The sequence below is a fragment of the Phyllobates terribilis genome, unplaced genomic scaffold, assembly GCF_046119375.1.
Source record: "Phyllobates terribilis strain yellow unplaced genomic scaffold, ASM4611937v1 Scaffold_12__6_contigs__length_324123572, whole genome shotgun sequence".
NCBI lineage: Eukaryota > Metazoa > Chordata > Amphibia > Anura > Dendrobatidae > Phyllobates > Phyllobates terribilis.
Window position 1 is genome coordinate 240,905,237 of NW_027362772.1, and position 118,148 is coordinate 241,023,384.

At 46.2% G+C, this 118,148-nt stretch overlaps 1 long non-coding RNA gene across 1 annotated transcript; it reads right to left on the reverse strand.

Moving 5' to 3' along the window:
• Window positions 1-18,121: 18,121 nt before the first annotated feature.
• Window positions 18,122-111,157, reverse strand: LOC141171536 (uncharacterized). Its single transcript, XR_012252336.1, has 3 exons — window positions 110,931-111,157; window positions 110,700-110,845; window positions 18,122-19,086 (listed from the first exon to the last, which is right to left on the reverse strand). It is a non-coding gene; the product is annotated as an uncharacterized lncRNA (long non-coding RNA).
• Between the last annotated feature and the right edge of the window lie 6,991 nt (window positions 111,158-118,148).

Sequence of the window (118,148 nt, forward strand, 5' to 3'; positions counted from 1 at the left end):
GCCACTCCTCCAATGCCAGCTTGATGGCCAATAACTCTCGGTCTCCTATGGAGTAATTGCGTTCAGAAGAGGAGAAGAGTTTGGAGAAGAAGCCGCAAGTTACCATCCTCTCGGAAGAAGATTTTTGAGTAAGTACAGCTCCGGCTCCAGAGGAGGAGGCGTCAACCTCCAGAAAGAACTGCTTGTTGCCGTCCGGACGATGCAGCACCGGGGCGGAAGAGAAGGCCTGTTTTAAGGAAAGAAAAGCCTCCTCTGCTTCGGGCGGCCACTCTTTGGGATTAGTACCCTTACGGGTGAGCGCGGAAATTGGGGCAGTCCGGGAAGAGAAGTGCGGTATGAAGAGGCGGTAGTAGTTGGCGAAGCCCAGGAATCGCTGAATGGCCTTCAACCCCTCCGGTCGGGGCCATTTCTCGATGGCAGACAGTTTCTCTGGATCCATTCGTAGGCCGGTCTGAGAAATAATGTAGCCCAAAAACGGAAGCGAGGTCTGCTCAAAGAGGCACTTCTCATATTTAGCGAAGAGGTGGTTCTGCCTGAGCCTGAGCAGGACCTGACGAACGTCCCTCCGGTGAGTCTGGAGATCCGGAGAGAAGACCAAGATGTCGTCCAGGTACACCACAACGCAGGAGTAGAGAAGGTCCCGGAAGATGTCATTGACCAACTCTTGAAAGACGGCAGGAGCGTTACAGAGACCAAAGGGCATTACCAGATATTCATAGTGGCCGTCCCGGGTGTTGAATGCAGTCTTCCATTCATCCCCTTGACGGATACGGACCAGGTTGTACGCCCCACGGAGGTCCAGTTTGGTGAAGACTCTAGCCCCCCTCAGGCGATCAAATAATTCTGGAATGAGCGGAAGGGGGTACTTATTCTTCACCGTGATCTGGTTAAGGCCTCTATAGTCTATACAGGGACGGAGAGAGCCGTCCTTCTTTTTTACGAAGAAGAAGCCTGCTCCCGCCGGGGAGGTAGATTTCCGGATGAATCCCCTGGCCAAATTCTCCTCAATATATTCGGACATCGACCGGGTCTCAGCAGCGGACAACGGGTAAATACGCCCACGGGGAGGAGTAGTACCGGGTAACAGGTCGATAGGACAGTCGTATGGTCTATGAGGGGGTAATGTCTCTGCCTCTTTTTTATTAAAGACATCAGCAAATGACCAATAGGGAATCGGAAGTCCAGGTAGATTAGTTGGGGTAGGAGAAGGACGGGCGGGATGAACAGGAACCAAACAAGTCTTATGACAGTCCTGTCCCCAGCGAAGGACTTCTCCGGTCTGCCAGTCAAGCACGGGTGCATGTCTCTGGAGCCAAGGTAGACCTAATAAGAGGGCGTGAGAGAGTCCAGGCAGAACATGAAAAGAGATGCTCTCAGAATGCAGCATTCCCACCTGCAGAGTTACGGATTCGGTGATGAGTTGGATGGGACGTGGTAAGAGGCCCCCATCCACAGCAGCGACAGATAATGGTACAGCCAGAGGTTTGGTGGGAATGCGGTATTTTTCTACCAGGGACTGTGAGATAAGATTCCCGGCCGCTCCAGAGTCAAGTTGGGCTAGTTCGAAATAACGATTCTCCCCGCAGATAATAGAGACTGACAGTAGCAGAGATGGAGAGGATTTATTCTTGTCTAGGTTGACCTCTCTGAGCGAACCTAGACACAGGCGTTTCCCGACCTCTCCGGGCAGGTACGGATCTGGTGCTCCTTACTGCCACAGTAGAAGCAGCTCCCTTCGGCACGGCGTAAGTCCTGACGGGTTTTGACCATCTTGGTCTGGTCGACCTGCATAGGCTCAGGAGAGTGTACCTGGGGAGAGACGGATCTCTGAAAAGTAGGAGCTAGACGTGGAAACCTTCTCTCACGGGTGACCTCTTTGGCACGCTCCTGGAACCGTAGGTCAATCCGGGTGGCAAGAGTTATTAGGTCATCGAGAGTGGTAGGAATGTCCCGACCGGCAAGTTCATCTTTAATACGGCCGGACAGACCCTCCCAGAAGACGGATACCAGAGCGTCGTTATCCCAGGCCAGCTCCGAGGCAAGGGTACGGAACCGTATGGCATATTGGCCCACGGTGAGACTTCCCTGCGGATGAGGTCTTCCGTCCGGGTTCGTCGAAGACTTTCCGGAAAGCCATGAGAAAGGCAGGCAAGTCGGACACCAGGGGGTCTCCTCTCTCCCATAGAGGATTTAGCCAGGCCAGGGCCTCCCCGGTGAGATGGGACATGATGAAGGCAATTTTGGCCCGGTCGGAGTTAAACTGGTGGGACAGGAGTTCAAAGTGCAGGGTGCACTGATTTATGAAGCCCCGAGCCTGGGCGGAGTCGCCTCCGAAGCGAGGAGGTGCAGAAAGCCGGGGTCCGGGGTAGGATACTATGGTATTGGTGGGCAGCGGAGCTGCTGGGTTGCGAGTCATGGCACTGGCGGTGGTTGCTGGTGGAGCAGTCAGAGTGTCCAGGCGAGAATTGACATTCCGCAGGTGACCCAGGATGGACTCCTGTTGGGACCTCTGACGGGACAGTTCATGACAGAGGTCCGAGAGCGAGGGAGCTTGGGTGCCACCGGGTTCCATGGCCCGAGCAAACTGTAACGGGTCTGGTAGGCGGAACCTCTGAGCTACTATACAAGGGGGCGGTCCTTGTAAGGGATCGGGTGGCGACCAGGGAAGACGGGTAGGCAGTCACAGCAGGTGACCGGGACAGTCTCTGGTTGAACGGGCAGGAGGTCACGGCAAGTGACCGGGACAGTCTCTGGGTAAACGGGCAGGAGGTCACAGCAAGTGACTGGGGCAGTCTCTGGGTGAATGGGCAGGAGGTCACAGCAAGTGACCGGGGCAGTCTCTGGGTAAACGGGCAGGAGGTCACAGCAAGTGACCGGGGCAGTCTCTGGGTGAACGGGCAGGAGGTCACAGCAAGTGACCGGGACAGTCTCTGAGTATAGGGTAGGTACGACCTGTGACGGCTGAGCCTCCAGGTAGGCTAGCAGGCGGATGACAGATGAGTGCTCCCAGGTGAGCAGGCGAGAGTCTCTGGAAGAGCAGGTGGTCCCAGCACGTGACGGCAGAGCCTCCAGGTAGGCAGGCAGGCAGGTAGCGGAGGAGCGCTCCCAGGTGAGCGGGCAAGAGTCTCTGGAATAGCAGGTGGTCACAGCACGTGACGGCGGAGCCTCCAGGCAGGCTAGCAGGCAGGTAGCAGATGAGCGCTCCCAGGTGAGCGGGCGAGCTGGTCCATAGACAGACTGACAGGTGTAGGAAGGCAGACCGTCGGACCTCAGGCTAGCAAGCAGGTAGCAGGAATAACAGGCAGGAAACAGACAGCAAACTGGCAGGACTCTGGCAGGAATCAGGCAGGTAACTGGCAGGTAACTGGCAACGGGACCTGAGGGCTGAAGCAGAGTAGTGAACAGTGCAACAACATTGCTCGGGCACCTCCAATTTGGAGGAGGTGCCTTATATATGGTGAAGTCCTCCGGCCATTGGCCGGGGACTCCTTAGGACGGCGCGCGCGGCCCCTTTAAGAGGGAGGGAGCGCGCGCGCCCTAAGCACAGTGGCCGGGAAGGAGCGCGCGCTGCCAGCAGAGCGGGAGGGGGACGCCGGGCTCGGAGCAGAGAGGTGAGGGGAACAGCGTCCCTGCCTAGCAGAGGACAGGGACGCCGACGCTACATCTGCTTCCCTTCCTTCGGAGACTTCATCACACAACAAGTCGGTAACTAGCAGTCCAGGCAGAGAAGATGGCGGCACAGGTGGCCGAACTGGACATACAGGGACCAGACACCTCTTGTGACACAACTCAATGAAGCACTTCACCGGATCTCCAGTCAAGAACAGGCTAATGAGTTTTCAGCCACAGAAGACCTAAGAAAAGTGGATGAAATAGACCAGACAGCACATAAAATGCTATCTTCTCCCTGTGCAATGCTCCTATCTGGAGCTTTACTTGCTCAGTAATGTGATTTGAACAACTTTGGCTAGGGCCATTCCTTCAATGGATGATACCCTCAGTGGATTCTGGAGACGTTAGATGGGAATCTGATACCGATCCAACACGGCTTCCTCCAAGAAATTTTTCGCCAAACAGGAGTCAAGATAAGCTGTTTCAAAGAGCCAGGTACCTCCACATGATATAGATGCATTCATAGTCAGCGCTGAAGAAATTTTACTCTCACCTAGGGAGGCTTCCCCCACTGGCCCAAGGTTTTGGAGTTTTTCAGGCCTCTTAGGACAGCAACGAATGAAGTGTTCAGCGCTACCGCAGTCGTAGCACACTCCCTTGGCACGAAAACATTCCGGCTGCTACTCTGCCAGCCTGATACAATCGACCTGCATGGGTTCACGAAGATGGCTGTCTCAGGAAGCTGTGGAATAAGCAGTCTCTGGAAGGATGGAGCCAAACGTGACGTTTTCCTCTCACGCATCACCTCTCTGGTCCGTTCCTGGAACCTGAGGTCGATCTGGATTGCCAGGGAGATCAATTTGTCTAGAGTGGCAGGGATGTCACGACCAGCCAATTCGACCTTGATCCTTCTGGATAATCCCTCCCAGAAGGTGGCTACCAATGCTTCATCATTCCAATCTATTTCAGAAGACAGGGTGCAGTATCGGATGACATACTGGCTTATAGACAAATCTCCCTGACGCAGTCGGAGAAGGGAAGATACAGGAGAGGATACAAGACCAGGCTCATTGAAGATCTTTTGGAAGGCCACCAGTAAGGCCTGTACATCAAAGGTCACAGGGTTGCCTCTATCCCACAAGGGGTTGAACCATGCTAGGGCCTCTCCTACAAGGTGGGACATCAGGAATCCCACTTTAGCCCAATCAGAAGGAAACTGATTGGCCAATAATTTATAGTGCAAGGTGCACTTGTTCAGGAATCCATAGCACTGCTTAAGGTCTCCGTTGAATCGTTGAAACGAAGATTAACTCCAGGACCATAGGCTGCAGGCAGAGTGGACTTGGCCACAGCAGCTGCAACTTGGGCTGAAGGGGAAGAAGCAGCCATAGTCAGGGCATTCAACCAGGTATTCACAGTCCGTAGATATGACCAACAATTTTCTTGCTGATCTTGGTGAGTGATCAACTTTTAGTACAGCTCCGATGCCCGTAGGGTCTTGGGATCAATGGAGTCCATGGCCTGAGCAAACTGTCGCGCTCGCAGGTGGCACACGTGGTTCGTGAAACCACTATTCTACGAGGCCGGGCTTACTAAGGAAGGGCACAGCTAAATGGCTACCTGGTTTTCACTGGAGCTCCTGATGATGGAGTCAGGTTTGAGCTGCAGGTTGCCGCCAGGTACCACTGCTAGGCAGTCTCTGGTACTGCAGCTGCTGACCCAAAAGGGGGAACATATACCCTACTGTAAGTAAGTAAAAAGCAATAGTCCATATAAGTAACATAGGATACTTAGTAGACACTGCTTTTCATAAAAAAGTGACAAAGCCATCCCACCAGCGACAAGGTGTACCCAATCGAGACGTTCCTAACCTCTAGTATTGAAACCTTACCCCCCCAGACTGAGAGTCGGCCGTTCTCTGATCTGGGTGACAAGCTGATAGCCTGCTCACAGAACGTACAGCGCGCCGGCTCCCAGCTGTACAACTGAAGCTCTGACCGCAGGATCAGAGCGACGCCAGCAGTGTGATCAGGTTATGTGATCACACTGCTGACGTTACTCGTTGGCGATGCAGATAGGGGCTCGCATTGATGGTAAGTGTTCCACATTGGAGCTGAAGACACCGGAGACTTAGTGTAACATGGGGGGAATTCAATGTGTGTGTGTGTGGGGGGGGGATTTCTGATGGGGGTATTCAATGTGCATGGGGGGATTTTATGGTTGGGGTATTCAATGTTATTGGGGGATGATTTAGGATGTGGGCATTTAGTGTGGGGGGGAGATTTGGGATGGGGGTATTCAATGTGTGTGGGGTTTTTTTAGTGTTTGTGGGGATATTTGGGATGGGGGTATTTAGTGTATTTGGGTGATTAATTTAGTGTAACGGGGGAGTGGTTGGGGAGATTTGGTGCAACGGGGGGATGTTTGAGGACACTAGTTTGGGGAGCAAGGAAGGGACCAGTGCAGACACAATATGAGGAGCGGGAGAAATTTGAAGACACAGTATGAGGAAGAAATGTGGGAGATGGGGGACATGTATGGGGAAACGGTATGGGGGGACGGGTGCGGACACAGTATGGTTAAATGAAGGGATGGTGCGGACACAGTATGAGGGGAGGATGGGTGCAGACACAGTATTGTGAGTGGGTAGATTGGTACAGACACAGAATGGGGAGGATGGGTGCGAATGCAGTATGGGGAGTGAAGGGGGAATGTATGTGGATTCAGTATAGGGAGCGAGTGGGGGCATGGGTGCAGTCACAGTGTGGGGAGCAAGGGTGATGGGATGTGTACGGACATAGCATGGCGAGCGAGGATGATGGGATGTGTAGAGACACAGTATGGGGAGCGAGAGTGATGGGATGTGTATGGACACAGTATGGGGATCGAGAGTGATGGGATGTGTATGGTATCGGGAGTCAGGGGATGTGTGTGGAGGCAGTATGGAGAGCGAGGGGGTAAATATGAGGACACATTATGGTTAGCAGGGGGAATGTGAGAGGAGACAGTATGAAGAGGGAGGGGGAATAGTGTGAGGAGACAGTATGGGGGGAAAGTGTGAGTGGGCACAGAATAAAGACTGAGTAATGTGGAGGGGGTAGCATGGGGGGACAGTATAAGTGCACAGCCAGGAGGGAACAGTATGACAAGGAGGGGGAAGTGTGGTGAGGGGGCACAATATAGAGACTGGGCCCTATAGGGGGGACATAGTATGGAAAGGAGAGGGCAGTGTAGAGGGCATGTACTATAAGAGGGACTATGTGGGGGTCATATTTTGTGCAGGGAATATAGTGAGGGGCAATTATTTATTCAGGGGCTCAGCGTACTGCAGTATTTTTTATTCAGGAGCATTATAATGACACTATTTTTAAGGGCATCATGTCGAGATGTGCTGCAGAAGACCAGAAAAGATGAAAGTCTGCAAAGACAAGGTGTGGATGGGAAAAATCAGCATGGTGTCTGGACAAGATGAAGAAGAAAAGAAAGAGGACGACTCCAGAGACAATGTCATCTATCAGGTACCTGGATGTAAATTCTATTTGTGATACTAACTAATTCTCATGTTTTTATTTGTTGGGAGCATTAAAGGGGTTGTCCAAGTTTGCGATGAGTCTGCAGTCATTCTATGTGACTGCAGACTTCGGAATTCTCACAGTGCCCACTGCACGCTGTCAGGATTCTCTCGTGCCGGCGATTTGTATAGATGCGGTCACGTGCCGACTAGACATACGTGGCCTCACTCAATGACAATGAATTGAGCGAGGCCGGACACGTCTAGTCAGAATGTGGTCAGAAGTATACAAATCGCATACTTGTGATGACAGTCCATTCTTGCCGCCGGCAAGGAAGAATCCTAAATGTGTGCAGTGCATGCGCTGTGAGAATTCAGAAGCCTGCAGTCACATAGAGTGACTGTAGACTTTCATCTCAAACTTGGACAAACCCTTTAATTATAAAATAAAGCCCTGTAGCCAATCCTAACAGCGTGTAATATACTCACTGTAACGGCAGAGACACACTGCCGTATAACTTGTGCGATGATCGCATCGCACTGAATGGACTGGCTGGCACCAGGGATCCTAGCAGTCAGATGCCAAGCGATCAGCAAGTTATTACCTATTGTATGGTTAGGGGATAACTTGGTAATCCTTTAAGGAAAGTATGTAATTAGGGGTTGGCCGAGATGTACAAAATTTCTGGAAAATCATAGTGACAATTATTTAACACTTAAAGGGGTTGTCCAGTATAGAAAACCTATTTTCATATACCTTATTAAGAAATTTAGGTTAATATGCTGTTCAGGATTTTGATCTCTTGGTCAAAGTTGGGAATGGTTACAAAGAGCATAGCTGGCTCTGAAGAACCTGCCCTGTTCTCATTGATATGAATAGGCACCATGTAATGCTTCATTTCCCCTGCAATGGCGCTGCAGGCGAATTGGACACTTATTGCCAGGTCTCTCTACAGATTTTAGCTGATCGCTCATAGTCCTGGCAGGTGGCACTTTTGGGATAAGTTTATTGTATCTTTCAAAAAGTGAAGAGCGGGCAGGGTCCTCGCTCCTCCTGTACCAGTCGGCGTCACGTTTTGTTAAAGATTATTGTAATTGTTTTTGTATGTATACCCTCTTTTTCACATGTAAAGCGCCATGGAATAAATGGCGAATATAATAATAAATAATAATAATTCCCTAGAGGTGAAAACGGCATACTCAGGGAAGCAGTGGGAATAAAATGTGAGCAAAATCTAGACACTTTTTAAAAGGTGACAGGTCTGGGAGTTCTCTAGCGACAATATTTTCCTATAGTGCGGTAAGGGTGATCATTAATGGGATCTGCTGCTTTATAATGTTCTGGATTATCAGCCTGATATGGAAATATATATAGATCTTTAGATGTAATTTATTGACATTTGTATTTTTTTCTCGGTGGTTGTAAATAAGGTTCATGGAATACAAGTCCCCTATTGTGGAAAATCTGTCAAAATATATTTATGGGTTTGGATGTGAAAAGTGGATGCCTGTTTACACAAGTGCCGACAGCGGAGTCCATCTGGACGCTCATGAACAGCTCTCTTATCACTTTCTGTTAGTTTGTGTATCGCTAGAAGGACTTGAAAAATAAACAAGTTATATTCCTGCTTCTCCTTACACACACATTACAGGGATCATTCCCAGATGTGAGCGTGTAGGAGCGGCTCGCTTACCTCTATGACAGCTGTGTTCACATTTGCATTTAAAGTTGTTTGAAAAAAAATATATATATATATACAGTGGGGAAAATAAGTATTTGATCCACCGCCGATTTTGCAAGTTTTCCCACCTACAAAGAATGGAGAGGTCTGTAATATCTATCATAGGTACACTCCACCTGTGAGAGACAGAATCTAAAAATAAAAACCAGAAACATTGTATGATTTTTACATAATTAATTTGCATTTTATTGCATGAAATAAGTATTTGATCACCTACCAACCAGCAAGAATTCCGGCTCTCAGAGATCTGTTAGTTTTTCTTTAAGAAGCCCTCCTACTCTGCACTCATTGCCTGTATTAACTGCACCTGTTTGAACTCGTTACCTGTATGAAAGACACCTGTCCACATATGATGCGCCCCCTGGGCCATGTTGTTAGGGATACCCGGAGCCGGATCAGATGGGGGTTGTAGTCTCCGAGTGGCTGTGACCCGGTCCGTGCCCAGGGTGTCAAACTCAGTGTGTGGCAGTCCTTATAGATGTTACTAGATGTTCTTTTGTGTCGACTACGCCACCCGTTGATTTGCGGTCAATACGGCCGCCGCTGCAGCAGGGTCCACTGAGGCTGATGATGTGAGTGCAGCTTAGGTAGTATAACCCCCAACGGGAGGGGTATAGCCTCAGGGGGTCAGCCATGGAGGATGGTGGTTGTGAAGGTGCAGCAAGGAGACTCAGAGGCATAAAATGCAGTTCCAGGGTTTTACTTACTGGTGTTGCTCGGGTCACTGTGTACATCAGTGACCACCCAAGCCGTGCTGCGTCCACCAGGTCCTGGACTCGGTCAACTCCCAGGCAACTCCGGAGTGTGGTCCTGAGCTCCTTTCTGTCTCTCCCTTCTTCTGGCCGTTCCCACCAGGGATCCACCTAAGTCCGGCTCCCTCGGGCCTCTTGTTGGTCAAGCCTCCTCTGGGCTCCCTGACCCTATTCTTGGTCTGCCTTCCGGGTGGATTTAGTGGGTGATCGTGGCAGATCCTGCCCACGACCTCCGGTTCCTGGCTAAGGTGTGCTGTAGCCTCTGCCAGCTTGGGATCCGGTACCCTGTTGCCGACCCTTCACCCTATTAGCTCTCTTATGGGCTCTTGGGGTCCCCTCTGCGCCTCTGGGTCTCTCTCTCTTCTCCTCTGCTCTGCTTCTCAGGCTCTCAGACAGACTGTCTGACTGGCTCACAGGCTCTGACTGACTGACTGACCCTGATCTAAGATGGTTCCCACCTTATATACTCCCTCTATGTGTGAGCTCAGGTGACCAGCACCCAATGAGCTCCTAACTTTACCCAGGCTGCTCCCCCTATCTGCCCCTACACTACTGGGATGTTCCACCCCCCTCCCACTCCAGCCAGGAACAGACACTGTCGTACCTGCACATTTCTCTAGTGGGAGTACCATCGGTCTGTTCCCCGGAAATGGGATGTGTGTAGTGCATGCAGCCTACTAGCTCAGTTCCACACTCCATCCTTACCCGGGAGTGGAATATCACACCTCTGGGTTGAGGTGCAATACCCCTGTAGCAGCCGAATCCTCAGGGTGCTACATTCCCCCCTGGTAAATCACAGCACGTCCTCGGGCTGTAAAATATAAACATCCAAAACATACAAATTTTTTTTCATAAACATATAAAACATATAAAACATCATACACATCATCAGCAGCAATAAACTCTTCATATAAAAACTTTTCATAAATAACATTCTTGTTTCTGGTTCCTCCGGTCACGGTGCAACTTGTGACCGGGTAAAGTGCTACAGTCTCTCTTGGAATAAAACAGTTCCCTATAAAACCGGTAGGGGGCGCTTTAGGAAGCGCAACTATATACAAGGGGATATGGCCGCTCTCAGTCCTCGGCCAGGTATTAGGAACTAGGGACACACGGGCATCAGTTCAATTGGCTGGTCCCAACGGGGACTATATTTTAACTAGAACAGTTCTTATACCCTGACGGGTAACTATGTACAGTCTCTCTCTACCGTACTTCAACGACGGCGTCCTCCTGCTCCTTCTTTAGATTCTTCAGACCCGTCCGGGTCCTCTTGCTCCTCCTCACACCGCAGCTCCTCCTCCGTCAGGCGATGCACATGGAGGGCGTAGGGTCCTTTGGCACACTTGTGCCGGGTGAAGGTGACCTCGTCCCCTACATACAGGTCACGACCTCTGTGTCCCTCTGGCAGATGGCTTTCTACGTCTCTGCGGGTTACAAAGACGTCACCGGGGGTCTGATGGTCTCTGATAAAGCCCCATCCGTGCTGCATATTGAATTTTATCACAGTCCCGGTGGAAGGGGGACCATGTGCTGCACGGGGATTCCTCCTGGTCCGGCTCTTCTGCTCCACGCTCCTTATCTGCGCTTGCTGTTCCCGGACCAGCCTCTCTCTCCGCTCCCTCTCGAAGACCTCGAGCTGCTGCCGGCAGCACTCTGCACGCTCTGCTGCGGCCGCCCGAGTCTCCTGAGTGAACCCCATGAGGTCTTCTCCGGTGGGGTCCCACTCGAACTGTGCCTCCTCCAGCGGGGGCGAGGTCCTCCTTGCGGGCTTCGGAACCGGAATCAGGGGTTCATCTAGGGGTCTCTCTTTCCGGAGTCGGGGATGGTGAAACTCCGGTGGCCATATGAAGGGCTGCCCATCCGGGCACGTATGCTGGGCGAACAGGTCCTCACCCAGGTGCAGTACTTTAGGTGCTATGGGCGCTGTGGTGGTAGCGGCGCCCGGGTTGACCAGGCCTTGCGACCAGGCTTGGGGCACGCTAAAGGAAAAGGGCACCGTAAGAACGGCGGCGCCCGTGGTTACTCGGCCCTGCGGCCAGGCCGGTGGGGGCGCTGTTGGAATAGCGGCGCCCGGGGGTACTAGGCCTTGCGACCAGGCCGGTGGTATTTCCTGCTTGGCCACGCTCGAGGTCGAGGCGTGTGACGTCACAGGGGTCGCGGCCGCAGTTTCCGGTTGAGGCCTAGTCGGCGGCGGTGACGATGCAGCGACGGGCACGGCAGGGGGAATTTCGGGCTCTGCGACGGGGAGCTGGGGCAGGCACGCGGTTTCCCGGCTCGGGGTAGAGACGTCCCCTTTACCTGCCTCCGTCCGTTCAGCTCCCTTCTCGGCGCCGTCTCCTGCCTTCATTCCTCCTGCGCCATCCTCAGAGGCGGTCTGTCTCCTCGTCTCAGGTGGCGTGCTCCGCTGACGGGTGCCGGTCTGCTGGGCCATCTCTCGGCTCCACTCCGCCAACGTCTCTCGCTGCACCCGGGCCATCCTCCGTGCGAGGCCCTCCAACGCGGTCTGTGCACACTCCCGGTCTCGGGGGAGCTGTGTTAGGATCTCCAGCAGGCCTTCTGGAGTGGCGACCTGCAACAGGCTCCTGACCACTGGGTCGGTGCTGCCTGACTCTCCCTCCATCTCCGGGTAGGCTTTCTCTGGACTCCTCTCCAGACTTCTTGTCTCCGGGTGCGCTCTCTCCAGACTGCTCCAGGCTGCACCCATCTTCGTTCTCTTGTTCTGTCTCCGCCCACATTGAGGGTGGTCCCGGGGCAACTTTGTGATTGTCAGTTCCAGGGGCAGTTCTCTTACGCTGATGGACACTTCCAGCATCACAGTCTCTGTTGGTGGGTGCGGTTTCCGCTTTTGGCGCCATTCTTCGACCTGGCCCACGATGGGAGGTGGCCTCTTGCCACCCTCTGGCACGCCCATAATGGCGTCCGCTCTTCCAAGGCGGGAAATCTTTGGAAATGGCGGGAATCGTCTCCCAGTGGCGGGAAACTCCATGGATGGCGGGAAAAAGCTGCAAATGGCGGACAACCGGCGGGAAACGACCTGTGATGGGGCCCGATGGCGGGGACCCTCCGGAACCGGCGGGAGACTTCTTTTTGAGGTAACAGTGAACTTTTCTTCAGGCACGCAGTACCCGGTTGTTGCGGGCACGTAATCCTGCCGACTACGCCAAAGTTGACGCGCCCCCTGGGCCATGTTGTTAGGGATACCCGGAGCCGGATCAGATGGGGGTTGTAGTCTCCGAGTGGCTGTGACCCGGTCCGTGCCCAGGGTGTCAAACTCAGTGTGTGGCAGTCCTTATGATGTTACTAGATGTTCTTTTGTGTCGACTACGCCACCCGTTGATTTGCGGTCAATACGGCCGCCGCTGCAGCAGGGTCCACTGAGGCTGATGATGTGAGTGCAGCTTAGGTAGTATAACCCCCAACGGGAGGGGTATAGCCTCAGGGGGTCAGCCGTGGAGGATGGTGGTTGTGAAGGTGCAGCAAGGAGACTCAGAGGCATAAAATGCAGTTCCATGGTTTTACTTACTGGTGTTGCTCGGGTCACTGTGTACATCAGTGACCACCCAAGCCGTGCTGCGTCCACCAGGTCCTGGACTCGGTCAACTCCCAGGCAACTCCGGAGTGTGGTCCTGAGCTCCTTTCTGTCTCTCCCTTCTTCTGGCCGTTCCCACCAGGGATCCACCTAAGTCCGGCTCCCTCGGGCCTCTTGTTGGTCAAGCCTCCTCTGGGCTCCCTGACCCTATTCTTGGTCTGCCTTCCGGGTGGATTTAGTGGGTGATCGTGGCAGATCCTGCCCACGACCTCCGGTTCCTGGCTAAGGTGTGCTGTAGCCTCTGCCAGCTTGGGATCCGGTACCCTGTTGCCGACCCTTCACCCTATTAGCTCTCTTATGGGCTCTTGGGGTCCCCTCTGCGCCTCTGGGTCTCTCTCTCTTCTCCTCTGCTCTGCTTCTCAGGCTCTCAGACAGACTGTCTGACTGGCTCACAGGCTCTGACTGACTGACTGACCCTGATCTAAGATGGTTCCCACCTTATATACTCCCTCTATGTGTGAGCTCAGGTGACCAGCACCCAATGAGCTCCTAACTTTACCCAGGCTGCTCCCCCTATCTGCCCCTACACTACTGGGATGTTCCACCCCCCTCCCACTCCAGCCAGGAACAGACACTGTCGTACCTGCACATTTCTCTAGTGGGAGAACCATCGGTCTGTTCCCCGGAAATGGGATGTGTGTAGTGCATGCAGCCTACTAGCTCAGTTCCACACTCCATCCTTACCCGGGAGTGGAATATCACACCTCTGGGTTGAGGTGCAATACCCCTGTAGCAGCCGAATCCTCAGGGTGCTACACATACTCAATCAATCACACTCCAATCTCTCCACCATGGCCAAGACCAAAGAGCTGTCTAAGGACACCAGGGACAAAATTGTAGACCTGCACAAGGCTGGTATGGGCTACAGGACGATAGGCAAGCATTAGAAAATGGAATAAACACAAGATGACTGTCAATCTTCCTCATTCTGGGGCTCCATGCAAGATCTCGTACCTGTGATAGTCTATGGGGCCATTCACATGTCCGTAATTTTTCTGGGACCGGGTGGTTCGAGAAAATCGCTGAGACATCCAATTATGATCTGAGTGTCAGATCAGAATTTACAATGCAAGTCAATGGGTCCCTGAAAAAATCGTACACAGTCCGAGTGTGGTCCAATTTTCAGACTGTCACATAGAAAAAGGTGGAGAGGTTTTTTTTCCTCCACGTACGAGAAAAACCAATGACACTCGGACCAAACTCTGATCAAAATAATTGGTCAGTTTTTCTCATACGGACATCTGAATGAGGCCTTACTGACAGTGCTGCTTTCATCCTGTACGTGGAGGTCAATCACGTCATATTGCCACAACAAACAACGATTTCTGAAAAAGTCTCATGATAAGGGGATTTAATGTCAACTTTTCCTCATCCTCACTACTAAATTTACACATGGATATTTTTGAGGAGTCTTTTAAAGTGGGTTCATTTGAAAAAAAAAACTGAAAAATCATTAAAAAATGCATTGAAAGACTCTTCTCACTAATTTCTATTGTAAAAACCACTTTGCTGGTCTTATGTTCGCCATTGAGGGCTGGGTTTGGGGTTTGCAGATGTTTTCGATTTATCAATCGTGAATTTTTTCAAAAGTCTCCAGACTTTTGATGAAAAATACACCAGTCAATACTTTATGTTCTCCAGTTATATTTGAGCAAATCTTGCGCCATTTTAATGGAACGTGCTACTCTGCGAGCTAACAGGTCACAAAAGAGCATTTTTTCATTTTTCACAAAGTTCATGGAGCTGACGCGCCCCCAGGGCCATGGGATAATCGGCAGCCGGGCCTATGGATGCCGGTACGGGGGATATCACGGTGGCTGGCCCGGTCCGTGGCGCAGGGCGGTCAGTAAAAAGGGGAATATTCATAGGGGATTTGGAAAGTTCGTGACGCCACCTGTGGATTGCGGCTAAAGGGTGCCACTGCTGCAGAGCAGTCCTCTGGAGCTGGTGTTACGGCAGCAGGGATAGTGTGGCTCTCCACAGGTAGAGCTAGCTCCAGGGCAGTGTAGGTAGTGTGGGTTGCGCTGGGCGTTGTAGTGCGGGGAGGGAAGATGGCGCGGATGAAAGGATGGACGGAGGCAGTACGATGCAGTCATCCGAGTCTTTACTCACAGTTCTTATGACAGTTCCACTGGTGCACTGTACAGGTGTCAGCCTCCCACGTCGTGCTGCGTTCACCAGGCAGGGGTTCAGCACTTCCTCAGGCAGATTAGGAGTACCTGACAGAACCCCACTTACTTGTGTTCCTAGCTAGACCGTCTTCACGCTGGGTCTTTCTCCCTCCTGCCCTGCGCTTCCCACTCTCAATCCCGCTCGGGTGCTCTGAAGTCCCTCCTGTCTTGTCGGAGTTCCCGGACCTGCTTGACCCTCACGGGGATTAGAGTGAGGCTTCGACTTCCGGTTTTCCCAGCCGAGACGTAGAGTAACACGGCTGGACCAGGGGCCGGTCCCCTTCTTGCGGCCTACGATCCCTCTGTCTTCTGACAGATTCGTGGCGTACGGGTGCCGTCCTGCACTCGCCGTACCCCCTGGGATCCCTTCTTTAGATCGGAGCCTACTCCTCTGCTTCCCTCCTGGGCCTCTAGGACTGGGCCCTGATTGTGGAGCAGAGCTCCTAAAGAGACTCTGCTCCCAGACTGTTCTCCACTGACTACCCTACTCAACTCAACTGCCACCCTAAGATGGCTTCCCTTTATATACCTCCTCTATGGTGCTCCCCTAAACTGCTTCCTCCACCCACACCCACTACTGGTTCCCCCTACCTCTGGGTTCCCCCCACTCCAGCCAGGGTCAGGGCTCAGCAGCTGCACACATTGCATGTTGCCCTTCCAGCCGGCCTGGAGCAGTGTAGTGTTGGATGCAGGTGTTGGGGTTCCGGGCAGCACTCCCTCCTTACCTGAGAGAAGGAGACACCACACCTCTGGGTGAGGTGTAGTACCTCTGTGGCGACTGAACCCTCAGGGGCGCCACAAACCCCATACTCCATTTTTATGAATTTGGCGTGAAAAGTTAGCAAATGCGACAAGGTTAAAAAAAAAGTAATTAAAAAAAATCACAAATGATGAATCTGGCTTAGGGTGAACAACCCATATAAGATGATTTTTAAAAGTTGTGACCGTTTATCCAGAATCCCTATTAGGGTATATGCACACGGCGTCTTTAAAGGGAATTTGTCAGCAGGCTTTTGCTATTTAATCTGAAAACAGCAAAATGTTGGGGCAGAGAGCCTGTTTCCAGCGATGTGTCACTTATTAGGCTGTGAGCTGTAATTTCAGTACAATCAGTGTTTTATCAGTAGGAGATTATCACTGCATGACTAGGTCTCATATGCAGAGCAGTCCAGATAATCTGTGAAATTCCACCCCCACCACTGATTGGCAGCTTGCTGATAATGTACAGTGTGCACATGAAGCTGCCAGTCAGTGGTGGGGGCGGGGTTATAGATACGTCTACAGCAGAGAAAACTGTGATTGTATCAACAGCTCAGCATCAATAAGTGATACATCATTGGAATCACGGTCTCTGCCCCTACATCATGCTGCTCTCAGATTCCATGACAAATTTTTTTGACAGATTCCCTTTAAGACCTGTCGAGATTTTCTTAGGTGAAGTCACTTCAGGAAAAAGCCGGTGGCGATTTTCCAGCAGCTCCTCCGCCGGCATCTTTTTCCTATAATTGATACTATAACTTAGCATATGGCTTCCTAATAGAGCCGCACGAAGTATGGGTGTAAAGTGGGGCAGGGTGGTAGTCATGGGCGAGTGTCGCAGTGTTTTCTTCATCACCCCGGCCCGCTACAGAAATATGGGGACGTGCTTGTCCCTGGGTGTGTGTGGTGTGCTGTACTTTGGGCTGTATGCTGTGGGAGTCTTTGCTCACTTTCATCCTTGGTTCAGACGGGTGCAGATCCTCTGCGCTTGGAATAAAAGACGACACCATTCTTTAAAAACAAACAGTCCAGTTTACTTCACCAGCACGGCCTTAGAAACAGGGGATTACCGGTACAACACTTGTTGCAAAACACGGCATTCACAGATGGTAAAACACCGACTCAATCCCCACACAGTGTTAATCATGGTGTGACTCGGACTTAGGGGAAACTACCTCTGGACTTTCTCGTGGGGAAGCTCCTGCTTCATCCCACGGCTCCCAATACCTGACTCTAACAGGGACTCCCTAGTCCAGGCACGTCCATTAGTCCATTACTGCTTATCGGCTGGAAGAGGCCAGGATCCACAAATTGACCTTTAGGCCATGTGCCCACGTAGCGTTTTTGTAGCGAAAAATAATGTAAAACCATCTGCCATGCAAAGAAATGTGAATTGGGATGTGCTGTGCACATGATGCGCTAATTAGCGTGCCGAATTCGCATTGCGTTGCAAGACGCAGCATGACCATTTCTACCGCGATTACGCTGCAAATTCGCGGCCATTGAGGAACATTGAAACACAGCAAACCCCCAGGTATATGTGGATTTGCTGCGTTTCAATTAAATTCAATGGCCGCGAATTTGCAGCGTAATCGCAGTGCGTGTGGTACCCGGGATGAAGAGGAGACTACAACTCCTCTTCATCCCGGCTACCACGCGGTGAAAAAAAGAAATAAAAAAAGTTAATAAATAAAAAAAAACTGTATACTCACCTCTCCGGTCTCCTCCCGGCAGCGTCCTCTCTCCTTGGCGTCCCGCAGTGTACTTGCAGGTCCTGCAGCGACGTCATTTAATCAGCTGATGGTCACGCAACCGATGACGTCAGCGGTCAGGTGATGGTCGCGTGACCATCAGCTGACGAAATGATGTCACTGCAGGTCCTGCAAGTACACTGCGGGACGCCAAGGAGAGAGGACGCTGCCGGGAGCAGACCGGAGAGGTGAATATACAGGTTTTTTTTTTAATTTTTAACGTTTTAATTCCTTTTTTTACTATTGATGCTGCATTTAAAGCAGCATAAGTTGGTCACACAATATAAATTCAAGCCGGTTGCATGGATTTATATAGTGTGACCAACTTGTCAAGCACTTTTCCAAGTGATGCTCAAAATTGCTTGGAAAAGTGCTTGAAAAAATGCATGTAAAAAAGCTGAAAAAACGCTTCTCTCTGGCAGAAAAAACGCATGTAAACGCATGCGTTTTTTTCTGCCAGAGAGAGGCAAAAACGCTCTGCATCAAATCTGCTACGTCGGCACATAGCCTTAGAGTATAGATTATACTGTGGTGTGCCCATTGCTACTAATCCTCCTGGTTTCTCCCACACACACCCGTCTCTCTTCTTCTCTGTCCTTCCTCATTCACTGCTACTTCTTAACTCGCTAAAATGGCCGAATCTAATCTCCCACAGATCCCTCAGTACTTGGCTTGTCACTGAGGGTGGCCCCCAAACTAGTTAACCCTGTGTCCCACTGACATAAGGGTAATGTAGTATCAAACAGTACCTCTGCTGCCATCTAATGGCTGTACCTGAAAACAACAGTTTTTCAGATGACTAAAACATACACAGAGTTATTAAAACAGTACAGTTCTATAGGGGAGTGGAGTGAGAATCCTCCACACACCCCTCACATGGGCATGTTACTTCTTTTAATCGCTTCACAGTTTCCAAGACCAGAAGCAGTAAAAAGACATGACATAAGCCTGAACATGTGCACAGCAATGTTGTTTATGCATTGCTGTGAATTATGTTCACTTTTTGCGACAGCTTTGTGGCACTTTTTCAGTCGGGTTCCAGGCAGAATATTCGTAAAGAAGAAGTCATATCCATATACCCTTACAGGAAAACCTTTAGAAATGTCCAGCTAAGTACAATGGAATTTGGGAATTTTGCAAAGTCCCGAGGATCCTCTGAATTTGGGTTCATACTTCTGAGTTTTATTGGTGATTACCTGCAAAATAAACCAGAAATGTATCTTAATCTCATTGTCTGCATATTCACAAGTAACTTGGCTGTGACAAGTCATATTAGATGAAACAGGTGAACAAACAACTCCCCGTCCTGTCGTCCTGCCGTTCTGCACGTATAGCAGGAATCTTCTACTGCAACGTGTACTTCGCCTCGTATAAACACCTTTAACCTTGAAATGAATTTATTGTCATGTGGTTTCCTCCAGCCTGGAGACTTAAAGCGTTCAGTAATAATTAACCGTCTGGCTGGGTTTAGCAGAACGCGACCCAAAAATAGAAGCGATTTCACACAAAAACGTCTCTCCTTGAGCTTGAGACAGTCAGATCGATTACTTACGTTTACTGCCTGAATGCACTATTTTGCTAGTCTCAGCAATCATTTACTGTACGTCATAAATGCTCGCTCCGGTCTCACGTGTCCTGCGATGTATACAGACAGTGGTGACACGTGGTATTGTTTGTGTTTGTCATAACCCGAGTGCACTAAATAACATGTATAGGTAAAGTTACCGACTGTCTGATCTGGCTCATAGAGGAGGGCACTGAGTAGAAGACCCCACTCTATTCCCTGATAGGATATATGAACAAGAATTGTTTGTTTTAAAGGGGTGGTCCGAAGGCCAAAGTCATTTTCCTCCTAAATCCCTATCTGTTCAATGCCATAATCTAAACTATTTTCTCATATACTTGTATTAAAAATTCCAGAGTCTTCCCTGACTACACTACCTGTTTTTCTCTTTTTTTCTCTCTACTTCCTTTCTGATGATGCTTCATTTGAGAATCAGTGTATGTTGGGAAACTGAAACGAAGCCTCATTCAGGGGGCAGGCGCTGCGGTCACTGCGCAGCCCCTGCCCCCTCCCTGAAACGAAGCGTCATCAATGACACGCATTTCAGGGGCTGAGCTAGTCCCTGCGTACTGCGCATTATGAGATGTGCACAATGACAGCGCGCACTCTGTTGCCAGCTCAGATCAGTAGTAACGAACTGGCAACAGAGCGGTGTCAGTCAAAATATCCAGTGTGCAGAGTCCAGCACCGCCCCAGCAAGTGATGTCACTGGTCTCTGCAAGCCGGGTATTGTAACACTACTCTATTACCAGCTCATTACTGCTGATTTAAGCCAGCGAGAGAACGCGCTGTTATTGTGCACATCACACAGTGCACAGCATGCATGGACTAGACCAGCCCCTCAAATAAGTGTCACTGATGACACTTCATTTCAGGGAGGGGTCATGGGCTGCAGCAGTGACCGTAGAGTCTGTCCCCATGATGGTTTGTTTGAGAATCCAGCATGCAATGTAATTCTCAAACGAAGTATCATAAAAAAGAAAGTAGGGAAAAAAATAGAGAAGCAGTTACAGTAGTTAAGAAACACAGGAGCGCTGGGCAAAGCGGAAGAGATAGCTGCCGGCCAAACAATTGGTTGAGCCATTGTTCAACCTGCAACTAAATAATGTGTAGGGGTTGCTTGCCCACTGTTTTGACATATCTGTCACAAGGTATACAGTAACTGACACAATTGTTGCATTGATTTTAATGACTTTCTGTCTACAATTGCGTGTAAATTTTCACACCATTTGGAAATTGTTTGGGAGTAGTAAAGCTTCTATATACACTAGACTAAAGTCAGTCAAACTCGCAGAAATCATCAAGATCGCCCAATAGTCTAATGTGTATTGGGGCCTCTCGACTCTCCATCGACAGCTGATTAGGGGCACACAAGGATTAAGTTCTGCTCAATTTCAGTAGTCGATCTGTTTATTCTCTGATAGAGAGCTCATGAGTGCTCGTCCTGTGCATGGGGCGTTAGGAGAGATAGCTATCTAATGTATATGGGGGTTTCATGCTTTACTATCTTCTAGCATGTCTATATTTGAAGAAAAATATTTAGATTTCAGAGTCCTCATTGGTTGATACCTTTTAATGGCTAACTGAAAAGATGGTAACAAATTGCAAGCTTTTGAGACTACTCAGGTCGCTTCATCAGACATAAAATAACACAAAATCTGAAGAGTCACATATTTATTATACACAGCCAGACACAGAAATAATGCAATAGATGAGACAAGTGACGTAAAGCAGAACTATTACTATGGGAAAGGGATAAACAGTTGTGGCCGTAAGTATTGAAATAGTTCATAGATAAGGAGTGTGAAAGTTTTATTGTCCTGTGATTGAAGTCTGGTCTGGGGCTTTGATGCCCCCACAGGTCTGAGGAGCACTTTCATTAGTTGATATACAATTTGCAATTTGTTACCATCTTTTCAGTTAGCCATTAAAAGGTATCAACCACTGAGGACTTTCAAATCTAAATATTTCTCTATCTACAGGCTAACATGGCACAAAGATATATATTTTTCCTGTATATTTGAAGAAACATTTTAGGAGTATTTTTCCCTTAGAAATAAAATCAGATCCATTTCATTGTGAATTAGCTGAAGTTTCAAGTGAATGGGAATTATTGAAATCTCCATCTAACAAGCATCATTATTTCGGTCAGGCTACAAAATTAGGTTTTGTGTTCTGCCAAGCCAAATTCTGTGCACGAAAGTACACGGAGAAATGGGGAACAGTTGGAAGTCAAAGGGAGTTTTAGACAAAGAAATTTCATTAACACGACACACTGTGTAGCCCATAGAAAGTCTGTTTGTCTTTCTCTATTATCTGGGAGTTTAAAGGAGATTCACAAACAGTGGACAAAATTGAAGAGGCAGCTAATAAGGTTTGGCACTTTCTATACAAGAGGAAGCCAAAAGAAATGCTAAGAAACACTTAAATAGATGCTTGAAGTGATTCTCGCCATTCAACACACAAAAAAATGTGTTTTGATTCATTTCTTAAGGTATCATCATAATGAATAGTGGTTGAAGCTTTGCTACACGTCCCCTGCATAGATAGAGAGAGGCAAATGATAAAATGTTGGCAGATTGCAGCTAACACTAGGGGGAGTATAGGAGGCTACTGTATACTGTTGTACATTGAACTCAATACCATACCAGTATACATAATGCTCCTCAGCTCCCCCTGGTGGCGGCTATCATTGAACTATGCCTATGCAAGGTATCAGAAAAACAAAGCTCTGATCATTACAAAGTTGTATTGAGAAAGCTCAGAATTTTTTACATAAAAATTACATAGCATTAAAAGGTGGACATTAACGTAAAAGGAATCTGTCAGCAGGATTTCACATCTCAAACTATTTATATGCTCATGTAGCTATTTCAAAGACAAGTGTAGAAATAACTTTACATGGAGGAGGCGGTGCTGGGAAGGGAATAGAGCTGGAGTGACAAAGACTTCAGATCTGCCATAGCTCTTCAGCCTTAAGTGCATATCAATTCAAACACTGATTTCTCAGTAACAGAGGAGAGGACCGGCCATGTAAAGATATTACTGGACTTGTCTTTGAAAGAGCTACATGTACATAAATAGTTTGGGGGGTGAAATCCTGATGACAGATTCCCTTTAAAAAGAAAGTCAGAATTGCCATCTATAGACGTGTATTGTACAGGGTATAGGGTATTTGCGTGGCACTGGATGAGGAACAAAGACTGTGCCATCTGCAGCAGAAGCCGGTTGCTATATATTGCTTACTATATAAAATACAGCATATACCATAGTTATGTCGTATTATTTGTTCCCCATGGTGAAAGCAGTAAAAAAAAAAAAAAAAAAAAAGAATTGCTGTTTTTGTTCAGCTTGCTTCCTAAAAAAATGGACTGAAAAGTTATTAAAAAGACCTATGGACCCCAAAATGATACTGATAAAAAAAAATATAAAATGAAAATATAAAAATGTTAAGTTTCCCAGAATATGAAACTAGAATTTAAAAATAAATTTCTATATATATTTATATAGGTTATTATTTTAATTGTGTAAACGTATTAATACATAAAAGAATATAAATGTAGTAATAGTAATGCCGCAATCATACAACCCACAGAATAAAGTTAATTTGTCAACTATATGCCAATCATACTGGGTCACAGAATGAAGGTAACATGTTATTTCCGCCACACAATGAATGGAGCAAAATTTAAGACATAAAAAAAACAATGGCCTCAATTCATCAATGCCGGCGTTTTTCATACCAGTCTTGATGAGAAGGCATGCTGGACTCAGGAGTTCCTGTATCAATAAGAGGTACACTCATCTTAATGTACATATGTCAAACTCTGGCCCGTAAAGTGAGTATATTTGGCCTGCGCCCTAGATGCCGATATAGTTGAAAACAATCTTCTGATGCTCCCTCTCCCATCATTTCCCCTCTGTATCTGATGTCTTAGGGCAGCGGGCGTGATGAAGTCATTACAACGCGTCCAATGTATCGAGGTGTGCAGTGGATCTGAAGACATCATGAAGAGACCGGAGCAGCGGGGGAACGGGCAAAGGTGAGTATTTATAAATTTTATTTAATGTTTGGGCCCATTATTCTGTATGGAGCACTATATGGGGCCATTATACTGTATGGAGCACTATGTGGGCCCATTATACTGTATGGAGCACTATGTGGGCCCATTATACTGTATGGAGCACTATGTGGAGCACATTATTCTGTATGGAGCACTATGTGGAGCCCATTATACTGTATGGAGCACTATGTGGAGCACATTATTCTGTATGGAGCACTATGTGGGCCCATTATACTGTATGGAGCACTATGTGGGCCCATTATACTGTATGGAGCACTATGTGGAGCACATTATTCTGTATGGAGCACTATGTGGAGCCCATTATACTGTATGGAGCACTATGTGGAGCACATTATTCTGTATGGAGCACTATGTGTGCCCATTATACTGTATGGAGCACTATGTGGAGCACATTATTCTGTATGGAGCACTATGCGGGGCCATTATACTGTATGGAGCACTATGTGGGGCCCATTATACTGTATGGAGGACTATGTGGGGCCCATTATTCTGTATGGAGGACTATGTGGGGCCCATTATACTGTATGGAGCACTATGTGGAGCACATTATTCTGTATGGAGCACTATGTGGGCCCATTATACTGTATGGAGCACTATGTGGAGCACATTATTCTGTATGGAGCACTATGTGGGGCCATTATACTGTATGGAGCACTATGTGGGGCCCATTATTCTGTATGGGGGACTATGTGGGGCCCATTATTCTGTACGGAGGACTATGTGGGGCCCATTATTCTGTATGGAGGACTATGTGGGGCACATTATTCTGTATGGAGCACTACGTGGGGCCCATTATACTGTATGGAAGACTATGTGGGGTCCATTATTCTGTATGGAGGACTATGTGGCGCCATTATTCTGTATGGAGGACTATGTGGGGTCCATTATACTGTATGGAGGACTATGTGGGGCCCATTATTCTGTATGGAGGACTATGTGGGGCCCATTATTCTGTATGGAGGACTATGTGGGGCACATTATTCTGTATGGAGCACTATGTGGGGCCCATTATAATGTATGGAGGACTATGTAGGGCACATTATTCTGTATGGAGGACTATGTGGCGCCATTATTCTGTATGGAGGACTATGTGGGGCCCCTTATTCTGTATGGAGGACTGTGTGGGACCTATTATACTGTATGGAGGACTGTGTGGGGCCCATTATTCTGTATGGTGGACTATGTGAGGCACATTATTCTGTATGGAGCACTATGTGGGGCCCATTATTCTGTATGGAGGACTATGTGGGGCACATTATTCTGTATGGAGGACTATGTGGGGCCCATTATACTGTATGGATCACTATGTGGGTCACATTTTTCTGTATGGAGGACTATGTGGGGCACATTATTCTGTATGGAGGACTACGTGGGGCACATTATTCTTTATGGAGGACTATGTGGGGCCATTATACTGTTTGGAGCACTATGTGGGGCCATTATACTGTATGGAGCACTGTGTGGGGCCCATTATACTGTATGGAGGACTATGTGGTGCCATTAAATTGTATGGAGGACTATGTGGGGCCCATTATTCTGCATGAAGGACTATGTGGGGCCATTATACTGTATGGAGGACTATGTGGTGCCCATTATTCTGTATGAAGGACTATGTGGGGCCATTATACTGTATGTAGGACTATGTGGGGCCATTATACTGTATGGAGCACTATGTGGGGCCATTATACTGTATGGAGCACTATGTGAGGCCATTATACTGTATGGAGCACTATGTGGGGCCATTATACTGTGTCGAGCAATATGTGAGGCCATTATACTGTATGGAGCACTATGTGGGACCACTATACTGTATGGAGGACTATGTGGGGCCACTATTCTGTATGGAGGACTATGTGGGGCACATTATTCTGTATGGAGGACTATGTGGGGCACATTATTCTTTATGGAGGACTATGTGGGGCCATTATACTGTATGGAGCACTATGTGGGGCCATTATACTGTATGGAGCACTGTGTGGGGCCCATTATACTGTATGGAAGACTATGTGGTGCCATTAAATTGTATGGAGGACAATGTGGGGCCCATTATTCTGCATGAAGGACTATGTGGGGCCATTATACTGTATGGAGGACTATGTGGTGCCCATTATTCTGTATGAAGGACTATGTGGGGCCATTATACTGTATGGAGGACTATGTGGGGCCATTATGCTGTATGGAGCACTATGTGGGGCCATTATACTGTATGGAGGACTATGTGGTTCCATTATACTGTATGGAGCACTATGTGAGGCCATTATACTGTATGGAGCACTATGTGGGGCCATTATACTGTGTCGAGCAATATGTGAGGCCATTATACTGTATGGAGCACTATGTGGGACCACTATACTGTATGGAGGACTATGTGGGGCCATTATTCTGTATGGAGGACTATGTGGGACCACTATACTGTATGAAGGACTATGTGGGACCACTATACTGTATGGAGGACTATGTGGGACCATTATACTGTATGGAAGGCAAACCAGGGCCACGTTATACTGTATGGACGATTATGTGGGGCCCATTATATTGTATGGAGTGGGGATTACAGTTGGAGTATCATACTGTGGATACAGTAGGGTCATCATACCGTGCGTGTGGAGGGTACTGTGCAGGAATTCACTGTGGGGGTATCATACTGTGTTTGGGGGCACTTTTGTTTGCATTATACTTTATTATCTGTATTATTCAAAGTTTTTTTTATCCTTTTTTATTACATGTTTAAATCATACTATTGGGCCATATGCTTTTACTGCTCTTCCATAACATGTTATATTATGCCAATATTTTATTCTAAGATCTATTCATTAAAATGTACTTTGTTCGTGGGACAACCCCTTTATGTTTGTTTCCATGTGAAAAAGTTAATTGTTATATTTGATGTTAAGTAAAAATTTCCTCAATTGTAGACATTTTTTTAATAAACATCAAAGTTGACCGGTGACTTTGTCCAAGCTTTTAATTTTGGCCCTCTGTGTATTTGAGTTTGACATCCCTGTAAATGAGTTTGGCGTCTCTGAAAAGAGGCATGCACATCCGTGTGCATCTCACCACAAATCTCACTCCAGTCGGGGACCGGAGTAAGATTTGTGGTGTAAGGAATGCCGTGTCATGAATTTGATGAACATGAGTTGCCATGTCCCTTTCCCTCCCCAGCTTTGCCCAATTTTTGGAGCTGGGTGATAATGGCGCAAGACCGCCAAATGTTGCTAAATTGTGCCAACATTTTGTGACTTTTCAAAGCTTTTCACAGTAGAATTCTGGTCTAAAAAGCTTTGATGAATGGAATCCAATGTGTTTTTGAAAAATAGAACTTGTCTGGAAAGAAAAAAGAAAAATTGCTACGTCCTTAAGGGAAAATGAAGAAGAGAAATAAACTTGAAATGGGAAATCATTGCTACGCAGTCACTGCAGCAGAGCCAGGCGTCTTCCCTTCATACTCCGATAGTATATCTTTCCTTGACTCTTTTATTAGATCGGTTATGTTGCACTACCGAGATATCCTAGTTTTATCCTGATAAACGTGAGTGCGGAAGAGCAGCGTCTCCACCTTCTTGTTTATATCAGGGTGACATGACGTTGCACAATACGGTCTCCTCATGTCTCCAATCATCCTGGGTAACTCGGTGTCACAATTATTGGCTTATATGAGATAAGTGACAGTACATGTTCATTACAGGTGGACAAAGTCCAGCTGGCACTTTAAGACAATCTGTTGTCAGTTATACAGTTTTCCGTAGAAACAGTTCTGATAATACTGTGTTAGCAACATCTGATGAGCTCTTCAATATTGAGTAACAAACTTTACCAACAGCTGATCATCTTGTCCATGTGTCACAGGTGCCAACTCCAATCATTTACTATTGCTGCCATATATTCCTACAGTGCATAAAAACTAAATAACTTCAGGCCAGTCGTGAGGGTTGTCAAGACAGTGGAGATGATCAAATCTTTTAAAATTTGAATCCACCACGTTTGGTGAATTTTTCTCAAAACAATTCAATTTGCCGCAAATCACAGGTACTCCAATTGCTCTTAAAAGACGTGTGCAAGACTCTGAGGTCTTCTAGGACTGTATCCAACCTGTTTCAATCTCATTAACACAAAAGCAGCCTTAGTAATGTCAAAGTGCTCTCACCACAAAAATGGATGGTAATCTAGTAATAACCAACAACCAGATTTCTAACACAGTGCAGTGACAGGATTTTCCTGTTTTTAATAATACAAATGGTCAAAAAATTATCCCTCTTAGTCATTTGTGGACCATTTTGTGGAAAACACTAGCTCAAACTGATAGTGTCACTGTCAGAGGTAACATCATTCTGCTGTGACTGAGAGGAATAATGTACCATATATTCCATAATGCCCACCTCTTCCTTCCCACTAATATGCTAAGAGGCAAAAGAGACAAACTGTGACCTGTGTTAGTACTATTACCCAGACGGCTTGTGCAAGTATGGTTGGTGGTGATCCTGCTGCTGCTAGCGACTCCCACAATGTTAGCCGTGGTTTTTGTTTTTTTTACTTATACACTACTCCGCCCATTGCAATTAGCATTTTTCATTTACCATATATTGTGTACAACATTATATTTAATTTTGAATTTTTTTCAATCACAATTATTCAATGTGTGCCAAAAAGAATGTAATAAGAAAATGTTAGGTAGGTATATGTACAGATAGAAAAATGTGGCGGCAGTACGGAGGTGACGTGTACTGTTATCAAATTGGACTAGTACAACAGGTGTACAAAAACAGACAAGCACAGTTGAATGTTTACATTTTTTACTATTTTTTTCACTATTTTTTAAACAATATTCTACCCCTTTCCCAAAAATGACAAAATAAGAGCTGGTAAGGAGGTACACAACTAAAAAGTCAGCTCCTGAAATAGGACACTGTAATATCATGGCATGTATAGATGTAAAATTTGACTATTAAAACATGTGCAAATTAAATTAAAAATTGCAACATGCATATTTTGGGAGTTAGATAGTGGCAATTATGTAAGTATCTGGATTTGGGGGAATTTCCTTTTTGTATATTAAAAAAAATGATTCCTTCTTCCCAAAAATGATTACATAAGCAATGCAAAAACACAGTACAGTCACTTGTGACAAGCAAGCACACCATCTCTGACTGACACTGATTTCAGATTTTCTTTCCTGTAAAAATTATTGAGCTATCTTGCTTCTGCTTTTTAGTGCATTAAAAGTGAAGAAAAATATGCGTAATTGTAATTCAAATGTCATCTACACCATATTGATGATCAAACTGAGTCTGTTACTGCTGTTGGCACCTCGCCTATCTCTCTCCCCCTATCAAACAACTCTCTGTATAAGGACACGGCCTCACTATCAGTATTTGGTCAGTATTTTTTCTCAGGCGTGGGTGCTAAAACCAGGTGAAGAACAATCAGAGAAAATGTATGATAGAAATAAGTGTACCAATTCTGTATGTATCACCCACTCCTAGTTTTGGCTCCCACTCCTGAGAAAAAATACTGACCAAATACTCATAGTGGGGCCTTATTTGCAGACTACACTCATCTTCTTCACTGCTGCAGTTATACAGACATTACTATGTGGAGTATTTGTCCTCGGTTTTAAAGTTTTCTATTCTATTCTTGTTTCTTGCTGGTCTGTGAGCTGTGACGTCCTCTCACTATCATGATACAACTCTAAAATGCCTGCTGCATTCCATGCTTAGGATTTTTTACAGGCTATGATAGTCCCTCCTCATTGCGCTATACCATGTGATAGCTACAAGGCATTATGGGGAAGCTCGCGCCTAAGATCATGTCAGCCTTTTGAGACTGATGCAATCTTCTGCAATGTGTAAAAGGTGGTGGCTATTTTTTTTGTGATTTACGTCAATCAAATCACAAATTGTTTGAACTCACCGGGACCTGTGGATTTCATAAAATTCGTCTCAAATTCAATTTGTATCTGTAACGGGTCTGGGAGGCGGAACCTCAGAGCTACTATACAAGGAGGCGGTCCTTGTAAGGGAGCGGGTGGCGACCAGGGAAGACGGGCTGGAAGTCTCAGCAGGTGAACGGGACAGTCTCTGAGTGAACGGGACAGTCTCTGAGTGAACGGGACAGTCTCTGAGTGAACGGGCTGGAGGTCACGGCAAGTGACCGGGGCAGTCTCTAGGTATAGGGTTGGTACGACCTGTGGCGGCTGAAGATAGACGTGAGCTCCCAGGTGAGCAGGCGAGAGTCTCTGGATGAACGGGTGGTCACAGCATGTGACGGCGGAGCCTCCAGGAAGACCAGCGGACAGGCGACAGATGAGCGCTCCCAGGTGAGCGGGCAGAAGTCTCTGGACAGGCGGGTGGTCACAGCACGTGACGGCAGAGCCTCCGGGTAGGCAAACAGACAGGTAGCAGAAGAGCGCTCCCAGGTGAGCGGGCAGGAGTCACTGGACAGGCAGGTGGTCACAGCACGTGACAGCGGAGCCTCCAGGTAGGCTAGCAGGCAGATAGCAGATGTGCGCTCCCAGGTGAGCGGGCAAGCTGGTCCATAGACAGACTGACAGGAGTTGGAAGGCAGACCGTCGGACCTCAGGCAGGCAGGCAGGTAGCTGATGTGCGCTCCCAGGTGAGCGGGCAGGCTGGTCCTTAGACAGACTGACAGGATTAGTAAGGCAGACCGTCGGACCTCAGACAAGCTGGCAGGTATCTGATGTGCGCTCCCAGGTGAGCGGGCAAGCTGGTCCTTAGACAGACTGACAGGATTAGTAAGGCAGACCGTCGGACCTCAGACTAGCAGGCAGGTAGCAAGTAATCAGGCAGGAATCTGGCAGGTAACTGGCAGGTAACTGGCAACGGGACCTGAGGGCTGAAGCACAGGTGAGACACAGGTGCAAACAACATTGCTCGGGCACCTCCATTTTGGAGGAGGTGCCTTATATACGGTAAAGTCCTCCGGCCATTGGCCGGGGACTCCTTAGGACGGCGCGCGCGGCCCCTTTAAGAGGGAGGGAGGGCGCGCGCGCGCGCCCTAAGCACAGTGGCCGGGAAGGAGCGCGCGCTGCCAGCAGAGCGGGAGAGGGACGCCGGGCACGGAGCAGAGCGGTGAGGGGAACAGCGTCCCTGCCTAGCAGAGGGCAGGGACGCCGGCACTACAGTATCAAATATTAGTTCATCTCTACAAAGCAATTCTAAAATTAAAATTTAGGGCTGTGGTTCCTTACTCGCCTAGGAAAATGTCTCCTAACTTCTAATGTTATTATTACACAATTAAAGTATAAATATGAGTCCAAATAATAATGGTATATAGTATCCATATATCTCTCCCATAATACCCATACAACAGAACCACTGACATCAGTGCCCCAAACAAAGCCATGCACGATCTATGGATGCAGTGTCAGACTGGGGAGCCAAGAGCCCACCAGTAACCAACTCCAGGGCCCCACTTTTCAGCTACATGCAAATGTGACATTATCCTCAATCACATATATAACAATGAACTGGGTAGATTGTTAAATTGATAAGATGCTGCCTTTGTCTGCACATAATGATTCACGTATATTGTGCCAAGTACTGCTCGTATAAGAGGGTGGTGGCCCACCAGAGGATTCTCCTGCTCTCCTGTGGGCCAGTCCAAGCCTGTATGGATGTTAATAACCAGGGTTTTAATTACCCAAGTGAAATTTTAATACACTGTGGATTGAAAATGTCAAATAGTTCACAAACAAAGGTCATATATGCATACTTGCTAACTGTTCCCCATTTGCCGGGATTGTCGTGAATTTTCAGACCAAATCCCAGCAAATTCTGGGGCAATGTCGTTACGAGGAGGGTCCTCTTGGATGGGTTGATAGGTGGGATATAGACGTCCCTTTTCCCCAAACAGAAATAGTGGCATGAAAATTACCAAGGCACAGTGTGTCAATACTAGTATCAGTGTGTCCAAAGTATTGTACTATGTAGAGTACAAATGATATACAGTACACCATTAACAGCGTCATACATATGCAAATAGTAGTAACATACATTCTACAAATCTCAGAGCTCTGTCATCCAGATGCTCACATTAGGTCATACACTTTGTAACTTTCAGGACATTCAGGACCAGGCACAAGTCCAGAACCGTATATGTAGATACTACAAACTCTCAAAGGAACCCAAAAACTAGAGAATGCTCCTTCTTATCTGCACTGATTGCTAATTTCCCACAGAGTCCCTCCATGGCTGTAGAACCTGTTGGTTTTTTTTTTGCATAGGGGCAGCACGGTGGCTCAGTGGTTAGTAGTGTTGCTTTGCAGCACTGGGATCTTTGAGTGTATGTTCTCCCTGGGTTTGCATGGGTTTTCTCAGGGTTCTCTAAATCCATCACTATAGGGTTGAGGATCACAACCAGGTTCCAGTCATTGGGGTCCGTAATTAATCCTATTGAATAAATATTGTGTATTTGGGCTTTAAGTATAGTTTTTTGGTACAGGGGAAACATTCCATGAGGTCAATGAGACATTTCAAAATATATGAGTTGGTGAAAAATTTGGTAACTGGGGACTAAAAACAAAGGTTTAGGGCATATTCAAGTCCCCTACTGATCTAATTTTCAGAGTTTTAAAGATGAAAAAAGACACAGTTTTTTCGAGTTTAACCTAACATCCTGATCCAGTGGCAGGCGAAAACCCCATGAGGAAGATCCTAATTATGCCATATTAGGGACAAATTTCCTTCTAACTTCACAAACAGCAATCAGACTAGTTTCCTGGATCAACGTCTCATCACAGAATCTAGTACCCATAACACATAATATTATATTTCTCAAGAAAGGCATGCAGGCCCTCCTTAAACTTTTTTTAGTGAATAGACCACTGCAACATTGTGTGGCAGAGTTCCATAAATTTGAAGCTCTTACAGTAAAGAATCTCTAGTCTCACTGCTCTTACAGTAAAGAATCTCTAGTCTCACTGCTCTTACAGTAAAGAATCTCTAGTCTCACTACTTTTACAGTAAAGAATCTCTAGTCTCACTGCTCTTACAGTAAAGAATCTCTAGTCTCACTGCTCTTATAGTAAAGAATCTCTAGTCTCATAGCTCTTACGGTAAAGAATCTCTAGTCTCACTACTTTTACAGTAAAGAATCTCTAGTCTCACTGCTCTTACAGTAAAGAATCTCTAGTCTCACTGCTCTTATAGTAAAGAATCTCTAGTCTCATAGCTCTTACAGTAAAGAATCTCTAGTCTCACTACTTTTACAGTAAAGAATCTCTAGTCTCACTGCTCTTACAGTAAATAATCTCTAGTCTCACTGCTCTTACAGTAAATAATCTCTAGTCTCACTACTTTTACAGTAAAGAATCTCTAGTTTCACTGCTCTTACAGTAAAGAATCTCTAGTCTCACTGCTCTTACAGTAAAGAATCTCTAGTCTCACTGCTCTTACAGTAAAGAATCTCTAGTCTCACTGCTCTTACAGTAAATAATCTCTAGTCTCACTGCTCTTACAGTAAATAATCTCTAGTCTCACTGCTCTTACAGTAAATAATCTCTAGTCTCACTACTTTTACAGTAAAGAATCTCTAGTTTCACTGCTCTTACAGTAAAGAATCTCTAGTCTCACTGCTCTTACAGTAAAGAATCTCTAGTCTCACTGCTCTTACAGTAAATAATCTCTAGTCTCACTGCTCTTATAGTAAAGAATCTCTAGTCTCACTGCTCTTACAGTAAAGAATCTCTAGTCTCACTGCTCTTACAGTAAATAATCTCTAGTCTCACTGCTCTTATAGTAAAGAATCTCTAGTCTCACTGCTCTTACAGTAAAGAATCTCTAGTCTCAACACTCTTACAGTAAAGAATCTCTAGTCTCACTTCTCTTACAGTAAAGAATCTCTAGTCTCACTGCTCTTAAAGTAAAGAATCGATAATCTCACCGATTTCACAGTAAAGAATCGTCGTCTATGATGGCTAAAAATAGAAGATTCCCCCTTGTCACTGTCGCAGGCCTAGCTGTAAAAATATCATTAGAAAGATCTTTGTACTGTCCCCTCATATATTTGTACATTGTAATCAGATCGCCCCTAAGTTTTTGTTTTTCCAAACTGAATAACCCCAAGCTTGATAACCTGTCTTGTTATTGCAGCCCACCCATTCCCTTAACCCCTTAACAACATTAGACGTACTAATACGTGTCTGTGCCCTGGGACTTAAGAGCCAGACCCGTATTAGTACGTCATCGCGATCGCGTGCGCACACAGGCTGTGCGGGCGCGATCGCCGCCGGGTGTCAGCTGATTGTCACAGCTGACACCCAGTTTTATGTGCAGGGAGCGGTCCCGCACTGCTCCCAGCACATTAACCCCCGCAATGCTGCGATCGAAGTCGATCGCAGTCGATCGCAGCATTGCGGTGGCAAGGGGAGGTGATCGCAGATACTCACCTCCTCTTCCGGCCTCCAGCGCTGTCTGCCGTGGCTTCCAGGATTTTGCCATGACGACCCGATGTCCTCATGACAACATCCGGGTTACCAGACAGCAGGAAGATTTTTTGGACATGCGCAGTGCATCTCCAAACTATCTTCTCCCTGTCCAGCGCTGACTGCCTGCATAGCACAGGGATGGTGCTCCATCCCTATGCCATGCAGGCGATCAGAATAAAAAAAGTGAAAGTCCCATAGTGGGCCAAAGTAAAAAAGTATAAAAACTGTCAGAAAGTGAAAAAAAAAAAAAAAAAAACTGTAAAAATATTTTTTAAAAAAATCCACCAAAAATAAAAATATAATGCATCCATCAATAAATATTATTATAAAAACAAAAGCAAACAAACAATAAAAGTACACATATTTGGTATCACCGTGTCCGGAACGACCTGACCTATAAATCTGTACCGCTAGTTAACCCCTTCAGTGAACACGGTAAAAAAAAAAAAAAAACGAAGCAAAAAACAATGCTTTATCACCATACTGCCAAACAAAAAATGGAATAACACGCGATTGAAAAGACGAATATAAATAAAAATGGTACCGCTGAAAACGTCATCTCGTCCCGCAAAAAACAAGCTGCCATACTGCTCCATCAGCCAAAAAATAAAAAAGTTATAGCTCTCAGAATAAAGCTATGCTAAAAAATAATTTTTTCTATAAAATTGCTTTTATTATGTAAAAGTGCAAAACATAGAAAAATTATATAAATGTGGTACCGCTGTAAACATACTGACCCGAAGAATAAAGCTGCCTTATCAATTTTACCACACGTGGAACAGAATAAAAAAAAAGCAAAAAAAACAATTCCTGAATTGTTGTTTTTTGTTTATTCTGCCTCCCAAAAATCGGAATAAAAAGCAATCAAAAAATGTCACGTGCCTGAAAATGGCACCAATAACAACGTCAACTCATCCCGCAAAAAACAAGCCGTCACATGACTGTCTGCCAAAATCTGGAAAAATTATAGCTCTCAAAATATGGCGATGCAAAAACTAGATTTTACAAAAAATGCGTCTTTTAGTGTGTGACAGCTGTCAGTCATAAAAACCCCATATGATTCTGGTATTGCTGTAGTCTCACCGACCCGAAGAATAAGGTCGTCTAATCACTTATACCGCACGAGGAACGGCGTAAAAAATAAACTCTCGGGTTAGGGCTGGGTTTGGGGTTAGGGTTGTGTTGGGGTTGGGATTTTTTTCAAAGGTAAGAAAAAAAGATGACGATATGGCGACTAGTGTTGAGCGCAAGTGCTCCCTACTTGAGTTTGCATCGGGTGCTCTGGTATGCATTGAGTATCGTGGGTATTTGAGTGACATGCTCGAGTCTCCGCCCCATATGCTTCGCGGCCAAAAAAACGTTGCGGGGATTGCCTGCCATGCACGAGCGATCCCCGCATGTTTTTTTTTTGAGTGTCTAATAACCGTGAAGCATGCGGGGCAGGGACTCGAGCATGTCACTCGAGCACACGCAGTACATGGTGCATACCTGAGTACCCGATGCAAACTCAAGTAGCGAGCACTTGCGCTCCAGACTGACAACTTATTCAATATGATGACCTAATGTTATCAAATTCTGTGTCGTACCTCTGGGTTCAAAATGTTCACTATACCCCTTAATAAAATCCTTGAGGGGTATAGTTTCCAAAATGGGGTCACTTGTGGGGGAGCTCCACTGTTTAGGCACATCAGGGGCTCTCCAAACGCGACATGGTGTCTGCTAACAAATTGAATGGAAAATCGGCTCAAATTGTTAGCGGACGCCATGTTGCGTTTAGAGAGCCCCTGCGTGCCTAAACATTGGAGCTCCCCCACAAGTGACCTGATTTTGGAAACTAGACCCCCCAAGGCACCTATCTAGATGCATAGTGAGCACTTGGAACCCCCAGGTGCTTCACAAATTGATTCGTAAAAATGAAAAAGTCTTTTTTTTTCCACTTTTTAATTTTTACGAATCAATTTGTGAAGCACCTGGGGGTTCCAAGTGCTCACTATGCATCTAGATAGGTGCCTTGGGTGGCCTAGTTTCCAAAATGGGGTCACTTGTGGGGAAGCTCCAATGCTTAGGCACACAGGAGCTCTCCAAACGTGACATGGTGTCCGCTAACAAATTAGAACCATGTCGCGTTTGGAGAGCCCCTGTGTGCCTAAACATTTGAGCTCCCCCACAAGTGACCCCATTTTGGAAACTAGACCACCCAAGGCACCTATCTAGATGCATAGTGAGCACTTGGAACCCCCAGGTGCTTCACAAATTGATTCGTAAAAATGAAAAAGTGAAAAAAAAAAACACTTTTTCATTTTTACGAATCAATTTGTGAAGCACCTGGGGGCTCCAAGTGCTCACTATGCATCTAGATAGGTGCCTTGGGGGGTCTAGTTTCCAAAATGGGGTCACTTGTGGGGGAGCTCCAATGTTTAGGCACACAGGGGCTCTCCAAACGCAACATGGTGTCCGCTAACAATTTGAGCCGATTTTCCATTCAATTTGTTAGCGGACACCATGTTGCATTTGGAGAGTCCCTGTGTGCCTAAACATTGGAGCTCCCCCACAAGTAACCCCATTTTGGAAACTAGACCCCCAAAGGCACATATCTAGATGCATAGTGAGCACTTGGAACCCCCAGGTGCTTCACAAATTGATTCGTAAAAATGAAAAAGTGAAGAAAAAAAAAAAAACACTTTTTCATTTTTACGAATCAATTTGTGAAGCACCTGGGGGATCCAAGTGCTCACTATGCATCTAGATAGGTGTCTTGGGTGGTCTAGTTTCCAAAATGGGGTCACTTGTGGGGGAGCTCCAATGTTTAGGCACATCAGGGGCTCTCCAAACACAACATGGCGTCCGCTAATTATTCAAGCAAATTTTACAATCAAAAAGTCAAATGGCGCTCCTTCCCTTCCGAGCCCTGCCATGCGCCCAAACAGTGGTTTTTCCCCACATATGGGGTATCTGCGTGCCCAGGGGAAATTGCACAACAAATTTTGGGGTCCATTTTTTCTTGTTACCCCTGTGAAAATAAAAAAAATTGGGTCTAAAGTAACATTTTTGTGAAAAAAGTTAAATGTTCATTTTTTTCTTCCACATTCAAAAAATTCCTGTGAAGCACCTGAAGGGTTAATAAAGTTCTTGAATGTGGTTTTGAGCACCTTGAGGGGTGCAGTTTTTAGAATGGTGTCACTTTTGGGTACTTTCTGTCATAAAGACCTCTCAAAGTCACTTCAAATGTGATGTGGTCCCTAAAAAAATGGTTTTGTAAATTTTGTTGGAAAAATGAGAAATCGCTGGTCAACTTTTAACCCTTATAGCTCCCTAACAAAAAAAATTTTAGTTCCAAAATTGTGCTGATGTAAAGTACACATGTGGGAAATGTTATTTATTAAGTATTTTGTGTGACATATCTCTCTGATTTAAGGGCATAAAAATTCAAATTTTGAAAATTGCAAAATTTTCAAAATTTTCACCAAATTTCCGTTTTTTTCACAAATAAATGCAAGTGATATCGAAGAAATTTTACCAAAATCATGAAGTACAATATGTCACGAAAAAACAGTCTCAGAATCAGGGGGATCCGTTGAAGCGTTCCAGAGTAATTACCTCAAAGTGACAGTGGTCAGAATTGTAAAAATTGGCCTGGTCCAGGGGCGGACACAGACTGTAGTGGGCCCCTGTGCAAGAAATTTTTGGGGGCCCCCCCCCTGCGCTTCATAAGGCAACAAAGTTATGTAAACATAACCCCCCCATGTGCAGCTCTCATCCCCCCCATGTGCAGCTCACCCCCCCGATGCATCTCTCATCCCCCCCGTGCATCTCTCACCCCCCCATGTGCATCTCTCACCCCCCCATGTGCATCTCTCACCCCCCCATGTGCATCTCTCACCCCCCCATGTGCATCTCTCATCCCCCCATGTGCATCTCTCATCCCCCCCATGTGCATCTCTCATCCCCCCATGTGCATCTCTCATCCCCCCCATGTGCATCTCTCACCCCCCCATGTGCATCTCTCATCCCCCCCATGTGCATCTCTCATCCCCCCCATGTGCATCTCTCATCCCCCCCATGTGCCCCTCTCTCATCCCCCCATGTGCATCTCTCATCCCCCCCCATGTGCATCTCTCACCCCCCCCATGTGCATCTCTCATCCCCCCCATGTGCATCTCTCATCCCCCCCATGTGCATCTCTCATCCCCCCCATGTGCATCTCTCATCCCCCCCATGTGCATCTCTCATCCCCCCATGTGCATCTCTCATACCCCCCGTGCATCTCTCATCCCCCCCACTCCTAGTTAATTAATTGTATTTAAGAAAAATAAAACTTGTTATACTTACCCCCATGCGATCCCTGCAGAATCCTGGCGCTCGTCCACGTCGCTGCCACCAGGCTCTCCTGACGTTCGGCCATGTGACGGTGCCACATACATAGCCAACAGCTTTTGTTTTGGCCAAAAGATTTTTAAAGCCGCCACCACGATAAGGTAGACTCTTCTGGCCGGGCCCTACTCTAACCTATTAAAATTTTCTTAAAATATCCAATACTCTTTTTAGATATATTTTTATTTAGTTTTCTTTAAGGGAATGTGTCATATACATTTTTTTTTAAAATGACCAATAATACCACATACAGGGAATACCGCCACACCATCACCAGACCACATATTACCACAACATAGTGACCGAATAATACCACACAGAAGGGAGAAAAACTGCCACACCATGACCAGACCACATATTACCACCACATTACTAATATTACCACCACATTACTAATATTACCATAAGTGTCATTATACACGGGAGCTCTATACATGGTATGTATAATGTAAGTGTCCAGGTAATCTAGTGATCACCAGTGACATTATACACAGGAGCTCTGTATATAGTGTCAGTGTACAGGTAATACAGTGATCACCAGTGACATTATACACAGGAGCTCTGTATATAGTTTACAGGTAATACAGGGATCACCAGTGACATTATACACAGGAGCTCTGTATATATTGTCAGTGTACAGGTAATACAGTGATCACCAGTGACATTATACACAGAAGCTCTGTATATAGTGTCAGTGTACAGGTAATACAGTGATCACCAGTGACATTATACACAGGAGCTCTGTATATAGTGTCAGTGTACAGGTAATACAGTGATCACCAGTGACATTATACACAGGAGCCCGGTACATAGTATATAGTGTAAGTGTACATGTAATGCACTGACTCACTGGTGACGTCTCTAGGTGAAGTCCTTCAGCTACGCTTTTCTCCTTCATCCAGCACAGACCGCCATCACGTCTTCCAGCCAGGACTCGTCTCTGCATAAAATAACACAGTTATCTAGAGCACATTCCCCAACTTCTACATTACGCAGCTGAATACAGATGTGCATCCACCATCAATATATGGTTAGTTATTATGCAACCTACCATTCCAAATATAAATTGTAATCCACCACGGTGCCCCCATTAACTGTAAATAGGCACTTAATATATAATTTAATTAGAACCTCTACTCTATACTTCCTGCTCCCCGCATTCATTATTTACATGCACCCCCTGCCCCAATTCGTTATATCATGTCCGTGCTCTCCCCACCCCATCGTCATTTATCATTTACTCTCCCCCACCCCACATTCATTATGTGCAGATCATTATCCCCCTACTCCTAATTCCCCCATGTGCAGCTCATTTTCTCCCAATTCCCCCATGTGCAGCTCTCACCCCCCCATGAGCAGCTCTCACCACCCCCCCATGTGCACATCTCTCACCCCCTTCCCCCACATGTGCCCCTCTCTCACCCCCCCATGTGCACATCTCTCATCCCCCTCCCCCACATGTGCCCCTCTCTCATCCCCCTCCCCCACATGTGCCCCTCTCTCACCCCCCTCCCCCACATGTGCCCCTCTCTCATCCCCCCCATGTGCATCTCTCATCCCCCCCACATGTGCACATCTCTCATCCCCCCCATGTGCATCTCTTATCTCCCCCCCATGTGCATCTCTTATCTCCCCCCCCATGTGCATCTCTTATCTCCCCCCCATGTGCATCTCTTATCTCCCCCCCATGTGCATCTCTTATCTCCCCCCCATGTGCATCTCTTATCTCCCCACCATGTGCATCTCTTATCCCCCCCCACATGTGCACCTCTCTCATCCCCCCCACCCCATGTGCATCTTTTATCATCTCCCCCCCCACGTGCACCTCTCTCATCCCCCTCCCCCCACGTGCACCTCTCTCATCCCCCTCCCCCCACATGTGCACCTCTCTCATCCCCCCCACCCCATGTGCATCTTTTATCATCTCCCCCCACCCCATGTGCATCTCTTATCTCACACACACACACACCTCCCATTCCCCCCACTCCTAGTAAATTGTATTTTGAAAAAAACAAAACTTGTTATACTTACCCCCATGCGATCCCTGCAGAATCCTGGCGCTCGTCCAAATCGCTGACACCAGGTTCTCCTGACTTCCGGCCATGTGACGGCGCCGTCACATGACCGGAAATGAGGGGAATCATGAAGGCGCTGCCGCAGGAGCGCAGCGCAGCGCTGAGATGTCCCGGACCCGGCACTTAGCATGGGGCCGGGGGCCCCATGAGGAGATAGACTCACAAGAGGGGGCCCCCAACGGGGCTCCAAGGGGGCCCCTACCGGCTGGGCCCCACACTGGAGTCAGGGCAGACATGCCCTGATGGCGGCCCTGCTGGAGGCTGGAGGGGCCCCCTCTCCCTCGGGGCCCCGTTCAATGAACCGGCTGCACGGGCGGTAGTTCCGCCCCTGCGCCTGGTCATTAACGTGCAAACCACCCTCGGGGGTAAAGGGGTTAATAACCTCCTTGGTCACTCTTCTTTGCACACGCTGTAGTTCAGCTTTGTCCTTCTTATACACTGGAGCCCAAAATTGTACACAGTATTTTAAGTGTGACGCCACTAGTGACTTGTATAGAGGCAAAACTTCTTGTCATGAGCATCTATTAATGCCTTTTTAATCGATCCTATGATTTTATTTTCTTTGGCAGCAGCTGACTGGCACTGGTCCCTGTCCAATCCCTTTCATTGACAGTTTTGCCGTTTAGTACATAATTGTACATTTTGTTTTCTCTGCCCTGGTGCATAAATTTACATTTATCTACATTAAACTTCAATTGCCATTTCTCCATCCAAGCCTCCAGCTTACATAAATCCCTAACAGAAATATGCCAGAAATGGGCCAAAAGTGACCAGAAGGTACAAGTAACTATTTATTAACCCCTTTCCAACCCTTGCCGTATTAGTACGCACATTTGCGTACTGCCCGTTCAGTGAGGGCTGCTGCGCTGAGCCCTCACTGAACCGGGCACATGTCAGCTGATTATTACAGCTGACATGTGCCCGCAACAGCCGCGGGTGGAATCGCGATCCACCCGCGGCTGTTAACATGTTAAATGCCGCTGTCAATCTCCGACAGCGGCATTTAACTCGCGCTTCCGGGTTGCGCGTCATAAGCCCCGCCCATCGGCGACCCCGTCACGTGATCGCGGGTCACCGATGGGTGGGCATGACAACCCAGGGTCTGCAGCAGACGCCTGTGGTTGTCATGATCTGGTCGCTATGAGCGCCACCTAGTGGTCGGCGCTCATAGCACAGGACCATTTCTGCTGCATGCAAGGGATCTGCTCGTCCCCTGTATGTAGCAGAGATGATCAGACAACTGCTGCTTCTAGTCTCTTATGGAGACTATTGAAGCATGCAGTAAGTGAAAAAAAAATGTTTTTAAAAATATTAAAAAAATAAAAAAATATAAAAGTTTAAATCACCCCCCTTTCGCCCCATTCAAAATAAAATATAAAAAAAAAAAACCCACATACACATATTTGGTATCTCCGCGTTCAGAATCGCCCCATCTATCAATATAAAAAAAGAATTAATCCGATCGGTAAACGGTGTAACGAGAAAAAAATTCTAAACGCCAGAATTACATTTTTTGGTCGCCGCAAAATTGCAATAAAATGCAATAACGGGCGATCAAAACATCGGATCTACCCCAAAATGTTATCAATAAAAACGTCAGCCCGGCGCGCAAAAAATAAGCCCTCACACAGCCCCAGATCACGAAAAATGGAGACGCTACAGGTCTCGGAAAATTGCGCTATTTTTTTTTAGTTTTTTTTACCAAATTTTGGAGTTTTTTTTCACCACTTAATTATAAAATAACCTATACATGTTTGGTGTCTACGAACTCATAATGACCTGGAGAATAAGAATGGCTGGTCAGTTTTAGCATTCAGTGAACGTGGTAAAAAAAAAAAAATAAAAAACAACTGTGGTATTGCACTTTTTTGCAATTTTACCGCACTTGGCATTTTTTTCCAATTTTCCCGTACACAATATGGTAAAACTAGTAATGGCGTTGAAAAGTACAACTTGTCCCGCAAAAAATAAGCCCTCACAAGGCCTTATTGTCCAAAAAATAAAAGCGCTATGGCTCTGGGAACAAGGGGAGCAAAAAACGAAAAAGCAAAAACGACAAAACCCAAGGTTGCGAAGGGGTTAAATGTACTTGGCTTCCCTTTTTTACTCACACTTAAACTTTCATTATACTTACATATGCCCTTACTGTTTTTGCACCACTAATCCTTACTCTCCTTTGCTATCCCCTAACCCCAGCACCCTGTAACCAAATAATCATCTCTCCTTCCTTCTTACCTCCCCACCTGACCTCATCTGCAGACCTGCTCCTCAACCTCAGATCTATCTTACCAAAACATAAAACAAGCCGGACACCCTCCTTCTCTCACCTGCTCTCCCTCTCTCTGCTCCTACTGCTGGCGACATAACTCCCAATCCTGGACCCCCACAGCTTAAACTTACACCATCCCCCCCCCCCCCATCGCTTTCAACCAAATGTAAACTATCTCACCCTCTCCTACGTAAAACCCGTGCCCCTGACGCTCACCCCCTGCTCCCTCTCTCTGGAAGATATGGATGTCTACCACTGACATCCATATCCTCACTCCAGGACACAGACAGCATCACTGCTTCTACAATGCCACTCTCGCATCAGCTATTGACTCGGTCGCCCTTCTAGTGTATGGTAGAGCACGACAAGTCAATAGGCAACCCTGGCACAACAACCTCACTAAATAGCTTCGGCAAGCGTCCAGGGTGGCGGAGCGGCGTTGGAAGAAAACACATTCGCAAGATGATTTCATTGCATTCAAACAAGCAACACTCACATTCAAATCAGCCCTCACCTCTGCTATACAGGCCTACTTCACAATCGTCATATCTTCCTTATCCTACAACCCCAAACAATTATTCAACACTTTTAACTCTCTCCTCCACTGCCCACTTCGACCTCCCTCATCTCTGCTGTGGAGTTTGCCACACACTTCAAAAACAAGATTGACCAAACAAGGCAACTCTTCACTGTCCAACCACCACAACCACTTTGTTTTCCAGACCATTTCTCTTCCCCCAAAACCTCCCTTTCCAACATCACTGAAGGAGACCTTACTCGTCTCCTCTCCAAATCACACCTCACCACTTGTGACCTCTACCCCATCCCATCCCACCTCCTTCCCAATCTTACCCCCACACTCATCCCATCTCTAACCCATCTCTTTAACCTATCACTAACTTCTGGTACCTTCCCCTCTGCCTTCAAACATGCCACAATCACGCCCATCCTCAAAAAGCCATCCCTCGACTCAATCACCTTTTCCAGCTACCGCCCCATATTTCTGCTCCCATTTGCCTCCAAACTCCTTGAGCAACATGTTCACACTGAACTTTCCTCTCACTAACTCTTTCTTCGACAACCGACAATCTGGCCCCCACCATTCCACTAAAACTGCCCTTACCAAAATTGCTAATGAATTACTTACAGCCAAAGCTAACAGACAATTCTCTATACTCCTCCTCCTTGACCTGTTCTCTGCCTTCGACACAGTTGACCACTGCCTCCTACTACAGATTGATCCTCTCTTCCTTTGGCATCAAAAACATTGCCCTATCCTGGATCTCCTCATACCTTTCCAACCGCACATTTAGCATCTCCCACTCCCACACTACTTCCTCATCCCCCCTTCTCTGTTGGAGTCCCTCAAGGCTTTGTCCTGGGACCCCTACTCTTCTCAATCTATACCCTTGGCATGGGACAGCTCATAAAGTCCCATGGCTTCCAGTACTACCTATACACTGATGACACTCAGATCTACCTCTCTGGCCCAGACGTCACCTCTCTGCTGTCCAGAATCCCAGCATGTCTATCAGCCATATCCTCCTTTTTCTCCTCTCGCTTCCTCAAGCTCAATGTGGACAAATCTGAACTCATCATCTTTCCTCCATCTCGCGTATCCTCCCCAACTGATCTTTCTATCACAATAAATGACATCACGCTTTCCCCTGTATCGGCAATCCGCTGCCTCGGAGTAACCCTTGACTCTACACTGTCTTTCAAACCACACATCCAAGCCCTCGCCACCTCCTGTCGCCTCCAGCTCAAAAATATTTCCAGAATCCGTCCTTTCCTCAACCCTCAATCTACTAAACTGCTTGTGAATGCCCTCTTCATCTCCCACCTCAATTACTGCAACATTCTCCTCTGTGGCCTACCTGCTAACACTCTCACACCTCTCCAGTCCATCCTTAATTCTGCTGCGCGACTAGTTCATCTCTCACCTCGCTACTCCTCTGCTACCCCCTTTGCAAATCCCTTCAATGGCTCCCAAATGCCCAGCATATCCAGTTCAAACTACTAACACTGACCTACAAAGCTATACATAACCTTTCTCCTCCGTATATCTCTGAATTAATCTCCCGATATATTCCCTTACATAATCTCCGGTCCTCCCAAGACCTCCTTCTCTCCTCCACACTTATTCGTTCCTCACCCAATCGCCTTCAATATCCCCCATCCTCTGGAATTCTGTGCCTCAACACATCCGATTAGCCTCCACATTTGGATCCTTCAGACGGAACCTGAAAACCCATCTCTTCAAACAAGCTTACAGCCTGCCATGACCTTGCTGCCACCTCAACAACACCGAAGCTACTGCAACCCCCCAACCTACTGTCTCCTTCCCCACCATCCTGTAGAATGTAAGCCTGCAAGGGCAGGGTCCTCTTCCCTCTATACCAGTCTATCATTGTTAGTTCCTTTACTGTAAGTGATATCTGTATTTGGAATGTAACCCCTTCTCATGTACAGCACCATGGAATCAATGTCGCTATATAAATAAATAATAATAATAATCCCTCTGTAATATTAAATTATTCTCCTTTGTGCAATGTCACATGATCCCCAGGAGAGCCAGGAACGACATCGCTGGAATGGTGAGGTGAGTGTAAGCTGTCATTATTTTACTAGGGGGAAACATTGGATTGATAAAGGGGTCGTCCGAGTAGTAGACAATACCTTTAATAAGTTTATTATTGTGAGAAAATAACTCTTTATGATCCGTAACAGCTTGTTCCACCACATCTTTTTGCTATGTACTGTCCATCATGATAAAGATATGCTGGCCAGACCAATAATGACTGTTCCCACTGTCCATGAAAACAATGGATGCATATTCTGCCCTACCAGATTGTTACAACATAACTGTTTGCCATGTACAGTCTATCATGGCATAGACAGAATGGTCAGAGCCTTAGTAAACTAAACATACAGGACTATAGAGACCTTTGTCTATGGCTATCATGGATCAGATGGGTCCTCTGCCATAGCACTTGCTCCAACAAATCCATCTGTTAGATAGAATAGATATGGTGGCGAGGCTCCTGGCAAACCCAACAATCGAGCTTATAATGACCTGAATTCAGTCTGTCTATGATGAAACGGAAGTGTCTTCTCTACTATGGTAAAGGAAAGGTGGCAAGACCACTATTAAACTAGACAAAAAGGGCTCCTAACCACCATTCATGAAGAAACAGGCATGTCTTCACTCTTCAGCTCTGCTTCCTTCTTCTCAAGAACTCTGTTTGGCATGGACTGTCCATCATGGTATCACAAGGAGACATGACTTCTACTAAACTAAAGAGTCAGACTTTAATCAAGGTACCAGACTGTCTATTGAAGAACAGATAGGTCTTTTGCCATACCAGTTTGTTTCACCAACTCAGTTGGCCCTCGACTGTCCATCATGGCGTAGACATGGTGATCAGACCCCAACTAAATGAAACAGGCAGACTCCTACTGACCTAATGTCAGACTGCCCAATAAGGATCAGATATTTCTTTTACCCTACCAGCTTGTCCCACCACATCCCACTGCCATGGACAATCCATGAAGGAATGGATGGGTTTCCAACCTTGCCTGTGTGCTCTGCTCTTCTGTGTTTGGTCTGTTGGAAGTTGTTCTTCTTCTATATCTAATACCGTTTTACTCAAAACCAATTTTGACTAATCCGAATTACTAAGTTATTTTTTCTTGCAGTAAAATCTGATGAGAACTGATGTCTTCTTAGTATGGTTAAGATATTAAATGTAAATTTCCAGAACTTCACAAGTCTCAAGTTGCGTTAATGATAATGATCACATTTCCTTTCAGGAGTCCTTGGCTGGCTTTCTAGTGATTGATTCTGCACAGATACTCAGGTCTGTAAACCCCGGCCGGCCGCAGCTCACCCGACTTCTTGCTTGTCTTACTCTTTTTTTTCTTCTAGGCTTCATAATACCAAGCACATGAGCTAATATATTCAGTTTGCCAGCTTCTGTTTGTAAGACTTAATTCCCAATCCCAAGACAGTGTTTGCTGAGCAGGACACATTCTTAGATGATTACTAAGGGTAAAAAGTGCTCAATGAATGAAATGTCGGCCGGGTTCCCTGTCTGATAAATGCATTATTGTGTACATGTGCAATTGGAGGATTATATAACAATTATATAGATTTAAAGGGGAACTACATAATTAGCGTTAAAAGTCATGATAGCCATAAAAGGTCAAATTCTGCTAGTCAATCAGCTTTTACACTCTGGGTTATTTTGCAGAACCTTTTCACTTAAGATGATAAGTGTGTTCCAGATATAGTTGCTGTCTTGAAGACTGCTGCCATCAGCATTGTTCCATCCATATACAGTAAGCACACCATGTAAATGCCATTGGACCTGATATGGAAGAACCATCTGCAAACCAAACTGCACTTCCTGCTTGCAACACTCTAGTGTTTTTCTATAGCCACAACCAGGAGGCACTCAATGCGTAAAGATTTTTAGTTTAAAGGGAACCGGTCACCTTCAGAAATACTATTTAGCTGCAGATATAGTAGCAATCTGAAAATAAATAGCATTAAAATCCTGCCTGCATTACTAGATCAGCAGCTGCAGGGAAAAAATGAAGTTATATCCTCCCTGTTGCTGCCCTCCTCCAGTCATTAGGCCGGCCCCGGAGCTTTGAACAGTCACAGCTCACTATACTGTGAGTGCGCTGTAAATAGTGTTTCAGGACTGGAAGGGTTCTATTTAAATGGAATCTATCTGGTCCCATGATTTTTCATAACCACTACTATAGTGGTATATACGCCGATTTCTTTATTCTAATAAAGTGTGTTATGCGCTTACTTAGGTTGCAAGTTTTTAATAATGAACTTTTATTCCACAGTGTCACATATGTTAATGAGGCAGGACTGATCCGGTGAGACGTCTCTGTCCCCCGGACTAGTCCAGCCTCATAGCAAGCATAATTGACAGACTGCACACAATACTTGTAAGGGTAGTACCGATACGTACACTGTCAGTCATGCTCCTGAAGGTGTGATTATAGGATTTGAGGCAGGACTAGTCCAGGGAAGTGATACTCCGCCAGGTTAGTCCTCCCTCATTAACATATGTGACCCTGACAAATAAAAGTAAATTTTTAAGAGCCTACAACCTAAGTAAGCGTATAAAACAAATTATTAAAATAAATGACTTGGCGTGTATACCGCAATAGTAGCGGTTGGTAACACTCACGGTAGCTGTATAAAACCTTGTAGAGTGAGTCTAGATGGCTTCTGGAAAGCACAGATGTCCATCAATGGGCCAGGTCCACCAGAGACGGAGAAGCTTTTTGCGGCCACTCTCCCAATGATAAATAAGGGTCCTGAATGAGGCCCCCACTTTGTTAACTCAGAATATGGGTTCCGTAAAACAGGCAATATTTTACTGCTGGATTAAAAGAGTTTCACAGTATAAGCAGTCGCTAATATTCTGCATGGAGAGGTTACATGGAAGGAGAACTTGCAGGTAAGAAGCCATGAGTTCAGATATTTAAGGAAGGCTCCACAGGGATCCCTGTCACGGAGTCCATTAAGTTGTAGCTGGTAGAATTCATGTTTTTCCATTTAGATCAGACTGCAAGACAACTGTTTTCCTAGTTATACATGATGTATAATGAGAAAAACAGACAAAACGTTTATGTAGGAGATATTAAAGGGATTGTGCGGTCACAACGTATTGATGAACTATCCATGGGATAGGTAATCAATAGCAGATCAGTGGGGGTCTGACAGCCGCCACCCCCACCGATCAACTGTTATATACTGCAGTGATGGCTGGATGTGATCACTTTGAACAGAGCAGCAAAGGACAGCTCCATAAGCTCCATTCAATATGTAGTGGCCACTGTCGGGTACTGCAGAACAGCTCCTATTTAGAAGAAAGATAGGCGCTGTTCTGCAGTATCTGTCTGTACCCGCTAGAAGACTAGAATCTCTTCTGCAGTACCTGTCAGCGGGTACTGCAGAAGAATAGGATCTGTTCTGAAGTATCCAGCAGTGGGTAATACAGAATTGTAAAGTGCTGCGGAATATGTTGGCGCTATATAAATAAAATTATTATTGTTATATTAAGAATAGAAGCTGTTCTGGAATGCGTGGCAGTGATACTACAGAAGGATAGGATCTGTTCTGCAATAAAAGGCAGTGGATACTGCAGAAGAATAAGAGCTATTCTGCAGTACATGGCAGTGGAATAGAATTTGTTCTGCAGTACCTGGTAGCGGGTACAGCGGAAGAATAATATCCGTTCTGTAGTACCTGGAAGCGGTTACAGTAGAATAGGAACTGATCTGCAGTTCCTGGCAGCAGATACTGCAGAAGAATGGAAGCTTTTCTGCAGTACATGGTATCAGGTACTGCAGAAGAATAGGACCTGTTATGCAGTACCTGGTAGTGGGTACTGCAGAAAAATAGAATCTGTTCTGCAGTACATGGCAGCGGGTACTGAAAAAAAATAAGATCTGTTCTACAGTACCTGGCAGCAGGCACTGAAGAAGAATAGGATCTGTTCTGCCAAACCAGGCAGTGGGTACAGCAGAAGACTAAGATCTGTTCTGCAGTACCTGGCAGCGAGTACTGAAGAAGAATAGAATCTGTTTTGTAATACCTGGCAATGCATACTGCAGCAAAAGTGGATCGATTTTGCAGCATCTGGCAGTGGGTACAGCAGAAGAATAAGATATACTTTACAGAACCTATGTCACGGGTGTGTCAGAAGTGACAGGCAGTCACCCTGAGTTGGTTGCAGGAGATCTCTTCGTTTGGCATTACAGACAACTTCTTAGAAGCTGTCTCTCTAGGACCCAGCGGCTACCTTCCTCTGGCTAATTAACACCCCGATCTGGGTGTATAAATACCTGCTGTGTACCAGAGGGAGGTGCCGGCAATATTCACTTTACCCCTTGTGAAGGCTTGAGCAAGAGCAGTACTTCTTCTTCCTCTTTGGTCTAGAGGACAGGTGCGCATTTGTCTGGAGTCGACTAAATCTAAGTGATTTTCCCTTGTTTGTTCCCCCTTGTTGTCTTTAGTGTTCAGTAGGGATTAACTAGTGCTCATCCCCTCCCTTCCCTAGCCAGGGCCAAACGCCAGGGAAAGACAGGGCGAGGTACACGTGCGGCGATTGGTGAAGAACCAATATAGGGACGTTAGTGGAGAAAGGGTGATAGTAGATCAGCCTAGGAGGTCTCCACTTCCCCCTTTCCCTAGAGTCTGAGCTCCATTTGCATCTTCCCTTTGTGTTGCAATAAGTCTTTCCCACACCTTGTGTGACAACCTAGCAGCGGGTACAGCAGAAGAATAATATCTGTTTTGTAGCACCTGGCAGTGGGTGACCGTTTATCTGCAGAGATAAAATGAATACAATTGCAGTAATCAGGGGATGACAATAATAATTGGCTGTTTCAGAAATGGAGATAACCATGCATATAGGTGGTCGCTTGTTCATTCAGTCTACCGTCACCTCGCCTGATGGAACAGATGTGAGGCGCTAACGTTGGGACCCCTTTGTAGGTATTCTTGTCAGATTTTAGAGTTGGTCTACTGGGAGACTTCTGAGTGGAGTGGGTCAAGCATGCAGCCAAAAATGTTTTCTCCCAACCACGTCCCCTTTTACAAGTCTTCTCCATTCCTCCTTTCCACCACCTGAATTTGTGATTGGAGAAGCGGCTCCAGTCCAGGACATGTATGTAGGATATTTTGTTTATTACTCCACCACGTGTCCATTGACACTAAGTTTTAAAGTGGGAGAAAATTCCTTAAAAATTCAGTGCAACAACTTTCCAGATGTAACACATAGTAAAGGTAACCAGCTAAATCCACTCTCATGAAGGAAATACTGAAGCTCTAGTAATCCATCTAAAAGGTAATAAGAAATAAGTAAAGCGACCCTAATGGGAAGGTGGATATAGAAATACAGGTGCATCTCACTAAATTAGAATATCATCAAAAAGTTAATTTATTTCAGTAGGCCAACATTTCAGAATTTAAAAACATTTTTCAAGCTGGTGCTATAAAGTATTCTAATTTACTGAGATAATGACTTTTGTGTTTTCATTGGCTGTAAGCCATAATCATTAACATTCACAGAAATAAACACTTGAAATAGATCCCTCTGTGTGTAATGACTCTATATAATATATGAGCTTCACTTTTTGTATTGAAGAACTGAAATAAATTTACTTTTTGATGATATTCTAATTTAGTGAGATGCACCTGTATGTGACTGTTGCATTAGATGCAGTGCACCTCATACCCCTGTAAGTGGCACTTTTGTCAATACTGTCTAAAATGTGCCCCCTTCATCAGTAATAAACAACTATGCACCAGCTGTAATGTCAGCTCATTGCCAGCCCCCCAGTCTGCATGCCATCACTATAAGGAGAATGCGATCCTCTGGAGCGGATATAAAGAAAGGACACGCTGTTGACGCAAACAATTTATAAATAACACTTTTTTTCATTGTTTTATTTCTGACGTGATCTATGCTACACATGTTTGCAGGGAAGGCTTGCTATAGACTCCCACTTCTGGGGTCAGGTCCTTGCTCCTATCTCTGCTCCACTTCATTCTGTGCTATTTCTGTGCCTGACCTTGTTTCCTGCATGGCTCTGCCAAATTTGCTGTAAAATTCAAATGGCTTTGCTGCCATCTAGTGAGCAAACTGTAGATTGCAATTAAGAGAAGTATCGTGATTAGTGTTGAGCATTCCGATACTGAAATATCGGGTATCGGCCGATATTCGCGGTATCGGAATTCCGATACTTAATTCCGATACTTTTGCAATATCGTATACCGGAATCGGAAGTTCCCATAATGCAATGAGCCATTTTCATTTTATTCAGCCAATGAGGATCCTAAGAAGTGTGGGCACATCCTGTTAGGCATGTAGGCATCTTAACTAATGGCATGGGTGTGATTGGCTGCTGAAATGATGTCATGATGCACTATAAAAGCCGCCGACGCCATTTTGAGCTCACTCTGCTGTGAATTCAGTTAGGGATAGGACGCTGTTGTTCTGAGGGACAGTTTTAGCTACCTATTTGGTCTATTCTGCTTTACCCAAGCTACTTTATAAATCGCTGTGCCTTGCAGTGCTAGTGCACAGTTCTCTGTGCTGTTCACCGCTTTCTGCAAGGTCTCTGTGTGTGAGTGCAGCTCACCCTGTAGTGTGTGCTTCAGCCAAGTCTGGTTGTAGTGCACTCAGTGTGTGTCACTGCCTCATACATTGTCCTTTTTTGCCAATTCATAATTTTTCCTGATATCTCCTATTAGTGTGGTGGTTCCATCCGTATTCAGCTAAATTGGTTCCAAACACACTATATAGGAGTAGATAGAGAAATTTTTTTGGTCTTGCAGCGCTAGTGCACAGTGCTCTGCATCTGTACTGTTCACCGCTGTCTGCAAGGTCTGGTGTGTGAGTGCAGCTCACCCTGTAGTGTGTGCTTCAACCACGTCTGGTTGTAGTGCACTCGGTGTGTGTCACTGCCTCATACATTGTCCTTTTTTGCCAATTCATAATTTTTCCTGATTTCTCCTATTAGTGTGGTGGTTCCATCCGTATTCAGCTAAATTGGTTCCAAACACACTATATAGGAGTAGTTAGAGGAGCCTTTCTGCAGCATTGGGCCCTGCAGCCCCAGCCAGATTAGTATTAGCCTATTTTTTGCAGCCTCATCTATTGCATTGTAGGTTACCTTCCTACATTGTAATAGCTACAAAAAGTTTGTGATACTATCGTTATTACATCTTTAGGCACATCCAGTGTCTTTTTGTGACAAAAAAAAACTAAATAAAGTTCACCAAACACTCCACTTTACAGTTGTGTAGGCCACATTAGCTCATATTAAAGTCTAGTCCACACTTTATAAAATTAGTGTTTCTTATACCTGTTAGCAGCTGTTCAGGAATAAGCACACTAATCCCTTAGTACTTTTCTGCCTATCTTTATCAGTCTACCAAGATGAAGAAGGCAGGGAGTAAGGCATGTGGTCGTGGGCGTGGGCGTGGGCGTGGAGTTTCTGCAGGGAGAGGACGTGAGGATTCTGTGCCTGCAGGGAGAGGACGTGGGGATTCTGTGCCTGCTGCGGGCACCAGTGACTCAGCATCCCCCAGTTTTACCAGGGAACAGTCCTTTATGCGCAGCTTTGTAGGAGCTAGCCGTACCCCACTGCTGCGCGAGGACCAAATTGAAGCCGTTGTCGGATGGATGGCAGCTAACGCATCGACTTCAATTAGTTCCAGATCCTCTCAGGTCCTGAGCACTGAAGAGCACCCATCTGTCTCTTCACCACCTGCCAAATTGCCCAGGCAGTCAGAGAGCCCTGGACAGGAGCAATCTCTACTTCTGTTCTCTGAATCTCTTGGCTTGGAAAGAGGGGGCCAGCCAAGCAGAATTCGAGAATTTGAAGAAGAGGTAGTATGCAGTAATGCGCAACCGTTTTGTCTCTCTGAATCTGAAGAGGCGGGTGGGCCAGTGCCTATGGTCAGCAGCACACCTCAGTACGCATCTGATGATGAGACTCAGGTGCCACTTTCTGGTGCGTACTGTGCTGTCGAGACTAGCCAGGAGAAGCAGTTGTTTGAAGAGGGTGGTGTAGATGATGAGGTCCTTGACCCATCATGGCGTGAGGGACAGGAAGGTGGTGGGAGCAGCTCTGAGGAAGAGATTCCCCGAACAGCCCAAAAAGGAGGGAGAGGGAGGGGGCAGACTTGGTTGCCTGTAGCCTCCACTTCGGCACCCATTAGGAGCATGGCTCTTCCAAAATCCAAAGCGGGCGCTCCCAAGACTTGCAGTGCCTGGTCCTTTTTTGACACAGTTGCAGATGACATTTGCTTTGTCAAATGCAAGTTGTGTAATCAGAAGGTGAAAAGAGGGAAAAGTGTCAGCAACCTCAATACCACAAATATGTGGAAACATGTGCGGACCAAGCACGTGGTGGAGTTACAAAAACACACTGAAGACCTAGGCCAACCTACAGCGCCACCTACCACCTCTTCAGCTCGTGTTGTAGCCTCTTCCTCCAGCTCACACACAGCTGGTTCGGCTTCCTCACAGGATCGCCATGGAAGAATCTCTGGCACTGTTGTACAGAGACACAGTGTAATTCCACCCACAGCACCACTTTCCCAGTCATCCTCACACTCCCAGGCCAGTCTACAGCCATCGTTAGCACAGGCATGGGAGAAAAGGCGCCCATACTCGGCAAACCACCCCCGAGCACAGGCTCTGAATGCTGGCATTGCTAAACTACTGGCCCTTGAAATGCTATCATTCTGGCTGGTGGAGACTGACACATTCCGTAACTTTATGGCATTGACAGTCCCACAATACAACGTGCCCAGCCGATTTTATTTCAGCAGGCAAGCCGTCCCTGCCCTGCAACATCATGTGGAGGGAAAAATTAAACATGCGCTACAAAACGCATTCAGTAGCAAGGTCCACCTGACCACCGATGCGTGGACCAGTAAGCATGGACAGGGACGATACCTTTCCCTCACTGCCCATTGGGTAAATGTTGTGGAGCCGGGTACAGATCTTGAGAGTGGCGCTGTACGTGTTCTGCCAACTCCAAGGATTGCAGGAATCCAGTCTGTACACATTGACTCCTCCTCATACTCCAGTTCCTCTGAATCAGCGCTGCAGGAACCGTCACGGTCTACCTCCACATCGACCCGTGAACGGTTACCTGTTATGGTGACCAATATGAGCACAGCCGTGGCCAAACGTCAACAGGCCGTATTAAAATTAATTTCTTTGGGGAATCGAAGCCACACAGCGCAGGAGCTCTGGAATGCCATCAAGCAGCAGAGCGACGTGTGGTTTTTGCCAGCGAATCTCCAGCCAGGCATGGTAGTGTGTGACAATGGCCGAAATCTGGTGGCAGCTCTGGGCCTAGGCAACCTCACTCACATCCCATGTCTGTAACATGTGCTCAACTTGGTCGTGCAGAGTTTTTTGAGGGACTATCCGGATCTTGATGCACTGCTTCACAAGGTCCGCATAGAGTGCGCTCACTTGCGGCGTTCCAGCAATGCAAGATCACGCATTGCAGCTCTGCAGCGCCGATTACGTCTTCTGGAACATCGCATCATATGTGACCTACCCACCAGGTGGAATTCAACATTACATATGTTGGAGAGGTTGTGTGAGCAGCAGGCAGCAGTAATGGAGTACCAGCTGCAGCAGGCGCAAACAAGTCGCAGTGCGCGCCGTTCACACTTCACCACCACTGAGTGGGCCTCTATGAAGGACATTTGGCACGTTTTGCGTGCCTTTGATTATTCCACGCGGATGGCGAGTGCAGATGATGCACTAGTCAGCATGACTATCCCCCTTATCTGCCTGCTTGAAAAAACACTGCAAGCACTAAGGGACGAGGTTTTGGAAGAGGTGGAGGATGAGGAGTCACAAATGCCATCTGCTTCTCTACAGTCTGCGCAACGTGGTTCCTCACAAAGGCCTAGGCAGGGGACACTTTGTGAGGAGGATGAGGAGGAGTCAATGGATGAGGAAGACATCTGTCCAGAGGAGGGAGGTACACAATGCTCTAGTAGTCAGTATCTAGAGCGAGGGTGGGGTGATGCAGAGCAGGCAGAGATCACGCCTCAAGCAGGGGACAGCGTTTCTTGGCCAGTTGGCAGTCTGCAGCACATGGTTGATTTCATGCTGCAGTGCCTGAGAAACGACCGCCGCATTGCCCACATTCTCAACACGGCTGATTATTGGGTGTCCACCCTCCTAGATCCTCGCTACCGGGACAACATACAAAGCCTCATAACACCGTTGAACCGGGAGCGTAAAATGCGAGAGTACCAAGACGCACTGGTGCATTCCATCATGTTCTCCATTCCAACCGAGAGCAGTGCTGCTAGTGCTTTACAAAGCAGCTCAGTGCGTCGAGGCAGTGGAGGAAGCTTTGCACAAAGAGGGAGCAGAAGCAGCGCCTCAGCACAAGGCAAGACCAGTATGGCCGAAATGTGGCAAAGTTTTGTGTCCCCGCCGCCACAAATGTCTACACCATCACAGACGGCTCCAGTCAGCAGGAGGCAACGTTTCCGTCAGATGGTGACAGACTACATGTCTTGCCCTCTTAGTGTACTCCCAGACGGCTCTTCCCCCTTCAAGTTTTGGGTCTGTAGGCTGGATACATGGCCAGAGCTTAGTCAGTATGCATTGGAGGTGCTAGCTTGCCCTGCTGCTAGTGTATTATCGGAACGCGTCTTTAGTGCCGCAGGTGGTGTACTAACAGACCGTCGCATGCGACTATCCTCCTATAACATTGACCAGCTTACTTTTCTCAAAATGAACAAGGCCTGGATCTCTCATGAATTTGCCAGTCCTCTTCCAGAATAAATAATTGGTTGGCAACAGTATCCAGGTCTCCTGTTGTGCTCATGTTTCTACCACCTGAACTGTAATCCCTGAGCTCCAACACCGCCAGTTGGCGCTTGGAAGTGCCGTCTGCACAGTCAACACTTGCTGCCGTGTTATTGGGGTTCAGTAACGTCAGCTGTTCCCCTGCTGTGCGGACGGCAATTTCTCCTGATCTGTCCACATTCTCACTACTACAGATTTTAAAGTTGCTCCAATTACACCTCTGGCTCCTCTGTTTTCAGTATTATCCCTGAGCTCCAACACCGCCAGTTGGCGCTCGGAAGTGCCGTCTGCACAGTCAACACTTCCTGCCGTGTTATTGGGGTTCAGTAACGTCAGCTGTTCCCCTGCTGTGCGGACGGCAATTTCTCCTGCTCTGTCCACATTCTCACTACTACAGATTTTAAAGTTGCTCCAATTACACCTCTGGCTCCTCTGTTTTCAGTATTATCCCTGAGCTCCAACACCGCCAGTTGGCGCTCGGAAGTGCCGTCTGCACAGTCAACACTTGCTGCCGTGTTATTGGGGTTCAGTAACGTCAGCTGTTCCCCTGCTGTGCGGACGGCAATTTCTCCTGCTCTGTCCACATTCTCACTACTACAGATTTTAAAGTTGCTCCAATTACACCTCTGGCTCCTCTGTTTTCAGTATTATCCCTGAGCTCCAACACCGGCAGTTGGGGCTCGGAAGTGCCGTCTGCACAGTCAACACTTGCTGCCGTGTTATTGGGGTTCAGTAACGTCAGCTGTTCCCCTGCTGTGCGGACGGCAATTTCTCCTGCTCTGTCCACATTCTCACTACTACAGATTTTAAAGTTGCTCCAATTACACCTCTGGCTCCTCTGTTTTCAGTATTATCCCTGAGCTCCAACACCGCCAGTTGGCGCTTGGAAGTGCCATCTGCACAGTCAACACTTGCTGCCGTGTTATTGGGGTTCAGTAACGTCAGCTGTTCCCCTGCTGTGCGGACGGCAATTTCTCCTGCTCTGTCCACATTCTCACTACTACAGATTTTAAAGTTGCTCCAATTACACCTCTGGCTCCTCTGTTTTCAGTATTATCCCTGAGCTCCAACACCGCCAGTTGGCGCTCGGAAGTGCCGTCTGCACAGTCAACACTTGCTGCCGTGTTATTGGGGTTCAGTAACGTCAGCTGTTCCCCTGCTGTGCGGACGGCAATTTCTCCTGCTCTGTCCACATTCTCACTACTACAGATTTTAAAGTTGCTCCAATTACACCTCTGGCTCCTCTGTTTTCAGTATTATCCCTGAGCTCCAACACCGCCAGTTGGCGCTCGGAAGTGCCGTCTGCACAGTCAACACTTGCTGCCGTGTTATTGGGGTTCAGTAACGTCAGCTGTTCCCCTGCTGTGCGGACGGCAATTTCTCCTGCTCTGTCCACATTCTCACTACTACAGATTTTAAAGTTGCTCCAATTACACCTCTGGCTCCTCTGTTTTCAGTATTATCCCTGAGCTCCAACACCGCCAGTTGGCGCTCGGAAGTGCCGTCTGCACAGTCAACACTTGCTGCCGTGTTATTGGGGTTCAGTAACGTCAGCTGTCCCCTGCTGTGCGGACGGCAATTTCTCCTGCTCTGTCCACATTCTCACTACTACAGATTTTAAAGTTGCTCCAATTACACCTCTGGCTCCTCTGTTTTCAGTATTATCCCTGAGCTACAACACCGCCAGTTGGCGCTCGGAAGTGCCGTCTGCACAGTCAACACTTGCTGCCGTGTTATTGGGGTTCAGTAACGTCAGCTGTTCCCCTGCTGTGCGGATGGCAATTTCTCCTGCTCTGTCCACATTCTCACTACTACAGATTTTAAAGTTGCTCCAATTACACCTCTGGCTCCTCTGTTTTCAGTATTATCCCTGAGCTCCAACACCACCAGTTGGCGCTCGGAAGTGCCGTCTGCACAGTCAACACTTGCTGCCGTGTTATTGGGGTTCAGTAACGTCAGCTGTTCCCCTGCTGTGCGGACGGCAATTTCTCCTGCTCTGTCCACATTCTCACTACTACAGATTTTAAAGTTGCTCCAATTACACCTCTGGCTCCTCTGTTTTCAGTATTATCCCTGAGCTACAACACCGCCAGTTGGTGCTCGGAAGTGCCGTCTGCACAGTCAACACTTGCTGCCATGTTATTGGGGTTCAGTAACGTCAGCTGTTCCCCTGCTGTGCGGACGGCAATTTCTCCTGCTCTGTCCACATTCTCACTACTACAGATTTTAAAGTTGCTCCAATTACACCTCTGGCTCCTCTGTTTTCAGTATTATCCCTGAGCTCCAACACCACCAGTTGGCGCTCGGAAGTGCCGTCTGCACAGTCAACACTTGCTGCCGTGTTATTGGGGTTCAGTAACGTCAGCTGTTCCCCTGCTGTGCGGACGGCAATTTCTCCTGCTCTGTCCACATTCTCACTACTACAGATTTTAAAGTTGCTCCAATTACACCTCTGGCTCCTCTGTTTTCAGTATTATCCCTGAGCTACAACACCGCCAGTTGGCGCTCGGAAGTGCCGTCTGCACAGTCAACACTTGCTGCCGTGTTATTGGGGTTCAGTAACGTCAGCTGTTCCCCTGCTGTGCGTTCGGCAATTTCTCCTGCTCTGTCCACATTCTCACTACTACAGATTTTAAAGTTGCTCCAATTACACCTCTGGCTCCTCTGTTTTCAGTATTATCCCTGAGCTCCAACACCGCCAGTTGGCGCTCGGAAGTGCCGTCTGCACAGTCAACACTTGCTGCCGTGTTATTGGGGTTCAGTAACGTCAGCTGATCCCCAGCTGTGTGTCCGGCAAATTCTCCTGCTTTGTCCACATCCACTGTTCTACGGATTTAAAACCTCCTCCAAATACACCTCTGGCTCCTCTGTTTTTAGTATTTACCCTGGGCTCCAATACCGCTAGTTGCTGCTCAGAAGTGCCGTCTGCACAGTCAATGCTTGCTCCAGTGTTATTGGGGTTCAGTAACGTCAGCTGATCCCCAGCTGTGTGTCCGGCAAATTCTCCTGCTTTGTCCACATCCACTGTACTACGGATTTAAAACCTCCTCCAAATACACCTCTGGCTCCTCTGTTTTTAGTATTTACCCTGGGCTCCAATACCGCTAGTTGCTGCTCAGAAGTGCCGTCTGCACAGTCAATGCTTGCTCCAGTGTTATTGGGGTTCAGTAACGTCAGCTGATCCCCAGCTGTGTGTCCGGCAAATTCTCCTGCTTTGTCCACATCCACTGTACTAGGATTTAAAACCTCCTCCAAATACACCTCTGGCTCCTCTGTTTTTAGTATTTACCCTGGGCTCCAATACCGCTAGTTGCTGCTCAGAAGTGCCGTCTGCACAGTCAACGCTTGCTCCAGTGTTATTGGGGTTCAGTAACGTCAGCTGATCCCCAGCTGTGTGTCCGGCAAATTCTCCTGCTTTGTCCACATCCACTGTACTGCGGATTTAAAACCTCCTCCAAATACACCTCTAGCTCCTCTGTTTTTAGTATTTACCCTGGGCTCCAATACCGCTAGTTGCTGCTCAGAAGTGCCGTCTGCACAGTCAACGCTTGCTCCAGTGTTATTGGGGTTCAGTAACGTCAGCTGATCCCCAGCTGTGTGTCCGGCAAATTCTCCTGCTTTGTCCACATCCAGTGTACTACGGATTTAAAACTTGCTCCAATTACACCTCTGGCTCCACTCTGTTTTTAGTATTTACCCTGGGTTCCAGCACCGCCAGCTGGTTCTCGGTAGTTCCATTTGCTCTTGTACCTTCTACTACCCATCCGGGTTCCAGTACCGTCAGCTGGTTCTCGGCAGTGACTTTGGCACAGGTACTCCCTCCTGCCCAGCCTGGTTCCAGCACGCCAGCTGTTTCCGGGTAGTGTCAACGTCACTTTGCCTCCAATGCGTTGTCCTGTCGTGTTGCGGTCGGGTTAGCCGACTCTATGGTGCCTGCAGTTTAGGTGACTCCTATGTGGGCTGCGGGATCTGGCAATGAAGGCTGGTTCCATAGTGCCAATAGGACAAGCACCCCCTGTAGGACTGTGGGTTTTGGTAACTGCGGCCAGCTCGCGGCCTTGAACTTTTTTTTACATGGGTACCTTCTGCTACCCATCCGGGTTCCAGTACCGTCAGCTGGTTCTCGGCAGTGCCTTTGGATTAGGTGCCTCCTTCTCGGTATCCAAGTTCCACCAACGTCTGCTGGTCCTTGGTAGTGCTTTCTGGCACAGGTACCTCCTGCTTAGTAACCGAGTTCCAGTACCGTCAGCTGGTCTTCGGCAGTTCCATTGGCTCTTGTACCTTCTGCTACCCATCCGGGTTCCAGTACCGTCAGCTGGTCCTCGGTAGTTCCATTTGCTCTTGTACCTTCTACTACCCATCCGGGTTCCAGTACCGTCAGCTGGTTCTCGGCAGTGACTTTGGCACGGGTACTCCCTCCTGCCCAGCCTGGTTCCAGCACGCCAGCTGTTTCCGGGTAGTGTCAACGTCACTTTGCCTCCAATGCATTGTCCTGTCGTGTTGCGGTCGGGTTAGCCGACTCTATGGTGCCTGCAGTTTAGGTGACTCCTATGTGGGCTGCGGGATCTGGCAATGAAGGCTGCTTCCATAGTGCCAATAGGACAAGCACCCCCTGTAGGACTGTGGGTTCTGGTAACTGCGGCCGGCTCGCGGCCTTGAACTTTTTTTTACATGGGTACCTTCTGCTACCCATCCGGGTTCCAGTACCGTCAGCTGGTTCTCGGCAGTGCCTTTGGATTAGGTGCCTCCTTCTCGGTATCCAAGTTCCACCAACGTCTGCTGGTCCTTGGTAGTGCTTTCTGGCACAGGTACCTCCTGCTTAGTAACCGAGTTCCAGTACCGTCAGCTGGTCTTCGGCAGTTCCATTGGCTCTTGTACCTTCTGCTACCCATCCGGGTTCCAGTACCGTCAGCTGGTCCTCGGTAGTTCCATTTGCTCTTGTACCTTCTACTACCCATCCGGGTTCCAGTACCGTCAGCTGGTTCTCGGCAGTGACTTTGGCACGGGTACTCCCTCCTGCCCAGCCTGGTTCCAGCACGCCAGCTGTTTCCGGGTAGTGTCAACGTCACTTTGCCTCCAATGCGTTGTCCTGTCGTGTTGCGGTCGGGTTAGCCGACTCTATGGTGCCTGCAGTTTAGGTGACTCCTATGTGGGCTGCGGGATCTGGCAATGAAGGCTGCTTCCATAGTGCCAATAGGACAAGCACCCCCTGTAGGACTGTGGGTTTTGGTAACTGCGGCCGGCTCGCGGCCTTGAACTTTTTTTTACATGGGTACCTTCTGCTACCCATCCGGGTTCCAGTACCATCAGCTGGTTCTCGGCAGTGCCTTTGGATTAGGTGCCTCCTTCTCGGTATCCAAGTTCCACCAATGTCTGCTGGTCCTTGGTAGTGCTTTCTGGCACAGGTACCTCCTGCTTAGTAACCGAGTTCCAGTACCGTCAGCTGGTCTTCGGCAGTTCCATTGGCTCTTGTACCTTCTGCTACCCATCCGGGTTCCAGTACCGTCAGCTGGTCCTCGGTAGTTCCATTTGCTCTTGTACCTTCTACTACCCATCCGGGTTCCAGTACCGTCAGCTGGTTCTCGGCAGTGACTTTGGCATGGGTACTCCCTCCTGCCCAGCCTGGTTCCAGCACTCCAGCTGTTTCCGGGTAGTGTCAACGTCACTTTGCCTCCAATGCGTTGTCCTGTCGTGTTGCGGTCGGGTTAGCCGACTCTATGGTGCCTGTAGTTTAGGTGACTCCTATGTGGGCTGCGGGATCTGGCAATGAAGGCTGGTTCCATAGTGCCAATAGGACAAGCACCCCCTGTAGGACTGTGGGTTTTGGTAACTGCGGCCAGCTCGCGGCCTTGAACTTTTTTTTACATGGGTACCTTCTGCTACCCATCCGGGTTCCAGTACCGTCAGCTGGTTCTCGGCAGTGCCTTTGGATTAGGTGCCTCCTTCTCGGTATCCAAGTTCCACCAACGTCTGCTGGTCCTTGGTAGTGCTTTCTGGCACAGGTACCTCCTGCTTAGTAACCGAGTTCCAGTACCGTCAGCTGGTCTTCGGCAGTTCCATTGGCTCTTGTACCTTCTGCTACCCATCCGGGTTCCAGTACCGTCAGCTGGTCCTCGGTAGTTCCTCAGCTTTCTTGTACCTTCTGCTACATTTCCAAGTTCAAGCTTTTTGAAATGGTTCTTGGTAATCACTCTAGATCTCCCTGACGAGGACCCTGAAGACGAGGACCCTGAAGACCAACCCTAAGAAGACGAGGACCCCGAAGACGACGACCCTGAAGACGAGGACCCTGAAGACCACCCCGAAGAAGACGAGGACCCTGAAGACCACCCCGAAGAAGACGAGGACCTTGAAGACCACCCCGAAGAAGACGAGGACCCCGAAGACGAGGACCCAGAAGACCAACCCGAAGAAGACGAGGACCCCGAAGACGACGACCCTGAAGACCACCCCGAAGAAGACCAAGAAGATGACCCTGAAGAAGTTGACCAAGAGGACAAAGAAGAGAAGACAAGCACCAAGATACAGAAGAACAAGAGACAGAAAACCAAGAAGCAGAAATACAAGAAGCTGCAGAACAAAAAGCGGAAGAACATTAAGCATAAGACTAAAAATCAGAGCAAAAGATAATATCTAAATTATAAGCAGAAGATGACTAAGCAGTGTATGGGGGTGAGTCCGTTCCTCCTCGTGGTGCCCCTGGAAAAGACCTGCTGCTGCAGGCCAAACTGAACGCGGACAAATCCTGTTGTAAATCTTTTGTGACGGGCAGAACGAAAGGTGTAATGTCCAACCTTTTATAGATAACAACTACAGGAATGCCTGCCACAAATAAGAATATGATGAAGAAGAAGAAGATGAAGAAGATGAAGAAGTAGAATATGAAGAATGTAAAAAAAAACAATAATACGAAGAAGGTGAAGAAGAAGAAGATGAAGAAGGTGAAGAAGAAGTGGATGAAAAAGATGCTGAGGATGATGAAGGAGAAAGTGTGGGAGAAGTAAAAAAGAAGGTGAAGAGCATGGAAGTAGTGAAACATAAATATCTGACAAAATATAAAAATACTTAACATAGTCAATATTTCCGTAACTCAGAATGTCTTAAAAAAAAATATTAATTCCTGCTATTCCATTTGATTGGGCTAAACCTCTATGCCTTTATTGTCTCCCCCACCTCCCCCAATACATTCTACATTATTCTTAGTTGTTTTCCTTCATGTAGAATTAACCTACAAGGAAAGAAAGGGTTTATTTTCATTCCGATATTTCTGTCCCATTGACTTGCATTGGTTTCCGGTATCGGAATCGGCGATATCCGATACTTTTTCGGTATCGGTCCGATCCAATCCGATCCGATATTTCCCGATATCGGAAGGTATCGTTCAACACTAATCGTGATTTGAGTACAAAACTGCAAATTCATGTGCTTCTAAGCATACAGATAAAAATAAGGCAACAGAAAAAAAACTACTACTGAAATTCCGGTTAAAAATGTAATTAACAGTAAGGACCTGTGCAAAATTAAGTCTTCGGTAATGCCCGAAGTAATAAAGGACTGGGGAAACTGGGACCGTTTTTTATTTTTATAAACCACAATGCATTGTCAGATCTGTTGAAAAATAGACACCACTGGAAACTGATGGGACCCGTTGACTTATAATGGTTCACAAGAAATTTGTTGGAATTTCTAATGGAATCTGTCCTGGTAATCAAGGTATTGAGGAGGAAGGCCTATCCAAAAACTTTACATAGGGCCCAGCACTTTCCGGTTTTGTCAGCATCAGGACCTTGGATGCACCGCTGCATATGTATTATGGAAGTAGCAGACAATGCATCATCATCATCACTATGACAAGTTTGTTTCATTTATTAATTTAAAGGAACCCTCAAATATTTTGCATGTCCCAATGGAACCAGATCAGTTGGTTAAATGTCCTGAATAAGAAATCAAAGTTTAATGCACCAAGTGCCTCCTTTGCGGAGTTTCTGGTGCTTCTGAGGGACAGAATAAGTATAATAATATAACAGTTGTATATATACTGCATGGAAATATTCCTGTCTCACATATAACTTGTCCTCTCTTGGCACTCAACTAAACACTTACTTGTAAAGCTATGTGTAATGTTGATGCTGACAGTACCATCCGTTATTGAATTCATAAAGCTTAATTTCAAGTATTTCTTTAGGAAAGGGCCTGTGGGAATGCTACTCACTTGGGTGCGTGGCGAGGTAACGCAGGAACCATTTCCATTTAAATGTCCGGGCTGGTTTATTGGTGCTTGATAATCCATGCCACAAGCAAAGGAAAATAAACAGCCTTTCAGTGCAGGAAAAACAAAGTAAACAGTTCTAAACAAAGTTACTTTAGAGACAGTCCAGGACACACAGGCTGGATAGCATCCAGTATACCGGCTCAGTCTTCCTACTCAGGTAGAGAACGAGGTGCTCCTCCCCGAGTTCTCCTGAAAAAAGGACTGCCCGTAAACTGACTTCTAATTCATCAGTCTGGAGTACAAATTCCTTCTAAAAGTCGGGGCCACCAGAACCAGCTGCTTACACTACTTAAGGAGGTCGGTCAGAGGTACGGCCATCATGTCATAGTTTGGGAAGAACCTCCTGTAGTATCCCACGATTCCCAGAAAGTCTCTAACTTTCTTCTTTGAGAGTGGTCTCAGCCAGTTTTGGATTGCGCCTACTTTACTAATCTGGGGTTTGATCTCAACTCAGCCACTACATATCCTAGGTATTTGGCCTCTTCTTTCCCCATGGCACTTTTTTTTGATTTATAGAAAACCCCGCCATCCTGAGAGCATCAAACACCTCCTGCACCTTTCGCAAATGACTTCCTCAATCTGGGCTGAAGATTACAATATCATGTAGGTATGCCGCAGCATAATTCTTATGGGGTGCGAGGATCCGGTCCTTGGCCCTCTGGAAGGTAATCGGGTTCCCTGTAGTCCAAACGCCATCCAGTCGTATTGGAAGCATCTATAGGGCAATGAGGAAGCCATCTTCTCCTTGGCTTCTTGTGACATGGGAATTTGCTAATATCCCTTCATTAAATCCAAGGTGGTTATGTACGGTACCTTGCCGGCCCAAGTCTCTCGATCACCTCATCGACACGCGGCATCAGATATATATGCGTCAAACTTGGAGACTTCCTAGAATTGTTACAGAACCTCCATTTTCCATCGCGTTTTGGAACCAGGACTATCGGGCTAGACCTTCCACTCTTGGATTCCTCAATGACTCCGAGATTCAACATACACTTTACTTCTTTGGAGATCAGTTCTCGCTGGGCCTCAGGAATTCGATAGGGCTTCAAGTTCACCCGCACATGGGATTCCGTCAGAACCTCGAGTTCTATGACCTTTGTACACCCCATAAAATCTGAGAACATGTCCCAACACTGCTGTTTTTGGGCCTTCAACAGCGTCTCCGCTATTGCGACTCCTTCAATATCTGCTTTTGGCTTGACCAGCAATCATGGAGTTTCAACGGGCTCCCTGTCTTGCCATGGCTTGATAAGATTGACGTGGTACACTTGGTATGGTTTTCGTCTTCCTGGTTGATGAACCTTGTAGTTGACTTCACCAAGCTTCTCCACCACCTCATAGGAGCTTTGCCATTTGGCCAAGAACTTACTCTCCATTGTGGGAATTAGCACGAGGACTCGGTCCTCGGGACTGAACTGCTTAACCCTGACTCAGTTCACCAAGTGTCTCATATCTCAGCATCACGGGCCTCCTCACTTCTCGAGTCGACATCCTCCTGGTGGGTTGTTCCTCAGAGACTATGGCTTCTTCGGTCACAGGAGTTTCTTCCGCCGCACTCATTTCCCGTGCTTCCTCAGATGCTCTTGGAGCTGCCTCTGTAAGTTCCTGTACTTCTCCGTAATCGCTTGGTTCCACACGGTCTGGTAATTACGCTTCTCCTGAGTGTCGATCGGTCTCTCCAGTGACTGGCGTTCGATCATCAGATCTGAATTGGACTTCATCTTTACTCCTTGGTACAAACTCTGGAGCCTCGGGACTTAGTTCACTCTCTTTAGGATGGTACATCCCTCTCCTTGCCGGTCCGAGAAATACAATGGTGTGCTGTTCTTCATTAGAACTTTCAAGGTCACTATCCACCTCCGGAGCTTCAATCTGTGGTGGTCTCTTAGTCGATCTCGGTTGATGTCGGTCTGCTTCTGGGAAGTCTTGTTGTGGTGGGAGATAATTACAGGGTAGTAATAAATTCCGATGGACTATTCTGGTTTTCTTGTCTCCTATTTCCAATCGGATTGCATACACTGGACTGTCACCGGCTTTCCTCTTTACGACCACATACACCTTGTCTTCCTAGTAAGAACGAAGTTTTCCTGGACCACCTTTTTCACGTACATTCTTGACTAGCACCCGACTTCCCGGTGTGAATTCTGCTCCATAATATTTTCGATCATAGTACTCCTTACTCTTGCTCTGCCCTTGCATAACCACTTTGGACGCTACGTTGTATGCCACTGCAATCCGTTCCTTCCATTTCCGAACGTACTCCGGATATGTTTTGTAAGTCTCTGACACCGGCGTATCGAACATGATGTCAATTGACAGTCTTGGCGATCGTCCATACAATAGGAAGAAAGGTGAGTAACCTGTTGCCTCGCTCTTTGTACAGTAATAGGTATGTACCACTTTTGACAGAGAACTCTTCCAGTCTTTCTTCTCGTAAGCTGTTAAAGTGTGCAACATCGACAATACTGTCCGGTTGGTGATAGGGTGTTGTGTGGGATCTCTGAATTCCACAGTACTTTCCTAGCTTGGCAAAGAGCTGGTTCTCAAATTCTCTTCCTTGGTCATGGTGTGACCTCGTAGGGAACCCAAACCTCAAAGCAAAATCATTGAAGATCTTTTCTGCCACTGTTCGACCCGATTTATTGGTGGTGGCATATGCTGGAGCAAATTGAGTAAAATGGTCCATTACCACCAAGATGTATTCGTAACCACCCTTTCACGTCTCGAGATGTAGAAAGTCTATTGAGACCATCTCAAATGGATACGTAGTTTGGTTGTTGCCCATAGGTGCCTGGGTTGATGTTTTGGGAAGCTTATCTTTCAGACACCCACACTCCCTGGTCACGCACCTCTCGATTTCTCTCTGCATGTACGGCCAGAAGAAATGTTCACAGATCAAGCTGGTTGTCCTTTTCACTCCCAGGTGTCCCATGTTTTCTTTTCATGAGTTCTTTGAAGACCAATCTACGGAATACTCTGGGTAGTACCAACTGCCAGTTTTGTCCTCCTTTACGATACAGGATACTGTCTTCACTGAGGTAGAGCTTCGTCCATTCTTTAACTAAAACAGATACTGCTGGTGACTCATTATTAGAGATGAGCGTTGTTCTACTCGAACTGTTCGCCAATCTCAAATTCGAGCTGTTTTGGGCGGTGTTCGAGCCGTTCGGCGAACACGAACAATTTGAGAAAAATTCGGCTGTTCGAGGTTATGTTCGATAACTGTTCGTGCACCAAAATCATAACTGGATTTTTTCTCAGTAATGATGAAAATTAATGTTAATACGCAGTTTGAGTGTACAGCGGGGTGGGGGGAGGGGCAGGGGATGGATCTCTGCAGGAACAATGAAGATCTCCATTTTTTTTTCTCTTTCCCGCATTTGCAGTGGGGAGGTGCAATCTGTCAGCCTATCAGCAGCGCACACACGGAGCGAAGTGCTTTTTTTCACACAAGCAAGGGCATGTGTCATTGGCAGTGTATGTCACATGTCCTTGCCCTATAAGACCAAGCCATTTTCCCCGTCGCCACCATTTTCTCACTGCTGCAGCTGCGTGTTAGACGGCACCACTGTTGCTGTGTGCGCTATACCTTGTTAATTTCAAGCCAATTTTCGCACAAATATACAGATAGCTTGGGAGTAGGGAATAGTTGTGATTGCAGTCCTTTTAAGGACTAGGTTACAGCATTTCCGACGACTTTTATCAGGGAGGTCTGTGCTCTTAAATAGATAGGTTGTGGGAGTAAAGACTAATTGTAATTGGAGTCCTTTTCAGGACTAGGTTACATCAGTTCCTATCAGTTTTTGCCAGGCAGGTCTGTGCCAGTGCTGTGCAAGTTTTTTTCACAGCATTTGGCTGAATCTAGCAAAGCTAATCCTTTTTGGCCTATTGCAGAGTGTGTTAGTCAGTGGAGTAGCCTATCTGTGTTGCAAGATATACCACCTGTGTATAGAATACCAATTTTTTTACTGCACCTAGTGAAGTAAAATCTTTTGGGCATAGCATCATTCTATTAGTCCATCTATACTGACCTCCATCAGGTTGCAAATTAAAACTAATTTTTATCTGCATCTACAGTACCTCTGAAAAAATATTTGGGCTTCTACCTGTGTGTGGGACTTGTTCTATTAGTCCATCTATACTGACCTCCATCAGGTTGCAAACTGAATATATTTTTTTCCTGCATCTACCTCTGAAAAAATATTGGGCTTCTAGCTGTGTGTGGGTCTTGTTCTATTAATCCATCTATACTGACCTCCATCAGGTTGCAAACTGAATATAATTTTTTTCTGCATCTAGCTCTGAAAAAATATTTGGCCTTCTAGTAGTGTGTCGGACTTTCTCTATTAGTCCATCTATACTGACCTCCATCAGGTTGCAAACTGAATATAATTTTTTTCTGCATCTAGCTCTGAAAAAATATTTGGCCTTCTAGTAGTGTGTCGGACTTTCTCTATTAGTCCATCTATACTGACCTCCATCAGGTTGCAAATTAAAACAAATTTTTATCTGCATCTACAGTACCTCTGAAAAAATATTTGGGCTTCTAGCTTTGTGTGGGACTTGTTGTATTAGTGCATCTATACTGACCTCCATCAGGTTGCAAACTGAATATATTTTTTTCTGCATCTACCTCTGAAAAAATATTGGGCTTCTAGCTGTGTGTGGGACTTGTTGTATTAGTCCATCTATACTGACCTCCATCAGGTTGCAAACTGAATATATTTTTTTCTGCATCTACCTCTGAAAAAATATTGGGCTTCTAGCTGTGTGTGGGTCTTGTTCTATTAATCCATCTATACTGACCTCCATCAGGTTGCAAACTGAATATAATTTTTTTCTGCATCTAGCTCTGAAAAAATATTTGGCCTTCTAGTAGTGTGTCGGACTTTCTCTATTAGTCCATCTATACTGACCTCCATCAGGTTGCAAATTAAAACTAATTTTTATCTGCATCTACAGTACCTCTGAAAAAATATTTGGGCTTCTAGTTGTGTGTGGGACTTGTTGTATTAGTCCATCTATACTGACCTCCATCAGGTTGCAAACTGAATATATTTTTTTCTGCATCTACCTCTGAAAAAATATTGGGCTTCTAGCTGTGTGTCGGACTTGTTGTATTAGTCCATCTATACTGACCTCCATCAGGTTGCAAACTGAATATATTTTTTTCTGCATCTACCTCTGAAAAAATATTGGGCTTCTAGCTGTGTGTGGGTCTTGTTCTATTAATCCATCTATACTGACCTCCATCAGGTTGCAAACTGAATATAATTTTTTTCTGCATCTAGCTCTGAAAAAAATATTTGGCCTTCTAGTAGTGTGTCGGACTTTCTCTATTAGTCCATCTATACTGACCTCCATCAGGTTGCAAATTAAAACTAATTTTTTTCTGCATCTACAGTACCTCTGAAAAAATATTTGGGCTTCTAGCTGTGTGTGGGACTTGTTGTATTAGTCCATCTATACTGACCTCCATCAGGTTGCAAACTGAATATATTTTTTTCTGCATCTACCTCTGAAAAAATATTGGGCTTCTAGCTGTGTGTGGGACTTGTTGTATTAGTCCATCTATACTGACCTCCATCAGGTTGCAAACTGAATATATTTTTTTCTGCATCTACCTCTGAAAAAATATTGGGCTTCTAGCTGTGTGTGGGTCTTGTTCTATTAATCCATCTATACTGACCTCCATCAGGTTGCAAACTGAATATAATTTTTTTCTGCATCTAGCTCTGAAAAAATATTTGGCCTTCTAGTAGTGTGTCGGACTTTCTCTATTAGTCCATCTATACTGACCTCCATCAGGTTGCAAACTGAATATAATTTTTTTCTGCATCTAGCTCTGAAAAAATATTTGGCCTTCTAGTAGTGTGTCGGACTTTCTCTATTAGTCCATCTATACTGACCTCCATCAGGTTGCAAATTAAAACTAATTTTTATCTGCATCTACAGTACCTCTGAAAAAATATTTGGGCTTCTAGCTGTGTGTGGGACTTGTTGTATTAGTCCATCTATACTGACCTCCATCAGGTTGCAAACTGAATATATTTTTTTCTGCATCTACCTCTGAAAAAATATTGGGCTTCTAGCTGTGTGTGGGACTTGTTGTATTAGTCCATCTATACTGACCTCCATCAGGTTGCAAACTGAATATATTTTTTTCCTGCATCTACCTCTGAAAAAATATTGGGCTTCTAGCTGTGTGTGGGTCTTGTTCTATTAATCCATCTATACTGACCTCCATCATGTTGCAAATTCAAAATAATTTTTTTCTGCATCTAACCCAGCCAATAGTTTTGGCCTAATACCACAGTTTGGCCACTCAGCTCTGCTCGGTTACCATCCATTGTTTTTTTGTGCAAACAACTCCAGAGTTGTGAATTAGTTAACCACCAAAATGAGTGGAAAAAGGCCTGCTGCTGGTGGAAAGGGGAATGGGCGTGTTGGGAAGGGGAAAAAAGGTTGTGTCCATGGGGTAGGTGTTAAAGCAACAGTAACATCTGCAGAAGAAAGACCATCTTCCAGCCAAACTAAAATGTCTACTTCTTTTAGCGGACAATGTGATAAGATCCCTTTCTTACGGCCACGCCAATCGCTACAAATTCCAGATGAGGCACAAAAACAGCAGGTGCTTCAACGGATATCAAGTGCTCCTTTAAGTGGGCTCTCCTCCACATCAACTTCAACATCACAAATACTCCAGTCCTCAAAGGTGTCACCCAAATCGCACTTGCTTCCTCACAGCTCCCAAATCTCCAGCTGCCCGTCTGAGTATGAGGTAGAACAGATGGTTGAGTCTGCAGAGCTGTTTACTCATACTATAGCCTGGGAATCAGAGGTCGACTCCAGCGCTTCTGTGAATCCAGACGAGGAAATGATCTGCACTGATGCCCAGAATCTTTATGAGTCGGATCCAGGACCAGACGCAGAAGGTTCTGACCATAATGTAGACCCTCATTCCCAAACTGTAACTCCTGTTGGTGGAGACAATGAGGAAGACGATGATAAGACTCAAATACCTGATTGGAGCGACAACTTTAGTTTTTTGTCAGGGCAGGAACAGGTTGGCTCTGAGGACGACGGGTGTGATAACGCACAGGGTGATGATGATGAGGTCGGAGATCCCACTTACTGTCAACCCACAGTCAGCCAAGAGATGAGGTCAGCAGAGGAGGTGGAGGAAGATGCTAGTGACGACGAGGTCAGGTTGCGCCTTCCTGGACAGAGACATAGTACTGGAAGCACGTCAACAACTGCATCCTCAAACACAACTCTGCCTCTCACCACAAGTCGTGGTGGCTCTTCAGGTCGCATGGGTGCTAAGCCTTGCATAGCCTGGGCATTTTTTCAGATCGATAAAGATGACCCAACTCGTGTTTAGAGATGAGCGTTGTTCTACTCGAACTGTTTGCCAATCTCAAATTCGAGCTGTTTTGGGCGGTGTTCGAGCCGTTCGGCGAACACGAACAATTTGAGAAAAATTCGGCTGTTCGAGGTTATGTTCGATAACTGTTCGTGCACCAAAATCATAACTGGATTTTTTCTCAGTAATGATGAAAATTAATGTTAATACGCAGTTTGAGTGTACAGCGGGGTGGGGGGAGGGGCAGGGGATGGATCTCTGCAGGAACAATGAAGATCTCCATTTTTTTTTCTCTTTCCCGCATTTGCAGTGGGGAGGTGCAATCTGTCAGCCTATCAGCAGCGCACACACGGAGCAAAGTGCTTTTTTTCACACAAGCAAGGGCATGTGTCATTGGCAGTGTATGTCACATGTCCTTGCCCTATAAGACCAAGCCATTTTCCCCGTCGCCACCATTTTCTCACTGCTGCAGCTGCGTGTTAGACGGCACCGCTGTTGCTGTGTGCGCTATACCTTGTTAATTTCAAGCCAATTTTCGCACAAATATACAGATAGCTTGGGAGTAGGGAATAGTTGTGATTGCAGTCCTTTTAAGGACTAGGTTACAGCATTTCCTACGACTTTTATCAGGGAGGTCTGTGCTCTTAAATAGATAGGTTGTGGGAGTAAAGACTAATTGTAATTGGAGTCCTTTTCAGGACTAGGTTACATCAGTTCCTATCAGTTTTTGCCAGGCAGGTCTGTGCCAGTGCTGTGCAAGTTTTTTTCACAGCATTTGGCTGAATCTAGCAAAGCTAATCCTTTTTGGCCTATTGCAGAGTGTGTTAGTCAGTGGAGTAGCCTATCTGTGTTGCAAGATATACCACCTGTGTATAGAATACCAATTTTTTTACTGCACCTAGTGAAGTAAAATCTTTTGGGCATAGCATCATTCTATTAGTCCATCTATACTGACCTCCATCAGGTTGCAAATTAAAACTAATTTTTATCTGCATCTACAGTACCTCTGAAAAAATATTTGGGCTTCTACCTGTGTGTGGGACTTGTTGTATTAGTCCATCTATACTGACCTCCATCAGGTTGCAAACTGAATATATTTTTTTCCTGCATCTACCTCTGAAAAAATATTGGGCTTCTAGCTGTGTGTGGGTCTTGTTCTATTAATCCATCTATACTGACCTCCATCAGGTTGCAAACTGAATATAATTTTTTTCTGCATCTAGCTCTGAAAAAATATTTGGCCTTCTAGTAGTGTGTCGGACTTTCTCTATTAGTCCATCTATACTGACCTCCATCAGGTTGCAAACTGAATATAATTTTTTTCTGCATCTAGCTCTGAAAAAATATTTGGCCTTCTAGTAGTGTGTCGGACTTTCTCTATTAGTCCATCTATACTGACCTCCATCAGGTTGCAAATTAAAACTAATTTTTATCTGCATCTACAGTACCTCTGAAAAAATATTTGGGCTTCTAGCTGTGTGTGGGACTTGTTGTATTAGTGCATCTATACTGACCTCCATCAGGTTGCAAACTGAATATATTTTTTTCTGCATCTACCTCTGAAAAAATATTGGGCTTCTAGCTGTGTGTGGGACTTGTTGTATTAGTCCATCTATACTGACCTCCATCAGGTTGCAAACTGAATATATTTTTTTCTGCATCTACCTCTGAAAAAATATTGGGCTTCTAGCTGTGTGTGAGTCTTGTTCTATTAATCCATCTATACTGACCTCCATCAGGTTGCAAACTGAATATAATTTTTTTCTGCATCTAGCTCTGAAAAAATATTTGGCCTTCTAGTAGTGTGTCGGACTTTCTCTATTAGTCCATCTATACTGACCTCCATCAGGTTGCAAATTAAAACTAATTTTTATCTGCATCTACAGTACCTCTGAAAAAATATTTGGGCTTCTAGCTGTGTGTGGGACTTGTTGTATTAGTCCATCTATACTGACCTCCATCAGGTTGCAAACTGAATATATTTTTTTCTGCATCTACCTCTGAAAAAATATTGGGCTTCTAGCTGTGTGTGGGACTTGTTGTATTAGTCCATCTATACTGACCTCCATCAGGTTGCAAACTGAATATATTTTTTTCTGCATCTACCTCTGAAAAAATATTGGGCTTCTAGCTGTGTGTGGGTCTTGTTCTATTAATCCATCTATACTGACCTCCATCAGGTTGCAAACTGAATATAATTTTTTTCTGCATCTAGCTCTGAAAAAATATTTGGCCTTCTAGTAGTGTGTCGACTTTCTCTATTAGTCCATCTATACTGACCTCCATCAGGTTGCAAACTGAATATAATTTTTTTCTGCATCTAGCTCTGAAAAAATATTTGGCCTTCTAGTAGTGTGTCGGACTTTCTCTATTAGTCCATCTATACTGACCTCCATCAGGTTGCAAATTAAAACTAATTTTTATCTGCATCTACAGTACCTCTGAAAAAATATTTGGGCTTCTAGCTGTGTGTGGGACTTGTTGTATTAGTCCATCTATACTGACCTCCATCAGGTTGCAAACTGAATATATTTTTTTCTGCATCTACCTCTGAAAAAATATTGGGCTTCTAGCTGTGTGTGGGACTTGTTGTATTAGTCCATCTATACTGACCTCCATCAGGTTGCAAACTGAATATATTTTTTTCCTGCATCTACCTCTGAAAAAATATTGGGCTTCTAGCTGTGTGTGGGTCTTGTTCTATTAATCCATCTATACTGACCTCCATCATGTTGCAAATTCAAAATAATTTTTTTCTGCATCTAACCCAGCCAATAGTTTTGGCCTAATACCACAGTTTGGCCACTCAGCTCTGCTCGGTTACCATCCATTGTTTTTTTGTGCAAACAACTCCAGAGTTGTGAATTAGTTAACCACCAAAATGAGTGGAAAAAGGCCTGCTGCTGGTGGAAAGGGGAATGGGCGTGTTGGGAAGGGGAAAAAAGGTTGTGTCCATGGGGTAGGTGTTAAAGCAACAGTAACATCTGCAGAAGAAAGACCATCTTCCAGCCAAACTAAAATGTCTACTTCTTTTAGCGGACAATGTGATAAGATCCCTTTCTTACGGCCACGCCAATCGCTACAAATTCCAGATGAGGCACAAAAACAGCAGGTGCTTCAACGGATATCAAGTGCTCCTTTAAGTGGGCTCTCCTCCACATCAACTTCAACATCACAAATACTCCAGTCCTCAAAGGTGTCACCCAAATCGCACTTGCTTCCTCACAGCTCCCAAATCTCCAGCTGCCCGTCTGAGTATGAGGTAGAACAGATGGTTGAGTCTGCAGAGCTGTTTACTCATACTATAGCTTGGGAATCAGAGGTCGACTCCAGCGCTTCTGTGAATCCAGACGAGGAAATGATCTGCACTGATGCCCAGAATCTTTATGAGTCGGATCCAGGACCAGACGCAGAAGGTTCTGACCATAATGTAGACCCTCATTCCCAAACTGTAACTCCTGTTGGTGGAGACAATGAGGAAGACGATGATAAGACTCAAATACCTGATTGGAGCGACAACTTTAGTTTTTTGTCAGGGCAGGAACAGGTTGGCTCTGAGGACGACGGGTGTGATAACGCACAGGGTGATGATGATGAGGTCGGAGATCCCACTTACTGTCAACCCACAGTCAGCCAAGAGATGAGGTCAGCAGAGGAGGTGGAGGAAGATGCTAGTGACGACGAGGTCAGGTTGCGCCTTCCTGGACAGAGACGTAGTACTGGAAGCACGTCAACAACTGCATCCTCAAACACAACTCTGCCTCTCACCACAAGTCGTGGTGGCTCTTCAGGTCGCATGGGTGCTAAGCCTTGCATAGCCTGGGCATTTTTTCAGATCGATAAAGATGACCCAACTCATCTTTAGAGATGAGCGTTGTTCTACTCGAACTGTTTGCCAATCTCAAATTCGAGCTGTTTTGGGCGGTGTTCGAGCCGTTCGGCGAACACGAACAATTTGAGAAAAATTCGGCTGTTCGAGGTTATGTTCGATAACTGTTCGTGCACCAAAATCATAACTGGATTTTTTCTCAGTAATGATGAAAATTAATGTTAATACGCAGTTTGAGTGTACAGCGGGGTGGGGGGAGGGGCAGGGGATGGATCTCTGCAGGAACAATGAAGATCTCCATTTTTTTTTCTCTTTCCCGCATTTGCAGTGGGGAGGTGCAATCTGTCAGCCTATCAGCAGCGCACACACGGAGCAAAGTGCTTTTTTTCACACAAGCAAGGGCATGTGTCATTGGCAGTGTATGTCACATGTCCTTGCCCTATAAGACCAAGCCATTTTCCCCGTCGCCACCATTTTCTCACTGCTGCAGCTGCGTGTTAGACGGCACCGCTGTTGCTGTGTGCACTATACCTTGTTAATTTCAAGCCAATTTTCGCACAAATATACAGATAGCTTGGGAGTAGGGAATAGTTGTGATTGCAGTCCTTTTAAGGACTAGGTTACAGCATTTCCTACGACTTTTATCAGGGAGGTCTGTGCTCTTAAATAGATAGGTTGTGGGAGTAAAGACTAATTGTAATTGGAGTCCTTTTCAGGACTAGGTTACATCAGTTCCTATCAGTTTTTGCCAGGCAGGTCTGTGCCAGTGCTGTGCAAGTTTTTTTCACAGCATTTGGCTGAATCTAGCAAAGCTAATCCTTTTTGGCCTATTGCAGAGTGTGTTAGTCAGTGGAGTAGCCTATCTGTGTTGCAAGATATACCACCTGTGTATAGAATACCAATTTTTTTACTGCACCTAGTGAAGTAAAATCTTTTGGGCATAGCATCATTCTATTAGTCCATCTATACTGACCTCCATCAGGTTGCAAATTAAAACTAATTTTTATCTGCATCTACAGTACCTCTGAAAAAATATTTGGGCTTCTACCTGTGTGTGGGACTTGTTGTATTAGTCCATCTATACTGACCTCCATCAGGTTGCAAACTGAATATATTTTTTTCCTGCATCTACCTCTGAAAAAATATTGGGCTTCTAGCTGTGTGTGGGTCTTGTTCTATTAATCCATCTATACTGACCTCCATCAGGTTGCAAACTGAATATAATTTTTTTCTGCATCTAGCTCTGAAAAAATATTTGGCCTTCTAGTAGTGTGTCGGACTTTCTCTATTAGTCCATCTATACTGACCTCCATCAGGTTGCAAACTGAATATAATTTTTTTCTGCATCTAGCTCTGAAAAAATATTTGGCCTTCTAGTAGTGTGTCGGACTTTCTCTATTAGTCCATCTATACTAACCTCCATCAGGTTGCAAATTAAAACTAATTTTTATCTGCATCTACAGTACCTCTGAAAAAATATTTGGGCTTCTAGCTGTGTGTGGGACTTGTTGTATTAGTGCATCTATACTGACCTCCATCAGGTTGCAAACTGAATATATTTTTTTCTGCATCTACCTCTGAAAAAATATTGGGCTTCTAGCTGTGTGTGGGACTTGTTGTATTAGTCCATCTATACTGACCTCCATCAGGTTGCAAACTGAATATATTTTTTTCTGCATCTACCTCTGAAAAAATATTGGGCTTCTAGCTGTGTGTGAGTCTTGTTCTATTAATCCATCTATACTGACCTCCATCAGGTTGCAAACTGAATATAATTTTTTTCTGCATCTAGCTCTGAAAAAATATTTGGCCTTCTAGTAGTGTGTCGGACTTTCTCTATTAGTCCATCTATACTGACCTCCATCAGGTTGCAAATTAAAACTAATTTTTATCTGCATCTACAGTACCTCTGAAAAAATATTTGGGCTTCTAGCTGTGTGTGGGACTTGTTGTATTAGTCCATCTATACTGACCTCCATCAGGTTGCAAACTGAATATATTTTTTTCTGCATCTACCTCTGAAAAAATATTGGGCTTCTAGCTGTGTGTGGGACTTGTTGTATTAGTCCATCTATACTGACCTCCATCAGGTTGCAAACTGAATATATTTTTTTCTGCATCTACCTCTGAAAAAAAAAAGGGCTTCTAGCTGTGTGTGGGTCTTGTTCTATTAATCCATCTATACTGACCTCCATCAGGTTGCAAACTGAATATAATTTTTTTCTGCATCTAGCTCTGAAAAAAAATTTGGCCTTCTAGTAGTGTGTCGGACTTTCTCTATTAGTCCATCTATACTGACCTCCATCAGGTTGCAAATGAAAACTAATTTTTATCTGCATCTACAGTACCTCTGAAAAAATATTTGGGCTTCTAGCTGTGTGTGGGACTTGTTGTATTAGTCCATCTATACTGACCTCCATCAGGTTGCAAACTGAATATATTTTTTTCTGCATCTACCTCTGAAAAAATATTGGGCTTCTAGCTGTGTGTGGGACTTGTTGTATTAGTCCATCTATACTGACCTCCATCAGGTTGCAAACTGAATATATGTTTTTCTGCATCTACCTCTGAAAAAATATTGGGCTTCTAGCTGTGTGTGGGTCTTGTTCTATTAATCCATCTATACTGACCTCCATCAGGTTGCAAACTGAATATAATTTTTTTCTGCATCTAGCTCTGAAAAAATATTTGGCCTTCTAGTAGTGTGTCGGACTTTCTCTATTAGTCCATCTATACTGACCTCCATCAGGTTGCAAACTGAATATATTTTTTTCTGCATCTACCTCTGAAAAAATATTTGGCCTTCTAGTAGTGTGTCGGACTTTCTCTATTAGTCCATCTATACTGACCTCCATCAGGTTGCAAATTAAAACTAATTTTTATCTGCATCTACAGTACCTCTGAAAAAATATTTGGGCTTCTAGCTGTGTGTGGGACTTGTTGTATTAGTGCATCTATACTGACCTCCATCAGGTTGCAAACTGAATATATTTTTTTCTGCATCTACCTCTGAAAAAATATTGGGCTTCTAGCTGTGTGTGGGACTTGTTGTATTAGTCCATCTATACTGACCTCCATCAGGTTGCAAACTGAATATATTTTTTTCTGCATCTACCTCTGAAAAAATATTGGGCTTCTAGCTGTGTGTGAGTCTTGTTCTATTAATCCATCTATACTGACCTCCATCAGGTTGCAAACTGAATATAATTTTTTTCTGCATCTAGCTCTGAAAAAATATTTGGCCTTCTAGTAGTGTGTCGGACTTTCTCTATTAGTCCATCTATACTGACCTCCATCAGGTTGCAAATTAAAACTAATTTTTATCTGCATCTACAGTACCTCTGAAAAAATATTTGGGCTTCTAGCTGTGTGTGGGACTTGTTGTATTAGTCCATCTATACTGACCTCCATCAGGTTGCAAACTGAATATATTTTTTTCTGCATCTACCTCTGAAAAAATATTGGGCTTCTAGCTGTGTGTGGGACTTGTTGTATTAGTCCATCTATACTGACCTCCATCAGGTTGCAAACTGAATATATTTTTTTCTGCATCTACCTCTGAAAAAATATTGGGCTTCTAGCTGTGTGTGGGTCTTGTTCTATTAATCCATCTATACTGACCTCCATCAGGTTGCAAACTGAATATAATTTTTTTCTGCATCTAGCTCTGAAAAAATATTTGGCCTTCTAGTAGTGTGTCGGACTTTCTCTATTAGTCCATCTATACTGACCTCCATCAGGTTGCAAATGAAAACTAATTTTTATCTGCATCTACAGTACCTCTGAAAAAATATTTGGGCTTCTAGCTGTGTGTGGGACTTGTTGTATTAGTCCATCTATACTGACCTCCATCAGGTTGCAAACTGAATATATTTTTTTCTGCATCTACCTCTGAAAAAATATTGGGCTTCTAGCTGTGTGTGGGACTTGTTGTATTAGTCCATCTATACTGACCTCCATCAGGTTGCAAACTGAATATATGTTTTTCTGCATCTACCTCTGAAAAAATATTGGGCTTCTAGCTGTGTGTGGGTCTTGTTCTATTAATCCATCTATACTGACCTCCATCAGGTTGCAAACTGAATATAATTTTTTTCTGCATCTAGCTCTGAAAAAATATTTGGCCTTCTAGTAGTGTGTCGGACTTTCTCTATTAGTCCATCTATACTGACCTCCATCAGGTTGCAAACTGAATATATTTTTTTCTGCATCTACCTCTGAAAAAATATTTGGCCTTCTAGTAGTGTGTCGGACTTTCTCTATTAGTCCATCTATACTGACCTCCATCAGGTTGCAAATTAAAACTAATTTTTATCTGCATCTACAGTACCTCTGAAAAAATATTTGGGCTTCTAGCTGTGTGTGGGACTTGTTGTATTAGTCCATCTATACTGACCTCCATCAGGTTGCAAACTGAATATATTTTTTTCCTGCATCTACCTCTGAAAAAATATTGGGCTTCTAGCTGTGTGTGGGTCTTGTTCTATTAATCCATCTATACTGACCTCCATCAGGTTGCAAATTCAAAATAATTTTTTTCTGCATCTAACCCAGCCAATAGTTTTGGCCTAATACCACAGTTTGGCCACTCAGCTCTGCTCGGTTACCATCCATTGTTTTTTTGTGCAAACAACTCCAGAGTTGTGAATTAGTTAACCACCAAAATGAGTGGAAAAAGGCCTGCTGCTGGTGGAAAGGGGAATAGGCGTGTTGGGAAGGGGAAAAAAGGTTGTGTCCGTGGGGTAGGTGTTAAAGCAACGGTAACATCTGCAGAAGAAAGACCATCTTCCAGCCAAACTAAAATGTCTACTTCTTTTAGCGGACAATGTGATAAGATCCCTTTCTTACGGCCACGCCAATCGCTACAAATTCCAGATGAGGCACAAAAACAGCAGGTGCTTCAACGGATATCAAGTGCTCCTTTAAGTGGGCTCTCCTCCACATCAACTTCAACATCACAAATACTCCAGTCCTCAAAGGTGTCACCCAAATCGCACTTGCTTCCTCACAGCTCCCAAATCTCCAGCTGCCCGTCTGAGTATGAGGTAGAACAGATGGTTGAGTCTGCAGAGCTGTTTACTCATACTATAGCCTGGGAATCAGAGGTCGACTCCAGCACTTCTGTGAATCCAGACGAGGAAATGATCTGCACTGATGCCCAGAATCTTTATGAGTCGGATCCAGGACCAGACGCAGAAGGTTCTGACCATAATGTAGACCCTCATTCCCAAACTGTAACTCCTGTTGGTGGAGACAATGAGGAAGACGATGATAAGACTCAAATACCTGATTGGAGCGACAACTTTAGTTTTTTGTCAGGGCAGGAACAGGTTGGCTCTGAGGACGACGGGTGTGATAACGCACAGGGTGATGATGATGAGGTCGGAGATCCCACTTACTGTCAACCCACAGTCAGCCAAGAGATGAGGTCAGCAGAGGAGGTGGAGGAAGATGCTAGTGACGACGAGGTCAGGTTGCGCCTTCCTGGACAGAGACGTAGTACTGGAAGCACGTCAACAACTGCATCCTCAAACACAACTCTGCCTCTCACCACAAGTCGTGGTGGCTCTTCAGGTCGCATGGGTGCTAAGCCTTGCATAGCCTGGGCATTTTTTCAGATCGATAAAGATGACCCAACTCGTGTTATCTGTAACATTTGTCAGCAAAAGCTAAGTAGAGGCCAAAAAATACATAGTTTGAGTACTTCATGCATGAACCGGCACATGGACATGAAGCATAAGTTGCAGTGGGAAGCTCAGTGTGCTACAATGCGGCCTAGCCGGCCGGGCCAACCACCGTCTGCCATATCTTGTGCATCCGCGGCCTCTTCATCCTCTGTGACTGGGGGGACAGCAGTCACACCTGTTTTGGGGCGCAGACCTGCCACCTCTTTACCCGCAACAGCCAGCGTGATTGGCAGGTCATCATTTTCTTTGGAGGTGGTAACACCAGCTGGTGTTGAGCGCTGTCCGACATCGATAGCACCACCTTTGGATCAAGGCAACCTAACATGTCCGCCTGCATCTTCCTCACAGACCGGCAGTTTGCCGGGGACACCCTTATCAACCCCGTCTAAGCACAATAGCCAGCCCTCGGTCCCTCAGATGTGGACAAGTAAAAGACCATTTCCTCCTAGCCATGAGAAAGCTAAGAGGTTGAATTTCACCATCTGCAAGCTCTTGGCTACAGAAATGCTGCCTTTCCGCCTGGTGGACACAGAGGATTTTCGAGACCTTATGTCCGTCGCAGTGCCCCAGTACCAGATGCCCAGTCGGCACTACTTCTCAAAGAAAGGTGTGCCTGCGCTCCACCAGCATGTCGCACATAACATCACCGCTTCTTTGAGAAACTCTGTGTGTGACAGGGTGCATTTCACCACAGACACTTGGACGAGTAGGCATGGACAGGGGCGTTACATGTCGCTGACTGGGCACTGGGTAACTATGGTGACAGCAGGACAAGGGGCTGCTGTCCAAGTCTTGCCGTCCCCACGAGTTGTGCGTCAATCCTCTTTATGTCAAAGTTCCTCCACTGCTTCTGCCTCCTCAACCTCCTCTCGGTCTTCCACCTGCACCCAAAGCCTGTCTGGTCATGCCACAAGCTTTCTAACTGCGCAGAAGGGATCCTGCACACCTACTTACTATGCTGGCAGTAGGGCTCAACGTCATCAGGCGGTTTTTACATTGAAATGTCTGGGAAATGTGAGTCACACAGCTGAGGAGTTGTGGTCAGCTCTGGAGAACCAATTTCATGAATGGTTGTCTCCACTGGACCTGAAACCAGGGAAGGCCGTGTGCGACAATGCTGCAAACCTGGGTGCGGCCCTTCGCCGGGGCAATGTCACACACGTGCCTTGTATGGCTCACGTGTTGAACCTGGTTGTCCAGCAATTTTTAGCCCACTATCCCAGACTAGATGGCCTTCTGCAGAGGGCACGGTCGCTGTGTGCTCACTTCCGCCGTTCGCATCCCGCAGCTCAGCGACTTACATCTCTACAGAAGTCGTTGGGCCTGCCACTTCACCGGCTAAAATGCGATGTGCCTACCCGGTGGAATTCAACTCTGCACATGTTGCAGCGACTGTGGCAGCACCGACAAGCCCTGGTGCAATACGTTCTGACGTATAGCCTGGGCCAACGAGATTCAGAGGTGGGGCAAATCACGCTGGAGGAGTGGTCTCAGATCAGGGACCTATGCACCCTTCTGCACAGTTTTGAAATGGCGACGAAGATGTTTAGTGCTGACGATGCCATTATCAGCATGACTATTTCGGTGATTTACATGCTGGAGCACATGTTAAACAGAATTCGGAGTCAGGTGGTGGCACAAGAGGAGGTGGAGGAAGTAGAGGAGGAGGAGTTGTATGCGGAAAGGCTAACATCTGCAAGGTCCAGACGGTCGGCAGCACCAAGGCGGCAGGCATGTGAGGGTGGGGGAGATGGTTTTACCAGGGCGCATGGTAGCAGCCAAACTAGTGAGGAAGGTGCAGGAGCCCAGGAAGAAGTGGAGGACGAACTGATGGAAGATTCATCAGATGAGGGAGACCTTGATCACATTTCTGTTGTGCGAGGTTGGGCGGAGAGGACAGAGGAAGGAAGCATGATTGTTACCTCGCCACCAACACAACAGGGACTTGGTGCTCCTGGATGCGCAACACACATGAGTGCCTTCTTGCTGCACTACCTGCAACATGACCCTCGAATTGTGAGAATTAGAAATAATCCTGACTACTGGGTTGCCACACTGTTAGATCCCCGGTACAAAAGTAAATTTGCAGAAATTATTCCTGCCATAGAAAGGGATGCACGCATGCAGGAGTATCAGCAGAGACTGTTGCAGAATCTTACATGTGCTTTTCCACAAAATACCAGTGGTGCACGTAGTGAATCTCACAGTTCCAACTTGCCAACCGTGGGACCGTCAAGTGTTCAGCACTCAAACCGTAACAGAACCACAGTATCTGCTGGTAACATCAATTTTGCGGAATCATTTCACCACTTTTTTAGCCCATCCTTTGCAAGGCCACAGGAGACAAGAAGTCTGACACATAGTCAACGCCTAGAGACGATGGTACAGGAGTATCTCCAAGTAAACATTGAAGCCACGACTGTGTCACTGGACCCTTGCTCTTTTTGGGCTTCCAATCTGGATAAATGGCCGGAGCTAGCCACTTACGCCTTGGAGATCTTGTCATGCCCCGCAGCCAGCGTTCTGTCTGAACGTGTGTTCAGCGCTGCTGGTGGTGTGCTGACAGATAAGCGCACGCGGCTCTCCACTGATAATGTAGACAGACTCACGTTCATAAAGATGAACAAATCATGGATCCGAAACGACTTTTCTACCCCTGTGTCATCCTGGGGAGAGTAAAAGCTTGATGATTGGTTAAAATCACCCTACCAACCGTTTTAAGCTTTCAAATTACTAATCATGTTTATCTGTATCTTGACTGGAAAATAATTTGGGCTTTGTAGCAGTGTGCAGCACTGATCCTATTAGGCCATCTATACTAAAGCTTCACCAGATTTAAAATTAAAAATAATTTTTAGCTGCATCTAGCCCGGAAAATAATTTTGGGGCTCCGAGATGCGCAAGGCACATAAGTGCCTTCTTGCTGCACTACCTGCAGCATGACCCTCATATTGTCAGAATTCGAAGTAATCATGACTACTGGGTTGCCACACTCTTAGATCCCCCAAACTTTTCGATCAACCTTTTCATTTTAATAAAGACCAAAAAAATGGTCATTTTTGAAATTATAAGCATTAGCAGGTTGTTAGAAACTGAAATCAAACAGTTTTCAACTCAAAACTTTATTCTAGGTGATGTTACATTTTCACATAGGACCCCTTGTTCGAAAGGAGCTTCTGAACTCTCTCGTCCATTGAATTTGTCAGGTTTTGGATGGTTTCTGCTTCAATTGTTTTGCATGAGGACAGAATACCCTCCCAGAGCTGTTGCTTAGATGTGAACTGCCTCCCGCCATCATAGACACTCCTTTTAATGATGCTCCAAAGGTTCTGAATGGGGTAGAGGTCAGGGGAGCATGGGGGTCACACCATAAGTTTGTCCCCTTTTATGCCCATATCAGCCAGAGATGCAGATGTTTTATGTGCAGCATGAGATGGTGCATTATCATGCAGAAAAATGATCTTGCTGTGAAATACACGGTTCTTCTTCTTGAACCATGGCAGGAAGTGCTGTTTGAGAAAATCCACATACATTATGGAGTTCATCTTTAGCGCCTTCAGGGATCCTAAAGGGGCCGACAATCTATCTCCCCATGATTCCAGCCCAAAACATTACTCCACCTCCTTCTTGTTGGCGCTGTAGCCGTGTTTGCGTGGGGTGTCCATCAACCAGCCATCCTCCACTCCATCCATCTGGACCATCGAGCGCTGCACGGCACTCATCCGTGAACAAAACAGTTTTGAAATCAGTCTTCATGTAATGTTTGGCCCACTGGAGCCGTTTCTGCTTGTGTGAAGTGGATAGAGGAGGTCGACAGGATGGCGCATGCACAGCTGCAAACCTCTGAAGGACCCTGCATCTTGTTGTTCGGGGGACGTTGGAGGCACAAGCAGCTTCAAAAACTTGTCTGCTACTATGACAAGGCTTTTTTGCCGCTGCTCTTTCAACCTGACGTAATTGCCTGTAGGAAAGAGTCCTCAATTTGCCCTTATCAGCACGCACACGTGTGTACTGTGAATCAGCTACATACTTCTTGATTGCCAAGACACTTCATCCTGATCATCGCACAATGTTGATTGTAGTCATGCCTTGACCTAAACACTCCACAATTTGTTGCTTCTCAGCAGCCGACACATCCTTTTTCTTTCCCATTTTGGCAGAAAATGTAGGCTGCTTAATAATGTGAGAGAGCCTTCTTAAGTAGTCTTGCCTTTCATTGGACACACCTGCCAAACTAATTAGCACAGGTGTCTGCAATTGCTTACAGTGATATAAAGAGCCCTGACACACATCACCATCAATGAGTTTAACTGACAAACAAACAAATTCTTCCCTTATCACTCCTAAACACTTTTTGCATAATAATTTGGAACGCAGTGTACATGTGCTTTTCCACAAAACACCAGTGGTTCACGTAGTGAATCTTACAGTTCTAACTTGCCAACCGTGGTCTGTATGGAGTTGTTCAATAAAGGGCCCAAAATTAAGATAACATAGATGGGAGAGGTCTCTATGAATAGGAATTCCTAAGTATTTGATACCATGTGAGGGCCAGGCAAAGGGAAAGTTGGACTGGATGGAATCCTATATGGATTTGGGGAGGGAGACATCGAGGGCCTCAGACTTCACTGCATTGATTTTAAAATTTTACCATGTAACAAAGTGATCTATTTCAGCCATAACAGCATGGATGGATATATGTGATTGAGTAATATATACTAGGACATCATCAGCAAATAGAGAGCACTTGTACTCGGTGCCTCCCACCTCAATCCACCTAATATTGGGGTTATGGCGAATTGATGAGAGCAGGTGCTCCGTCACTAGGATGTATAAGAGAGGGGACAGAGGACATCACTGCCTTGTCCCATTGGTGATTGTGAAAGGTGATGAAAATGTTCTGACGCACCCCCTGGGCCTTGGGACACCCGGAGCCGGACCCTTTTTGGTGGATGCTGGTGGTTGTAGTCTTCGTGGCGGCGACCCGGTTCGTTGGCTCAGGGCGGTCAAACCAGTGGCGGAACTATTTATGTGGTTTTGATGTTTAAATGTCCGACTACGCCACCCGTGGATTGCGGTCAGAGTGAACCGCCGCTACAGGGCAGACCGCTGAGGCTGGTGTTGTGGGTGCAGCAGAGCGTAGCATAACTCCCCACGGGAGGAGTATAGCCTCAGGGCAGTGTATGCGGAGGATGGGGGTGATGGTGCAGGGCAGCAGCAGTAACGACACGGAGTCAGTGATGCAGTTCAGGGCCTTTACTCACAGTTCTTATTATCCAGACCACGTCTGCAGGTAACGGCTGCCCACGTCGTACTGTGCTCACCAGGTGAGGGGCTCAGACAACTCCCAGATAACTTTGGAGCACTTCACAGGACCCCCTTTGTGTGTCCTTTGTCTGGCCTTTCTTACCAACACTTCTGTCCGGCTGCCTCGGGCCTCCTCTTGGTAAACTTGGCGCCAGTTTCCCTGACCCTATGTGGTGCCTTCCTAGCGGGTGTAGCGAGGGGCTGCGCCACATAAAATGTCAGAGCCTCCGGTTTCTAGCTGAGGGTCGTTTCCTGCCTCCACTAGTTCGGGGACCGGTCTCCCCCTTTGGCCTGACCCCTCCACGCAGGTGGATTCGGGCGTGCGGTGGCGACTCGCCCGTCCGCACCCCTGGGATCCCTTCATTCCTCGTTCCTGGAGCCTTCTCCGCTCCTCTTCCTTCCTTCTCCCTCTTCCAGGCCTGGGCCTCTGTTACTAGGCCCGCCTCCGGAGCAGAGCTCATGCAGAGCCCCTGCTCCCTGCCACTTCTGCTCAGACTTCTCTGCACTGAACTAAGATGGTGCCCACCTTTTATACTCCCTTCTCAATGCACCCAGGAACTGCTTCCTCCCTGCTCCTGCACTACAGGGTTCCCCTTCCTCAGTGTTCCCTCCCCCCACTCCAGCCAGGGACAGGGACTGTCGTGCCCATCTCAGGGGCATATTGGTCGCCCTGCCCCACGGCAATGTGGTGTAATGCATGCAGGTGTCGGGTCCTGATCCACACTTCATCCTTACTTGAGAGTGAGATATCACACCTCTGGGTGAGGTGCAATACGTCTGTAGCAACCGAGCCCTCAGGGTGCTACAGTTCCATTTATCTTCAGCCTAGGTGACGTATTGCGATACAGGGCCGTGATTTTGGCTATAAAAGGGTCCCCTAGACCCCTACCCCAAGCTTTTTAAGAGAATCATATATGGCGTGCCAGGAGACTCTATGGAATGCTTTCTCAGCATCCAACGAGAGTATCTAATTACAAATTTTTAACTGCATCTAGCCCAGGAAATACTTTGTGCCTAGTAGCAGTGTCTGCTAGTCAGCGGATTATCCCGGCTGTTAAGCAAGCTGCACCACCTGTAGTTTAGACACTTAATTTTTTCAAAGGAAATGCTTCGGGACCATGGGATACTTAGTGAAGAGCATCAGGAGGCACCCCAAGGCATAGGGGCTGGGACTGGCAGTAGGATGCCTTGCGGTGGACAGCCGAGTTCGATCCTTATAAAAGCTTTTTAACTGCAGCAGCTTTAGTGGACGCTACTGGAGCTGGAATTACCGCGGTTGCTGGCATGAGACTTGCCCTCCAATAGATCCTTATAAATGGATTTAAAGTGTATTCATTCAAATTAGAGAGACAATTTAAATTAAAAAGCTTAGAGCTGCCTCCACCACAGGGGGGCTCGCTCGACCCACCAGCGGACAGGCACCAGTATTGGGAGAGGGGGGCTGGCCGTCAGGGTTCACCGCGGCTCTGGCACAAACCCGGCGACACGGAGGTGGCACGGGCAGGAGCGGACTGGCCGTGTCGGCTTCTCACTTTTTGGATTTTAGAAGGGCATGACATGCCTATATCTGTGTCTCCCCCTCCTTTTACTCCTCCACCTCTTTTATTTTCGCATGACTATATGTACTTGTCACTTTTCCATGTGTTAGTTATGTCTTCTGAGCAGTTTGTCAGCTTTTGGACACCTTTGAAGGTGTTTTCTATGTGTTTCTATGTGTTTTTGTTTGCCTGCCATTGGTTTTAACGGTGTTCGAAGGTGTTCGACGAACAGTTCGACGAACAGTTCGGCGAACACACGGGTGTTCGACGAACCGAACCGAACTCGAACACTACGGGGGTGGCTCAACACTACTCATTATCTCTCTCCCGTTTACTTGGAAACCAATTTTGGTCCACATAAAGTAGTATTATACCAATTATCTGATCTTCTCTTTGTGCTCTACGGATTTTTCCTTTCGGTAGTTGTTGAATGGACAGGGAGTGATCTTGTTCTCTCGCTTTTATGGTGGTTTCCACCGTCAACGGACACCACAATGGTGTGTCTTCCTCTTGATAAGCTTGCACTGCTTGGGTAGTGCTCTCAATTGCTTCCAGGCTGACTTCCTCCGAGCATTCTTGCATGAACTCCTCAAGCTCTAGTGCCATTCTCGACAATCCATCAGCATCCACATTGCATTTTCCTGGCCTGTACTTGATGCTGAAATTGAAGTCAGCTAGTTCAGCGACACATCTCTGACCCATTGCATTCAGTTTGGCTGTAGTAAGGACATAGGTCAAAGGGTTGTTGTCAGTGTATTCTTCTTGGCATCTGTCAACGTTCTAGAACCGTAACCGATGACTCGCAATTTTCCATCTTGATGCTGATACAAGCAGCTCCCAGTCCAACTTGAGAAGCGTCACAATGAAGAACAAATGGTAAGTTGAAATCAGGATATCCCAAGATGGGTGGTTTTATCAGGTAGTCTACTAGTTCTTCCAACACCTCCTGGTGGTCTGCTGTCCAGAGAATGGGCTGTTGGGACGAAACGGCGTTGTTTCTTTTAAGCCCGGTCCTACCCGCGTTCTTCTTCTTCTCCGTGGGTGTTTTTGACTCTGTCGCCCCCCCAAGAGGAGATATAGCGGGCAGCAATCCTGGAGAAGTTCTGAACGTAAGTACATTAGTAGGAGAGGAATCCTAAGATTTGCCTCATCTCCCCGACAGTAGAGGGTCGCTTGTCTTTTAAGGCCAGTACCGGAGCGATTTCTGCTGGGTTCATGGTATATCCTTCTCTGGACACAATTTTCCCTAGAAATCGGACTTGCCTTTTGAACAGTCCATACTTCTTTGGGGTCAACTTAACTCTGTGTTGTTGATACCGCTGTAATATGGTCCTCACGTGTTCAACATGCTCCCGGAAGGTTTTGCTGTGTACCACATTGTCATCCAAGTACAGCTGGCAGATATCGTCCCTCAATCCTTCCATGGCCTCCTCTGAAATTCTGCTGGAGATGAACTCAGGCCAGACGGTATGCGGATCCACTCATGTAACCCCCACGGTGTGATGAATGCTGTCAAGGGTCTACTGGACTCTTCAACAAACCCTTGATGATATGTTTTACCCTGATCGAGGACAGAGAGCCAGGTACTTCCTGATAGGCTATCCAGCATATCTTGAATCTTTGGTATCGGGTGCCGATCAGGTACTGACTTTCGGTTTAGTTCCCGGTAATCACAGCAGTGTCTCAACGCACTGGGCATTAAGTAACTGATGCACCTGTCTCTCTTGCAACTGTTGTAGACGGGAACACACTTGGGGATAGTACTGACGCAGCCGTTTTATCTCATGCGCCGTTCTGGGGTTTGGTGAGATTTGGATTTGCTTCTGGGGCCTCCTCCGTGTCGCGGTTATCAGTCGCCCGCACTGGCAACCTCCTGTCTTTTAACCCAAACGACCGTGACCATTGGCATTCCTTGGCATAATGTCAGTCCTCATCACATCTTAGACAGTGGACACACACCGTACTCTGATTTGATGAATGGCACGCTTCACAAGCCGGGTATCTTCTGTTTTGGAACCCACTCCTGGGTCTGAGGGATACAAGTTCTGGCCTGGAATGAATCAACTTTTGCACTTCAATCAACTCGGCTCGCAGTTCTTCTATTACTTCCTCTCATTAAGCGCTGGCGGTCCTCTGTTTTGTTGGGGATTTAAGGTTCCCTCTCATAGGTGGCACTGGAGGGTCTCCATGATGATCTTCGAACTGGCCACCTGGGGTCTTTAAGTTCAGCTGACTCATTTTGGTGATTTTAGGAGCAGAGCCTTTCTTTAACTTCTGTTCACTCTATGACTCCAAACTAGCTGCCTCATTCATTTTTTAAATTAGGACTTCGTCCAGAATGCCAGGATCTTCTAGATACTGTTTCAGCTACAACTTGATGTCTTTGCTGATTAACCCGGTTCCCAATGATCTCAAGAACTTCTTCTTGACTAGTCCAGCATCAAACTTCTCCTCCGCTTCTACACCTCTGGATTCAAACAACAGTCTATCCTTAAGTTCAATTGCTCTGAACAAGAAACTTTGAGGTGATCCTTTATTTTCCTGTGAGATGTTAATGAGTCAGTGGAACAATTCTGAAGTACTATCTTCTTTATAGTGCCCTTTTAAAATAATCTTCAGCTGTGGCAAGGTCAATTGACTCTTCATTTCTAGCATACTACAGAGGTTCAGTCCTGGGCTGATCGCTTTCACCACCCCTTCAACGATCTCATCTGTCTGGTAGCCTTTCTGTAAGCCTGTATCGATCTGGTGCAACAAGTTCATATAAGACAGTTTCTCTTTCTGTTCATATTCTCCAATCTGTCCCAGGATCTTGAACTCTTTCCTTATGGTGATTTGTGGTATTAGAGAGGACTGTCTTCCTGATTTATCTAACCCGAGCAGGTTAAAGGTTCTGTCTGAGTCTATCACCCGTTCAAAGGTTTTGGTCGATTCCTGCAGGGCTTTTGTCAGGGCTTTGAATTGTTCTTTCAATTCCTGTAGTTTTGTCTGCGGACGGAGATTCCCGTTTTTGGCAATTGGTGCCGCCCCTCCATCCTCCGACTTCAACCTGGTTGGAAACTGTGTTAGCTCCTGGAGGAACATCCCCATGACATCTTCATCTTCTTCCTTCCCCAGCTCATCCATTTTTGCATTAATGGCAGCTAACAATTGCCTGCAGTTGTGTGCTTTAGAAATCTGTTCTTCTGACATCTTTATATGTTCTGCTACTGTTTTCAATTCTTCACAGGTTAACTGAAGGTTAATAGTGTTGAGCCACCCTGTAGTGTTCGAGTTCGGTTCGTCGAACACCGTTAAAACCAATGGCAGGCAAACAAAAACACATAGAAACACATAGAAAACACTTCAAAGGTGTCCAAAAGCTGACAAACTGCTCAGAAGACACAACTAACACATGGAAAAGTGACAAGTACACATAGTCATGCGAAAAGAAAAGAGGTGGAGGAGTAAAAGGAAGGGGAGACACAGATATAGGCATGTCATGCCCTTCTAAAATCAAGAAAGACTGGAGTAAAAATCTAAAATCAGCCTACCAACACCCAGACGTCGTGACAAGAAAATTAAAAAAAGAAATATCTTTAGGTAGAATGGCGGTTCCATTCAGAACACTTTCCTTACAAGACGTAGTGGTATCCCCATTGTGAGTTGTGCCAAAAACGGAACCCAATACATTCGGACTAATCCAACATTTGTCATATCCAAGGGGCAGGTCCGTAAACGACAACATCGACGCGGAACCAAGTACAGTAGTATATACTGTACATCCTTTGACAAGGCAATCAGGCGGATCAAGAAGTTGGGAAGGGTCACCCTAATGGCCAAAACAGACATTGATGCGGCATTCCGGTTACTTACTACCTGTGCCTCCGAATAGTGTCCACCTATTGGGCTGCTTCTGGGAAGGAGCATACTATATAGATCGCTGTTTGCCCATGGGGTGCTCCAGATCCTGCTCACTATTTGAGGCGTTTAGTTGCTTCCTCTAATGGGTTGTAATGGACGTTTCTAAGGGGGCACATATTATCCATTACCTCGACAACTTCTTATGCCTGGGCCCAAAAGATTTGCCACAGTGTGAATACACGCGGTAGTCCACCTGTGAGAAGGAGAGAGCTGGAGGGAGAGCGGACACCACAGAGTCGAAGGGTTAGATGAAGAACGGAAGAAGGAAAGAGGGCGAGGGAGGTAAGGGAGTACAGTGGAAGGCCGACCTGAGCTCCCCCACATTCCTGCTGGGCGGGGAACAGCCCTGGGAAGAAAAGCCGCTTGCTCATCCCTTTGAGGTTACGGGCGCGAGCGGGCAGAGGCACTACGATGGAGTGCGAAGCCGACACGGCCAGTCCGTTCCTGCCCGTTCGACCTCCGTGTCGCCGGGTTTGTGCCAGAGCCGCGGTGGACCCTGACGGCCAGCCCCCCTCTCCCAATACTGGTGCCTGTCTGCTGGTGGGTCGAGCCCCCCCGCGGTGGGGGGAGTAACATCTGCATAAGAAAGAGAATCTTCCAGCCAAACTAAGATGTCTACTTCTTTTCGTGGACAATGTGATACGATCCCTTTCTTACGGACACGCCCATCGCTACAAATTCCAGATGAGGCACAAAAACAGCAGGTGCTTCAACGGATATCAAGTGCTCCTTCAAGTGGGCTCTCCTCCACCTCAACTTCAACATCACAAATACTCCAGTCCTCAGAGGTGTCACCCCAATCGCACTTGCTTCCTCACATCTCCCAAGTCTCCAGCTGCCCGTCTGAGTATGGGGTAACACAGATGGTTGAGTCTGCACAGCTGTTTACTCATACTATAGCCTGGGAAACGGAGGTCTGCTCCAGAGCTTCTGTTAATCCAGAAGAGGAAATGATCTGCACTGATGCCCAGAATCTTTATGAGTCGGATCCAGGACCAGATGAAGAAGGTTCTGAGCATAATGTAGACCCTCGTTCCCAAACTGTAACTCCTGTTGGTGGAGACAATGATGAAGACGATGATGAGACTCAAATACCTGATTGGAGCGACAACTTGACTTTTTGGTCAGGGCAGGAAGAGGTTGGCTCTGAGGACGACGGGTGTGAGAACACACAGGGTGATGATGACGAGGTTGGAGATCCCACTTACTGTCAACCCACAGTCAGCCAGTCGATGAGGTCAGCAGAGGAGGTGGAGGAAGATGTGAGTAGCCCAGGGGATGGGGATGACTCGGTACCCGGGCCTTTGCCTGGCCTTTGGGATGTCGCGGTGTTCGCCTCCCGGGCCCGTACCCTGGGGTCACTCTTTAAAAGGGTGGATAATTGTTAATTTTATAAGAGTTCGTGACGCCACCTGTGGTATCTGGTGAGAAGCACCAGCGCTGCAGCAGTCCACTGAGGCCGGTGATAAGGCAGCTCGATGGTATAGCTCCCCACAGGTGGAGCTAGGCCTCAGAAAAGCGTATGCAGTGGGAATGCAGGACAGGCGAGACCCAGCTGGGTCAGAGCAAGAACGGGAACGGACACAGTAGTCACTTCAGTACCTTTTACTGGTGGAAATTCAGGCACATCCCGGAGCACTGAAGGGTGAAAGGTGCATATCAGGATCCTCCCCAATGAGCGGGTGTAGGGCCTCCTGTTTCTTGCCTCTGCGTAGTAAGTTTCTGACCTGCCTGGAGCTAGGCCTAACTTTGTCTCTGTCCTGCGCTGGCTGACCTTGTGGTAGGGCCTTGTCTTGGAGTTCACGCTCCCAGTATGCGGGGCCTAAGTGTCTCCTGGCTCTGTTACGTATCAGCACCTTAGCGATCCTGGGACTTGTAGTTCTCCAGGGATTCCGGTTATGCCTTACTGGGTCATAGAGATCCTGGTAAGCTCGGATCCGGTGTCCGGTAAATGCTTCGGGGTGAGCTGGTTAAGTTCCTCTGCCCCCTATGTGCTAACTCTCCACTCGCCTTCGGCCTACTCGGGCCCTCACTAGGCTATACACACTAACGGCAGCTTGCCGCGCTTCACCGATCTTAAGGCGCCGGCACACCTTAAGCTCTAACTGGGCTCCCTGAATCTAGCTAACAGGAGCCTCGTGCTTCACTGCTGAACTATTAACTGAGTTCTCTAGACTAGACTGAACTCCACTGCAAACTGGCCTCTCTTAGGCTTCTCTACTGCAGGAGCTCTTCAGAGGAACTGAACTGCCTAGCTCCACCTTCCCTATTTATATCCCTAACGGGCTATTTCTGCTTGGTGGACACAGAGGATTTTCGAGACCTTATGTCCGTCGCAGTGCCTCAGTACCAGATGCCTAGTCGGCACTACTTCTCAAGGAAAGGTGTGCCTGCGCTCCACCAGCATGTCGCACACAACATCACCGCTTCTTTGAGAAACTCTGTGTGTGACAGGGTGCATTTCACCACAGACACTTGGGTGAGTAGACATGGACAGCGGCGTTACATGTCGCTGACTGGGCACTGGCTAACTATGGTGACAGCAGGACAAGGGGCTGCTGTCCAAGTCTTGCCGTCCCCACGAGTTGTACGTCAATCTTCTTTATCTAGAAGTTCCTCCAATGCTTCTGCCTCCTCAACCTCCTCTCGGTCCTCCACCTGCACCCAAAGCCTGTCTGGTAATGCCACCCGCTTTCTAACTGCGCAGAAGGAATCCTGCACACCTCCTTACTATGCTGGCAGCAAGGCTCAATGGCATCAGGCGGTGTTTACTTTGAAATGTCTGGGAAATGTGAGTCACACAGCTGAGAAGTTGTGGTCAGCTCTGGAGACCCAATTTCATGAATGGTTGTCTCCACTGAACCTGCAACCAGGGAAGGCCGTGTGCGACAATGCTGGAAACCTGGGTGCAGCCCTTAGCCGGGGCAATGTCACACATGTGCCTTGTATGGCTCACGTGTTGAACCTGGTTGTCCAGCAATTTTTAGCCCACTATCCCGGACTAGATGGCCTTCTGCAGAGGGCACGGTCGCTGTGTGCTCACTTCCGCCGTTCGCATCCCGCAGCTCAATGACTTACATCTCTACAGAAGTCGTTGGGCCTGCCAGTTCACCGGCTGAAATGCGATGTGCCGACACGGTGGAATTCAACTCTGCACATGTTGCAGCGATTGTGGCAGCACCGACAAGCCCTGGTGCAATACGTTCTGACGTATAGCCTGGGCCAACGAGATCCAGAGGTGGGGCAAATCACGCTGCAGGAGTGGTCTCAGATCAGGGACCTATGAAGTTGATGCGCCCCCTGGGCCGTGGGGTACCCGGAGCCGGGCCGGTAGACGCTGGGGGTTGTAGTCACTGTGGCGGTGACCCAGTCCGTGACCCAGGGCGGTCAATCCAAGGGTAATTTGTATATATGGGTTTTATAATGTCCGACTACGCCACCTGTGGAGTGCAGCCAAAGGGGCCGCCGCTGAGGAACAGTCCTCTGAAGCTGGTGGTTTTGCAGCAATGGTATTATTACTCCCCACAGGAAGAGTGTAGCTTCAGGGCAGTGTGGGTGGATGATGGTGGTTGTAGTGCAGGGAGTCAGTAATGAACACAGAGTCCGTTTGATGCAGTCCCAAGATCTTTACTCACAGTTGTTGCAGTCCAGATTACAGGTACCAGAGCAATCTCCCCCGTCGTGCTGTGCGTACTCAGTGAGGGGCTCAGTCCACCCCCAGATAGCTCCGGAGTACTTAGCAGGAGCCCCTTCTGTGTGTCCTTTCTCTGGCCTTCTCCCTGCACCTCACACCCAGTGACACTTCTATCCTGTATCCTCGGGCCTTGGCGGGCGACGTGTGTTCCGTCCCCTGGGTCCTATGTGGCTACCTTCTTAGTGAGACTGGTGTGAACTTTGGCTTGCAGTACATGAAATGATGCAGCCTCCGGTTTCTAGTTGAGCCTTGCTGTTTCTCCGCTAGTTGAGGGACCGGTTCCCCTTATCTGGCCTGACCCCACTACCTCCTGGTAGCAGAGGGTGTACGGGTGGCCTTCTGCAAGGCCCGTACCCTTAGGGTCCCTTCGGTTCCTGGAGCCTTCCTGCTCCCACTCCTCTCTTCTCTCCTTCAGTCCTGGGCCTCCCAGGCTAGGCCCACCTCCGGAGCAGAGCTCATGCAGAGCCTCTGCTCCTGTCACTTCTCCTCTGACTGGCTTGCTCTTTCTAAGATGGCTTCCTATTTATACTCTCCCTGTCATGTGCTCCCCTAAGCTGCTTTCTCCACCCACACCCACTACATAGGACCCTCCCGCCAGCTAGGGACCTGGGACTGTGCTCTCCCTTAGGAGCAATCTCGCCCTACCCCCACTGAGGGTAAGTGTTGGATGCAGGTGTTAGGGTCCTGAGCCATACTCCTTCCTTACCTGAGGGTAACCACACCTCTGGGTGAGATGCAGTACCTCTGTGGCGACTGAACCCTCAGGGGTGCCACACACCCTTCTGCACAGTTTTGAAATGGCGACAAAGATGTTTAGTGCTGACGCCGATGCCATTATCAGCATGACTATTCCGGTGATTTACATGCTGGAGCACACGTTAAACAGAATTCAGAGTCAGGTGGTGGGACAAGAGGAGGTGGAGGAAGTAGAGGAGGAGTCGTATGCGGAAGGGATAACATCTCCCAGGTCCAAACGGTCGGCAGCACCAAGGCGGCAGGCATGGGAGGGTGGGGGAGAAGGATTAACCAGGGCGCATGGTAGCAGCCAAACTGTTGAGGAAGGTGCAGGAGCCGAGGAAGAAGTGGAGGACGAACTGGCGATGGGCATGTAAGACTCATCAGATGAGGGAGACCTTGATCACATTTCTGTTGTGTGAGGTTGGGGGGAGAGGGCAGAGGAAGGAAGCATGATTCTTACCTCGCTACCAACACAACAAGGACTTGGTCCTCCTGGATGCGCAAGACACATGAGTGACTTCTTGCTGCACTACCTGCTACATGACCCTTAGATTGTCAGAATTCGAAGTAATCCCGACTACTGGGTTGCCACACTCTTAGATCCCCGGTACAAAAGTAAATTTGCCGAAATAATTCCTGTCATAGAAAGGGATTCACACATGCAGGAGCATCAGCAGAGGCTGTTGCAGAATCTTACATGTGCTTTTCCACAAAACACCAGTGGTGCACGTAGTGAATCTCACAGTTCTAACTTGCAAACCGTGGGACTGTCGAGTCTTCATCACTCAAACCGTAACAGTAACACAGTATCTGCTGGTAACAGCAATTTTGTGGAATCGTTACACCACTTTTTTAGACCATCCTTTGCAAGGCCACAGGAGACAAGAAGTCTGACACATAGTCAACGCCTAGAGAGTATGGTACAGGAGTATCTCCAAGTGAACATCGAAGCCATGACTGTGTCACTGGACCCTTGCTCATTTTGGGATTCCAATCTGGAAAAATGTCCGGAGCTCGCCACTCACGCCTTGGAGATCTTGTCATGCCCTGCAGCCAGCGTTCTCTCTGAATGTGTGTTCAGCGCTGCTGGTGGTGTGCTGACAGATAAGCGCACGCGGCTGTCCACTGAGAATGTAGACAGACTCACGTTCATGAAGATGAACAAATCATGGATCCGCAAGGACTTTTCTACCCCTGTGTCATCCTGGGGAGACTAAAAGCTTGAGGATTTGGTAAAATCACCTCACCAACCGTTTTAAGCAACTCTGGGGCAATTGATGCCACTTAAGTGGTGTCTGTGCCACAATTTTTGGAAAAAATGGAGACTCTTTTTGGAGTCCCCTTGTTGTGTTTTACGTGACGTTGGCATCGTCAATTCCAGGTGGGTTGGGTGCCCCCCCCCCTTTTAACTGTAAGAAACTACATACACTATGGCTTGGGGTAACACAGATGGTTGAGTCTGAAGAGCTGTTTACTCAGAGGTCTGCTCCAAAGCTTCAGTGTCTGCTAGTCAGCGCAGAATTTTTAACTGCATCTAGCTTAGGCAATACTTTGGGCATAGTAGCCCAGCTGCGAAGCAAGCTGCACCGCCTGTGTATCTAACAAGAATTTTTAAATGCATCTAGCCTAGGCAGACTGTGGGGACCCCCAACCAAACCCAGACGCTCAGCCCCCCTACCGCCCCCCTTTCCTTGACAATACAATAATGTAACTCTTACAACTGGATGGGTGAGGATCGGTCACAGCTTTATTAACTCTTTATACTCATTCATTAGAAAGGCATTTTATTTCTAAAATAATTCAGCTTTTTGCAGCATGCCCTGGGTCTCCACACCGGCAAGTTGGCCAACAAGTGTAACTCTCCAACATGTCCTTTCTATTTCCAGGCCACGGAGGATCCTGCGTACTCGTATGCAGGACTCTGACCCCCATCCATCACTCTTAACGCTTCTTCCACTCCGTCCTGGAGTCCTGACAGGAATATGTCCAATCCAATATCCATTAAGTGAACACCATCGGGCCGTATGAGGCCTGCTTTATCTCCTTCCAGTTGTCGGGGTTGTATCACTACTAGAGATGAGCGGTGTTCGACTAGAACTGTTCGCCAATCTCAAATTCGAGCTGTTTTGGGCGGTGTTCGAGTTGTTCGACGAACCCGAACGATTTGCAAAAAATTCGGCTGTTCGAGGTTATGTTCGATAACTGTTCGTGCACCAAAAGCGTGTCCTGCATGTCTGGTGCTATTTAGAGCACCAATCATGCAGGGATTGTCTGCCACTCACTGTAATGCCACAGCCATGGTGGTTGTGGCATTACAGTGATTGCCCAAATCGATGGGAACAGTGCCAACAGTGAAACATGAAAAGCCGGCAATTCAGCAGCGGCATACACCGGTACCCGACAATTTAGAACCGAAAGAATAGAGCTTCACACATAGATTAGATAGATATAAACATGTCAGCCACATATATACGAAGTACAGTGAAAGTGCTGCTTACTGTACTTGTCATTTAGCGTAAAGGATTTATCAAAAAAAATAATAGTGTTTTCATGCACCGTCTCTTTAAAAAAGCCGGCCGGCAATTCAGCAGCGGTACCCGACAATTTAGAATAGAAGGAATAGAGAATCACACATAGATTAGATAGATAGAAACATGTCAGTCACATATATATGAAGAACAGTGACAGTGTTGATTACTGTACTTGTCATTTAGTGTAAAGGATTTATTAAAAAATATAATAGTGTTTTCATGCACTGTCTCTTTAAAAAAGCCGGCCGGCAATTCAGCATCTGTACCCGACAATTTATAACAGACAGAATAGAGCTTCACACATAGATTAGATAGATAGAAACATGTCAGTCACATATATAATAAGTACAGTGACAGTGTTGGTTACTGTACTTGTCATTTAGTATTAAAATAAAGGATTTATTATTAAAAAAAATTGGCGTGGGGTTCCCCTTAATTTTAGGCTCTAGCAGAGGTTAAGCAGACGGCTGGGGCAGATGTTTGAAGCCTGGGAAGGGGGTAATACCCACGGAGCTTCCCAGGCTACTAATATCAGCCCCCAGCTGAATACATAGCCTTTACTAGCTATTAAAATGGGGGACCCCCCAAAAAAAATGACGTGGGGCCCCCCTAATTTAATAGCTAGCAAAGGCTAGGCAGACAGCTGGGGGCTGATATTAATAGCCCAGGAAGGGAGCCATGAATATTGGCCCCCTCCCAGGCTAGAAACACCAGCCGTCAGCCGCCCCAGAAATGGCGCATTCATAGGATGCGCCAATTCTGGCACTTAGCCTCGCTCTTCCACGCTGCCCTGGTGCGGTGGCAGGGGGTAATAGGGCTGGGGTTGATGTCAGCTTATAATGCCAGCTGACATCAAGCCCAGGTTAGTAATGGAGAGGCGTCTATAAGACACCCCCATTACTAACCCCATAGTCAAAGTTAAAAAAAACACAAACAAATAAAAAATAAAGTCCTTTAATTGAAATAAAGACACAATTCTTTATTGTTCTAAATTAAACCATACTTACCGTCACGCCCATTCCAGCTGAAGCCAACGATCTCCTGTAATAAAAATAAAATAATAAAGCAACCTCATCCTTACCTTTCCATGGTTCCCACGACAGCTTCAGCTCTGCTACATCGAGATGACAGGCTGGACCGCAGCAGAACGCCGCCATCCAGCCTGTCATCCCGCAGACACTGAGAAGAGCAGGCTTGCTTGCGCTCCACATTGTCTCTCTGTGACGGCATAAAGATGAGCCGAGGTCATGTCCAATGAACTCGGCTCACCTCATGCACGTCACTTACAGCGTGGGAGAATTCTCACGCTGAAGCGCTGAGTGCAGGAGAATTTTCCCACGCTGTCAGTGAGGTGCATGAGGTGAGCTGAGTTCATTGGACATGAGCTCACCTCATGCACGTCACTGACAGCGTGGGAGAATTCTCCTGCACTCAGCACTTCAGCGTGAGAATTTTCCCACGCTGTCAGTGACGTGCATGAGGTGAGCCGAGTTCATTGGACATGACCTCGGCTCATCTGGATGCCGTCACAGCGAGACACTGAGGAGCGCAAGCATGCCTGCTCTTCTCAGTGTCTGCGGCATGACAGGCTGGATGGCAGCGTTCTGCTGCGGTCCAGCCTGTCATCTCGATGTAGCAGAGCTGAAGCTGTCGTGGGAACCATGGAAAGGTAAGGATGAGGTTGGTTTATTATTTTTCTTTTATTGCAGGAGATCGTTGGCTTCAGCTGGAATGGGCGTGATGGTAAGTATAGTTTAATTTAGAACAATAAAGAATTGTGTGTTTATTTCAATTAAAGGACTTTATTCTGGGTGTTGTGTTTTTTTAAAATACTTTACTAGAAATTCATGGCGGTCATGTCTAATACTGGCGTGACCCCATGAATTTTGGGCTTGGGGCCAGCTGATAATACCAAGCTGGCCCTAACCCCTTTATTACCCAGTGAGCCACCGCACCAGGGCCCTGGATGAGTTGGGTACAGCGCCAGAAGATGGCGCTTCTATGAACGCGCCATTTTCCGGGGTGGCTGCGGACTGCAATTTGCAGCGGGGGGGGCCCAGAAAGCTTGGGCCTCCCTGCGCTGCAGATTCCAGCACCCAGCTGCCTAGTTGTGCCTGGCTGGACACAAAAATAGGGCGAAGCCCCACGTATTTTTTTTTTAATTATTTCATGAAATTCATGAAATAATTAAGAAAAAAAGGCCTTCCCTATATTGTTGTGTCGGCCAGGTACAAATAGTCAGCTGGTGGTTGGGGGTAGCCCGTTCCTGCCTGCTGTACCTGGCTGGACACAAATATAGTGCGAAGCCCCACTTCAATTTTTTTTAATTATTTCAGGAAATTCATGAAATAATTAAAAAAAAATTGACGTGGGGCTTCGCACTATATTTGTGTCCAGTCAGGTGCAGCAGGCAGGAACGGGCTGCCCCCAACCACCATCTGCCTATTTGTACCTGGCCGGACACAACAATATAGGGAAGCCCTTTTTTTCTTAATTATTTCATGAAATAATTTAAAGAAAATTGACGTGGGGCTTCGCCCTGTTTTTGTGTCCAGCCAGGTACAACTAGGCAGCTGGGGGCTGGAATCCGCAGCGCAGGGAGGCCCAAGCTTTCTGGGCCACCCCCGCTGCAAATTGCAGTCCGCAGCCACCCCGGAAAATGGCGCGTTCATAGAAGCGCCATCTTCTGGCGCTGTACCCAACTCATCCAGGGCCCTGATGCGGTGGCTCACTGGGTAATAAAGGGGTTAGGGCCAGCTTGGCATTATCAGCTGGCCCTAAGCCCAAAATTCATGGGGTCACGCCAATATTAGACATGACCATCATGAATTTCTAGTAAAGTATTTAAAAAAAACACAACACCCAGAAAAAAGTCCTTTAATTGAAATAAACACACAATTCTTTATTGTTCTAAATTAAACCATACTTACCGTCACGCCCATTCCAGCTGAAGCCAACGATCTCCTGAAATAAAAGAAAAATAATAAAGCAACATCATCCTTACCTTGCGCTCCACAGTGTCTCTCTGTGAGGGCATCCAGATGAGCCGAGTTAATGTCCAATGAACTCGGCTCACCTCATGCACGTCACTGACAGCGTGGGAAAATTCTCCTGCACTCAGCGCTTCAGCGTGGGAGAATTCTCACACTGAAGCGCTGAGTGCAGGAGAATTCTCCCACGCTGTCAGTGACGTGCAGGAGGTGAGCTGAGTTCATTGGACATGAGCTCACCTTATGCACGTCACTGACAGCGTGGGAAAATTCTCCTGCACTCAGCGCTTCAGCGTGGGAGAATTCTCACGCTGAAGCGCTGAGTGCAGGAGAATTCTCCCACGCTGTCAGTGACGTGCAGGAGGTGAGCTGAGTTCATTGGACATGAGCTCACCTTATGCACGTCACTGACAGCGTGGGAGAATTCTCCTGCACTCAGCGCTTCAGCGTGAGAATTTTCCCACGCTGTCAGTGACGTGCATGAGGTGCGCCGAGTTCATTGGACATGAACTCGTCTCATCTTTATGCCGTCACAGCCAGACACTGCAGAGCGCAAGCATGCCTGCGCTTCTCAGTGTCTGCGGGATGACAGGCTGGATGGCAGCGTTCTGCTGCGGTCCAGCCTGTCATCTCGATGTAGCAGAGCTGAAGCTGTCGTGGGAACCATGGAAAGGTAAGGATGATGTTGCTTTATTATTTTTCTTTTATTGCAGGAGATCGTTGGCTTCAGCTGGAATGGGCGTGATGGTAAGTATGGTTTAATTTAGAACAATAAAGGATTGTGTCTTTATTTCAATTAAAGGACTTTATTCTGGGTGTTTGTGTTTTCTTTTAACTTTGACTATGGGGTTAGTAATGGGGGTGTCTTATAGACGCCTCTCCATTACTAACCTGGGCTTGATGTCAGCTGGCATTATAAGCTGACATCAACCCCAGCCCTATTACCCCCTGCCACCGCTACAGGGCAGCGTGGAAGAGCGAGGCTAAGTGCCAGAATTGGCGCATCCTATGAATGCGCCATTTCTGGGGCGGCTGACGGCTGGTGTTTCTAGCCTGGGAGGGGGCCAATATTCATGGCTCCCTTCCTGGGCTATTAATATCAGCCCCCAGCTGTCTGCCTAGCCTTTGCTAGCTATTAAATTAGGGGGGACCCCACGTCATTTTTTTGGGGGGGTCCCCCATTTTAATAGCTAGTAAAGGCTATGTATTCAGCTGGGGGCTCATATTAGTAGCCTGGGAAGCTCCGTGGGTATTACCCCCTTCCCAGGCTTCAAACATCTGCCCCAGCTGTCTGCTTAACCTCCGCTAGAGACTAAAATTAAGGGGAACCCCACGCCAATTTTTTTTAATAATAAATCCTTTATTTTAATACTAAATGACAAGTACAGTAACCAACACTATCACTGTACTTCATATATATGTGACTGACATGTTTCTATCTATCTAATCTATGTGTGAAGCTCTATTCTGTCTGTTATAAATTGTCGGGTACAGATGCTGAATTGCCGGCCGGCTTTTTTAAAGAGACGGTGCATGAAAACACTATTATTTTTTTAATAAATCCTTTACACTAAATGACAAGTACAGTAAGCAACATTGTCACTGTACTTCATATATATGTGACTGACATGTTTCTATCTATCTAATCTATGTGTGAAGCTCTATTCTGTCTGTTATAAATTGTCGGGTACAGATGCTGAATGGCCGGCCGGCTTTTTTAAAGAGACAGTGCATGAAAACACTATTATATTTTTTAATAAATCCTTTACACTAAATGACAAGTACAGTAAGCAACACTGTCACTGTACTTCATATATATGTGACTGACATGTTTCTATCTATCTAATCTATGTGTGAGGCTCTATTCCTTCTTGTCTAAATTGTCGGGTACCGGTGTATGCCGCTGCTGAATTGCCGACCGGCTTTTTTAAAGAAAGCGTCTTCTGAGCAGTTTGTCAGCTTTTGGACACCTTTGAAGGTGTTTTCTATGTGTTTCTATGTGTTTTTGTTTGCCTGCCATTGGTTTTAACGGTGTTCGACGGTGTTCTAAGGTGTTCGACGAACAGTTCGACGAACAGTTCCTCGAACATCCCGGTGTTCGACGAACCGAACCGAACCCGAACACTACGGGGGTGGCTCAACACTAATCACTACACCGCCTCTGTCTCTTCTAAATTTTGCCATCCGAATATTTATTACCCGCCTTGTCCGTTCGATGGCCGTGATGTCTCGCGCACCTTGCCATACCGCTATCGGCACAATCTCTGACCATACTATAGTTAGTTTTGTGAAAATTTCTCTGAAGCGCTCAGTGTCTAGTTTCATTATTGCCATTTGTTATGCGCTCTTGTGATGACCTAGGTTGTTTCACCCGGCCTGTATAACTAAGATGACCGGACCTCTTGCCTCTCTCCCTACCTTGATTACCTCTATTAGTACCTGTGGCCATAGCAGGCCTCTAATACCTCTCCAGTTGAAATATGTATTATGAAACTCTAATTTCCTCCCGCCTGAGCGAACTTTCGCCCTTTTTTCTGCCCAATATATATACGAGTAGCCTATCACCCACACTGCTGGCTTAGCGTCACCTGTAAAAGAAACAAACCACGTTAGGATAACAAGTCCGGTCTTATGTATCTCGCCAAACACGTGGATCGCCATCTCCCTATCCTCTGAACTTCCGTTTCTGACAGTCCTGCTCTTGCTACTTCCATGGCCGCGCCTATGGGGAATGAGTGTGTCCCGTAATCTTTGGGGTGGTTCCCTGCCGATGTTATGCATTTATTAAATATAGCTTGGAACTGGTATCTTGATAATGGCGTTCCATCAATGTGTGATAGGAAGAAATTACTTTGTGATCTGATGGTTATATATGTTTTTACTATTGTTACCCGACTCAGTGTACCGTTTGTGGGTTGTAGTAGTACCCAAGTGCCCCTGTCCGCTGGAACCGTTTTCGATTGGCGTATGCCTAGAAGTATTGCATTATTGGCTATGACTACGTCCTGGTGTAATAAGCCTCCACTGGTGGTAATTTTGGATTGAGGGACTAATTCGCTTATGCATAGCGCCCCGAAGAAGGCGATCGCAAATGCAGTAGACGGTAGTGTTGCTTCAAATTGTGAGTGTCATGTTAATGGTGTTAGGGATATGATGTGAGAAATCAGTTTTAGTGACACGGGATGGGACGTCTACACTCCTGACTTGGCTGACCCCTTTTCCACCCTTTTATGGATTGTCTGATGATGAATCTCTTTGTCACATCTCCCCAATTCAGTAGTTGGAAGTGAAATGCTACTCCGGTCAGACACCGTTGCGCTGACGCCCCTGATATGCCCCTCATCATTAGCTGGTGGAGAAATTCTATGGTGACTTGTAATCTGGCTTGTTCACATTGGTCAACCCGTCTGCCTGCTACTAGTCATGTCCACTCTTCCCATGCCTTACCGCATGCTTGCCACGTCGACGGGGCAACTGACGCTCTGATTAATGGCATCAACTATTCGCCACTAGATCCCATAGGGAGGGTGGGCAACTGTTGCCCGATGGGTGGGCGTTGGGGAGGAGCTCTGTGAAAATCTGCCAATTGAATTGTGATAAAGCGTTATCAGCAGCTTTAGACCCCTCAGCATTGTGGCTAGCGCGGACCCATACATTGTGTTTTAGGCACAGGAATGCTAGCAGGCGTAGTAGGCCTAGCACTGGGTGAGATGATGATGCCATCTTATTAATGCAGTGCGCTAGGCTGGTGTTTTTTGGTATGAAGCGTATATTTTTGTTAGCCAGGAGCGCGCCCCATAATTCTATTGCTACCACTATTGGGAAGAAAAATTATTTTCCGGGCTAGATGCAGCTAAAAATTATTATTAATTTCAAAGCTGGTGGAGCTTGGTATAGATGGCCTAATACAATGAGTACCACACACTGCTAATATGCCCAAAATTATTTTACAGGCAAGATGCAGCTAAAAATTATTATTAATTTCAAAGCTGGTGGAGCTTGGTATAGATGGCCTAATACAATGAGTACCACACACTGCTACTATGCCCAAAATTATTTTCCAGGCAAGATGCAGCTAAAAATTATTAGTAATTTGAAAGCTGGTGGAGCTTAGTATAGATGGCCTAATAGAATGAGTACCACACACTGCTAATATGCCCTAAATTAGTTTACAGGCAAGATGCAGCTAAAAATTATTATTAATTTCAAAGCTGGTGGAGCTTGGTATAGATGGCCTAATACAATGAGTACCACACACTGCTACTAAGCCCAAAATTATTTTCCGGGCTAGATGCAGCTAAAAATTATTATTAATTTCAAAGCTGGTGGAGCTTGGTATAAATGGCCTAATACAATGAGTACCACACACTACTATTATGCCCAAAATTATTTTCCAGGCAAGATGCAGCTAAAAATTATTAGTAATTTGAAAGCTGGTGGAGCTTAGTATAGATGGCCTAATAGAATGAGCACCACACACTGCTAATATGCCCAAAATTATTTTACAGGCAAGATGCAGCTAAAAATTATTATTAATTTGAAAGCTGGTGGAGCTTGGTATAGATGGCCTAATGCAATGAGTACCACACAGTGCTACTAAGCCCAAAATTATTTTCCGTGCTAGATGCAGCTAAAAATTATTATTCATTTCAAAGCTGGTGGAGCTTGGTATAGATGGCCTAATACAATGAGTACCACACACTACTACTATGCCCAAAATTATTTTCCAGGCAAGATGCAGCTAAAAATTATTAGTAATTTGAAAGCTGGTGGAGCTTAGTATAGATGGCCTAATAGAATGAGTACCACACACTGCTAATATGCCCAAAATTATTTTACAGGCAAGATGCAGCTAAAAATTATTATTAATTTGAAAGCTGGTGGAGCTTGGTATAGATGGCCTAATGCAATGAGTACCACACAATGCTACTAAGCCCAAAATTATTTTCCGTGCTAGATGCAGCTAAAAATTATTATTCATTTCAAAGCTGGTGGAGCTTGGTATAGATGGCCTAATACAATGAGTACCACACACTACTACTATGCCCAAAATTATTTTCCAGGCAAGATGCAGCTAAAAATTATTAGTAATTTGAAAGCTGGTGGAGCTTAGTATAGATGGCCTAATAGAATGAGTACCACACACTGCTAATATGCCCAAAATTATTTTACAGGCAAAATGCAGCTAAAAATTATTATTAATTTGAAAGCTGGTGGAGCTTGGTATAGATGGCCTAATACAATGAGTACCACACACTGCTACTAAGCCCAAAATTATTTTCCGGGCTAGATGCAGCTAAAAATTATTATTAATTTCAAAGCTGGTGGAGCTTGGTATAGATGGCCTAATACAATGAGTACCACACACTACTACTATGCCCAAAATTATTTTCCAGGCAAGATGCAGTTAAAAATTATTAGTAATTTGAAAGCTGGTGGAGCTTAGTATAGATGGCCTAATAGAATAAGTACCACACACTGCTAATATGCCCAAAATTATTTTACAGGCAAGATGCAGCTAAAAATTATTATTAATTTGAAAGCTGGTGGAGCTTGGTATAGATGGCCTAATATAATGAGTACCACACACTGCTACTAAGCCCAAAATTATTTTCCGGGCTAGATGCAGCTAAAAATTATTATTAATTTCGAAGCTGGTGGAGCTTGGTATAGATGGCCTAATACAATGAGTACCACACACTGCTACTATGCCCAAAATTATTTTCCAGGCAAGATGCAGCTAAAAATTATTAGTAATTTGAAAGCTGGTGGAGCTTAGTATAGATGGCCTAATAGAATGAGTACCACACACTGCTAATATGCCCAAAATTATTTTACAGGCAAGATGCAGCTAAAAATTATTATTAATTTCAAAGCTGGTGGAGCTTGGTAAAGATGGCCTAATACAATGAGTACCACACACTGCTACAAGCCCAAATATTTTTTCAGAGCTAGATGCAGATAAAAATTATTTTGAATTTGCAACCTGGTGGAGGTTAGTATGGATGGACTAATAGAACAAGTTCCACACACTGCTACAAGCCCAAATATTTTTTCAGAGCTAGATGCAGATAAAAATTATTTTGAATTTGCAACCTGGTGGAGGTTAGTATAGATGGACTAATAGAACAAGTCCCACACACTGCTACAAGCCCAAATATTTTGTCAGAGCTAGATGCAGAAATTATTTTGAATTTGCAACCTGGTGGAGGTTAGTATAGATGGACTAATAGAACAAGTCCCACACACTGCTACAAGCCCAAATATTTTTTCAGAGCTAGATGCAGATAAAAATTATTTTGAATTTGCAACCTGGTGGAGGTTAGTATAGATGGACTAATAGAACAAGTCCCACACACTGCTACAAGCCCAAATATTTTTTCAGAGCTAGATGCAGATAAAAATTATTTTGAATTTGCAACCTGGTAGAGGTTAGTATAGATGGACTAATAGAATGATGCTATGCCCAAAAGGTTTTACTTCACTAGGTGCAGTAAAAAAATTTGTATTCTATACACAGGCGGTGTAGCTTGCAACACAGATAGGCTACTCCACTGACTAATACACACTGCAGGAGGCCAAAAAGGATTTGCTTTGCTAGAATTAGCCAAATGCTGTGAAAAAAACCTGCACAGCACTGGCACAGACCTGCCTGGCAAAAAGTGATAGGAACTGATGTAACCTAGCCCTCAAAAGGACTGCAATTACAATTAGTCCCTACTCCCAACCTATCTATTTAAGAGCACAGACCTGCCTGCTAAAAGTCGTAGGAAATGATGTAACCTAGTCCTCAAAAGGACTGCAATCACAACTATTCCCTACTCCCAAGCTATCTGTAGATTTGTGCGAAAATTGGCTTGAAATTAACACTCAAAGTATAGCGCACACCGCAACAGTGGTGCCGTCTAACACGCAGCTGCAGCAGTGAGAAAATGGTGGCTACGTGGAAAATGGCTGGGTCTTATAGGTCAAGGACATGTGACATACACTGCCAATGACACATGCCCTTGCTTGTGTGAAAAAAAGCAGTTCGCTTCGTGTGTGCGCTGCTGATAGGCTGACAGATTGCTCCTCCCCACTGTAAATGCGGGAAAGAGAAAAAAAAATGGAGATCTTCATTATTTCTGCAGAGATCCATCCGCTGCCTCTCCCCCCCGCCCCGCTGTACACTCAAACTGCGTATTAACATTAATTTTCAGCATTACTGAGAAAAAATCCAGTTATGATTTTGGTGCACGAACAGTTATCGAACATAACCTCGAACAGCCGAATTTTTTTCAAATTGTTCGTGTTCGCCGAACGGCTCGAACACCGCCCAAAACAGCTCGAATTTGAGATTGGCGAACAGTTCGAGTCGAACACCGCTCATCTCTACTCACTAATTCTATCCATTTGTATTTCCACATCCATTGCTGCTAGTGAGTTTTCTTTAGGGCTGGTCCCCTTTAACTGGTCTATCAGAGTTGAATTGAGGTGCTGTTCTGCTGTGTTTTTCCAGACACTTTTTCTCTTCTCCCTCTACATGCTAATTCCCACTCAGGATTCCCCATACGGGCCACCAATGTTACATGCACGCTGCCTAAGTTTAGATAGGGGAGAGACAGGTTTCATGAATTCTTTGGAATCCTGGGGGAATCGTTACTCAGGGCGACCATATGCTGCAGCTTCTCTCAGGCACACGATAGATTAATTTGCTGACCAGGCACATCTGACAAGAGTCTTTTTCAACAGTTTAACAGTGGAATTTAATCTGAAGCATGGGCAGTGCAATTCAGGGATATTACAGCAACAATCTTCATTACAGTACAGTCTGAGTTTCTTGAGCAACTGGCTCCAGTAACAATACAGTAGTTTCTTCACAAGGCACAGTATTACAGTCTCTTCAGTAGTATAATTCAGCATAGATTAGATCTCTTAGCAGCACACTTCCATGCATACACAACCACAGGCTTTTCCTTCACAAGGACACAATAGTACACAGCATTCTTTATTCTGCATGGAGATGGAAGGGGGGAGGGTTTGATGAGGGAGATGATCCCTATGAAACAATTCATTCCAGTCCTTATCTTCCTGCCCGATAATACTCTGCACTGTTAATTCAGGGAGTTTATCTGACCTGTGTTTAGTTTCTCTCCTGATCTGAATCCTGCTCAGTTGCCTTCTGTCAGATCCAGATAACACACCACCTTTCCCTTCGGCTTCAGGCAGACTACAAAAACAAGTTCCCCACAATCCCCCTGGGGCTCTGTAAAAACACTCCCTGTCTCCTGTGACTGTGTTAACCCCTCTAGTTGCTGGATGCTTCTGAAGCAACAGCACTACATCTGCATGTCACATCATCTAGGAACTTCTTTTTTTCCAAGACCCCCAATCCAACACAAGATATAGAGGTCCTGCTATACAGCCTATTATTATCAGTAGGACATCAAGGCTAACAAACTGAATGTAGAATTCCTGGAAACCAAACCACTTTTATATCAGTTTATGTGCAGCATGAAAGACAGAAAATATAATTGCAAAGCTGCAAAATGTACTAATCAAGTATATTAACAAAATATCATACTTGAACTATGAAGATATTGGAGAGGAAAGCGAGCTGCTGCTCTCCAAATTGGAGATGCAAAAAGAGATGAGCACTGTATGCACCGCCAGGGGTGTAACTACAATAGGTGCAGAGGTTGCAATCGCACCTGAACCTTGGAGCCTAGGGGGTAGCACAAGTCCCTCATGCTGAAAATAAAAAGACCAATACTTGCAATAACTGGGGCACCGCTGGAGGTTTTGCATTGGGGCCCATGAGCTTCAAGTTATGCCGCTGTGTGCCGCACTGTGTTGTCCGATGTATTACCCATGCTCGGCTACTTTGGTTGCACCTTCTTAATCACTCCTGTTCATTCCCTACAAAGGAAAAGGATAACACCCATATTAGACCCCTTAGATTATTTTAGTGCCCATGATTCACAGTAGTTCCCATAGTGCCAACCTCATAACCACAGTGCAAGTCACACTCGCATGCCCCATATATCTCCCTCCTTCACTGTCACCAGGCAGGAAGGTATATGGATGATCGTCTATGGCTTTTTCCTGTAATTTCCTCTTCTTGAGCTGGTGCATCCTGGTACAGAAAGATATCTGTGCACTGTGACCACTGCATTGCATAGCCTACTTGTTGAGACAAAACTATGCTTAGTACAGATTAATGCAATTCCTGCAAAGCTTGCCTCCACAGGGCAGGGTGCTGCCACAGGCGCGGGCTCACCTTAACTGAACTAGGGTGCAGCCCTATAAATTGGAAATAAATTACCATTATTTGGTATTTCTTTGTCTCCCAAGGTTACCATTGGGAAAGCAATATGATCTCAGCATTAGATGTTATTCTTCAGGGAAAAGTCTCTCTCTAGGTTTGACTACAAATAAAGTCTCACTGGGGAATCTCTCACTTCACGTGTAATTACCGTACTACTGAGGCTTTTTATGACGAGTCAGACAGCTCTGCAGGAGATCAAACGAACATAGATAAAGCAAAAAAAAAAAATAGACAGACTGCAGAACTTCATTTCCATATTGGATGTATGGAAATTATCAACCCTTGGTATATGGGTAGGATTCCTGTGCAGCCATGGAGATCCGTTCTGTTCTTAGTGGACGTATTCCAGAAACAAAACTAATACACCTTGTCATGTCTAGCGCAAGACCTGAGAGGGGCAGTGTACAACTTCTATCCATAATGTTTTCCGAAACCCTGTGCCCTGCCCCTTTAATGCCTTATACAAGGCACAACACAATGTTTCTGCTATTCCAGGAGTGTTTCCTCAATTAATATTTTTGGCATGTATTTTGTTAGCAGCATGTACATATACCTGGACAGATACATAAAATAGGCTATGATGACAGCTGGGGACTGGGTTGGTGATTTAATCCCAAGCCTCCCAATTTTGAAAGTAAAGAAGGAAACATACTGCGGCACATGTGGCATTTTTTTTGTGTACAAACACAGAAATATGTCTCTTAGGGAATGTTCATACCAGGCGTTTTTTCTGCGTTTTTTTGGAGTTTTTTTTCTGCAGCAAAACCTGATCTCTTGGCAGGAAAGAAGCTGCTGCAAAAACGTAAGTTTTGGTGCTGTTTTTGGTGGGGGTTTTTTGGTGCGTTTTTCAGGATCCCAAAGTTCAGCTTTGCTTCCACCACAGAAGCATGAACACAGGTCACCAATGGCAGTGCATTTACTTATTTTCACACTTTGGTCTGCCATTGAGTTGCTCAGGTAGTGTTAGAACCCTCCTGTTTGTTTTTTCTATTTTGCGATCACGTGACCATCTGCCTTTATATTCCAGCTCCGCCCTTCTGGCTGTGCTGGACTTCAGTGTTTTACTGTTTCTCTAGCCTGGTGCTTCGGTGCCTTTCTCTGTCTAGTCCACTTGGTCCTCTGGGACCTCTAGTACATTTTGTCTGTTTGTCTTTTTGTTTTCTGCAACAACTTCTGTTTAGGAGGTGTCCCATTTTTGTCTCAGTCCTTAGTTCTTTTAGGGACCCCTCCCTTAATTCTATAGGTCTTTGTTCAGACTAGCCGAGGACTAAGGCGGGTCTGTTCACTAGGAACAGGCAGCCCGCTACATCGTAGGGATTCAGCTTAGTCTTACTGTAGGGACAGCTTTCCCCTATCTTTCCTTAGTTCTTGTTGCAGATCATAACAGTAAGCCCAGACCAAGAAAAAAAAAAAACTAAAAGGAAAGAAATTCGGGGATCAGTATGGTTTCCGTCCAGGATTTGGCTCAACGCCTGCAGGGATTGTCTCTGGAGGTGGCCGAGCTTCAGCAACACGTGAGTAGCTGTTCTGGAGCGCATTTTGTCGAACCCAAGGTAAGACTGCCTGATGTTTTTTATGGTAAACAGCAAGATTTTTTTTCCTTTAAAAATGCTTGTTTGTTATATTTTCGTTTGAGACCAAGATCCTCTGGGAATGAATCACAACGCATTGGTTTCATTATGTCACTTTTGTGCAATGAACCACAGGGGTGGGCATTTTCTCTCCAGCCTAATGATCCGTGTTTAAGGTCTGTTGAAGAATTTTTTTCTGCTATGGGGCTATTATATGACGATCCTGATCGTATCTCATCTGCTGAATCAGAACTTAGATGTTTGAATCAGGGATCAGATGATGTTGAAAATTATTGCACACACTTCAGGAGATGGGCTTCAGAAGTTAAGTGGAATGATCCTGCCCTGAGATGTTTATTTCTTGCTGGTCTGAGTTTCTGCCTCTCGCAGAATTTGTTCTTAACAATCATACATCCTCCTCTGCTGGGTCTTCTCCTTTTTTTTGTTGTACTGGGAGACATCCGTCTTTTGGTTCGTTCTCCAAATTGGGGTCGGCGGTGCCGGAGGAGGAGAATTTTTCCGGTGATTTTGAGAGTGTTTGGACTAATGTACGTTGCAACCTTCAAGAGGCTAACAAGAAGTCCAAGATGTATTTTGACAGGAAACGTAAAGAGGTTTTGTTTACTGTGGGTGACATGGTTTGGTTGTCCTCGAAGAACCTGCAGTTGAGGATTCCCTCTAAAAAACTGGATCCTAAGTTTGTGAGTCCATTTAAAGTGCTTCAGGTTGTTAACCCATCTGCTATTAGGTTGGATGTCCCTACTTCCTGGAAGGTTAATCCTGTGTTTCATGTTTCCTTGTTGAAAAAGGCTGACATATCTGATAGGGACGCCATTGTCACAGTTCCTCCTGTGGTGGAAGACGGCAAATATGAAATTTCTCGTATCTTGAATTTTAGATGGCATAGAGGGAGATTACAGTATCTTGTCTCCTGGAAGGGTTTCGGTCCCGAAGACAACTCCTGGGTAAGGACGGATGATGTCTCTGCTCCTAGGCTTGTTAAAGCTTTCCACAGGAGGTTTCCGGATAGGCCTGGGCCTGGAGGATCCGGAGGATCCTCATAAAAGAGGGGGTACTGTTAGAACCCTCCTGTTTGTTTTTTCTATTTTGCGGTCACGTGACCATCTGCCTTTATATTCCAGCTCCGCCCTTCTGGCTGTGCTGGATTTCAGTGTTTTACTGTTTCTCTAGCCTGGTGCTTCGGTGCCTTTCTCTGTCTAGTCCGCTTGGTCCTCTGGGACCTCTAGTACATTTTGTCTGTTTGTCTTTTTGTTTTCTGCAACAACTTCTGTTTAGGAGGTGTCCCATTTTTGTCTCAGTCCTTAGTTCTTTTAGGGACCCCTCCCTTAATTCTATAGGTCTTCGTTCAGACTAGCCAAGGACTAAGGCGGGTCTGTTCACTAGGAACAGGCAGCCCGCTACATCGTAGGGATTCAGCTTAGTCTTACTGTAGGGACAGCTTTCCCCTATCTTTCCTTAAGTCCCCGTCTCACATAGCGATATCGCTAGCGATATCGCTGCTGAGTCATGGTTTTGGTGACTCACCAGCGACCTCACCAGCGATGTCGCTGTGTTTGACACTTTGCAACGATCAGGCCCCTGCTGTGAGGTCGCTGATCGTTGCAAAGTGTCCTGGACCATTTTTTGGTCGTTGGCCTCCCGCTGACCAGCACACATCGCTGTGTGTGACCAGCGGGACCAACGATCTAGCTGGTAACTATGGTAAACATCGGGTTACTAGGGGCACGCGCGCACTTAGTAACCCGCTGTTTACCATGGATACCACTCTGCTACGGTGCGCGGAGGCTCCCGCGCACCGTAGCAGAGTGGTATCCATGGTAAACAGCGGGTTACTAGGGGCACACACGCACTTAGTAACCCGATGTTTACCATAGTTACCAGCCTGCTCCTGCTTGCAGCAGGCTGGTAACGGGAGCAGGACATCGTGGAACGATTCTTTCCACGATATCGCTGCTCCCCTGATCGCTGGTGAGCCTGCCTGTTTGACAGCTCACCAGCGATGTATTAGCGATGCAGCAACGATCCCTGACAGGTCGTATCGTTGTCGGGATCGCTGCTGCATCGCTTAGTGTGACAGGGCCCTTAGTTCTTGTTGCAGATCATAACAGGTAGTGTTCAATTTCACACCTTTGTCAGCCACAGTTTGGATTAGTGCAAGAAATTAATGATGCGTACAAAGTAAACATTGGCTGACCAAGTTGTGAGATTGAACAATACCTGGTCAGCCAATGTTTACTTTGTACACATCACTAATTTAATTCAACTGTACTAATCCTAACTACCATCTCAGGTAACCAAGACAAGATGGTAAACTTGGGAAAATCACAAAAATAAATGAGTTTCACATACTGCTGTACTTGCTTTTTTTCACTAAAAACACAGCAAAATCTGATGGCTATGTTCACACTAGTTGTCTTTTCAGCGTTTTTTCACCACCCATTACTTTCAAAGGATGACAAACGCTGAAAGAAGTGACATGCTCTATTGTGCAAAAAATATGCAAAGCACAAAATACTGATGACACAAAAAACAATATGTGTGCAAGAGAGTTCTGAAATCTCATAGACTTTGCTGTACTGTAAAACACAGCTGAAAATTTGCATAAAAAATGCCTAGTGTGAACATAACCTTAGTGTTCACACCCACTATGATAAAACATTTCATGTCCCCCTTTAGTATAGTGCACTCTACGTGTGTATCTCTAGTGTGTGCCTGTGTAGTATGTTTGTGTGAATGTGTTTTCAAAATGCACAAAGTCCATACAGTGTAGTGTCTAAAATTCTACAACAACAGCTTGCAGAATTTTGAATGCAGCTCTGGAATATAATACAGGCTGTGGCTCAGTAACAAAAAAAAACATGAAAACAATGTACTGACAAGTCTACAGTATTTATCTATCTATCTCACTCATCAAAAAGTAAATTTACTTCAGTTATTCAATACAAAAAGTGAAACTTATATATTAAATAGAGTCATTACAAACAGAGTGATCTATTTCAAGTATTTATTTCTGTTAATATTATTATTATTATTTATTATAGCGCCATTCATTCCATGGCGCTTTACATGTGAAAGGGATATACAGAGCACAAATAATTGCAATAAATCTTGAACAATACAAGTCAATGACTGGTACAGGAGGAGAGAGGACCCTGCCTGCGAGGGCTCACAATCTACAAGGGATGGGTGAGGATACAGTAGGTGACGGTACAGCTGGTCGGGCAGCGGTATGGTGGGGCGGTGGTTACTGCAGGTTGTAGGCTTGTCGGAGGAGGTGGGTCTTCAGGTTCCTTTTGAAGGTTTCCATGGTAGGCGAGAGTCTGATATGTTGGGGTACAGAGTTCCAGAGTAGGAGGGATGCATGGGAGAAATCTTGTATGCGATTGTGGGAAGAGGAGATAAGAGGGGAGTAGAGAAGGAGATCTTCTGAGGATCGAAGGTTGCGTGCAGGTAAGTACATGGAGACTAGGTCACAGATATATGGAGGAGACAGGTTGGGGATGGCTTTATATGCCATGGTTAGGGTTTTGAACTGGAGTCTCTGGGCAATGGGGAGCAAGTGAAGGTCAGTTGGGGGTGTTGAGTGAGATGGTGGAAAGATGATGAATTCAGTTTTGTCCATGTTAAATTTTAAAAATCTGTCAGAGAAGAAGGATGAGATAGCGGACGTTGATGATTATGTACCGGGAGATTATGTCACAGATGTATGGAGGAGACAGGTTGGGGATGGCTTTGTATGCCATGGTTAGGGTTTTGAACTGGAGTCTCTGGGCAATGGGGAGCAAGTGAAGGTCAGTTGGGGGTGTTGAGTGAGATGGTGGAAAGATGATGAATTCAGTTTTGTCCATGTTAAATTTTAGAAATCTGTCAGAGAAGAAGGATGAGATAGCGGACGTTGATGATTATGGCTTACAGCCAATGAAACACAAAAGTCATTATCTCAGTAAATTAGAATACTTTATAACAACAGCTTGAAAAATGTTTTTAAAATCCGAAATGTTGGTCTACTGAAATGTATGTTCAGTAAATGCACTCAATACTTGGTCGGGGCTCCTTTTGCATCAATTACTGCATCAATGCAGAGTGACATGGAGGCGATCAGCCTGTGGCACTGCTGAGGTGTTATGGAAGCCCAGGTTGCTTTGATAGCAGCCTTCAGCTCGTCTGCATTGTTGGATCTGGTGTCTCTCATCTTCCTCTTGACAATACCCCATAGATTCTCTATGGGGTTAAGGTCAGGCGAGTTTGCTGCCAATCAAGCACAGTGATACTGTTGTGTGTAAACCAGGTATTGGTACTTTGCAGTGTGGACAGGGGCCAAGTCCTGCTGGAGAATGACATTTCCATCTCCAAAAAGCTCGTCCGGCAGAGGGAAGCATGAAGTGCTCTAAAATTTCCAGGTAGACGGCTGCGCTGACTTTGGTCTTGATAAAACACAGTGGACCTACACCAGCAGATGACATGGCTCCCCAAACCATCACTGATTGTGGAAACTTCATGCTAGACCTCAAGCAGCTTGGATTGTGGCCTATCCACTCTTCCTCCAGACTCTGGGACCTTGATTTCCAAATGAAAATTAGAACTCTGGGACCTTCTGGAGTGTGTCAATGACTGCCTTCTGGACATCTGTCAAGTCAGCAGTCTTCCCTATGATTGTGGAGCCTACTGAAACAGACTAAGGGACCTTTTTAAATGCTTAGGAAGCCTTTGCAGTTGTTTTTTGTTAATTATTTTGATTTACTGAGATAATGAGTTTTGTATTTTCATTGGCTGTAAGCAATAATCATCAACATTCACAGAAATAAACACTTGAAATAGATCACTCTGTTCATAATGACTCTATATAATATATGAGTTTCACTTTTTGTATTGAAGAATTGAAGTAAATTAACTTTTTGATGATATTCTAATTTAGTGAAATAGATAAATACTGTAGACTTGTCAGTACATTGTTTTCATGTTTTTTTTTGTTACTGAGCCACAGCCTGTATTATATTCCAGAGCTGCATTCAAAATTCTGCAAGCTGTTGTAGAATTTTAGACACTACACTGTATGGACTTTATGTATTTTGAAAACACATGCACATGACGCGCCCCCAGGGCCGTGGGGTACTCGGCAGCCGGGCCCCTGGTTGCCGGTATAGGGGAATATCATGGTGGCTGGCCCGGTCCGTGACCCAGGGCGGTCAGTGCAAAAGGGGGTTATTTTTAGCGCTGCGACAGTCCTCTGAGGCAGGTGTTAGGGCAGCTTGAGATGGAATGGCTCCCCACAGGTGGAGCAGGCCTCAGGGCAGTGAAAAAT